This window comes from Leguminivora glycinivorella, chromosome 10 (assembly GCF_023078275.1).
Source record: "Leguminivora glycinivorella isolate SPB_JAAS2020 chromosome 10, LegGlyc_1.1, whole genome shotgun sequence".
NCBI lineage: Eukaryota > Metazoa > Arthropoda > Insecta > Lepidoptera > Tortricidae > Leguminivora > Leguminivora glycinivorella.
Window position 1 is genome coordinate 2410763 of NC_062980.1, and position 104615 is coordinate 2515377.

Consider the following 104615-nt stretch of genomic DNA (forward strand, 5'->3'; position numbering starts at 1 on the left):
GCAACTGACCCTAAGTCAAAAGTACCTACCAGTCATTCATTTAAATGACAAAAGTTTTGAGAAAAAGTATTCAGTCCCTAGGGTGGGTTCTAGGGCGGCTCCAGTCATTCTGGAATCGGCGCCAACACTGTTTTATCCGTGTGGCTGACTTTAGGTACTGATATCGAGCGCTCAGGGCAACGCAACCGGCAACTACGAGCCCCAATGCAAATGATATCGTCTAGTCACACTTCAACGTGCGATATTTATTTCCGAAACTGGTGTTTAACACTTTCGAAACCGGGCTCTACGCGGCGCTACGACATTTTCGCTACATACGGGGAAACCCATGTAATCGGCTACGCTTCTACGAGCGGTGTGCCCGACAGTCGGGTTCTTGGTAGCGAAAGTGTTAAACCCAGATTGACTTTGATGATACATGGAATACACGACACACTAAGCCATTAAAACTAGTTTAATCTTGCGCCGTACAAAATGCCCTAATGTTATATGTTTTAATATAATCATATCATAAAAATAACATATCTAAAGCAAAAAAATACGCCTAGTTCATATTTGAGGCATAATAGGTCGTCTATTTTAAATAAAAATAGTTTAGTAAGATTTATATTATACAATAATATTTTAAATTGAATTAATAATATTATAAGTCGTCTTATATGATATACGGCTACATAAAAAGGTAAATTCTGTAAAAAATATAATTATTCTACAACATTTTTATACCAACATAGCAAGAGGTAAGTCGGTTCCTGAATCAGTGAGGAAAATTATAATTTCCAGTAACAATAGCGGCAAATCTACGTTCCAAAATATCCAAAGACCTTTTTTTGCCAAGATCTACGGCGCATACAATCATCCAGCATCAACTAAAACACGGAACCGTCTCCTGTTTAAATAAATCTGGCCGTCGAAGAATAACTGCCAAAGAGAAAACAGGATTTTGAGGAGCATCATCAGGAAAAATCGTCATGCAAGAGCAGGAGAACTTATCTAACTATGGCATGACGCGATCAAAATAAACATTTCAGTCGATACCTGAAAGACAGTAATGAAAATAATGGGCTTCGGTTTTCACACCGCTAAACAGAAACCATTACTTACTCAAAAGCAGAAAACTAACAGGTTGAAATTTGCACAAAAGTACAGAGACTGGACTGCCGATCAGTGGCGAAAAATAATATGGAGCGACAAATCCAAATTTGAGGTCATAGTTGGCGATGAACGAAGTAAAGTCATTCAAGAAAAAGGAGATGCATTTCACAAAGACTGTCTTGAACGCAAGGTGTAGTTTCCAGCATCTTTAAATGATTTGGGGCTGTATGTCGGCACAGGGTGTGGGATGTCTGCAATTTATAGATGGAACCGTCAATGCAGAGAAATACAAAAGCATCTTGGAATAGAGTTCACTACCGTCTATAAGAAAGTTCAAGTATATAAATGGATTTACTTTTCAACAAGATGGTGCCTTATGTCATACTGGCAAGACAACGATGGAGTGGCTGAAACAAAAACAAATTCCTACCATATCATGGCCATCCAGCAGTCCAGACTTGTCTCCCATAAAAAGTTTGTAGTGGTAAATGAAGAAAAAGTTGCGAAAAGATCCTTCTAAATCCAAAGCTGATTTTAAGGAGAAACTTGTGGGTGTCTGGAATGGAATAACCCCTGAGGAGTGAGGAGTATAGACAGTTGGTAGATACAATGCCGCTCAGAATTAAGGCCGTTTTAGATACAAAAGGTGACGCCACCAAGTGGTAGTTGTTCTTTTCTGCATCGGCTACGCTGAAGACGAACATTTTTGCGAGTGTTACATTTGGTGAAATTATGTTTTTTTGTTTACTAGTGAGGAAAATTGTTAATTTATGTTTTGAATAAATAAAATATGCATTATAAGCTCTCTTGTTTTTATGTTACATGTTCTACTAATCATCTAATTCATCCTGAATTTTGAGGTCGAAGTTAGGACATAATATTTTTTTCATACTAGACGATATCATTTGCATTGGGGCTCGTATTGCTAGTGTTCAGTAGCAGTAGGTCTCAGTCTAATCAATACTAACCAATCTGTCTCTTTATTGCAGATGCTGCAGGAAAAGAGGCTCTGCATCCTCGGCGCGGAGCTGTCAGAGCTGGACATCTTCGAGCGGCTACTGCGCTTCAGCGGCGCCCAGCTGAGGCTGCTCCAGTGCTTCCAGGTCAGTCGGCTCCTCATGTTGCAGTCTGATGCTGCAGGAGAGGCTCTGCATCCTCGCGGAGCTGTCCGAGCTGGACATCTTCAGCGGCGCCCAGCTGAGGCTGCTCCAATGCTTCCAGGTCAATCAGCTCGCTAAAAAGGGTCGCTATTTAGGCGTAAAATACACAGAAGAGGCGCAAGGCGTCCGGTCCGCATCTTACGACGTGTGTCTCTTCTGTGTGGGTCACGGCTTAGAGAGACTCAAAACTAGCGTCTCCCGAGTGAGCGTCGTCGTCTAGCCAACTCAAATGACGGTCGGTTGTTGCTCGACGCAATGTTGGCGAAATTACCCAGTGGCACCATTTCCTACAGCGTATGTCAAGACATTGACGCATGCGGTCTCATAGCTGTGGAAGCGGAAGCAATAGATATGGACCAGGCCAATCTGCACTGACACAGAGTGGAAACACGACTGTTAACGTGTTAACGAAAAAGAGCTATGAAAGAAATTTATTATTATTGCACTAGTTAATTTAAAAGGAATTTGAAGGGAAAGGGTTACAGGGTTAGAGTAAGCTCACTCATCATTAGGATATTTATTTTCATCACATTCATAATCGCTTAGTATACAAAACAATGGGTAATTATTCTCGTAATCATAGGAAAAACAATAGTTATTTGTTATACAAGGGGGCAAAGTTGTATTTTAACGCCGAGTGTGGAATTGAAAAACAAGCAAGTGAAAGGATTCTATAGTTGAACCACGAGCGAAGCGAGTGGTTTGAGAATAGAATCCTGAACTTGCGAGTTTTTTAACACACGAGAAGTAAAATACATTTGCACCCGAGTGTAACACAAAACTTTTCCCCTCACTATAGCGAGGAAACTACAACGCAAAAAAATGCGTTTATTACTGCTTCCAGTAGTTCCACAGGTGGTAAATCATCTTTATTACTAGATTCACCTACTTTTATCAATTTTAAAGCAGTTAATTTGATTATATTCAAGGTCAAATTACTTTACCCACTAGTGGATAAAATGCGTTTTTACCCGCTGGTATTAAAGGACAAAACACGTGTTTCCGAGCTAGTGAGGGGAAAACACTTTTTAGATACATATCAGTGTATGTGATAGATAAATTAAATATTATAAATGAATGTAAAAATAAACTTTTAATTAATTATTTTACGATCAAACTACTCGTATCTTAATCACATCGATCAACATAAGCATTAACAGTATTACCGCCGTGTTATCGTTTATAGTGAAGAGCAAAAGGTCAATGAACAAGCAGTATTTTTATACCAGAGGGCCTTGTAATGATTCATACAGGCACTGACGCGTACAATAACAGTTGCATTTCAAATATTAGTTTCTTCTAAAGTCACCTACCTCTTCTTTGTTCACGGAATGATGTATTTAAAGGTGTATAACCTGAAAATTGGCCAGTAATCTGATCACGTAAAAAATACATTCATCATCCTCCTTGCGTTATCCCGGCATTTGCCACGGCTCATCGGAGCCTGGGGTCCGCTTTGACAACTAATCCCAAGATTAGAAAAAATACATAAGGTACATATATAAAAACCTAACCTAATAGAGTGCTTAAAGGATTTCCAATATCTCCATAGGGGATCTCAATAGAGTGCTTAAAGGATCTCCATAGAGTTCTCCAATGGTATGTGAATTGCTGGCAATTGTGTTGCCCGTGTAACAACACCGTAAGCAACAGGACACGGCAAATGCTGCTGGTATTAGTCAGGAGTGTAGAGGACCGTCAGACTATCCGCGCCGTGTCCAAGTTCCGCCTACCGCCTTCTGCATCTGATCCTTGAGACACGACTAAATTACCCTTATTCTTGGTCAACAATAGGGATGACGACTACATAAAAAAATGGCATTCTATTTAGTCCGTCAGTTAGATCGTCCAGAAATACTGAACACATATTTTTCGCTTTTTGTAATTAATGAAAAAATACAAAGATATAGAGCATCAAAGTTCCGGAGCTTGTGACGTCACTTCTAAGTAAAAATTGTACCTAGGCGTGACGTCACGCGAAACTTCAACGCACTGTACCGTCGTAATTTTTTTCGCTTACGAGAAAAAATAAAAAATACATGTCTAAAATTCTTTGATAATCTAACTGACGGAATAATTAGTTTTTTTTTTAGTCGTCTCGCCTATTTCATCTCGCCCTTTCCTCCCGTGGGTGTCGTAGAAGTCGACTGTGGGATATGGTTTCCATTGTGGTGTGGGGCTGTGGGCAATGCGCTGGCAACCTGTCACTGCAAAATCAAAAATTATTTTTCTTTTAACTTGAACAGTTTCAAGGGCTCTGCGATTGGACCAAGATAGGACACTCTGACAACCTTGATTGTCGTATGTGTGGCGTAGAGGAAGAGACCGTCAGGCACCTAATGCGTGAATGTCACGCCCTCGTCAGACAGAATGAAGAACTTTGAAGCAGGTTACCTGGAACCAAAGGACTTCAGAGAGCAACCCATGAGCCTCATCATCAGACATATGGAGATGGTCGAGAAGCTCCTGAATAGCTGAAGGATCCTAGGATCCTAGGAGGTAATTGCACATAAGATCCCGATGGGTCGAAGTGTATCCGTAAGGGCCCCCGCAGATTTAAGTGATCTGCCTACCCCTTTTGGGAATACAGGTGTGAGTTTATGTATTGTCTTGATAAAAAAAAATATAGGACATTCTTACACAGATTGACCGAGTCTCACGGTAAGCTCAAGAAGGCTTGTGTTGTTTGTACTCAGACAACGATATATATAATATACAAATACTTATATAGGTACATAGAAAACATCCGTGACTCAGGAACAAATCTGTGCTCATCACACAAATAAATGCCCTTACCGGGATTCGAACCAGGGACCGCGGCTTAGCAGGCAGCAGGGTCACTACACGCTAGGCCAGACCGGTCGTCAAATATTTTTTTTTTTTTTAATTTATTGAGAAACAAACAGTCTTATAAAACATGTATGTAAATATGCTAAAAGCTAGAATTTCTTATAGAATAGACCTATAGTTTCATATATGTAAATATACTTTTTTATAAACTTAATACTATGAATACTATGAATATTAGTTACATGACAACTGCAAAAAAATCTAATACAAAGATAAGATAAGACCGAGAATAGCTGACCATAAACTTTAAAAACTTTAAAATCTAACTCAGTAAAGAAGAAACACTTTTCTTAAATATTCCTAACGAACTGCCAAATATTACGACATCTCGGTAAACAAGTACTGAGCCTGGGTTTCTTTCCAGACGATAACTGCGACACCATTCTCCCATATCAACCGTAGACGCATTAACGTCGTACTGGCAACAATGCACTGTTTGTGCGCGCCAATGCCATTCTAATCATAAACTCGTTAGGCTACAACGCACCGATTCATTGCATCGATTCAATCGAATACTTTGCACACTTTGAAAACCTATCTGTAGGTATATAAATATCAATTATGTAGATACCTTTACTTCTAAACACCAGATTTCGTCACTTAAAGTCACTTACGTGAACGCGAAAGGTAATATGTATTAATTTTAGGGTCTATCCCTACGCCGTGTCTTGCGTGGGCGACGGTCGCGCGCCCGTCGCCGTCGCGTTTCATCGTGTCGTCTACTTCCATATCGATAAGGTTTGATTTCGTATGCGTCGCATCGCCGTCGCGCGACCATCGCGCCATCGTCGCCCACGCAAGCCACGGCGTAAACATCGACGAGACGACAACGCAGCGTCTTCATTCTGACGAGTGATTTTCGTTCGGCTATAGCCGATTCCACGTCGATAGGTTTGGGGAAACCTTAGTTCAAATTATAGTTTCTATATGAACTGGTTCAGACACGACATCATATTATAATGTCAAAACTCGAATTCCTTGATCTAGAAACGCGGTAGAAAATTATGAATCATCATTAGGTATTAATTAAAGTACTTCAAACTATGACACACGAAATTTATTTGTTCATGATGAATTGACGAAAGCGTCGGTGATAATAGTATTTTATACAATCGTGATATAATACAAAGCTTTTCAGTCGAGTACCATGTTTAGGCCACGAAGCTTGCTGAGTGGCCTAATTGTACGGTACGAGAGTGAAAAGCTTAATTATATCACTATTGTATACAATACTTTTTCTACGAGTCATCATCTTCATCATTAATGGACGGAAATATCATCATTCATGCAAGTTAAAATTAATGTTAATAGAGTCGTTCACCGTTGTATCAACATCGAATTACCTAGCAACCAATTGTTTGTAATAACCGTCTCTGATTGGCCGATAACGCGACAAATAAAAAAAAATGTGTTTCAGATGCAGGAAAATTTGCCAGGTATCGCAAATTAGTATAGAAATTGTATGAAGTTCTATTTTTGAAATTATTACAGTTAACTAAAGTCAACTATAATGAGCTTATTATAATTGAGTCGGAACTGCTATAGAGTATCCAACACTGAAAAGTTAGCACTTATAGTTTAGTCTGTGGTGTCCTAATTGACAGATTACAGTCGACAAGTAGAAAAATTAAATTTATAAGGCCTGGAATGTTGTCACGTGAAGTCATAATGAAAACGAGAGATTCACGTAACGTTCACACGGTTCACACCTTTGTCGCAAAACGGTGAGATCTTATCAATAAAGCTGGATATACACTGTTCAAACAAGAAGTGATTTCTCCAAATGTGCATGTTTCATTGCACTTACATTGTTTTTTGATCCCATATATATCCTATAGTAAAAATGTGAGACAGCGGCGATTCATACTGTGTGTATTAAGGGTTTTCCCAGACGTCCTATCGACTCGAAAGTCATACTAACGAGTGATTTTTGGTCGGCGTCGATATGATTGGTTTAGGGAGACCCTAAGGCTTTTATATTGATCCCGACACGGCTTTTGGTTTTCCGAGATCACGATGCATGTAACTGCGTCGAAATATCGGGAGCTCAACAAAAATCTAAAATTTAAACACGGTCTACACTGAGAAAAAAAACAACCAGTTTTCATGTTCGTTCAACAAGTTTTTTGGTTAAAATAGCGCCTACGTGCTCTTTGGTTCAAACAACAAGTTACATTTTGTTAAGTGTAACTAGGACATTCAACAAGTTACACGTCATTTGTGAGTGTGCACGGAAAACGTCCCACTTTGTCGATTGCTATAAATCGTCTTTGTCAGTTTATTCATATAAAGATACAAGTAAATCTCGCCTTAATGGTAACCGACAAAGTGGGACGTTTTACTAAACACACTCACATTTGAATCAAAAATATATTTGAATCAACAAGTCGATTTTATAAAAGCAACATATGACACATATTGTTTTAAACATATGTTTGACTGATTCAATCAAATATCTTTTTAACATGTTTGACCTTTTTGTTCGAACAAATTCGACTTGTATCATCAATATTTAATTGTCATTTATTCCGTTTACTAAAATACTTTTGTTTCAAACGGATAAACCCGCAACAAGTTGAACTTGTTAAATTCACAATGCAAATTTCTCTCAGTGTATATTCCACTCAATATAAGTCTAACTAATGACCGTGAATCATTCAAAACCTTTATGTGTAAGAGTTTCATTATCTGTCGGGTTACACGAAAACGTAAATAGACGTCTCTTTGATGATGAGAAATTTTCTGCACTGAAGAGTTATGTGTCAATTGAACATTTAAGAGATAAACGCTGAACGGATTTTTACGACATATTTATTACACCTAAGGTTAGGATAGGTTACATGTGAAGTGATATGACATCTGATTTAGTTTCTCAATTATTACCATCTGCTGATTGAGCTATAAAACTAAACATAAAACGTCTTCCGTATTATTTCATCCTCACACCTTATTGCATATTTCTATGGTAATTTATTTTACGATGTATCACGTCAATGCATAAAATATCCGATTGCTATCAACAGTAAAATTATTCTATAGTTATGCCACGATTGAACACTGATGCTTCGCATTCAATAGTACATTTTAAGTAAAATATACTCTGACACAGTCTGTGGATGCCGCACTGTGCCGCGTGTCGAAATTAACTAAAACTACTACTATAGATAGGTCCTAAGACTCCTAAGCGACAATATACATTAAAAAAATGAATACTTTCTTAGATACATTGAAGACAACTTTATACTTAAACAAATATCTGTGACAAACAAATGTAGGTACAAATGCGTTACCTCCATTGAAGGCAGGCAAGCATCACTCTCATTCATTAGGTCCACTTAGCATGCACTACCAGCAATTGTGATTGTTGTGAAACTCGGAGCTTCACTATACCTAAGACAAATTCGTTGTTGGGGGACTGTGGGGTTCTTATAGCCGTGTCATTAGCCGTCTAACATTTTTTTTTCTTTCTTCCAGGCCGTCATAGAACATGGATCCAAACTATCAGCAGAACTCGCCACCGGCTACCTATCGCGCTGCGACTCCAACGCGCGCTCCGAAGAATGTCTCATCCAACTGGGCTTGCGGCTCGGTCAGTATCTGAGCTTAGGTCTTACGTGGAACGTTGAACACACTGACACAGAAAGCACCAAGCTGGCAACGCCGCGCTGTGAAGACAGGACGCGTGAAGACAGACTCATCGAGCTGGGCTTGAGACTTGGTCAGTAGATTAACTATAGGTTACTGGGCCTAGGGCTCAGTCATTATCTGAGCTTAGGTCTTACGTGGAACGTTGAACACACTGACACAGAGAGCACCAAGCTGGCAACGCCGCGCTGTGAAGACAGGACGCGTGAAGACAGACTCATCGAGCTGGGCTTGAGACTTGGTCAGTAGATTAACTATACGTTACTGGGCCTACGGCTCAGTCATTATCTGAGCTTAGGTGGAACTTTGCTGCATCATCGTGAGAAGACACCACGCAGCGTAATGATAAACTGACCAAACTGGGCTCCGACACTTGGTCAGTATTTGAGTATCATTGCTGAAATGAGGCTACGTCGCGCTGGCTATGTCCTTAGATAAGTATGAGTTTATGCCCGCAGCTCGGCCAGTTGTAGATAAAGAGGGCTTCAACGAGTGTCTAATAGTCTAGCGTCTGTAGTAGGAAACGTAAGCCTTAGAAACAGACATCTTTATTAGACGCTATTGTTGCCAAGGGACCGCTCTAAGTTAGTATGAAGGCTAACGGTAGGTATCTATGACTACTCAGTAAATCTATTCCTGGCATTTTATCGCTAGCTTTAACAATAGACAATCAGCCGCCCAAAACAACCTTGAACTCCCCCTTAGATACGGGAAATACCACCGTGTCACCGAGTTCAAATATTTACGTACATATTTACGCGGTTCAAACTCGTGCCTGCGCCGCACGTGAACGATACACGTTTTGACACACAATAGTCGCGTGTTTTGAGATTTCCATATTAAAATACTCTCGTGTTTTGAGAATACCTAACAATAACTTGTATCGGAAAGTAAAACAAGAATTGTGGTGTATAGGTGTTCCTATTGTTCTTGGGAGTTTTTCTCAAAACATTTGTTGGCATAGAGTTAATATTACAAATATTACAATAGTAATTACTGTGGATGGTTTACTGACGATTCGCCTAAAAACGTTTCCCAAAGTTTCACATCCCAAACTATTATTCCCTAATTATCATTTCCCAAATAAACGTTTGGCAAAACAACTTATCGCAAATTGACATTTAGCAAAACTTTTTTTTGGCAAGTATTTGTTTTCCAAAATATTTACTTGGTCAAATTTCATTTTACCAAATATTATTTAGTCAAAGGTATTGTTGGGCAAAATTTCCATTTCCCAATATATTGTAATTTCCATTTCCCAATCATTTGTTTGTTGATTTTATACTTTGTGTCCAAGATGTGTGTGAAATAATGTGTATGACATTTACACTTACATGTCCGGATACATTTTATTATAAAGAATCCTGATGTTTTCAAGACCATTGTTCAATTAATTTTTAATTACTTTAAAAAGTCATTTTCGGTTTGCTCACTGTCAACCTAACACGCTCCTCCTCGCTTCGCTCGTCGTCGCACCTAAACTGACTCTGTCACACACGAGTTTCCTGTTACAATACTAATAAAAATATTACATTATATATATGCCTTGTAATTTGTAGAAACATTGTTTGACAAAAAAAAATAGTTAACAAAATAATTTTGTCCAGTAATTAATTTGACAAAAATAAAGTTGAGCAAACTTTTCTTGTCCAACTGAAGCACTTGGGAATAAAACTGATATTATCATTTGACAGATTTTAAGTTAAATTTGGCAAAAATCTTCGGTAAATTAAATGGATCTCGTAAAAATGAAAATGCAAATGCCTAAATATTTTCGAAATTTGCGATGTGAAATTTTGACCAAACATGTTTTTGGGATATAAGTTTTGCCTTTAAAAACGTTTGCGAAATAAAGTTTTGACTAAATAAAATTTGACTAAGTAAAATTCTGCCAAATGATAATTTGACCAAACAAATTCATTGCGAAACATACCTTTGCCAAACAATACTTTGGGAAATGAAACTATTGCGATATGATTATTGGGAAATGAAATTTGACGAAACGTTTTTTGGCGAAACGGCAGGACACCCTTATTCATATTCGTGTTTTTATTTTTGTCATGAAACAGTTTTTTGTTAGTTATTATTGTCTTGCTTCTTTGTTGCAGGCGGTTTTTTGAATGAGGCTGGGTGGTACGCGGACGCTCAGCGCGTACTGTTACGCTGCCGCGCGCTGTGCCGCGCGCAGCCGCCGAGCGCGCACTACACACGACTCACTCTCGAGTGCTGCCACAGGTGCGTACACTGTTAATGAGACTGGCTAGTACCCGGAGCACAGCGCGTACTGTAACGCAGCCGCCGAGCGCGCACTACACACGACTCACTCTCGAGTGCTGCCACAGGTGCGTACACTGTTAATGAAGCTGGCTAGTACCCGGAGCACAGAGCGTACTGTAACGCAGCCGCCGAGCGCGCACTACACACGACTCACTCTCGAGTGCTGCCACAGGTGCGTACACTGTTAATGAGGTTGGCTAGTACCCGGAGCACAACGCGTACTGTAACGCAGCCGCCGAGCGCGCACTACACACGACTCACTCTCGAGTGCTGCCACAGGTGCGTACACTGTTAATGAGGCTGGCTAGTACCCGGAGCACAGCGCGTACTGTAACGCAGCCGCCGAGCGCGCACTACACACGACTCACTCTTGAGTGCTGCCACAGGTGCGTACACTGTTAATGAGGCTGGCTAGTACCCGGAGCACAGCGCGTACTGTAACGCTGCCGCCGAGCGCGCACTATACATGACTCACTCTCGAGTGCTGCCACAGGTGTGTACACTGTTAATGAGGCTGGCTAGTACCCGGAGCACAGCGCGTACTGTAACGCAGCCGCCGAGCGCGCACTACACACGACTCACTCTCGAGTGCTGCCACAGATGCGTACACTGTTAATGAGGCTGGCTAGTACCCGGACAGCGCGTACTGTTACGCAGCCGCCGAGCGCGCACTACACACGACTCACTCTCGAGTGCTGCCACAGGTGCGTACACTGTTAATGAGGCTGGCTAGTACCCGGAGCACAGCGCGTACTGTAACGCAGCCGCCGAGCGCGCACTACACACGACTCACTCTCGAGTGCTGCCACAGGTGCGTACACTGTTAATGAGGCCGGCTCGTACCCGGAGCACTGTTAATGAGGCTGGCTAGTACCCGGACAGCGCGTACTGTTACGCAGCCGCCGAGCGCGCACTACACACGACTCACTCTCGAGTGCTGCCACAGGTGCGTACACTGTTAATGAGGCTGGCTAGTACCCGGAGCACAGCGCGTACTGTAACGCAGCCGCCGAGCGCGCACTACACACGACTCACTCTCGAGTGCTGCCACAGGTGCGTACACTGTTAATGAGGCTGGCTAGTACCCGGAGCACAGCGCGTACTGTAACGTCTGTAACGCAGCCGCCGAGCGCGCACTACACACGACTCACTCTCGAGTGCTGCCACAGGTGCGTACACTGTCAATGAGGCTGGCTAGTACTCGGAGCACAACGCATACTGTTACGCTGCCAGCTTTCGCCGACGCCGAGTTCACGTAGGTCTACCTCCACTTTATCCACTCAACTATATGATGACCAACAGGATGGTGTCGATTTGGTCAACCTAATTGGTTACCATTTGCACGACAGTGTACATAGCGGCTTGCAGTTATCTTCACTGTGCAGCTTATTATTATTCCTATCACCTGCTACGTACGTAATTCACGTGTGCTCGCAATATAAGTAGGTAAATAGTTAATAGATCTTAGAGTAAAAGCAAATACACTTCATATTAACCCAACGTATGAAGTAAATATGTATATGTAGGTGCTAAAGTATATTAACATGGTTAACTGGCGATTTCCGGTCCGCAAGTAGTGCGATTTCATCTAAAACGTGACCAAATTCACGTGTTCTGACTAGATGCCGTTGACCCGTGCTTGTCCCAATTAAAACATATGATTGAGTAATATGAAAATGGATATTTGTCTATGCGTTTATTGCCCCGGTTTTTGCGTAAGAGCATTTTTTGACGCTTCGTACTTGACTAAATAAACATAAGATTTTAAAAGTATAGTAAAAGCACATCATCTCAGATCATCTGGGTTAATACGGTCGAAATTCTCACCTGCTGTTTAGTGCACGAGCGACTATCTTTTTAACCCCCGACGCAAAAACGACGGGGTGTTATACATAAGTTTGACGTGTCTGTCTGTGTGTGTGTCTGTCTGTCTGTGGCATCGTAGCTCCCGAACGGATGAACCGATTTCGATTTAGTTTTTTTTGTTTGAAAGCTGAGTTAGTCGGGAGTGTTCTTAGCCATGTTTCATAAAAATCGGTCCACTATGTCGCAGTCGGGGTTTTTGTCCAAATTTTAATTTTTATTACTGTGACTGTGTGGTGACGGGTTAAGAATTTCACCACCCCCTTTCTTCCCGTGGGTGTCGTAGAAGGCGACTATGGGCTATGGGTTAAATTGTGGCGTAGGCGAGAGGCTGGCAACCTGTCACTGCAATGCCACAGTTTCGTTTTCTTTCAACCCCTTATTTGCCAAGAGTGGCACTGAAGCTTTAGTAGTTTCATGTGCTCTGCCTACCCCTTTATGGGACACAGGCGTGACTGTATGTATTGTATGTATGTATGTTAATTTTTATTCACTTCTATTGCCAATAGCTCTTCCCTTACTGGCTTTTCGCGGGCCCAGTGCCTAAACACGTGAATTCTAAAACCTTCTTCTTCTTCTCTAAAGTCTAAGTGGTCTTCTGTAAAGTTTCATCCAATTTATTAATATAATATTCCATTCCAGACTGCTGAACACACAATCCTCGTACTGTTGCTTCCCGGCCGCGGCCGAAACGTACGCCCTGGCCCTCGACCTGCTGAGCCTCACGGACGACGCTCCGACACAAGCAGCTAGGCCAGACACGCCCAGACATGTCTCCGAGGAGTGCAGCCGCAGGTACGACCTTATGCCCAAAGCTTTAAAAATACGCCTGCAGCTTTTTTTCCGGACCGATATTAGTGGTATTCCCTACAAACCAAGAAATGAGCGTACTTATTCCCATCCTAAAAGTTGCCAACGCACCCTAATCCATCTATGTTTCGGGTGTCCATGGGCGAACCGTCTACTCGTTTACCTCCTATCTTGAAAAAAAAACCATGAATCGAAGATGATATTTTTAAAATCAATAATTATTAACTTTTCATTAACAAATTGCGTCTTTTTCCAGACTGGACACATGCGACATACTCTCCCAAGTCCCCGGGCTGACAGACCCGCACGAGCCGGCCAGCGAGTGGGCGCTCTCAGCGCTGCTCGCGCGCCTCTTCAAGGAGTTCAGCGCGTTGTTCTTCGTGCGCTGCGATTACAGCGCCGCGCACGCGTGGGCCATGCGCGCTTTACGCCTGCTCCGCCCAGATACACCGGCAAAGTAAGTGTCCAGTTCATTAAATCGCTCAAGAGATGGCGCTGTGCCGTTACACGCGATTCCTACATCGCGCTAACGATGTGTCGACGTAGAATCTATAAGTAGCTGGGAAAACATTTTTACTGCCGCTTTTGGGCAACTAGGCTACTCGTATTGATCGCATGACATGCACTTTCCCAAATCTCTGATGTTTTCGACCTACTTTTTATTGTTTGTGATCAAGGAAATTAAGAAGGTTAGTCAGTCAGGGTTCCGAATGCTGATATAACAGACAGAGAATATATTTATAGAATTTTACACAAACTTGACAATAAGAATTAGATACGCAGGTTACCATTGTTTAAAATTTGAAAACAATATAATGGGCTGGTAATCTAAAGCCTCTGATAGGTCAATAACTTAGGTATTGGTCTACGTGCGATTAGATAAGTACTTTCATAACAAAGAGAGGATGCACTGTTGATCCTGGATTAATAGATATCCAAATATTTAGGTTAATCACCTTTCCGGTTTTTTTTTCAACTATCGGTCAAACCCATGAGGAAGACATTGACATTAGTTTAAGATATTATACTAAACATTTCGATAAGTAGCTTTATCGCTACTTTAACATTTAATAACAAATACATCTTATCCCATAAGGTAACTACCATAAAATAACATTCCCAACAAAGGTTCTAAAATTATGTTTCGAAACTGACTCATATTTTAGCCCTGATAGCTCCGGTACATAGTACCTAACAACTTTCTGATTTTCAAATTTCTATATTTCGATGATTATATATACGTATATCTTTCTTCAGGCATCTAGAAAAGTGCGATATACAATAGGCTTTAAAATTTATACTTATATTCAAATTTTTTAGGCTTCATTACTTTAATTATTGTTAATTATTTCTGTCTTAATGCTCTTAAGCGACAGAACAATATGAATACATACAAAGTTAAAGAGTTGCTTTAACTTGATTAAAGAACTTCTTGACCACAGGCTGTTGAACCTTGTTAATGTAACAAGTCGTTACTATGTTAATTATATCGCTGTGTATTTATATCCATTAATGTTTATAGGTTTTACGGTGAATATAACCAGTTTATCGATTTAATATTAGATATGGTACTACGATAACACGAATCTCAAGGGAAACGCCAAACTAATGGGTCAAAGATGTTTTTTATAAGAAGGTTATTGACTTGGAAAAATTTAAATATTTTTAATGTATTGTTATGTTCTATTTATTATATCTTTTAATCGGGCTAAATCAACATAATGAGGTCAAGGAAATGTTAACAGCTATCGGTCACTAGAAGTTCGCATTGTTGCGGTATTAAAAACAATGTAAACTTTTGTATTTTCGTACCTTTTAGGGTCCCGTACCCCAAAAAGTAAAAACGGAACCCTTATTTTTGTACTGACTGACTAAATTTGCAATAAGTTATTGTATTTTCGTGAAAAATGAAAATACGATGAAAACATTTTTTTATTTTATATGAATATTTAAACATATTGTGGGACTCAGTCAATCTGTGTAAGAAGTCCTATAATAATATATTTCTTTATACCAATTATACCAACCTATAATTTATTTCTTTATACCAATCATTCTTTTTTTTTTTAACCAATAATTCATTATTTTTCTCACTTAATGGTCTCACCGGAAGACCAGCGCTGGAAGTCACCAGCAATATGCTGAGGTGAGGCCATTTCGTGGCACTTTATTACTAATTTATATCAGTGTATTATCTGTGTGCTTTCGAATAAAAAATATTTTATTCTATTCTATCAATGTCACCATTCACTACATATAGTATTTAATGTATATGTGTATAACGATTGACTTTCATTTACAGGATTACAATCGAAGTCCTCCGCGCGTGCGGCAAAGCGTGCGTAGTGAAGCGACGCTTCGGGCAAGCAGGGTTATTAGTTCGGCAGGCCGTAGCGCTAGCGAGGCAGGCCTTCGGCGCTACACACCCGCGCTACGCTGCCGCTCTACTGGATTACGGCTTCTATCTGCTCAACATTGACTCCATCCCGCACAGTGTGGCCGTGTATGAGGTGAGTAGTCTCTAGTTTGCCAGGCGTAGCACTTGCGAGAATGATCGTAGTATTAGAGAGGCAGGCCGTAGCGCTAGCGAGGCAGGCCTTCGGCGCTACACACCCGCGCTACTGGATTACGGGTTCTATCTGCTCAACATTGACTCCATCCCGCACAGTGTGGCCGTGTATGAGGTGAGTAGTCTCCAGTTTGCCAGGCGTAGCACTTGCGAGAATGATCGTAGCTCTAGCGAGGCAGGCCTTCGGCGCTACGCACCCGCGCTGCTCGACTACGGGTTCTATCTGCTCAACATTGACTCCATCCCGCACAGTGTGGCTGTCTACGAGGTATGTATCTGTGCATATTAACTAGGCTGGCAGGCGTAGAATTAGCGAGACAGGACGTAGCACGCTAGTGACAGCCGTAGCAGTAGTCCGTCAGTCTGTAGCACTCTGCACTGGCAAGGCAGGCGTTCGGCTACGGGTTCTACCAGCTTAATATCAACTCCATCCCACAGAGTGTGGCCGTGTATGAGGTGGGCCATTTTTTTTTCAAAGTTGTCCACCCCACTTTTTTTGTAACATGGGTATTTTTTACGCGACTCATAGGTACTCAGAATCGTGAGGTCTTTCGATCCTGATATTAGGAGAAAAAAAATTGTCCCAAGATTTCCATAAATTTTTCAAACCTTCTATTCCGTTACCGCCATACAAAATGTATGAAAAAATGGTAACGGAATTGGAAAAAACCTTGGGACACTTTTTTGTCCTATTAGGATTGAAAGAGCTCGCGATTCTGAGTGGAAACCACATAAAAAAATTCCAAATCCAAAAAAAAAGTGGGGTGGACAACTTTGAAAAAAATGGCCCAGGTGTTAATAGTGACTAGTCCGGTAAGCGCAGCACCCACGAGACAGGTCGTAGCATTTGTCCGGCAATCTGTAACACTAGTACTAGCACTCGATTGGAAGGCCAAAGCACTAGACGCTTTACATCCATAGCACTCACCAAAAAGCAAACAATAAGGCAAGAAACTGTACGGAAAGGTGTCACATTAACGGCATTGCTGTATGAAATAAAACTAATAAACCATAAAGATTATGGAGTGTAATGCTCATTATACATGCACAATCGATTTATACATGGACATTAACGCACGAACCTCATCTAATTAAGCTATAAGCTATCAATAAGCATCTAAATAAGTATAACTGACATATTATTGAAAACTTTTTTTTTTGTATATTTCAGGAAGCACTAGCAACACTACGCCGCGTGTTCGGCCGCAGCAGTCTCCACGTGGCCACGGCGCAGGAGGACCTAGCATACGCACTGTACGTGCTAGAATATTCTTCGGGGCGCTTTTACAAGGCGCGCGACCACGCCGAGCGCGCCATCCGTATTATCGAGGTGAGAGAATATGTCTAGTTTCACCACATAACTCTTGACTACAGTTAAGGTACGTTGGCAGCGATTTTGATGGCACGGACTGTGAAAGTATTAAGTAGAGATGCACCGAATATTCGGTTACTATTCGGTATCCGGCCTATTCGGCCCCGATTTTAATATTCGGCCGGATACCGGATGTGCTATTTTTGATTGAATGAGTTTGGAGTAAACAAATTAAATGTAAAAAAACAGTTACGGTTATAATACTTATAATCATAGCCCTTTATTATAAAAAAAATAAACATTTAAACAAAACCGGACTCCGCGCGAAGTTCACTACGAAACAAGTCAAAACCTGCACGACGCGCCCGCTCCCTGCTTAAATTGTAGGTATTGTAGGTAAAATTCTGCTGTCCGAATATTCGGTATCCGGCCAAACAACTATTCGTTGCATCTCTAGTATTAAGCAAACATCATCTTTCTTTAAGAGTTTTGAATGATTCACGGTTATTTTCATTAGACTTATATTGACCGGGATATAGACCGTGATTACCTTTTTGATTTTTGTCGAGCTCCCGATATTTCGACGCAGTTGCATGCATCATGATCACGGAAAACTCGACAAAAATCACAAAGGTAATCACGGTATATCCCGGTCAATATAAGTCTAATCTTTCTTTAAGTTTGACGTTTGTAATGATACTTGCGTATGCGTAACCTGTGCTATTAAAAATCGCTGCCAATTTTACTTAGGGCCTCCCCAAACATCTCAACGCAGGATCGTTCAGCCACTACGACGACGAGCGATTAGCGATAGTTTTCGGGGAAACTTTAGCTTACTCCGTTTTCACATTATCCAATCCGATATCGGAAGTCGGGAGAATTTTAATAGAAAAAATCCAGCGCCTGTAATGTATGGGATATCGGTCCGACATCCGATATCGAATTGGATAATGTGAAAACGCACTTACTCTGACTTTACTAAGCAGATTTTATTTTCTTGTAAACATTGATTAAAAAATCAAATTTCAAAGAATGTATTCATCTAAAAGTTTATTTCAAACACGCTACTCTTCTGCAAGACTTTCTGTTGATTAAACGTCTTAGTTGAATGGTGTTATCTTACCAGTTTAGATCTTTAGATAACGCACAGCGCATATGTAATTGTAAAACTTAGTATGTGCACCATTACTGTCATACTTTACCTTTAGTCATATTTTAAGAATCTTTTATTATCTTTTCCAGACCCTGGTACCCACAGACCACTTGCTCCTGGCGTCGGCGAAGCGCGTGAAGGCGCTCATCCTGGAGGAAATCGCTCTAGACACGCCCGCCCCGCACCAGGAGATGCGCGGACAGAATGGTACCGGCGGTACACATGCATATTAACTTACATACCTAATATATGTACAGTCGCCATCAGAAATATTGGAGCGGTCAAGGTGCTCACAAATATCTGAACACACCTTTATTGTCAAGGCGATAAGGCGTGTTCAGATATTTTTGCACGCCCCGGCCGCTTAGATATATCTGATGGTGACTGTACTTAGCAGAAAAATCTAAACCAAAACATGAGTGTAACTTTATTTAAAAGCCACAGTTTGCAGTTTTGAATTCAAGAATTCTGCTGCCATGTACAGTTTCGCTTTACTCACGAAGACGCGTAGTGGCTTGATTCACGTAATATCACGGTTAACAAAATATACAAATTGTGCATGATACTTGTATCGGAATACAGTCAGAATAGTTAAAGTGACTAATTTTTGGTTAATGTAATACACATAATTTATTCCATTCGTATCAGCTATACTCCGTTATAAACAAAGTTACGTTCAGATTATTTTTCTGCTTATTGCATTATTAACTTTATATTAATTTACAGAACCATCTCTACTAGAAGAATCAGAAGCTCTCCACAAGGCGGCGCTGCAACTGTCCATGATGGCGTTCGGAGAGAAGAACGTACAGACCGCCAAACACTACGGCAACCTCGGCAGGCTCTACCAGAGCATGCACAAGTTCCAGGCAAGTTGTCAAAGTGTCAACAAAATGCGTGTGTTTAGTAAAACGTTCCACTTTGTCGGTTATTCGGATTTAGGTACTTGTCATCGTCCTCCTTGCGTTATCCCGGCATTTGCCGCGGCTCATGGGAGCCTGGGGTCCGCTTTGAAAACTAATCCCAAGATTTGACGTAGGCACTAGTATTTACGAAAGCGACTGCCATCTGACCTTCCAACCCGAAGGGTAAACTAGACCTTATTGGAATTAGTCCGGTTTCCTTCACCGAAAAGTGACTGGCAAATATCAAATGACATTTCGCACATAAATTCCGAAATCCGAAAAACTCATTGGTGCGAGTCGGGGTTCGAACCCGCGACCCCCGGAACGAAAGGACGAGATTTACTTGTATCTTTATATAAATATAATTAATGAATCTACGGTTGTACTCACGTTATTATATTAATCGATCCTCCGTAAATAATATCGCCTACTTAACAGTATTGCGTGCTGACAATTGAAATTTTATAATGTCATGCCACATTACAGATTCTAGAATCCTTTTTAGTAAAAGTTGTAATGATGATATACATCGACTTTTGTGAAGGATCTGTGCTAACCATATTTTTTTTTCCTCTTACAGGATGCAGAAACTATGCACCTAAAAGCCATCGCGATCAAAGAAGAGCTCTTAGGCGCTGAAGACTACGAGGTCGGGCTCAGCATCGGCCACCTCGCCTCGCTCTACAACTACCACATGCAGCAACATAGAGCCGCTGAGGCGCTCTATCTGCGCTCTATTGCCATCAGTAAGTTTATACAGTTTTATAATCCACTAAAGAAGCTGCACCAGTGTCCATAACAGTGTTTTAAACAGGTTTTACATCTGCCAACGGAGTGGCAGCTGACATGGACGGTGCAGCATTGTATGACTCGCTATTTGTATGTCATCACTTCCTTTATACAATTGATGAACCATCTGATGGTCACAACGCGTCATACGCATACTTAACCGTGTGTTATAGATAGATTCCCTAAAGCTGGCACGAATGGATTGAATGAGTGAATGATAATATTTATGTGTGCGTCACAAAATGATTACATACAGGTTGATACAAAAATTGATTATTGAAAACGTATTTGTAGATAAATTATACCGTATGACAGCCCAAATTCATCAGTATAAAGAATACTAAAAAAACTGAGTACCTACTGTCAAGGAAATTGATTTGTATACCATTTCGTACCTTGTCACTAGGTATTTAAATGACAGTGTTCGCATGCACGATGACGCCGTGAATAGCAAAACAGCAAAATTTCGCAAGAATTTTGCATTTTATTGTCGAGATTTTGGGATTGCTGCGTCAGTATAAAACAGGACATTAAAAAATCATGTTAACGATGGACTCCTTAGTCTGCCATAGTTTTAGACCTTTTTAGTCATCCGTCACCTATTAATTCTTGACATTAACCCTTTACCAGTAGGCCTAGCACATGATGGCCGCGGGAGTATGTCGCCGCGAGATAGATCACACGTCTTCTTCTAACTGTATTAATGACATAAGGACGGGTAGTCTATCTCGCGGCGACATACTCTCGCGGCAATCATGTGCTAGGCCTACAGGTCGTGAAGACAAGAAGAAAATGTAATAACCTGTGTAATAATCAGAGATCGGATTTTTGTGCGTCATCTCATACAAAATATCATCAAAATGACGTAAGTCACTATGAATGTCGCAAATTTTTCCGATCGGAAAAATTTATTAGGTCAGGCACATAGTATATCGTTTACATGGATGACATGACAAAGCAACATATTAGGCAACTGTCTCACATGTACAAACTCATACGAGACAATTGGATCGAATAGTGTCATCTCACATCCTAATTCTGGTCATACACAGATTGCATGAATATTAATTATTTCGGACATAATATTTTACCTGTTTAGTCTAAAGAGGTATTATACCTAATAGCATAATTTTTTTTTCTTGAATAACAAATCCCATTTTGTTGTTGTTTACAAAATATTAGGAGCCACCTGTATAAGAACGGCACTCACACTAACACTCGAAGTGACAGGTGACATAACTTGCATTCAATCCATTCGTGCCAGCTTTAGTGAATCTATCTATAAAGAGGAACTATTAAGGGCTGACTATGGAGATCAACGAAGTAGCAGCTGATGTAGATGGTGTATCATTGTACAAGTAACCCACAAGTTGTTCAATCATGTATGTTATTCTATTTATCAACCAACGGAGCTGCAGCTGATGTTTGCCATGAGTAACACACGCAGTCTAACACTATAATTCAGTTACTAGGTATCTTTTATTAACATACGCTATCTTTTACCTATCTACATACATACATATAATCACGCTTGTATCCCATAAAGGGGTAGGCAGAGCACATGAACTACTAAGTTTCAGTGCCACTCTTGGCAATAAGGGGTTGAAAGAAATCCAAATTGTGACAATACCTTTACCTATCTATTTACGTTAATTTCCCTTTCCAGGTCTAAAACTGTTCGGATCTCGCTACTCCGGGCTCGAGTACGACTACCGCGGGTTGGTGCACGTCTTCACACAGCTCAAGAGGCACGATCGCGCCGACCACTATTCGGCTTTACTGCAACATTGGCATGGTATGTACCTAATACCTAAGACATATGTAACTCCGTATAGACGGATAAAGTCTAAGAAAAAAACGTACCTCAAAGCCCTAGAGAAAAAGGCACGGTGGGCTAGATGGCGTTACACCTTTGGGGAACGCTGAGCTAGATGGCGCTAATATTAATATTTGACATTTTAACACATATCAAGCTAAGAATATGGGCCAAATTGTCAAAACTGAGGTTCAAAAGTTTTCAGCCTGTGTCAAGAGATGGCAGTCTATGCACAGTGATTACACATTTTACTTCGACAGTAACTCGTAACTCTCTATTATACTCGATCCTCTTTGGTATGGGTTAGCACATTGTTACCGGTGAATTCTCAATACGAGTTTGGCGCGCCGTTATATGACGTAATTGTCTGTCAGTAGATGTCGCTATACGCCACCACAAAATGGAAACATTTGCGAGAGTCCGACGCGGCTTCCGTAGCCCAATTGGTTAGCCCCCACCCCCACACATCTAGCGTCTCGCGAGCGGCGTCTTTTTCCATACAGGAGGCTCGACGCTAGATGTAGCGAGGCCCCTTCGAGTCGAGTCCCACCGGAAACGTATTTTTCCATTATTTCCTTGAGTACAAAAACTGAATCATTTATAGTAACGATTTATTTTTCTTTCTAGAACTACGAGAGCAGTCCAAAACTGAGCAACAACCGGATCTCGGCGCGGAGCAAGTCCTACCCCTAGAGGAGCTCCAAGCCAAGCTGTTCGCGCCCAACGACTGAGCGCCTCGCTCCGCTCGCGGTGCCCTCGCAGCCCTCACGCCGGCTAAACAACTAAGTCACGCGCGGACGCGTCTCTGCAAAAATATTGCAATTTATTTTGACATTATAAAGAATTTATATAGATTGACGTGTTTTTGCGTTACTTCTCAGCCGAAAGGCGGAAAGTAGGTTACTTTGACGCTGATTTGTGTTTAGGTCGTGTACCGAAATTTTGGTACATGTACCAAAATGTCGTGTACCGATATTTTGGTACATGTACCAAATTTTCGGTACACGATGCCATGCGAACTGTATAGTCGCGATTCGATGTCTATTAGTGAAATTATGTTAGTTTAGGTGTAGACCACTGACTAAAGTATTTCTTCTTTGATGTGGAGTCAAATTTGTGTTTAGTCGGACACTGCCAGAGTAGGTTATTTTATATTTGGTTATTTGAGATGGATGTTATGCAAATTGTACGGTGATTTTAAATATTTGAGTCACTTTGCATGTCTATTATTACTACATTTTTTGTTTGCAATAACCTTTTCTACAATAACTAATCATTTATTTAAAATTAAATAATTATCTTGGCAGTGTCGGCCTAAATATTAACATTTTCTTTCTCAGAACTAAAATATTCGTACGTAAAATGGTGATGAAATCAGCTATATCTGTATACTAGTTTTCAATGTAGTACCATATGACGTTTATTGAATATAAAATACGAATTATAAAATATATAAATATGCCAGCCTTTCAGCACAATACATGTCCAGTATTTATAAGGTGTTATACGTACTATAGACTGTTTCATTTACGAAGACGGGTGATTTGGTTCGTAATGTCATACTATTAAAGGTTAGATTTTACGAAAAAGCACGTCATTGTCAATGACACGATCTTATAACAATGAAAATGGTACATGTCGATTTATAAAAGTAGCACAATCTATCAATATTTTTATAAAAAACTTGTCACTCTTATGAATCGATTTGTACTTTAAAGTCAAATAAGCACAAAATTGTCGTTTCTGAATGGGCAAGGCAAACTGTTGATGTAACTACGATCGTCATCAAATATATGGGAACGCCCAAGGTGCTCAAAATATCTGAACACACACTGGATAGAGGCACGTTCCGATATTTGTGAGCACCTCGTCCGGTCAGATATATATGAATGCGACTAAGTTGCGAAGTTAAATAGTTACATTTGTTCGAACGCTTGCTGGTAAGAAAGCCTATTTGTCATTTTGGATTGATAGCTTTATCGTTCGATGAGTTTTGTCTCGTATGTTTTATTGGAATAGACAAGGACGGATATAATGAAACTGACTATGCTTCGCTTTAGTACGTTTCAAGGTCGAGAGAGCGACTAGAAAAATTATAATAAATAGATGCGCCTTTTTGTCTCCATCAAATTGTATAAAATATGTCCTTTTGGTATAAGTGGTCGATGAAATTTATGTTCCTATGATTACAGTAACGCGCTACGCACTGCCATTTACTGCGGATTTCCCGCTATTTTAGTCCAAGCGCTTTACGCTTGACCCTTGCGCTTTCTGTCATACTACAAACTATCTCTTTTTAACTCATAAGTGCGTCTCTCTCGGCCCGCGACAGAGGAATTTGATGTAACGGCGACTGTCAAGAGCTTAATGTTATGTTCCTCATTTTAAGTGATTTTCTTATATAAAAATGTATACTCTATGTAAAATCTAGAATATAGTTATATTTCGTTGTTTTAGAGCTTATTTTTTAGTTTTAGCGAATTTACTGTATGACGTGAAAATGAATTGAAAAATGTGTATATAATATTTATCTTGGTTTTATTTCTTACTGATTATTAACCAAACCAACCTGAATCTGAATTTCTAGGATTTTATAGGAAATAAAATAACAAGTTTACATACAATTAAAATGTATTTGAGGTGAAAATAATACGTAAACTATATCTAATAACTCCAAACAAGGATGGAATGCGTAATACAGTAAAATTTATCATTTCAATAACAATATATTATGTATATCAATTAATACTATAATTTGAGTAAATCAACAATGCCAAGGCACTGCTTTCTAGTATTTCGTAGCGAGCTACATATAAGGTACACTCAATATTCGATGCATATTATAATAAATAATTACTATAATATACTTATTATGAATTTCTACTATTTAGCGCACCATGACGACAATAGCTTTCTTCAATCAAAAAATACTAGATCTAAGAAAAACAATCCTTTTAATCTTAAAATTATGTGATGCTCATTTGCTCAACCATTCAGTTCAAAATCTTCATAAATATGCGTTGACATACAAATAAATTATCAAAATATTGCTTAACTGAGCACAATAGTTGATAGGGTATAAATAAAAATGAGGCATAGAAACTGGTAAAAAAAACTTCAGTAATAATCTAACTCTAAAGCGTAAATCTTAAATAAATACAACAGTGGGTCTTAACTTAGGAGCTTCTTATTCGACATGAACCGATATTATTTTTTTATTCTTTACTTAAAATTTTGAAAGGAGCATCTCGATTTGAAATGTAATTGGTTTCAAGGGATGGGTTCCTGTTAAAATCTACTTTGGAACATTTTATTATTTATTTAATTTAAAACGTGAGAATTTCTTTTTGGTGATTTCTGAATGTTTATTCCTTTTTCATGTGTTCGTGACATTCAAATAGGGAATGTAATATGAATTGACAAATCTCTTAAATAAACTACAAGGTTAATAATATCCACCGATCTTGCGATGAATGATGTTGCGCACGTCGAACGGGTCTGCTGAACGTCCAGCTTACGCGGGCGGCGAGATGAGCGCCACCAGCGCCCTCTTGTAGTCCCCGGAGGTCTCGCCCTGCTGCCGAGCGCGTCACGTTAGCGGCCAGGACGGTCCGGGTGTCGGTGTCGATGTCGGTGCGACAGGTGAGTGGTGCGGAAGACGCGGAATGTTAGTAATGTGCAAATAGTCCTAAATAACTTCATGTATACTCTGGGATAGCTGTCTTTTCAGTAGAAAAAAGACGCAAATGGCAAACTTACTTATGACAAATTGGGTATGTTTCAATACAAGCAGTTGGCAAGTCATTTCCGCCAGTAGAAAAAGTAACAGATTAAAATAAATTGGTGCAATATAAATGGTTAACTTGTCATAGAAAATTGAACTTTCTTCTACTGAAATGGATTTGCCAGAGAATCACTGAGAAATAATTCAACTGTTTAATTAACCTATAGTATGTTTTGCTTTTGACTTAAACTTAAAATTTTAATATAAGTTTAATTTTAAAATAAAGTAAAGTTTGAGGTCAAAATATTGTTGCTCGTTAGTTACAAATAAAATATTGGATTATATCATGCTTGCTTAAATATTATATTAATAAAAATATCCTCACCTCCTAATCCAATCACCGAGTATTTGCATATGTGAGTAAAGACACAATTTATCGTAATAACAACATAAAAGTAATACATCCAAAGCTTTTGCTATTCAAATTAAATTTCGAAGCAAAATAAAGGAACGAGCAATTTTAATATAAATTATTTAATTTATTCGAATACAATAGAAAGCATTACTTTCATGCTATTATTGTGTGCTAAAATTGTGCTGTGCTTTATAAACTAATTTGTTCTAGATTTGATAATACTTGTAGAATTATATACTTTAGAAATGTATGCATATATCGGCATATAATATTTGCATTTTATGCACCATGCACTGCATCTAATGCAAATGTATTGATATCGCACATAATTATCAATATTGCATTACAAATTTAATTAACAATTATATCGTTACGGTCATTTGACAATTTTAACGACTTCATAATAAGGGCCAGTTGCATCAACCACATTTGACAGACACATCACCGTCAGTGACGGTGACGGTTCGTCACGCAGCAGACGTCTATGGAACTTCCCATACAATAAAATTTAACGAACGTTTTAACGGCAACAGACGGTTTGATGCAACCGGCCCTAAGTAGCATTCAAATTAAATAACTTGACCTGTCAAGGTGAACAAGTTCCAATTTACGTTTATCGAAAAATACTCAAAACTGTACAAAAAAGTCAAAAAACCAAACAATTCTACAAGTACCACCGCAACACACCTTAATGTCGCTCTCGAGCGTCTTATCATAGAGCCGCTCATACTCCATCTTGATGCTGCCGAGGTCTATCTCGGCCCGGCTCGCTATGATGCGGATGAGCGCCGCGTCATCCGTGCCCGCGCCCTCCACGGCCGAACGGAGTCGCTGAGCGAACCAAGCGGGCGCGTTCTCGACGCATTCCACTGAAAATTGAAAGAACACTCTCAAACATTCTTACATACCCTGATTTCGCTTTCTAGTGTCTTATCGTAGAGCCGTTCGTATTCCCTCGCGATGGTGGCCAGGTCGATTTCGGAGCGGGAGACGATGATCCGGATGAGCGTGCGGTCGTCCGTGCCGAGACCCTGCATGGCGTTGCGGAGGCGCGTCGCGAACCAGGCGGGCGCGCTTTGGGTGCACTCCACTGGAAGCGGCGGCCATTTATGTTATTTGGGGTCGTGAACTCGTGACGAGAACGAGACATTTAAGTGGCTGTACACTGTAGTTTATAAGCAAAAATAATCTAATTAGTCAGTAAACTCTCTTTCTCTCGTCTATCCGGACTATGCACTGTCGTCGATCGACAACAAAAGGACAATATTTTAACCGAAAGTATTTTACTGCAATGGAAGCGGATTGAAACTGTATACCTAAACCACAATTAGACTATAAATAGGGTGCAATATAGTCATAAATTAAATATAACAAGATCATACCATCCCATACATTAAAATGCGACCGCCTACGAACGCGCTTACACTCCACCACACACAGATGGCGCCACAAAAAATGCCTTGTTGCCACCGATTATTTGTAGATTGGCATTAAGTGTCAATTCCGAGCCGTAAATCTATGTCAAAAGTGACACTTAACGCCATCTACAAGTATAATCGTAAGCTACAAGACATTTTTTCTGTGGCGCCATCTATGTGTGGTGGAGTGTAAGCGCGTTCGTAGGCGGTTGCATTTTAATGTATGGGATGGTATGATCTTGTTATATTTAATTTATGATATAGTGAAAATTTGTTACCAATATCATATTAGTCTCATTTTCACGGCAGTTTAAAAAAAAAAGTAACTGTTATTTTTCAGTCATTTGTTGTTAGTTATGACGTCATCCGAGGGGTCGGATTCCTCCCCAATATCGTCCGTTCGCGGCCCTGACCCCGATAGCCACCCGATCGTTTCGCTTTCAGCATCTACTGCTGCAACTAAATCTTTTACTTGACTGAGATTAGCTAATACAGTAAAAACTATAGTAATTAATTACACTTTTAGATCTGATGATCTTTTAGACCATGCTCACCTAGTTCTTTGATATTTTTAACCTTCGAAGGCCTACTTCTTTGTAAAGATTCATACTTTGAAAAGTAAGCGGATGTCAAATTATAAAGACACTTTCACTCACGTACCTATTCACAAAAAATTGCACGCTTTGTGAACAGGTCGCTTTCTGACTACACATTTTTTTTCAACATTGCCTAATTTTTGATTAGGTACTTTTATTTAACTTTTTTTATACTACGTCGGTGGCAGTCTGCCTGATGGAAAGCGGTCACCGTAACCTATAAACTAGTTTTACTTAATAAAAAAATCGATTGTCATATTAATTACGTAAATCGAGGTTCAAGGAATGCGACTATTTATTATTACGAAATACGACAGTAATTTGTCGGTGATGAGCAAGCACGCATACTAAAAAATGACATATCTTTAAACCGAAATGAAATTCGTTTTGTACGACGTCCAGTTAGTACGACGTAACTCATATCCGGACTCTACTGTATAATTTCAAATTATGTTTTTAAAATAAAGGGAAAATGTAGATCTTGGTTTTCTTACGTTAATTCCTTTATTACTAGTGTCTCTGCGTCTCTGGGAGTAAAGTCACGACAGTTTTAAGCGCCATATACGTCACTTCATCGTGCAAGTAATACCTGCTACGATATCATAAACAACAGCGGTAATTTACTAAAAATCCGTTAAAAACCGGTTAACCAAGGTATAGGTTCTTATTAACCGGTTTTTAAAGTTAACCGGTTTTTGCAAACCCTAACCGTAACCTTCTCATCTAACTTGCTAACTAAGTGTAAACAAACAAATCAATAATTTTAACAGACAATTCCAAAGTAATACCTAGAATTCGGGGTCAATTGAGGCCTTCCCACAACTGTTCCATGCTCTCACAAGTTAAGAACGCGGGGCAATTGACTTCAATCATTTTGTCGTTCGCTTAAAAGCGAATAATGAATGTGACTTCCCATTTTAGTGCCACTGAGGTGACGAGTATAGGGTTCAGGATCGTGTAGTGACAATTCTATAGACAAGGAAGGTCTCAAAATATTTGTTTCATGATTCATGAATCAGAATTTAGACATTTTACAAAAATGTTAGATAACATAAGATAAGAAGTTTGTTGCCTAAGGATTTAATTGTAGCATTTTAAAACTAGAAGCACAGATACAATTGGGCATCGTTCGCTACGGAACGTTGGTAAACGATTGTTAGGTTGTGTTATCGTGTAGCATAAGTACCGTGTGTGTAGAGATGTGTCACGGTAATGGGTTCGATTAGTCCGTGAGATTTGAACCAGTGCGTAATAGGGAGGGCGATGCTTAAACAAAAGTTTGACTAAAATCGTAAACATACACGATGACCTAATAAAAACGTGTTAAAAAGAAGGGAATCACTATTCTGACTCTGGAGAAGTGCTTAAAGTCAAAGTAAATGCTGATTGGGATAAAAAAACAAGCCAATGTATTTAGAACCAAATAGTAGGTATACTGACCGATAGCGCTGAGCGCGTCTTTGAGTTCGCCTCCGATTTCAGCCTTGATGGCCTGCTCGATCGTGCGGCCCGCGATGTCCTTGTACGCTTCGAAGATGGCGCGGAGCTGAGCGAAACTCTCGTGGGCTAGGATCTAAAATATTAAACCAGATATTATTAACGTCTTAATAAATAGCTTTTTGTACCTTGTTGGATAAAGGGCACAGCAACAGTGTAATTTTTAAGTCTGTCAAACTTGATACAACAGATGTTGCAAAACTAATTTTTTCGTCAAAGATCTCATTTATGCCTCGCTTAGCTTCTTTGGCATCATGCAACTACCGGACCGAAGCTTATGTCTATTTTTGCTTTCTAATACTCTCACAAGTCTCACACTTGCATCATAACATAATAATTATGGTTCCATATGAGTCACATTACCGTGTTGTTAAAGATCTTCTCATTAGTTCTCCACTTTGTTTATCTTGTCTCTTTTCTTAGACCTAGCTCCTGAACCGCAGCTAAGCCTTAACCCTAATGATCTTGATACCAATAAGGATATTGTATGATTAACCTGATACCAATAGACTCGTGTTGAAGATCTCATGCACCCCGTTTAGGTTCGTTAGCATCATACTGTCATACAGCTCTTGCGGTGAAGCCGATTGAGCCGACTTCTGAGTCCGGGTACCTTGTTGAAGATCTCCTCATCAGTGCCCCACTTGGCTTCTCCAGCGTCAAACAACTCCTGGGCCGAAGCTTGAGCTCTAGCCAGGTCAACACTGCCTCCTCGTCGCGCCCTGGTGAGCAGACTGACAATGCGTAGATAAGGTTCGTACCTTGTTGAAGATCTCCTCATCAGTGCCCCACTTGGCTTCTCCAGCGTCAAACAACTCCTGGGCCGAAGCTTGAGCTCTAGCCAGGTCAACGCCGGCCTCCTCGTCGCGCGCCCCCTGGTGAGCAGACTGAATTAACGCGTAGAAGATGAGGTTCGTATTGCCTTGGCGGGCCTCACGGTGGATAGTTTGTGGTTGATAGAGATGGGCTTTATGGAAACATTATGGTCATAGAAAGAATCTAGAGTAAATACTATTTGTTTTTTCAGAATATATATGTTTATAATAGGCTAGTTTCCTATACTTAAAATAAAATATTTTAAGCAGTGCACGAAATAAAACACCACATAATTAAAAGAAAAATATGAACAGTAGTTATGTTTAAGCATAATTTCTATTTAATAAGTCAAAGAGAAAGATATAAAGTAAATCAATTGACCGTGACATCACTCCTCAGTATTTCATAGTAATTCCATATTAGCAAATCGTTTTGACAGTTCTAAAAGAAGCTGATTGGTCTAGTAGGAAACTAGCCTATTATTATTGTAGTTTATAATATTTGACTTGACTGTAGTTAAAATAAAACATTTTATACCATGCACGAAATAAAGCATCCGATAATTATAAGAAAAACATGGACAGACGTTATTTTTGAATCGAATTTCTATTTAATAAGTCAGGTAGAAATATATAAAGTAACTGAGTTGACCGTGACGTCACTCAATTCGATTTCATATAAATTACATATTAGCAAGTCGTTTCAAATTCATTTTGACAGTTCTTAAAAAGAAGCTGATTTGACTAGGATGCAAGTAGCATATTTTTACATAGTTATATCACATTTTGCAAACGTTGTCTTGTCGGCAGATATGTCTGAAGCTGTTTTAAGTCAGTACGTGTAACACCTGTACCAACATTAAACATCACAGTATTTCAAAGGTATACACAGCGATATTACTTGCAACTCTGAATAAAAGTAGTAAAAGTGGTAAGTATTATTTTATAATTATAACTGTACTTCCAGCACACAGCTCTCAACCACAAACACAATGATATTGGAAACACGTCCTATTTGTACTTTTTCCCCGTTTCCGAGGCCCGCCAAGGCCGCATGAGGCTGCAAAAGCGACAGAAAAGATTGATGGTGCCCGGCTTGATTATGATATTCGTCTAAGGCCCATATTAAATTATCATAGATCTGTATGCCTCCCTTTTTCTTCAACGTGAAGAAAGAGGACGGCATATTGTCTATGATAGTTTGATGCGAACATATTTGTCGCAGAAACATCGTTTCTCTCAATTCGAATACGTTCGCGTTTTGAGTGATAAGATTTCATGGAATGTGTGGAATGGACTCTGTATCTGTAGTTTGTGTAAATAATACAGTTTGTCAAACCGTTTTTTTTATAAAAAATGTCAAGTCCGTACCCAATAAGAAAATTTATAAATCGAATGAGCCTTGGATTTTTGATATGACGAATTGGTTTGTCAGACTATATTTTTTATTTGTGTCAAGGACGTGAGTATCTGAGTATATACCACGCCCTTTTAGTGAACCTCCCGCAAATTAATGAAGCGAGGTGGTAGCGTGTGAACTCAACTAAATCGAATTACGAAGCACGTTCTAAACTTTGTCATTTGCGTTTTGATTTATACCACATTCATTGCCTGCTCAATAAGGAAATATTGACAACTCATTGACAATGAGTAACGATGTTAACGACACAGAATTGTCTCAGTGTCACTGTGGTGAAATAGGTCACTGAGGTTCTTGAATGTTAGTTGAGGAGCGTTTTTTCAAATAGGCTTATTTCTCTATTAACTCTATACAAAATAAAACTTTATGAAAAATAACTCCTCAGTTTGTTAGATACCTTTCACTAGACTACAGACGCTTGTTCCGAACTTCGCTGTTTCTGAATTGTAGTTTTTTTTTAATTGCAATGGACATGGTCACTTAGTGACCTGACCTAATGTAGCTTTCCGAACTAATTGCTTTTTTTTCTAACTGCAATGGACAGAGTTACTTAGTGACCGAACCTAATCTAGCTTTAGTGCTGCTAAACAATTCATTAGTAAATTAGTTTTGTGCATTAGTATATCAATAATCTAAAATAATGGCTGAGGGCTTGGTCTCATTCAAATTGTCTCCAATTACCTCGCCCATTTTAAGTAATTAAGGTTAATTTAAGTCTGACTTTTAGGCGAGGTCATAAATACATACAAAAAATGTCCCTTCTGTGCCCGAAAGTGTATGTATGTATCTACCTAACTTAGGTTACAGGCGAGTCGAGTTCTACACAAAAATCTTTCAAAACAACATCCCGAATATGTCTTATACGACCTTCTTGTTACTGTCTTAGAAAATTTAAAAACAGACGGCATTACATTCCACAAATAAGTCATATTTATAATTTATTCAGAGCCGGCATAGGTCAACTTACATTGGCCACTTACGCGTCAGTAGAGGGACAGTCATACTTCTGTCCCTTTTCATCTGGCGCGACTGCCCGCCGTCCTTGAAACGGCCAATCACAGCGCGCTTAACACATTCCCCGCCCGCTCCTCGCACCCCAAACACTGGTGACTCGTATCGCGAACCAAATATACAAGACTGCCACTCTATAGGAGGTTCTCTGTGGTCTTAGATAAATGTAACATTGTACATTACGATACAAGTGCGGAAAAGAGGGACTTCAAAACGATTGGCGATAAACCGACACGAGTAATTCTCTCTTCGCACGTTCATAGCATGTTCAGTAATATAGGTATATGGTCATTTGAAGTTTCGACCTAACAAGAAATGTACTAGTACTATTTTGAGAACTAGTGCGAAAAAACATCATATAAATTTGTGAACTCGGCCGTACGTGCCAAAGGGCCGTAATTGCATAAGTACATATAATAATTGGCATTATTTCATACATTTTCGGAAAAAGAAAGTACAAATTAGAACCTAAATTAAAATACGTCCTAGGCACAGATAGGAGGTTCTCTGTGGTCCTAGGACACAGAAATCACAAACAAAAAGGCGACATCTATTAACAATGTTAGTGTGCAAAGAAAACAACGGCACATAAGCACTACTACTATCGGTTAACTGTTATGTTAGAAAACAATGGTTATTGACGTTTACATGCATACTCGGTTATATGGGTGATTAAGTAAAGTAAAGTAAAGTAAAGTAAAATTTATTTCCAAAATAAGTCATTTTGCTAGTCACACATTTAGTGGATCACACTAGGCAGAGCCTGTCTCGTGACTCCACGGTTTTACATTATTTTGAAAGACTATTATTAAGTTTATACATTATGTTATTATTATATTATTATTCAGGAAATCTATTCATAAGGACAATTCAGTATAATATTGATTAACGATTGATGAACGTGTAATATTTATAATATTATTAATAAAATGTCTATGTCTATGTCTATATTTAATTCAGTAGTATATAAAAATGTGAGATCTATCAGGCTATTTATCTTAAATTAAAATATATATATAATTAGAATTTACAAGATTTAGATTTTGGGTTACCATACATGTTTTACAGATAGAGCATAGAGCAACAATTCATTTTTATTATACTTATTTCTAGGGGACAAGTCATGCACTATACCTACTTACTATTATTTAATTATTACTTAATTATTACAAGTCAGTATGTGTGTGTGTGTGTGTGTGTGTGTGTGTGTGTTGTGTGTGCACAAACACAGCATGCATGAGTGCGTGCGGACATATGAGTGCGATTAAACTATGAAATAATCTGCAGTATGCTTTCAGCTTCTCTTTGTTCAATGTCGTGTAACCATTCCCTCAGCCTACTTTTTGCTTTCCTGACGTTTACATCTTTAATTTCGCACCTTTTTACGACCGCATTGTACAGAAAGGGATGAGCAAACTCCGCAAACCGTCGGGCAAAAGCAGTACGAACTTTGGCTACTGGGATTTTAAAGGTTCTTGCTTTCAGCATGTCGTTATACCCCTCAGACTGTCGGACTTCTTTATGCACTTTACATGTGGTTTCCAATATAAACAATTTGCGGACACTTAAAACTTCTGCTTCTTTGTACAAAAGGTTGGTTGAGAAGTGCCGAGGCTTCTTAAGCATAACTTTAAGTAGTGAACGCTGCGCTCTTTCAAGCTTTATGAGGACTGTTATACCGGCAGCTCCCCAGACGGTTATACAATAAGTAATTATGCTTTGGCATATGGCTGTGTAGATGGACCGAAGAAGTTTTGGATCAGCAACATCCCTTAGTTTTTTCATGACCATTATAAGCTTTCTAACTCTTTTTGCAGTATACGATATGTGGTCATAAAAGGTCAGCCGCTCATCCAAGACAACGCCTAGGTATTTGAGAGAAGCAACCCTCCTCATTGACCCACAGCTGCATGTTGTAGTGTCGTGTGCACTAGTTAAGTCGCATTTATGAACCTTGATGGATAGTCTGGGCTCCGGGGAAGAAGCCGCCGTCTTGTGGAAGCAGATGAAGTTCGTTTTGTCAGCGTTGAGCGTCAGTAAATTTTGGTTTAACCATTTTGCGACTAGTGTCATTCCTTTCTCCACGTCGGAATAAACAGTGTCCCAGGAATTGGCCTTGAAAATTAAGGCTGTATCGTCCGCATAGCATATCAGCTCTGCCTTAAGTTTTAGAGCACTCAAATCATTGAGGTATATAAGAAAAAGTGTAGGGCCGAGTATGCTACCCTGAGGCACGCCATATGAGACGGTTTTGGGAACACTTATATAGTTGTCCACCTTCACCACTTGAGATCTCTCCCTTAAGTAGCTGCGAAACCAGTCCAGAGCCAGACCCCTTATTCCGCTCCTCTCCATTTTCTGTATGAGGAGGGAATGTGACACGGTATCGAAGGCTTTCGCCAAGTCCAAGAAAACCCCGATACAGGCTTTTCCACCATCCAAGGCAGATGCAACAATTTGAGTTAATGAGGTCACCGCATGTTCAGTTGATTTTCCTCGTCTAAATCCATATTGGCCCATGTATAACAGTTTATTGGCTTCGAGGAATCCAACCAGACGCTTATTTACGATTCTTTCTAATATTTTTGAGAAAGAACTAAGCAACGAGATGGGACGGTAATTCGTTGGATCTTCTTTACATCCTCCCTTGTGTACAGGAGATACTACTGCAAGTTTCCATATTTCAGGGAAGAGACCTGAGGATAAGCTTAAGTTAAATATTATGGTCAGCGGTGTCAGGATAGCAGGTTTAATTTTTCGTATCAGTGCGTTGCTTAGTTTGTCCGCTCCAGCAGCCTTATCTACTTTTAAGTTGGATATTATAGCCGCAATTTCATTGGGATCAGTTGGACTCAAAAACAAGGAATTTGTTTGTGAACTTCGCGGTGTGTACATGTTGTAGATATCATTACTGGTAATGGATCTTCACTTCTAATGATATCATTAATACTATTTGTTTGTTAAGTATAATCTTAATATGGATAAGACCCCGTAGCCGAATGGCATGTCTGCGACGCCAAAAGCCGCAGAAATGCAGTCTGGCTCTGTCGCGCCAATACGCAAGAGTGATAGAGATAGATAGCTACGAAAGAGATATTATCGTGAGCGTTTTTGCATTCGGCTACACAGACAGAAAATTCAGAAAGGACACAATATTTCCCCAAATGCAGATGGCTTATCGAAAATCGTTACCTGCCTTTCTTCTTTTGAACATCTAAAGAATGTAAATGTTATCACTTTTGCATAATATTTGAACATTTAGTTGGTAAAGCCGGAGGGGTTTTTGGGATCTGTTTTGTACAAGATCCCAAAAACTATGGACTTCTACAGATACTGCAGAATTTTAGGAAACCCGTTGAGAATCGAGAGTTGTATCGACGCTACGCCACTGATAGATAGGCAAGTAACGATTATTAAATTTTGACATGACAGGTTTGTTTCAGAATGTTCTAGTATCTTTTTGTTTTTTTCTAATTTCCACTGACTTCGACTATAATACAACTTAAAAACCAATTGGGTACACAATAAAGGTTTAGCACTGCATAGTGTTCGGATCAAATACTTAGTTTCGAAAATATTTCGATCAAAAATTGTGTTGTGCTCATTATGTAATGGTTTATGTAAGAGCATGTACATACGGTTACGATGAGCGTGATCAGCCTGCGGAAGTCTCCAGAAGTCTCAGAGCACATGTGCTCGGCCAGCGGGCGGTTGTACACTGAAATATATTCTTAAGTTAACCAACCATTATCTATTGTTATTTTACCCCATCACCAAACAACTAAAACGCATAAGCGTGTAGGTACAGATGTAAAGAGAAATTTTCCTTCGTTTTTTTTTCGGGAACGTTCGTATTTGTCATGCTAGTTCGATTAACGTCAGTATACTTATTGTACAGAGACTTGACTGCAATGGTGTGACGTGAAAATACGAAGGAAAAATATTTCGCATTACAACTGTATGCCTTTTGGATACCCAAGTATCCATAATAGTTAGCCAATACACGGCCAGGCTTTTACCCGAAAAGGGCCCACATATTTATTTTAAGTTAATTTTATTTTTTCTATTATTGCCAATTATTTTTCATTTATGTTTTAAGTATGTGTGGAACAAATAAAGCTTTTTTTATTTATTTTATTTTATTTACACGGCCAGGAACATAGAAAAGACTCATTGGTTACACATTAGGAAAGTATTATTTAATAGTAAGAAGTAGAAACTATTATTTAATAGTATTTCGCTTGTGTTTTGTGTTTTTGCTATTGTAGGTCTTTACTTATGTGACTTGTTTATTATGATTATGATTACCTATTGATTATGCAGATTCACGATATGTATAACACATGCAATAACGCAATTAAAATGAAAGCAGAATATGCTATGATTTTCCATAATAACTACGCTAAGTTCGATTTGGCTAACGCCAAGCGAATAAATTGTCCAAATAATTGCCCAGAAACACGATAGCCTATCGCCGCGATAGATTTTTCATGTTAATAGAAAGCGGCGAGCTTTTAGCGAATCTTTCGACCTTCAAAAACACCAATAAAGAATATTTTACGTTAATACTCTACGTTTAGAATGAAGAGTCTACACGACGGCTTTATTTTTACTCCATCAAAAGGAAGCGAGAAAGTCTAAAAGCTTACTGCAGTCTTCCGTTTTAATAGTTTTCATCACACCCGCACTTTAAATGTGCTATTGCACGCAGGCGGAGCGTGAGTTATAGAAAAATCGTTCTCCCAAGGGAATAATGAAATTTCTTGTACCGTACTTAACTTTTTTTACATCTATTTACATATTTTTTACATTGCGAGTGTGATGAAAACCATTGTGTGTAACTCGGGGAGAATGAATATTACTAACTCGAGTATTTAAATCGCTCCGGCAAGCCGTCGCGATTAAACCTACTCTCGTTACTAATATTCAACTTCCTCCCCTTATTGCAAAATGTACTATTAAAGACGTCTGTATTAACAGTACCATGTCGACCACGGAAAAAGTAGGTACAGTCAACCAATTTTAAACTTAGGCCACTGTAGAACCTTTTCAAAGTAAACATAAACATAATGATGTTTAGTACTCACATCTCTCATAAGCGTCGACAATCTCAGCGATCTCCTTCTTAGTCCTAGTGCAGAGGATCTCCACCAGGGTGTTTTCATCAGTGCCCATGCCCTCCATGCAGTTGTGCAGCTCCTTGCAGAGGTACTCCGCCGGTGGCCGCATCAGAGCGACGATCACGTCTTCGAAGTGACCGCCCAGCTCGGACTTTAGGTCTTCGATGATGTCCTGTTGAAGTTGGCGTTATTATAACAGCATGTATCTATAGACAATCTCAGCAGGTGTAGCACATGATTGTCGCGAGAGTATATGTCGTCGCGAGATAGACTACCCGTCCTTATGTCATTAATACAATTAGAAGAAGACTTATGATCTATCTCACGGCGACATACTCTCGCGGCGATCATGTGCTAACCATGCAGGTAGGTAAGAATTTACTTTAAGGGTCCCCCCATATCTAGCGTCTCGCGAGCGTTAGCATCGGGCCAACTGTATGGCAAAGCCTGACGCCACGTCGGCGCGACGTCGACGCGGCGTCTTTTTCCATACAGTTGGCCCGACGCTACGCTCGCGAGACGCTAGATGTGGGGGGACCCTTACGGTAACAGCAATAGTAGTGATTGATTACATAGACAACAAACTCAAGATGACCTATATTCTACCTTCACTTCACTGGACGCGAAAGAGGAAAAAATCGCAAGTATAAGTAGAGTAAAGAAAAGTTAGATTGTTTGATAACTTCTGCAGTTAGGTATGTAGGTAATAGCTAATAGATGTATATGATGTATAAACAATATGTTTACTTCTAAAATTATATTTTCAGTACAGATGGTGTTTTTTTTACGCACTAGTGCGAGAAGTGGTTCATTATATGCCAGGTCAAAACTTCGGAGGCTCATCTGTATACTGAAAAACGTCGTACGATACACGTGCGAAAAGGAAATTCGTAACTCGTGTCGATTTAAAACACTCCCTTCGGTCGTGTTTTAATTTATCGCCACTCGTTTCGAACTTTCTTTTTTACGCACTTGTATCGTAATGCACTATTCCGAAAAATGTGTGAAACATTACAGGATTAAAGCGCTAGTGTTATTTTTCACTACCGCAATGCGCTGTCCATTATTTTACAACATCAACGTTGCATTACCTACATAATTCTGGTAACTTGCTTTTGAATGTAAAACAAAACACGCAAAAAGGCACCTTTTTTTGTCAACCAACGACCTTCTAAGCCTTCGAGGATTCTAGCATCACGTCTACAATTTGTTTAGAACCATCGAGTCATTAAGGCACTGCGGGTACCCCACATAACGCAGCCCTATTACCATCGCCGTAAGAATCGCACTCAAGGTCGCAGCCGGATTCCCTTTGTGTGAATCATAATTGCTAGATTGCTACTCAGCAACATTTGATGACATAACTATACTTCGTTTCTTTTAAGATTAGAATTATCTGTCAAACGGGTAAACAAAGAAGCAGTGGACGTAGACCTTCCTTCTGATTTCTTGGAACTTATAACTTATAATACTATGTACATAAGTTCCAAGAAATCAGTGGTATCGGCCGAAATCGAAGAAGGAAGGTCTACGTCCACTGCTTCTTTGTTTACCTGTTTGACAGATAATTCTAATCTTAAAAGAAACGAAGTATACGTCGAATTGTGACCTATTTCGCTTGTGTGAGTAAGGATTGTTCACTAGTATTTGTATCGTAAAGATTTCATTCAGGTATTTTATAGACGGCATAGTGCACCTAATGTCCAAATTCTAGATAAGTAGGTCATAGCTTTAGGAATTGCGCATTCTTAATCTTATTATGACTTTAATTTTGAGATTACAATAACAGAAGTCAGCACACAGTCAATGACATTTTTTTAGATGAGACGGAATGTTTAAATGCTTCTCTGTACCTAATATCTTTTATTAAATGAATCACAATCAATATAAGGTAAAACTGAGACTTATAAAAATAGTATGTAATATAATAGGTGATGACTATGACGATCAGATAAGAATCCAAGGTATTTATTTACCTGGCTATTATAGTAATATTTAAATGATCATGTTTGAACAAAATTAACAAAGAACTACGAAGAATGAAGGATACGACGAAGAAGGTTGCAACCTATAAAGTACAAGAACTTCTAGCTTACTGTGTAGTCGTCTGTGCTAATGTTGGTACCTTTTAAGAAACTTTTTAACCTTATTATACCTTTGTTTGTATGATTCATCGCCATGGCATGGACAGGACATTGATATTAGGTATCTGTACGGTACATTGTCTGGCGGAGATAGCTCCAATCTATTGTGCATTTGTTTAAATTTATTTATGTGCTCTAATTTATTCTGTCAATAGAGGGGTAATTCCATGTAACAGAGTAATGTAAGTGACCAATTATTTGCATGTTTTTTTATTCATGGTGCTAATTTAAATATCAATATATCTAAGGATTAAAAGTAGGCTTATCTAGAGATAAATTAAGATAGAGTATTATTACTGTCATATGACATAATACTGTGTTACTTCTTAATTAATAAAATAAATAATAAATGGCGTCACCAGACATATCTGGAATAGCATAAACTTACCCGTCCATACTCATGTGTGAATGCCTGGGCAATAGCCTGGCGCTGGGCATTAGAGCGGGAGCACAGGATGTCAATGATGGTCTGCTCATCGGTGCCAAAGCCCTTCATGGCTCCACGGAGGGTGGCGGCATCTTCTGCTGCGTTGAAGTTGGCTACACCCACAACGGTTGGTTCACGCTAGATTGGTAAGGATTTAAATTTAGTAAATACATAATTAATTAATTTTTTGAATAGGCCTTGGACTAGTATTATATATGTTCAGTTTAGAGATGGGCCGAATATTCGGTATTCGGCAAGTTTTTCAATGTTCATATTCGGCCGAATAATTTGGTTGCATTGCCGAATATTTACCGAATAAACAAAGTAAATAACTAATGAGGATCTCACGTATTCCGTTGGATAATAAGCTCCTTTTTTAGTAGCTTTCTAAGGAACTAATAAAAAGAGATAATTAATTACCCATGCGTCAAAATGTAAATACAATTGTTTTGTAAAAAAGTTAAAAAACAATAGTTTGAGAGTTGAGAAGAGTTCAGAGTTGTTTTAACTAACTTTTATTTATCCACTAAAGCATAATTAATAAGAACATAGTTGTAGTAACATATGTAACCATTATCTCAATCATTTAATAGTTTTAACTTAACATCCGCTTTATAAATATGGTGTAACCGAATATTCGGCCGAATATTCGGTTCGGTAAGAACTGAACCGAATGTTCGGCCGAATATTCGTATTCGGCAAAGTCCATATTCAGCCCATCTCTAGTACAGTTGGTAAAAAATCTCTTCCATGCTACTACCTTCTGGCAGGCATGGTCGCGCGATAAATGATAAAATATCAGGCATTGCCTATCACACTATTTGTAGGTTTGATAGGGACCATGCTCGCCTACCTGATACAAAAGAGCAGTAACAATATAATTATACTTACTGCCAAACAATATATTTTCTCAGAATCTATTTGAGTGTGGGCCAACAATTCATTCGAAAGGAGTAAATACCTATTAATATACCTCTGTATAGTATATGTCTGTTTACTTTATTCATTTTACAGGCCAGGGAAGGTTCTACAGGGCATATGTGAATAAATTAAAACGACAGCAGCTGTAAGTAGGCTAAAGATGCATTGGAATGCGTAAATGTAAAGTCGGAAGTTAGCCACGATCTACCGTCCAAAAAAGCCGGTTTGTCGTCCCATTTGGTTACTTCTTATTTTATTCATAATATAACTAGCGGAGTCAGGCCAAAAATAGTTTCTCATCGCACGCATTAATAATTCAAAGATAATTGATTACATTTATGGCAGGTTGTTTACAAATAATTACAACTTTGTATGGAGGATCAAGGACTTTCCGCCCCTATTTGCAATGACGTCACCGGGAACCGCCCTACAGCTGCCCTTCAAGCAATTTATTGCGAATACTTACATGATGAGACATTCTGGCGTCAGGCGGAAGAAGTGAAGTCACTGACTATTAGAGCAAGAAGTATCTCGCTATTCGTGTTAGTAGGACACGACACTTGTAGCACGTCTGGCTGTTGTTATTGAAGAAACACTGTAGTTTGAAATTTGAATAACAGAACTCAGTAAAATATCACTTTTAATAAATTAAATGTAAGTACTTCGATTACAAATTACAAACCGCAGGACACGTACACAAACTTTGACGTCTAATTTCAAACTGATTGAATTGAATGAATGAAAATAAGAAACGTCAAAATAACGAATGGACGGAACGAATGAATACATCATTCGTGCATAACATGGCGGGAAATTCGATTTGTTTGCTAAAGTTACAAAAGATTGTTTCTCTCGTAGCCGTCTGGGCTACTGTACTTGTACTGTATGGGGTCCAATACATTCCACGACTCTTGACTTTCCGAACAGACTCTATACGTTATAGGTACGAATAAATAAATGAAAGGATAAGTTTGTAAATGAAACGCAACTATTGATTTGTAAAACAGGTACTTTATTTGATTACATCTAAAACATACTTCATTTAAAGAACACATACGATCTTATAAGTTTTACAACTACATTATAATTATATAAAAACTGTCAATGACGATAATCGAAGTCTAAAAATATTATTTTCCGTATATTATAAAATTCCGTATATATATTCCGTATATATATAGAATGTAAATTAAAATATTCACTAATTATTAATATTAATAAATTCCATTAGTAGGTATTGTAAAAATAATAACTAATAGTTAACTATTGTTTTTAACTAACACTCACTCAGTACGTACCTTAGCGTACTGATGCTAGTAAATCCCCATGAAGAAATATGATCAGCTAGAGATGGGCCGAATATGGACTTTGCCGAATATGGACTTTGCCGAATACGAATATTCGGCCGAACATTCGGTTCAGCTCTTACCGAACCGAACATTCGGCCGAATATTCGGTTACGCTATATTTTTAAAGGGCATGTTCATGATGTTCATTAAACTATTAAATGATTGATAATAGTTCGGCATATGTTACTACAACTAAGTTTTTAAGATTTAGTGAATAACTAAAACTTTTTTATTTTTTTTAACTACGGTTTTTTAACTTTTTTACAAAACAATTGTATTTATATTTTGACTCATAGGTAATTATCCCTTTCTAATAGTTCCTTCGAAAGCTACTAAAATAGGAGCTTATTAGGTATCCAGTGGAATACGTAAGATCTTCATTAGTTATTTACTTTGTTTATTCGGTAAATATTCGGCAATGCAACCGAATTATTCGGCCGAATACGAACATCGAAAAAGTTGCCGAATATGCCGAATACCGAATATTCGGCGTCATAGGGTAAGACTTGACCACTTAGACGCGACACTTTTAGTGTAGACCTTTGTTTTATACTTTGTGTGTGAAATACTAAGTAGTTTACTTTTAGCACTATTATACATTGTGTTATATTTAATTTCTACTCAGTGAAATAAAAATAAGTAATTGTTTTTTTCATAAATTTTAATTTCCTTTGAATAAAATTAGTTTTGTAAGTTTCTGTCGCTCAGAATAATAATCGCGCCATTCACCTTGTTTTACCTCCCTTAAACACCGGTTGCATTAAATACTATTTCAGTTTTGGTGTCACTATTTTTCGTCAATAATGAGAATTATAATTCAGAAACACAGATCAATACAACAAGATGGCCCTTACAGGGCGACTCGCGGTCACCAAGCATACGACAAATCAGGTTTATAAAAGTTTGAACGCGTGCGACACCGATCAGTAGCGCCCAAGTATACGACCCGCTAACAGTGTCCGTGTCCGCTCGGGAAAAATCTTAAATAATCAATTTTGGTTGCAAACAATGGTCTCTTACAGCATAAAGTGGTGTGGCAAGTCTTCTAACACTTCTACATGTAAAAAAGATGGAACAACATTCCACAGTTAAGTCAAATTAATTATTTTGTTGAATATTGTTTATTGTCCGCGGAGTTCATGTATACTGGTCAATATGGTTGTGCTGAGCGGCGCCGAGGCGCGTCCATCCCTCTTTACCGAGTTAACAATGTGATATGCTATCCCTTTCACGTAAACGACTAGGCATGGGGCCATGTTAGTTTATGTCTGTTGCGGGAACTTCGTACTGCCGTTCGTACCATGTGCTACCATTTTATGAAATATAAAAGAAAGCAGATTTGTAATAGTGAATAATTATCTAGAATCTGTAGAGTCTGTAGTGGTATTTAGTTCATTGATTAGTTTAGAATATTTAGTTGGTTATTTAACTTAGTAAACGTAAGTAAAAATGCACAGTTTAGTTATTAGTTACTAGAATGATTTTTATTGAGATGCTATCACAATTATCATCCTCCTTGCGTTATCCCGGCATCGGCATTCGCCACGGCTCATGGGAGCCTGGGGTCCGCTTTGGAAACTACTACCAAGATTTGGCGTAGGCACTAGTTTTATGAAAGCGACTGCCATCTGACCTTCCAACCCGAAGGGTAACTAGGCCTTATTATAATTTAATTATAATATTATAATTTGTTGCAAAACAAATTCACCACAGTACTGGTACCGGTACCATTGTCTATAATAGACATGTCCCATTCCCATCCCTACTGCTAATCATAAAGGCGCGCCATTATTTGAAACGACCAATGGCAGCACCGTGCGCGCCCGCCTCACCCCGCAAGGATTGGTGATTTGCGTCTCGAACAATATCGCTTGCATTTGGCTTCTAGTGGGGTGTTCTGTGTTCAGAAATAATTAAAAATCATGCTTATTGTATAATATTATCGACTAAAATTCGTATTAGAACCGTGTAATATTCAAAACTATAGATTGAAATAAATATTTTTATATTATATATTGAAAACAGAATATGATCACAATTATTATACCTTATTACCTACATGTCATGTCTGCGCGATTCATCTATGATTCCAGTTGTCAAAATGGCGGCCATAGCATCGCGTTTAAGGAGCCCGTCCCTTCATTATAATAATTACTTAAATTAAGTTAGATCAAAACAGCTTGTCTACTAACCGATGAAATGTGACACCGTCACTTTTATTAGATTTTCTCGTATGGCTTCAACAGTATCTTATAGCACAGGAAGGCATTTTTTCATTTTATTTGTGTGCAGTCAGAGACAACCTCCTCCCACCACGCGCAGAGACTGACTGAGGCAACATAAGTCCACTGGACTTATGTTCGTGGCGCAAACTTTTTGTTCGCCGTGTCCTCTCTAGTACATTATACCTCAATGTATTCGGCCCATCTCTAGATCAGACTAAAAGGCCAAAACACAAATACGAAATGCAGCATACATGTAGATATAATAAACAGATGTAAATATCTGTATACAAATGTTTCTAGCTAGATCATTCTCTGTTTTATTTATTTTCTTTAAGGTAACAATTTGTTTGGCACATAGCATTTAGCGCAGTGAGAGATAAAACATACCCATGATCATTTCGACTCGCAAATCGTCACATAAGATGTTACATACAAGTAGGTACTGTGCTATGAGAAGTAGATGCTATTGAACCTGCATTTATGACAGTCCTGTGGCACCAGTTGGATTCCTAACTTGACCCAATTATTATTTTTTGACCTTTGCACTAAGAAGTTCTAGCTAGATAGAGACCGGTAGCCTTGGAATCTTAACAGACTATGGCACCATACCATGACCGGTATGGCTTCTTTAACGTAGGTTACCGAAATTACGAGAAGTATAGGTGATACAGATATTATCTGAAGGGAGATTTTTTTTAAAGTTGATTATGTCATATAAAATGTACCTATAATAATTGTAGTAGCTTTAATTTCGCACCAACTCATCTGTAATTTTCACCTATGAAAGAAGCGTCTTCATTGGGGTTTCGTCCATCGCTCGCCTGATATGACCTAAAAACAGGACAGAAGCGCCATCTCTGCCTCGACAGTGTTCCGCGTAAATAAGCTGCCGGTCTTATTATATATTTCTAGATATTAATTAAGATGGACGGGCACAGACCGGCTAAGTACAGCCTGGCAAAAGAGAATAGGATTTAAAAAGTGGCAACATTGTAGCGTCGTCCCTTCGAATCAATACGTGTGAGAAAACAGGACGACACTACGGTGTTGCCACTTTTTAATTTATACTATTTGTTGCCAGCTGGTGTCTCGCGAGATACATTGACGGTGTTCCTGTGCTGAACCTACTGAAGTAATGCTTCTACATGACTAAGGAACTCATAAGACGCCAATTATACATGAGACAACTCGAGGTAATAGCGCAGACGAATTTTCATAATTCTGCATACTCTATTAATAGTCAGAAAAATACTAGTCTATCTCATGCGCGGGACATTTTCGCGGCACTCCTGTTATTCTAAGCTTTATCGCCTTATCGCCTTAGCCACTGTGCACTGGCCCGAGCACTCAATCAGGGTAGAGCGAAATGGAGTTCGCCTTTGGTTAGCTTTTTTTTACCAAACTCGCAAACGAGACTGTCTTTTTCTATCTTTTACCATGTTGGCGCCCCTCCTATGGTTTGGCGTCTAGAGCGACCGCTCCACTAGCTCTAGATTCGGCCCCGCCTTGATAAATCGCCATCAATAGAAATTGTCACCAATGTAAACAAACCATTCTATAAAATATTAATATTCTAGCACAATTTTTTATTTATTAAAGGTTGAGGATCATAATGATATGAATTGATTAGATAACACATGGATTTAGCCAGTATCTGATGAGTCAGAATGGAAATTAAAGACATTTTGACTACTGTCAACCGGGGTGACTTTAGAAATTTTGGGGTTACTTTGATGGTATTTTAACGGCTTTAAAATTAGCATTATTCATTATTTACTAAAACTGTTGATGTAACTAGTTAGATCAATAAATATTCTTGTAAACCTGCCATAGAAAATTGCGAATTTACTTACAGTATAACTTTAAAACGAAATTTTAAAGTCGCCCCTGCGTTTTAAAGCCACCCCGGTTGACCGTACGGGGTTTACATTGTTCACAAATTCTATTGGTTGACGGCTGAAAATTAGCCAATGTTTTGAAGGGACATCATGCGTCTTCCCTTCACCTTACCCCGCCTCTGTATAATTAGCTCCTTAGGAAATGAGACTGAATTCAAATATACTTTAGATAGTAGTTTTATGGTTGTTAGTTGACGATGCCGGTGTCCTCCCACACGACGAGCCGGTAGCTGGGCGCCACGCTGTCCACGTAGAAACCGTTCATGTACGGGCTTGGGAACAGTGCGCTTAGCTGCAAAAATATCATTACTTTGTAAGACTTATAATAAATTGGTGTAATAGCTTGGGAAAGCTTTGTTAGTGAATGGAAATTACGTTGACTTGTCTAATTGAAAACTTGCGCTGTCATCCTCATCACAGCAGAACAGATATTTTGAATGGTACCCATTGGTAAAACTATGAAACACTTCAGTACTTAGATCTACCAAATTTCGCTGCAATAAGGTTTTAATAATGATGTATCTATTTACACTCTCTCAAGTGTGTAGGAATGACAATTACTAAAACCCTATCTTAATCTGTGCTTTACTTTCTAGTCTGGGATCTTCTGTTAGCCATATCTTTTGAAGTATGCATTTAAAACTTATCATCAATAGTAGTTCAGTAAATGTGAATAATGTTAATGCGGTGATTTCAAGTAAAAGCTATAGTGAATGATGAATTTGTAATTTTGTCCCTTGTACTATAATAAAAAGGACCGTTCAAACTTAGCATAGACTTTTGAGGTCATAATGAACAAGATTTATTATGGAAGCAATGCTGAAATCGCAAAAAGATCATTAAAATGTGACTATTATTAAATCAAAATCAGATCAGATCTAATAAACACAATACTTCCAGACCTATCCATTTACTAACCAGTAAACCAATTATAAGTCACACTTAATGTCATACTAAGAAATTTTTATGCAGGTAACTTTGCAAGATAGGATCGGAATTGAAATAAAATATTACAACATATCACAGAAATTTATTTCAAATTACCATTTCAGCACATCGTTCACGCCAAGTCTTAAAATAGTTATTTTAACTCGTTACTTAACAAGAGTTTGTTTACAAAATATAATAATATGTACAGTCTTAACAATTGTCACTAACATTTATATTCTTGTAGGTTTAAGGTAAAGTCGGAAAAATATTGTATACGATTTTATTAATTATTCCTGTTAATGTCAAACGAACTAAAAGCTGGTTTGTTTACATAAATGCCACGGCGAATATTATTTCTCTGAATTATTCTTACAATGTACATAAATATTCATTAGGTTTTATACATATACTTATTCATATAGAGATATTTAACATGATTCGATAGTCAGACTCACTAAAAATATCTAAACATTATATACACGAGCGTTTTTTACATAATTTTGCTATAAATTAGGAATTATTACATTTTTAATTGTACCTATTTATTCTTGAGTAATCTGTTGCGATGTCCAATTTCTTAAGGAATAGCGTAAATGTAACTGTACCAATTTATTATTTTGTTAAATATCCTACACAGACAAAAAAATATTCGTATTGTATATTCTAATAAATTTATAATATTTAAAAGAAAAATGTTGTTTTGGGACTAAAAAAGCAATCCAGTCTCAAAATTGAATTTCTAAAAAAAACATTAACTAATTCTTATATCTAATTAATGCTGCCTCTTTCTGCGATAGGAGCAACTAAAATCCAGTCATCCATACTAATATTATAAATGGGAAAGTGTGTGTGTCTGTTTCTTTGTCCGTCTTTCACGGCAAAACGGAGCGACGAACTGACGTGATTTTTTAAGTGGAGATAGTTGAAGGGATGGAGAGTGACATAGGCTACTTTCTGTCTCTTTCTAACGCGAGCGAAGCCGCGGGCAATAGCTAGTAATATATAATCCTAAACGATATTTCATTTGAAACAAGTACAGTTAAGGTATTAAATATAGACGCAAAAATATGTACCCACAACCTTACCGCATAAGCAATAACTAATAAAGTTATGTACATATTTTTGGCGCTATGTCTGCATCTTTATTTGATACCTGACTGTACAAGTAGGCATTTAGAGTAAACCATGTTCATTCCTTCAGATTGAAACGATATACCTACTAGTTTTAAACATGATAATATTTATTTTAATGGAGCTGACATTTCTTAGAGGTATATTATTATTTTAGTCTATACTTATCCTTAAGACTAGCTGTGATTTGTCTCTGTAGGAATATAAACAGGGTCAACCTTAAGTTACCAGACTTGAATTCATTATTAGATGTAAGGTAATAGTCGAGACGAACTCAACCATTGGCATTACCAATCCAACAAAACCATGTGGGTGAAAACACTGCAAAATTACTTTTAGCAGCGAACAGCGGAGCGTCCGGCGTTAACTTGAAAATAGGTATAATATATGTTGGAGGCGTATCCTGGGTACCTAGCTAATGTCACAATCGTTTATGATCGTCTCTTTCTATCTTCAACAGTGGTGCGACAAAGCCAGACTGCTTTTTATCCGCACATCGTGTCAACGATTCACTTCGGCTAGGCCGGCTGGCGTAGTGCTTCAGACGCTCGACGCTCCGCTTGTCGCGCCGCCTCAGGCGAGCGTCTCCGGGCGGCGCGCGCGGGCGGGCGCGATCTGCCAGTGTCGCCGCTTCACGCCCGACGATCGCCGCTGTAACCGACACGCCTATACATATGAGGGAGATAGCACATCCCCCGGTTTTAAAATGCTTGTTTGGCGCGAGCCTGACCCATTCATGCATATCAATGATTAGACAACGTTATTTAAAAGAGAGATGCTGAAATACAAACTACACACAGGGGAGATAACTCTTAAATTTCTCATATAACAGAAAACCCAGAATCGTCTTTACCCGTGCATGCCGATTTCAAAAAGTAATTGGCGTGATATTCAGAATTGAAAATTCTCATAAATTATTATTATTATGAGCTCTGTGAGTAAAAGCCTATGTGTAAATCTACTATTTTCATCCCCGTTTGTCTGATTCTAACATGAAACGTTATAGGGAATGATAACCTGCCTCATGCAAGAAAAATATTACATTTATTTTAAAACATACCTATCAGTTTTTAAACAATAGTTTACCTATAGTTAAAAACAAGCACAGTAACCCACACACAACAGACACCCACCCCTGATGACAACACCATCATCTGGTATACAGACGGGTCCAAGATGGCATCTGGTACGGGCGCAGGCATTTATGCAAATGACTACAGTGGTAGTATCCTGTATTATGCCACGGTCTTCCAAGCCGAGACATATGCAATAATTGCCTGTGTACATGAGAATATAGTTAGACAAATCCAAGGTAAGACTATCTATATACTCAGCGACAGTCAAGCGGCACTCAAAGCCTTCACATCGCCCAGAGTTACCTCTAGACTGGTATTAAACGGCATCCAAGCTCTTAACAAGCTTGGAAGGCAAAACAAGGTGCAACTGGTATGGATACCGGGGCACGAAGGCTTCATTGGCAATGAAAACGCTGATGAACTTGCCAAGGCCGGATCTGAAGACAACTTCATAGGTCCGGAACCTTATGTGGGCCTTTCACAAGGAACCATCAGAATGGCTATGAAAGACCAAACAAAGGCTAGTCACCAAAAAGAGTGGGATGCCCTGGTTGGTCTGAAGCATTCAAAGCTCTTTATGCAGAGGGTAGACTCTGGATGGAGCAAAAAGCTAGGGAAGCTAGGCAAAAGACAACTCCAAATTATAACGGGGGTGTTCACAGGCCATTACGGGGTCAAAGGAATTTTGGCCAAGATGGGACACGCCGACAACACTGATTGTCGCATGTGTGGCGAAGAGGAAGAGACCGTCAGACATTTAATGTGTGAATGTCACGCCCTCGCCAGACAAAGAATGAAGAACTTTGGAGCAGGCTACCTGGCACCGAAGGACTTCAGAGAGCTACCCATGAGCCTCATCATCCGATACGTGGAGATGGTCGAGAAGCTCCTGAATAGCTGAAGGATCTTAGGATCGTAGGGGGTAATTGCACAAAAGATCCCGATGGGTCGAAGTGTATCCGTAAGGGCCCCCGCAGATTTAAGATAAGATAAGATAACCCACATTAATTTGAGATGTAAATAAAATAAAATATCACAAACTAAATCCATACCGTCAGACAAAGAAAACTCACAATTAACAAAAATATCATAATGAAACCACATTTATAAATTGGCTCTGAACTTATTTGAATCAGTGAATTCTGTTTTTCTCCTCTCGATGGTTAAATAAAAAATGTAAATTCACAAATGAAGCAAACCACACAACAATAATCTATTGTAATATATGTTAAGATTCCTTATTTCTATATTATATTTTTTTATAGTTATTGCTTCTACCTACTCTCTAGAATAATTAAATGCCAAAGTAACTTCACCAAGGGACAAAATTACAGTACATCCAAAACAAGCCAATTCATATCCAAATACGTACAAACAATGCCAATGAAAACCCCTAGCATAAGCACTAAAAGTTCCTTATTACGTAATGATAATGACGAATGTTTCTTGATATTACTTACCACGCTATCGCTGACCTCCTCGAAGTCCATAGGAGACTCTTCTTGCTGAGATGTTTCTGGGAAAAATATAAAAATTACTTTTAGATTAATTTTGTTGAAGTTTGCTTATTTCGCAGGAATATGGTTTTTATCCTGTGTGCATCACATAAACAGTTAAAATTCGATCATACTGAGTTGGACACACAGAATTATAATAACCAGAATGAGTTGTTAGGCCAAAAAGTGTGTCCACATGAGAGGTTAAAGTTGGGGCTGGTGTCCCTCTCGCACTTATTACCACTATCAAAATCATTTGAATGACGTCATCACTGTCATCATTTGGGGATACCATTCAATATTCAAAGTTACTACCAAATCTACTAATACCCAATTAAAGGTTTTTAATAATTGCGCAATTTTTTGGTTTTATGGCTTCATAATAATGACTTACCAATTCGTTACAAGGTATTAATACCCTTGCCTCGATATAATACGAAAATAATTGAGGAGGTTTATAAACTTAGTTATCATACAGGTAAAAATACTACTACTATAGTAATTTTTTAACACTGGTCACACGTGCGAGAGGGACAACAGCCCCAACTTTGACCCTCTCATGTGGACACACTTTTGCTAGTCTGTCAAGAACGCCTTTATGCGCAGGTGATAAGGTTCAATTTAGTATGGCAAAAAAAGTGTGAGCTCAGTCCCTATTGTAAGTCGATGGTTGGACAAATGTTAATATGTACTTATAAATAAAGTAATCAACTAAGATGGTTAAATTGAGACAATCGTTTTGTTGCGGTTTTCCTCCACGTGTTTGTTTTGTCACACTAGAGAATATAAACTATTTTCCTTAATTACTACAGTAGGTACTAGGTTGATTATTTTATACAAGCTTTTGCCCGCGGCTTCCCTCGCATAAGTATATCCACTTAAAAAATCACGTCAATTCGTCGCTCCGTTTTGCCGTGAAAGACGGACAAACAAACAGACACACACACTTTCACATTTATAATATTAGTATGGAAGCATGGATTTACCTGTCTGTCATTTAGAATTATTTAATTTACTTTATCCCCTAATTGATAAATAATTTGAAGGATATAACAAATAGATCATTTATTACCCCAAATAACATTTTTAACAGCACAATCACGATTCTAAACGAGCTATCCCACTATGAAAATTGAAAACGTCTTCCGAAAAAACTGATTTTTCGGAAGTATAAAAAGACATATTTTAAAGTAGTAAAAAACGCTCGTCTTTAGGAATAAGGCCTCTTAAACCTATAACACCGAATGTTAAATTGAAGTTCATTTCGCGTTTATGTGGTCGATAAACCGTACAATTCTTAGAAAATATGTCTGTTAAGATATGACTAAAGTCTATTAATTATGTATCAGGGTTAAAACATTTAACCCGGCAACCTTTAAATCTAGGGTGAACAGGCATCTTCTGGGCGAGCTCAATCCATCGTACGTCTTTGCCTTTGGCTAGTTTGTGGCAAAGAGTAAGCCCATTTATAATTTAAATTAACAAAATACTCTTACGGCCCAGCCACGACATTGGTCTAAGCGCGGCAGCGGTGAGCGGCAGCCATACGTGCGAATGAAAAGTTCCATCGCTGTGTCTCGCTTCAATGTATGGCCGCCGCTCACCGCTGTCGCGCTTAGACCAATGTCGTGGCTAAGCCGTTACAGTCTCAAGAACCTCTTGAGAAACTAAATATTGTAGTGTTATTTAGTTTGTGTGAATCACTACACTAGACCGCTCAAACCGCTATCAAACCGAGGCGACTAACTGTCATTGACTCCTTATCTTGCATTTCAACAACAGCTGACATGTTTCCTAAAATAATATTTGCTTTCTTAGGGACAATGTCATAATTTAATGTGTTGTGTGTGTGCCAAAAATCGTGGGTTCAAAATGTGCAAACAGTTATTGACTTTACAATAAAGTTGTATTTAATTTATTTCCAACGATGTAGGGAACAAGTCAATTTTTTTTTGAATTGTTTTTTTTAGGGTTCCGTAGTCAACTAGGAACCCTTATAGTTTCGCCATGTCTGTCTGTCCGTCCGTCCGTCCGTCCGTCCGTCCGCGGATAATCTCAGTAATCGTAAGCACTAGAAAGCTGAAATTTAGTACCAATATGTATATCAATCACGCCAACAAAGTGCAAAAATAAAAAATGGAAAAAAATGTTTTATTAGGGTACCCCCCTACATGTAAAGTGGAGGCTGATATTTTTTTTTATTCCAACCCCAACTTGTGATATATTGTTAGATAGGTATTTAAAAATGACTAAGGGTTTACTAAGATCGTTTTTTGATAATATTAATACTTTCGGAAATAATCGCTCCTAAAGGAAAAAAAAGTGCGTCCCCCCCTCTAACTTTTCAACCATATGTTTAAAAAATATGAAAAAAATCACAAAAGTAGAACTTTATAAAGACTTTATAGGAAAATTGTTTTGAACTTGATAGGTTCAGTAGTTTTTGAGAAAAATACGAAAAACTACGGAACCCTACACTGAGCGTGGCCAGACACGCTCTTGGCCGGTTTTTTTTAATTAGTAACACTACTATATTTATATAAATTATAAACTGAAATAGATACCATACACTAAAGAAAAAACGATCAAGCCCACTGGTGGAGAAGCCGGGAATCGAACCCGGGAAACTCCAGCTAACGCGGCTGACGTGATAAACCGCTACACCACCCCGACCGCCCGCCCTGTGTCGGCGCCCAGTGGGCTTGATTGATCGCTTTTTCTTTAGTGTATGGTATCTATTTCAGTTTATTTCCAACGACTTTTCGATTTTACTTTGTTTAGGTTAAGATATTTACATACTATCTTATCATCTTCATATAGGCTTATGACTTTTACAGAGATGACACAGGAAATAAAGAAAGTAAATGCGTGATGTTCACGCATTAAACGTTGTAAATATTTAATCTCACATACAAAACCAAGATGAAGTCGTATTTATTTAACAAGTCGCGTTATAGTTTTGTGTTATCTTTACGTTTTAAATGTTTATTACTTTATTACCTACAGATTTTGAGATATGTTGTAAAGATAAACCTCATACAACTTACTTATTACCCACTAACCTAGTTCATAGAACAGCAAATGTTATAGCTAACATTTTTGTCAGTAACTTTTTAAACCTTACTGAACTTTACGTAGCCGACTAGGTATCAGCAGCGGCTGGCCCATACAAGCCGATTCTCACCGGCTTGCCTAAAATTGATTACTATTTACTAGTAAAGTACCTAATGTTATGGTAGGTTTCTTTTTGCTCGGTGTTGCCTAGCAGAAATTTTCACCAGCCGCCACTGCTAGGTATAAATACTAGTACTTCGCTAAGCGTTATGCACGTCGTATAACAAATATGTAATATATTTTTGTTACATAATTCTTTATCATCAAATCAATATCATCATAAAGGTCAATAGAGTAGGTAATGTAAAATGAAATATTGACGTAAATGCTTCTGCCTTATGATGTTTTTTTGTAGGTAAATACATAATAAAAGTTATTAAAAATAAGGATAGCAAAGACAATAATAACACATCTTAACCCTTAAATGCATGAATTTTTCTTTTAACGAGATTTTAATATATGTGATAGACAATGGTTTTTTGACTCTTGGAAAAATAATAAAAAAAATATTTAATACCGATTTTAATACTAAATCAGTGTTAGAAGTTAAATAGGCTAAAACTTATGGTAAGTTTTATTTGTAAAGTTTTACTACTATTAGAAAGGTACACTATTTGTGAAACCCCTATGATAAAATGATAAAATGTTTAAATATAAACTAATTACGAACTCCGAAAAAATCTGCCTAAATCACATACTAAAAATCGCCATAATTTTGTTTTTTACAATTTTCCGCCATTTCATCTTTATCCTTAAATAATAAATAGTAAATAATTATATTATTTAATTTATTTAATTATTTATTAAATAATAATAAATACTGAATAATAATTAAGCTATAAATGTAATTTTGGATAGCTATATATTGAGTCATAGGCCATCAAATATATGATGCATACATACATCACCATGCATTTAAGGGTTAAGTCCGTTTTCACATTATCCGATCCAATATCGGATGTCGGAAGGATTTCAATAGAAAAAATCCAAGATGGCGCCTGTAATATATGGGATATCGGTCCGACATCCGATATCGGAACGGATAATGTGAATTCGCATAAATCGGCCAAAAACGTACTTAAGGCGATTATGCTAATGATAAAATACACAATGTCGATTATATTGAAAGAAAGCCGTACGTAAATAAATAAGTAGCACAGAGCCGTACATATTGTATATGTATTCTGACTTTATGCCTAATTGAATATTACATAGTTAGTTGTCTTATCAATTCAATAACAAGCTTATAGTAACAACTAGAATCAGAAACATTTAATAGCCGACATAGTGGAAAACTAATATGATTATCTGTCTGACTTATAACCTACATCGTAGTTGTGTGACCGCTGTATTTATATATTGAAATAATCAGCCGGCCTCTGTCGAAACTTTGTCACGGATGCTGCGGTTATTTTAATTGCCCAGTAACTTAAATATGTGTATTGACAAAAGGCGCCATTTTTTTTTCAACTCAAAAATGATAGGTAGGAATTATACGACTATTATTTCTTTAAAGATCTTACGCTGATAATCATTAGGATTGGTATTAGAGATACTTAATCTATATTTTAAAATAAACCCAGTTTTTTTTATATAATAACTTAGTTAAAATTAGGTTCTTATCTATATACGGAAATTATTATACGATTTACCGACATCGGCTGTGATAGAAGACTCGAATTATTAAATGAACAAGGTAACAAATATTGCATATGTACCTACATAGATTTCCTTATTAGTTATTAACACGTTAAACGAGGAAACCTTAACAAGCCACGAGGCATAATTATCCTGTGCCGTGAAGGACTGAAAGTGGCAAGCAAGAGTGCGATCAACGTGATGACAAGCAGACGCTACTATTTTATTTATCGTTCAACAGGGAATGAAAGGGGAATATTTTGTGTCTTTTCTGTTCAATCCATATTATTCATATTAATATTATAAATGGGAAAGTGTGTGTGTCTGTGTGTTTGTCCGTCTTTCACGGACAAAACGGAAGGACGAATTGACGTCATTTTTTAAGTGGAGATAGTTGAAGGGTTGGAGAAGGACATGGGCTACTTTTTGTCTCTTTCTAACCCCGCACTTTCCTAAAATGGGGTGTGGAAGTTTGTATGGAGCAATTTCGCAATTTTCCAAACAAAAGCTAGTTTTTACATAAATGTGTCTGGTTGATCACTTCCGCAATTGTCGTGTCGTGTAGTCTTCCCAAGGATTGGTCAAACCGTCTCTTCTACACGTTACCTATCTATATGTTTATAAAATAAATAAAAAATCACACCCGCATGGCAACATGGCATGCAATTAGTTCATATCTACAAGTTGCAGACTACAACCACGACAGTTCATCGACCACAATTTCAAATTATCGCTCTCACCTATTTAAACACAGTTTTTTATTTTTATTTGAAACGCCGCTATCGCAAACAAATAACACAATTAAACGACATCTAACAACAGTTATCTTGTTTTTTGTAGGTCATGCTCATGAGACATCACGTTTTTATTTTGGAGGATTTATCCGTATCTCACGGACCACTGATTTGAGTGGTAGGTGTTGTTGATTAAACTTTCGGTAGGTACTTTTTAATTTTGTATATAACTATTAATAGCATATTTATTATGTACAGAATACTTAATAAGCTTTAATTTATTATATCATACAAAACATCTATTAGGGAAGTCATATATTTACATATTTACCTGATGCAGTTGAAATTGTAGATAGGATTTTTGTCGCATCAATTAAACCAATAAATTAAAACAACCTAACACGTGGCTCATCTTCAACAGGCATAAGTATTTTCCGTATCAGCCAACCCACAGAACTTAATTTAGATAGAAGAAACAAATTCATATATTTGTATAGGGGCCGAGCGTGTCAAATTTTGTACTGAAGTTGATTCTTGCCTGTAATTTTAAATATGTCTCAGGCTCTTGATTGTTCATAATTTTTGTGTTGTTGCAATTGAATATCACGTAACGAGGCATTTTTTATGCTTTGGTTGACTTCAACTTACAAAAATTGACGCCCGAAAGCTGCAAGCTGCGAGTAAAGACGGACAACTCAGTGGATTTCACTGAGTTCATTTGACACGCTAAGTAGATACGTTTGCTTGATCTATGGTATATATGACATCTGTGAGCCAACCTCATATTTGACAACGCCGTGGCGGAATACGTGATCAGGAATGGATTTAGCTACATCCAGTAACTGAGACTCACCTTCAGTAGGCATGAGCATCCAGAAATGCGGCCGGAACAGTCTCCACAGCCCCGGTGGTATCCGCGCCCTCTCTTGCTCACTGACTGACGCTGACAATATCTTCGCCGCGTCGACCAGGAGCGACGCCCGCCAAGACGCCGCGTATATCAGTCGCATGGTGGACTGCGCGGCGGTTGAACACACCATCGGGAACAAGTTCTGATGGCGACGGAGATTGTAGAAGGATATGCCTGTGAATTGACAAAGAGTAGATTTAATTAGTAAGCATGAAAAAGAGTTCATATTTACATATCTAAAGGAATAACTGGACAGTGGACACACTATTCATAAATTCTTCTACGATTAGTAGATTAACTACGAAGATTAAGGAAGAACCTTGCCAACGCGATGCATCTGATCTAACAATGCCAGTGATCGGCCATGGAATTGCACGATGACAAGCCGTTTCAGATCGGAGTTTAAAATGTAATATTCTTTATTAAGTATTGATTTACCTGTTTATTCATAAATAGTTAATGAAATTGCCCCGTAGCCGAATGGCATTTCTGCGACGCGAAACACCACCGAAACGCCGCAGAAATGTAGTCTGGCTCTGTTGTGCCAATACGCAAGAGCGATAGATAATAATATAGATAGAAATGTATCGTACCTATCTACGAAAGAGTGGCACTGTAACTAGCAGATTCATGTGCTCTGCCTACCCCTTTATGGGATACAGGCGTGATTGTATGTATGTATCTACGAAAGAGATATTATCGTGAGCGTTTGTGCATTCGGCTACGCACACTGATTAGTTAAAAACTGTTTTGTCCCTTTCTAACAAATGCATAAGTCAACATGACAGACGAAGACAAAACAAATGATTATAAATAGAGGCAGACAACAGGCGGTCTTATCGCTAAAGAGCGATCTCTACCAGACAACCTTTGGGTAGCGGAAATAAAAAAAACATAATCAAAAAGAGTAGGTGCTTCGAAATAAAAAATCATAATCATATCTTCTTTAACTTCAGGATCTGGAATTCTGGATTAGTCAGAAATAATTTATTTGGACAAATTTTGTTGCGGATGCAATTTTGTACCTAATACGTACGCGTTTGACGAAGCCTGCGCTGTGGATTTGGGTGACGGACTGACGGTGTGTATATTTTGAATATGAAATAAATTGTTTCATAGTTTATCTTATCACGATTTTTATATATTTAAAGTCACACACAGGTCGAACGCGATTAATTAACAACACAAAGCAACAACAAAGTACAAACAAGCAACAAGTGTTACGATTTTTATACTCTTTATAAGAGGCTAGTTTCCTACTAGTCAAATCAGTTTATCTTTATAAACTGTCAAAACGATTTGCTAATATGGAATTAGAATTACTATGAAATACTGAGGAGTGACGTCACGGTCAATTCATATCTTTCTCTTTGACTTATTAAATAGAAATTATGTTTAAACATAACTACTGTCCATATTTTTCTTCTAATTATGTGGTGCTTTATTTCGTGCACTGCATAAAATATTTTAAGTATAGGAAACTAGCTTATTCTTTAGGATGCTGTCTGTACCTAATTAGGCTACACTTAATGGTCCTACTTAGCAAGAATAATAACTGGGTATTAACTAATTAACGAGCGAACCAGTAAAGTAAATGGTACGCAACATTGTAACCAAGCTTAGCTTATCATTATCATAATAACCGGATTGTGCAGATAGAGACATTATCTTTTAATAACAATGATTATAATTATAATGCTTTGGCCTATCTTTAGTCTAGAAGTGCGTTTACTTCAACATACTCTTTATAGGATCTGATTTTTATTTGCAAACAAGCAGGCAGACCGCCAGATTACAAGCGATTACCGCCGTATATCGACAATAGGCTACTTGAGTCTTGACCCTTTTTGAAAGTCTGTCTTATATGATTAAGTAATGTCCAATTAACCGAAATAAAATATTACCATATTTTATTATGACTTAAAAACAGCAAAAATTATTTTTTACGTAATCAGGCGAAAACACCACAGTCATGTTAGATAGATTTTCTGTGCATCAGGTCATTCTACTCGAAAACAACATTTTCTGACTTTTTAAGTATGAAGGCATAAAGTTCAATATGTCAGTGATTGTTTTGACATGCAGTAAGGTCCGAATTCGATGACGTCACTTCATCGCTGACAGAGTTTTCGGTGGCCAAATGAAATAAAAAATACACACATTTTGAATCGAAAATACGTAGTCATCATGCACTTTTAATATCCAAAATCTATAAATATTGTTTTTTTTTATGTCAAATACTAAAGAAAACAATTATTTATTGTGCCAAAGTCGATAGAGTCTAGTAGCCTATTAGACATCCTCAGTGAGGTGACCTCACTTGAGGTGAGGATTCCTCACCTCTAGAGGAGACACAAGTGCGTTGCCGACCAGGCCCCGTAGCCGAATGGCATTTCTCCGACGCCAAACGAAAGCGATACGCCGCTGGCTCTGTCGCGCCAATACGCAAGCGCGATAGAGATAGATATCTACTAGCGCTTCGTTTCGTGAGCGTTTCGTGAGCGATTGTGCCATTCGGCTAGCCACCCAGAATAGGAGTAGATTCGGTCTTTCCTTTGGAAAAAACGTAGAAGTCCAAATTTCAATTTGTAACTTAGTTGGTAGTTGGTACAGGATTTCCTCGCCACTTTTTAATGTCTACTCTTTTTAACCCCCGACGCAAAAACGAAGGGGTGTTATAAGTTTGACATGTCTGTCTGTGTGTATGTCTGTCTGTCTGTTTGTCTCTCTGTCTGTGTGTGTGTCTGTCTGTGGCATCGTAGCTCTCGAACGGATGAACCGATTTTGATTTAGTTTTTTTTTGTCTGAAAGCTGAGTTATAGTGGAGTAAAAGTAAGGTACCCTGGACATAATTCAATAACTCGTCTTTTTTGATATTTTATTGGGTATTATTATTAAGCATCAAATAGTAATTATGTACATAGATAAAAAAAAAGACGATCGTATTCATATCTTATAAAAATCATGAGATAAAGTACATTATCCCACTTTTCGCTAACAGCAAAATAGTTAACCGAAAACTTTGTTAGATTAACTTTGTGGTGCACTCAGATGCGATCAGTTATTAGCGATATTACACAGAAAATAAATCTGATTGTGTACTTTTTTTTACCGTTTTCATTTAATGTGAATATCTAGGTAGGTAAAAATGGTGACCATGATATATATATCAATTTGCATTGTATTAAGTATATATAGACATTTAACACCGATCTTAAACATATATTTTTAACGCTTAAATAAACATGAATTTCTCAGTAGGTATAAATTGTAACTGAGATTTTTTTGCTTAAGACCAGGTTTTTGTGTACTATAATCATGATTTTATCAAAATTAATACTGTGAAGGTCGCGCTTAAGAAACTGTAAATGTCAGTAATTTAAAAGGGTGCAAAGTTGTCGTAGAGCGGCTGTCGCGGGGCGGGGGAGCGCGCGGGGCGCGGGCCTGGGAGAGCGCGCCGCGCACCGGCCGCGTCACCGCGGCGGATCGGTTAATAGGTTAGGGACGTAAGGTACCGGCCACACCAGAGCGTCGCGTGTCTCGGGGCGCGGACGGACGTCCGCGCCACGCCACCTGAGTGTAATTCAAAAATCGTCTCCTCAGTACATTTTGTATAGGAAGGACGTAAGACGCGCCCCAGGCGGCGTGGCGGCGGCGTGGCGCGCGCCGCGCCGCCTGGGACTTGGTGCCAATAGGACCATCTCGGGGTTATACCCGTTCGATTAAAAAAATAATTTGAAAATCGGTCCACGATTCTCGGAGATATCGAGTAACAAAAAAACCGACCAAGAGCGTGTCGGTCCACGCTCAGTGTAGGGTTCCGTAGTTTATCGTATTTTTCTCAAAACAATTTTCCTAGAAAGTCTTTATAAAGTTCTACTTTTTTGATCTTTTTTCATATTTTTTTAAACATAAGGTTCAAAATATAGAGGGGGGGGGGACGCACTTTTTTTTCCTTTAGGAGCGATTATTTCCGAAAATATTAATATGATCAAAAACCGGCCAAGAGCGTGTCGGGCCACGCTCAGTGTAGGGTTCCGTAGTTTTCAGTATTTTTCTCAAAAACTACTGAACCTATCAAGTTCAAAACAATTTTCCTAGAAAGTCTTTATAAAGTTCTACTTTTGTGATTTTTTTCATATTTTTTAAACATATGGTTCAAAAGTTAGAGGGGGGGGGACGCACTTTTTTTTTTTTTAGGAGCGATTATTTCCGAAAATATTAATATTATCAAAAAACGATCTTAGTAAACCCTTATTCATTTTTAAATACCTATCCAACAATATATCATACGTTGGGGTTGGAATGAAAAAAAAAATCAGCCCCCACTTTACATGTAGGGGGTACCCTAATAAAACATTTTTTTCCATTTTTTATTTTTGAACTTTGTTGGCGTGATTGATACATTGGTACCAAATTTCAGCTTTCTAGTGCTTACGGTTACTGAGATTATCCGCGGACGGACGGACAGACAGACAGACAGGGGGAAACTATAAGGATTCCTAGTTGACTACGGAACCCTAAAAAACATTCAGTCGAATTGAGAACCTCCTACTTTTTTTGAAGTCGGTTAAAAAAACAACCTTTATTGCCGGCCGGCATACGGCTAACCGATTGAAACAGAAACATAAATGAAAAGAGAGGGCGAACGGCGACACCTGTGTGTCGGCGATTTCAAAGGTAAGCGCACGTGCACCCGATCTCGCTACCTACGCCCAGGTGCGGGCGCGGCTTTCGACCTTCGCGCCGTGCAATAGAATTTAATGTCGGCTGCTCGTGTGCGGTCTGTTTGTTTTATAGAGTGGCGGCATTTTCAACATCAAAGGGCAAAATTCTGCAAAATTTTGTGCAAAATTCTGTTATATCAATAACTTCTCACGTCACTAGATTATCGACTTTGAATGTCGAGTATATTTATAGTATCATCACTTTATTTCAGTGTACGAATTTCGTATGTGTTAAAAATCATTGTTCTAGCTTCATAAACCAGGGAGGAAATAATGGAGAGCGTTTATATGTCTTGTTTTGCCTTAATTCAATATCATCACATATTTTTGTTGCTGATAAAATAATACATCCTATATATCAAGGCCTTGTAGCTCGGCGAAAGAATCGTGATCGCGGAGTGCGCCGGCACTGATTATAATTATTTTGTCCAGTTATTATAATAACCTATACAAAAAGTACCGATAGAATAGGTATTCTAATCTATATCTGCATAGAACTATTTAAAACAAACCACAAAAGTTCATAGTTGATCGTTATTGGTACAGTCAGCAACTCAGCTGTGAATAAAGATAAAGTGCCAAATATATGTATACACATACCTTAATGTACCAAGTACCAACACTTGTACAGGAAATAAAATACTCTATACATATTTTTGGCACTTTGTCTTGCCAGCTGTGTTGTTGACTGTACACGATCTAAAAAGGAGCCGAACGGTTATTATAATTACGCGGCGACTTGCGTAGTCGGCGGCCGCGCGACACATAGTGCTGTCTCTGTTCAGGCCCCGTAGCCGAATGCCATTTCTCCGACGCGAAACGAAAACGAAACGCAGTCTGGCTCTGTCGCGCCAATACGCAAGAGCGATAGAGATAGATATCTACTAGCGTTTCGTTTCGTGAGCGTTTGTGCCATTCGGCTACGCACCCTGTTCTCACTACCACGAATTTGAAGAACAATATTGCTGTCTCTCTCAATCTTTAGGCGTCATTCATATATTACGTCATACTAAATGTGACAATCCATGTTAAAGGATTAAAAAAGCGTGACATTGGGGGTCCAAATAGTAGTCCATAAACCACGTCTTTGACCAACGTGAGTAATATCTCTGTCACTCTTTACGTCTTTACTAACAGAAATTTAAATAACAATAGTGCTATCTCTGTCACTCTTTACTAACAGAAATTTAAATAACAAAAATGCTATCTCTGTCACTCTTTACTACCAGGAACTTAAATTATTATAGTGCTATCTCTATTCTCTGTCACTCTTTACTATCAGGAACTTAAATTGTTATAGTGCTATCTCTGTCACTCTTTACTACCAGGACCGTAAATTATTATAGTGCTATCTCTGTCACTCTTTACTGTGTGCGGGAAGTGCACATACCACGAGTTTGACTAACATGAGTGCTATCTCTATCACTCTTTACTACCAGGAACTTTAATTATGATAGTGCTATCTCTGTCACTCTTTACTACCAGGAACATAAATTTTATTATTACAGTGCTATCTCTGTCACTCTTTACTACCAGGAACTTAAATGATTATAGTGCTATCTCTGTCACTCTTTACTGTGTACGGGAAGTGCACATACATACCACGAGTTTGACTAACATGAGTGCTATCTCTGTCACTCTTTACTACCAGGAACTTAAATGATTATAGTGCTATCTCTGTCACTCTTTACTTCTAGGAACTTAAATATTTTTTTCGGTTTCGGTTTTGGTCTTGGTTTCGGTTTCGATTTCGGTTTTCGTTTCCATTCCCGTTTCGGTTTCCGTTTTCGTTTTCAGTTTTGTTTTTGTTTAAACTAACAGAACTAAAACTAAAACCAAAACCAAACCAGAAACGGGAAACCGAACACGGGAAACCGGATATCGGATACCGTATATCGGATGCTGGTTACCGGTTACTGTCTACCGTTTACCGGATACCGGTTACCGGTCACCGTTTACCGGATACCGGTTAACGGTCATTGGTTACTGGTTACCGGTTACCGGTCACCGAATACCGGAGACCCGTCACCGGTTACCGGTTACCGGATACCGGTTACCGGATACCGGTTACCGGATACCGGTTACCGGATACCGGTTACCGGATACCGGTTACCGGATACCGGTTACCGGATACCGGTTACCGGATACCGGTTACCGGTTACCGGATACCGGTTACCGGATACCGGATACCGGTTACCGGATACCGGTTACCGGATACCGGATACAGGATACAGGATACCGGATACCGGTTACCGGTTATCGGTTACCGGTTACCGGTTACCGGGTACTAGATACCAGAAACCAGGTTTTGATTTCTGGTTTCTCATGTTACAACGTGTATAGATTAGTCGATACCAAGTCGGACACTTCCGATTAGGCGATTTCGGCTCGCATTGTTACGCAGCATTCGAGTGTTGAGTTTCTCACACATGAGGCCCCCTAATAAAATTTGTACCACTCATATTATTGATTTGACTCTCGCAACACAAACACCTCATGCCCACACAAATACACACAAAATAAAATCATTCACAAACTTCAAATCATTCAAAAACTCAACAGTCACACGCGCTCCTCGCGGTCCTCTAAGAACTCCCTCGCGAGAGTCGACACTTCAAAATGAAGCGACATCGCATCGGCTCATCATCCACAAATCCGAAAAGATCCACCGATAAATTTGTACCGGAAAGACCTCACCGCGACAATGTCATATTACCCAAATTACTTCAAAAATCCTCTGAAAGTGAAACAGTTCATTAGGTTTACCGTAAGAGTGAGTGAGACAGACACGCACTGTGCTTCAAATTTGCCTCGCCAAAATACGTTACACACGACTCGAAAGAATACAGTCTTAAGCGCCGCAAGCTTTCATACATATTACGTTGTTGTGATCCAAGCATCTCGTCAAGCTCGATAGGTACTATTATTGAGCTAACGACTTGACCAGTTTAACGTGACCTATCGGACTAATTGATTTGTATGACTTTTGTCACTTGTAATAAGGGAGCTCTCTTATACTGGACGGTGAAATATTTGTTATCGAAGCGTTTTGAAAACGCGGCGCCCTTGATATGAAACACGTGTTGACGACTCGCCGCCCGTTCCCGCTACTACTATACTAGCTATACCTACTCTGTGCACGACCTTATTCTGCAGGTAATAACGTTCATATTAAAGCGCAAGTAAGAAAAATATCAATTAAGTAATGAATCTTACATATTTGTTGTTTAATTGATTTCGTATAGTACTAAGAATATATTAACGGCAAAATTTACCATCTTTCAATTTAGTTAGGTATTTTTCCTTTCCTAAAATTATCAATATTTAAGATTTTGAACAAGCGCCAAAAGTATTGGTATAAGTTTTAATAATTTATCAACACACGTAATATTATATTCATAATAAATTGCAGGATTACGGTTAACAATATTTTCTAGTGAAATACGCCTGAAAATGTGTAACTTACTAAACCTTCTTTATAAATGATAGTTCTGTATGAATTATTTATAAAAATTAGATGTTTTTATATGAAATGCAGGTGTCACAACATAATACAAGCACTTTTTCCGGATTACATTTAATACTTTAGTTATAAAATCAAAAAATATTCAAAGTTCGTTTTTATTTTTTTTTAAATTGAATCAGAACCCTAATTTGATTAATAATTTGTATTTTAACTATCACTAATGATACTTTATACGACAGAAAAAGAAAATTACGGTTATCGAATTATGTCCAGGTCAAGCTATTTTTCCTGGTCTATTAGTCGGGAGTGTTCTTAGCCATGTTTCATGAAAATCGGTTCACTAGGTCGCGGTCGGGGGTTTTTTCAAAATTTTAATTTTGTGGTTAGGTTATTTGACAAGCTGTACAATCTGTACATTGTGATCTGATCTGAGACATTTTTACTTTTCTAGCCTAGGCACGTAATCTACTATTTTATTCGCTAACTATAAGGAAAAACGCGAATAACCTGTTTTGTGGTAAATTTTGCTAAGAGAATTTTAAAAATTGGGGCTAATTGTGGTAAAGAATCTGAACTACTTTTATTTTTTATCGTCAATATGCATAAGGAAAAATGCGAAAATCTGGAACTGATGGTAATAGGGAACTTGACTGTAGTTAAAATAAAAAATTTTATACCCTGCACGAAATAAAGCTTCAGATAATTATAAGAAAAACATGGACAGAAGTTATTTTTAAATCCAATTTCTATTTAACAAGTCAGGTAGAAATATATAAAGTAACTGAGTTGATAGTGACGTCACTCAATTTGATTTCATATTAGCAAGTCGTTCAAATTCGTTTTGACAGTTCTTAAAAAGAAGCTGATTTGACTAGGAGGCAAGTAGCCTATTGTTACTAAGAGATCTTTATTTCTTTTAAATATTTTACGATGAGAGCAATGATGCAAAAATACAATTATTTAAAAGTTCAAAAACAAGTAATATTGCTCTAAACAATGAGTAATAGGTTATTAATAAACAGGCAAAACATTTATAAACTTTAACCCGAACATGTTTTATTTACTTAAAGAAACGTCTTTCAAAGAAGGGTTTATTGACCTCTGGTTATTTTAAATAAGAGAATATTTAAATCGTTTTTAACCCCCGACGCAAAAACGACGGGGTGTTATAAGTTTGACGTGTCTGTCTCTGTGTGTGTGTGTGCGAGTGTGAGTGTGAGTGCGAGTGCGAGTGCGAGTGCGAGTGCGAGTGCGAGTGCGAGTGCGAGTGCGAGTGCGAGTGCGAGTGCGAGTGCGAGTGCGCGTGCGAGTGCGTGCGAGTGCGAGTGCGAGTGCGAGTGCGAGTGCGAGTGTGTGTGTGTGTGTGTGTGTGTGTGTGTGTGTGCGTGCGTGCGTGCGTGCGTGCGTGCGTGCGTGTGTGTGTGTGTGTGTGTGTGTGTGTGTGTGTAGCTCCCGAACGGATGAACCGATTTAGATTTAGTTTTTTTTGTCTTAAAGCTGAGTTAGTTGGGAGTGTTCTTAGCCATGTTTCATGAAAATCAGTCTACTATGTTGCGGTGTTCTTTCATAATTTTAATTTTATGGTTAGGTTATACATATAATAGTCTAGTTTAAAAACAGCCTAAAGATAGATAACACTTATATAACTTGTTTGACGACCGGTTGGGCCTAGTAGATACGTCGTTAGTGTAACGAACCTACTTAAGAAGCTGATGGTCTTCGATTCGATTTTCAATGAGGGCATTTATATATAATAGTTTTCATATTTGATACAGAGGCATGGATATTTCTACGCATTGTCAGAGAGCGTAAGCGCACTATTGAGAATTTGTCGATTTTGGCAAGAATATCCTGTTATAATATTTATATTATATTGGTGACTTGTAATGAGATATTGAAATAAAATGTTATGCAACCGACCGATTTAACCTCCGTATGTTTATTACAAAGTTGTTGTTACTCAAATACTATAATGGAATTAATTTGATTACGATGTAACGATATCAAAACAACAATGCATTCTCGTAGCGATATAGTAAATAATATAATTATAATTGGACGAATCGACTCGAGTTACTAAAATAACATAAATAACTAGCGATGACAATATAATATTTTAACTCCCGTCAGCAAATTTGCGCGTGTAGAAAAAGCAAAAAACTTTCAAGCCTATTTTCATCCTTGGAGATTAATTTCCAATAATCCTTTTGTTATTTGTTAATTAATCTTGTTGTTTTCCTTCGTGAGGTGAAACGTCAAAGTGTAACTTGTTACATTATTTCAAGTTTACAAGAATTCAACATTTAGGTACCTCTTTACAAAATTTATTGGAAAAACGCAGAGTTGACTTTTAATATTAAAGTGATTTTTAAGTACAACAAAAGCCAACAAAAAAAATTAGTCCATCGAATAAATGTTCAAATTATTCTTTGCAAAATACAGTAAGAAGGGGTGTTAAAAATGTAATGAAACTGCCGTTGGTTTCTAAAAATGATTCAAATAACGCAACGCGCTATAAACTGATAATTGCATAGTTAAATACCCAATTAGGGAGCCCCTGTGTAGTGATAAGAATAATTAGTGTTAATATTTCGTAACACATAAACACAATTATTTCGAATAAATTTGATTGTTTACATTTTGACAATGACAACAACACTACAAAATAAAAACTTTCCATGTATAGCAGTGGAATGCAGTATAGGTATACCTAAAATATATTCTGATAAATATTATGAGAGAATATATATTTTTCAATGTTTGCATATTCTACTTTATAACTTAACCGCCAATCATAATCATATACAGAGCTGAAATTTGGCCAATGTATATCAATCACGCGAACAAAGAAAAATTGAACTGTTTTATTAGGCTATTCTCCTGATATATTCTGATCAACATATTGTTTAGTGACTTTTAAAAATTATAAAGTTTACTAAATTTTTAATTTTTCATAATAATAATATTAGCTTCAATGTAATCGCCATTATTGTTGTCATTGACGTTGTCTGTCACACTTTAGACTTAACAAATTGCAAAAAAATCATTACCTTTAGAAAAACTTTCAAGGGTGATAAAAACTCAAAATACAAGTTATTTTTAAAAATCGCCGAACAAATGTTGATCAGTATAAGGAGAATAGCCTTGGCCGGTTTTTTTATGTTTGCATATTCTACTTTATACTTAACCGCCAATTATAATCATATATAATACGCAGACAGCAGAACAGGGGTTTTATAGACGGTCAACCAATTCTTGGCAATAAAAATAGCACGAAGTTTATTATGTTATGGCTTATGGCTCGTTAATGATTCCGCCAACGTCAAGATTTAGGAAGGCACGAGTTTTATGAAAATTACTACCTTTTTCAAATTTGCCGCCTTTTTTTAGAGCCAAAATTTGGTTGACTGTCTATAGACTTATTTTTTAAGTCTAGTTTTTTTTTCTGGGAGTGGGACTCGAATAACTTGTTTTAATCCATGATCTGTAAATGAGTATTTCCGATGATATAATTATACATATTTCTCTGTTATATAATATTTTCTTGCTTCGTGATAATTTCATGACGTTGGCAGTTTTTTTTTCTTTGTAAATGACGATCCTCATTTGGGAACATTATTTTTATTTGGAATTTATTATGTACTCATGAAGAAGATAAACATAATTGTTTCAAATATTAATTTTTAATCATCGTTTACATCGTTTACTTCCTACATGACTGTTCTAAAATATTTAATTCATTGTCAAAGATTAGATAAAACTAAAAATAAAACCGTCAGCGTCACAAAACGCACGCCATCCACGCGACACTAATACAATATTTAATACAGATTAGCGTCAAAGATAATTTACATAGATTAATCCAGATCCTATGTTTGTTTGATTGTGAATTCGGCCGGCACTATCTTAATCGTGTTTAATCCATGTATTTTAATTATAATAACATTGATTGTTGTAAACGTAAACAAAACAAAAAAAGTAAACGTTCACAACTTTTAAAAGTTTAAAAACCAATCTTCAAAAGTGGAGCTACCCTAAATATACCTTTGTTCGAATTTGTAGAGTCAGGGAATACACAGCAAATCTCATTTAAATAGTTAGTCGACTACGCAGAAATCTAAAAAGCATAAATGTCACCTGACTACGACAAAATTTGGAGCAATCTTTGTACGTAAGTACGTTAAAGTCCTCTTAACGACCAAGGATACCATTTACCATCATATCATGTATCATCATCATTCATCATTTCAGCCGTTACGGCGCGGCCACGACATTGGTCTAAGCGCGACAACGGTGAGCGGCAGCGGCAGCCATACGTGCGAATGAAAAGTCCCATCGCTGTGTCTCGCTCCAATGTATGGCAGTCTCTCACCGCTGTCGCGCTTAGAGCAATGTCGTGGCCGGGCCGTTAATCGCCCACTGCTGAACCTAGGCCTTCCTTTGTTTTTTGCCAGTTACGCCATTTATCTCGGTCCTAGGCTAGTCTCATCCAGAGCAGAGGTGCCCTGCAGTTTTTTGAATGTCGTCCATACAACGAGCCAAGGGATCATAGACTATATAGTCAAGTTATAAAACCTAGATTGTTATAGAACTCTAGAGTATCAACTCGCACACTAACGATGGATCCTCTACAGAAGGCCGGACCTTTTTCACGTCGGTCGTGTCGCACGCCTTTGCACGACAGCCCATAGAAATTTCTTTAAAGATAACTCTTGTGATCTACAGTGAGGTCGTCTTACCTTGTGGTTTCCTGTTGAGATAGAACTCCAGCGTCCCCTGCCACATATCAACTCGCACGCCAACGATGGAGCCTCTACAGAAGCCCGGGCCGTCCGCCTTCTTCGCGTCGTGTCGCACGGCTCCTTTATATGACAGTCCGTAGGAATTCTCGTCTTCGCCCAGGAGGGACGTGAATCTAAAGCGGCTGTCTGCGATGTTCACTTTGTCGGTGCCGATGCCTACCATCTGTTGAAGATTGGTTAAGTTAGAATGTAGAATAAGAGGGCAGGAGTTAAGACGATAGAGTTTAATAAACAATTTTTTGCCGGTTGCAGTAATAAACACGAGATGATTCTGTCTTTCGTAGCATTATACCGTTCATTATATTCTATTTATAGTTCTGTTTGACTTACTGTCGGACGGGAATTTAGGATCCAGCATGTAAATGTATGTACATACTATTGGAAATATACATAGTAAACAATTAAGTACGATAAAAATGGTACTACATACATTACTAATATACTTGTATGTATTAACAAAGTAATAGGAGTAGCGTAGACTAGTGTAATATAGTTTAATTAATTCTCATTATCAGTGAACAGAGGGCTTACCACAAACACCGTCTTATCAAATTGCACCCAAATTACGCCTTAATGAATCAGAATATTTACCTATAAATATATAGAACAGTCAGACCACATCTCGGACACTGGCGATCAAAGATATGAAAGAGGCGCATTCCTAGCACACGTTCTAAGCTCGTGTAGGTGAACGCGTACCATGCTTGTATGAGATATGACAGGTCGACTGTTCGCGTTTTTGACAGGCGGTAACTGTGAGGTAACCGAGAGGGGATGGGCGGCACTTTTAGCGGGGAGCGGGAGTGGCCATACTGTACGATAGTACTCTTTATTATACTGTGATCAGACTATAATTGACTGTATTGAGACTACAAGTGTAATACAAGAAAGTCAAGAAATTCGTTAGTAAGTTTACCACGAAATGAAGTAGAACTACATCTTAGCCGCAAATGTCCGCTGTAGCCTGTAACCCTTTTGGCACGTGTTCGGTCCGAATAGAAACATGTCTATTGTATCGATACGTATAAATTGACCCATTTAAAATAGTAGATTATGTCTGACTCTGATGAGGAAATAATAAACGATACATAATTTCATAAGTCTGACAAGATAATGACTATACACGTGCGACCGAGACCCTGGCGCTCTCAATCACATACATTTAGGCAACCTGCCAGGAAAACTAGGAAAAGCTATCTCGGTTTGCCTTGAAAAATAATGCCAACGAACTACTGGGGAACTAACTGCGCATAAGTAATGTTACGAAACTTAAACAAAAGCTAACAGAAACCAACCGCATTGGTTTACCTTTAGACGCAAACGCAAGTGGAAACCTTGAATCTGTTCAGACTACGGATGAGTTGTATTATTGGAATGATTTAATTTGTCATACTTGTACGTATTTTGCGTCTGTTCCAGGGGACTGGGGGACATTCATTTTTAATTTGAATGTCTACTTTAGTTTACTAACTTACTAAAAAAAAATACAATAACTGTTAAATCTCCTATATTAGTAACGAATAATGTTGGTCCTCGCTAATTCGTTTTCCCAGATCAAACAATATCATATCAAAACTATAGAACGCATCCCACTATTCCCACTTCTGATGGCGTTGAACAATACCGTTTGAATAGATGTTTGCACAATATTTAAGTAGGTACCAAACTTTCGAGCTAGATAGATCGCAGCATCTACCTAAATGTCGTTACAGATAAATCCTTATTGATTTTAATGTGTCATTCTAGCTTTAAATCTCACTTTTACGCCATTTACGTAAGCAATAATGTACCTAATACTGCAAAAATATAACAACCACTTGCTTTTCTGGGTGTCTAGGAATTCTAAAGAACATTCTGACATTTCCGCATTTTGAGAACTGTTCTCCATACACCCATAAACACTACAGTAACGAAAATATGTCTTCGGTGCTGACGTCATTTTCTCCCGAACTCAACACGTCAACACAGCGCGCGAACGCGGCCCCGACTGTCCAGCCCAATACTTACCAGTTTCGCATGAATTCGGTGCACATGGAGAGTAGTTTTCGACACACCGCGCGGAGTGAAGTTTGTTAGAAGAGTTATTACTGCTTTATACTGTGACAATACCCTAATTTTACTGCACTACTGGTACTAAATGTTAGGCCCATGGCGCGGAAACAATAAATACAATATTAATGCCATATTTATGAAGTCTTGATTTAATCAGTAATAATAATGAACCGCTCAAATAGACACCCTGCAGGACAATAATATACAAGACGAGATAAACGAAATCACCGAAGAAGAAGTATTGAAAGCGATCCAACGCCTGAAACTAGAAAAAAGCCCAGGCAAAGCTGCAGCGTCTCTCCTGTGCACTCCACTTACATCTTTATTTAATATTATATTGAACACTTTAGAAATTCCAAGGCAATGGTTAGAATCAACCATCATACTACTGTATAAAAAAGGGAATCCTAATGATATAAGCAACTACAGACCGATTAGCTTAATGCCCAACCTATACAAACTTTTCTCATCTGTTTTAGAAAAAAGAATTAGCACCACTCTAGAGAGACACCAACCGCTTGAACAAGCAGGTTTCAGACGAGGGTTTTCAACAGTAGACCACATACACTCACTGGAACAAATGATAGAAAAGCATCAAGAATTCAACACACCGCTTTACATAGCCTATATTGACTACAAGAAGGCTTTCGATACTATCCTGCATCCCGCCATTTGGGATACACTAAAAAACCAACAAGTTCATGACACCTACATAACAATAATTAAAAACATCTACAAAAATAGTACTAGCAAATTACAACTAGACAATTTAGGACCAACATTTCCGATAGAGAGAGGAGTCAGACAGGGGGACCCATTATCCCCAAGAATTTTCATAGCTGTACTAGAGTCAGTTTTTGAAAAACTAGACTGGAAGACTCAAGGCATAAACATTGGAGGAATGAACCTGACCCATCTAAGATTTGCCGACGATCTGGCCCTGTTTTCAAACAGCAGCAAAAGACTAGAACAAATGATGAACACATTAAATATAGAGAGCAAAAAAGTTGGATTACAAATGAACTACAGCAAAACTAAAGTTATGACAAACGGCATTAAACAACCAATAACTATAGATAATGAACTTATTGAATATGTCGAACAAATATATCTACCTAGGAAAACAAATAAGCTTCAACCCCAACGCTAATGAAATGGAAATAGAACGAAGAACCAAAAACACATGGAATAAGTACTGGAGCCAAAAGGAAACCCTAAAAAGCGACCTTCCAATTAATCTAAAAAAGAAAATCATGGACATGAACATTCTCCCAACCTTAACCTACGGATGCCAAACATGGAAATTTACAGCAAAGACCAAAAAGATGATAGTTTCATGCCAAAGAGGAATGGAGAGGAGTCTGCTAAAGATACGTAAGATAGACAAGATTAGACACTCAATAATCCGAGGCAAAACTAAGATCATTGATGCACTCAGTCAGGCCCAGAAACAGAAATGGAGATGGGCTGGCCATGTTGCTAGGCTCCGGGATGATAGATGGACCATGCGAACCACAGCTTGGAGGGGCCCAGACGGAAAAAGAAAAAGGAGCCGGCCATTAGCACGTTGGAAAGACGACCTGGTTAAAGTAGCGGGGATCAACTGGACATGGGTAGCCCAAAACCGCACGAAATGGAGCCAGCTGGAAGAGGCCTATACTTCATATGAGGGTTCTGGTGTAACATAAAAACGGAAATGTTAGATTAGTTTAAGCTATAAACCAGAAATAAAAGGCTTTTTTATTTTTTATTTTATTTATTTAATAATAATGATCTCAACTGAAAGTTGTCACTTCTAACGACATCTAACATTACCCTAATGTTACTGACTTAAGGTACTACAAGAAAAATATACTTACAATATCAGTGCCATAGGTGTCTGTTAACATTTTGATTTCCCAGTAGTAATGGTGGTCCTTGCTGAAAGCTGTGTCTCCTCTCACTGCGGCGGTGCCAGAACTGTAGAACGGGTGGAACGTGACCTGCTTCTGGTTGTCTTCGAACACCACCCAACTCTGACTCTCTTCGGGTTGCTGCCATTTCCATTCGCGAACTGGAATAGGAGAACGGGATACAATCGTGAAATGAATTGAGATGATTGAGGAGTATTTATTATTTAGTAACAATTAGTTTTGCAAATTGAAACACTACTTGATACTGTTTAAAAACACAAATTAAAATATTTTTTGGATTAGTTTATTTGTTACAAGAGTTGTAAGACTTGTAAATTTTGCGTTTCCAAGACATTTTTACACCAAGATATATAAGATATATAGCAATTTCAATGCAAGTAATTTTAGTATGGATATGTCTTTCTGAACCAAGACTATATTTTAGATAGCAATTTTTAAAGTGAAATAAGTATGAGTAAACACATTCAAATTTTTCTTATCAATAAATAAGATGGACATAATTTTAAACATGAATGAGAAACATTTATTTGTTGATTGTCCACATTATATAGCTAATTAAGAATTAGAGAGAATAAATGCAAATTCGTGCAATTATCTGTACATTGTTGTCTGGATTATAATTTATTCAGTTTAAGGTGTCAACTTGTCAAGATGTAAATGGCGAACAATGTCGTTTTTCCATTTTTGTAGCAAATTGTTGTATTCCAATTTGTCATCAAAATGAATAGTTTATGACAGTATTCTAGAGAAGAAAAAAAATTGATTAATTGTAGTTTAAATTTAAAATGTAGTTATATGACAGCTTAGTTAAACTTAGCTGTGTGGTAGTGTAGTAGGTTGAATAAATATAATATACCTACAATTTAATAGAGATGAGCATCTTTTATGAGTTATGACAGTCTAATGAGTTATGATCAGCGCCGGCCCGTGCACTTGATCAGGGTAGAGCGAATTTGAGTTTCGGCGCCCTTGGGAAGGAGTTACACTGCGTAGGAAAATAAAACGCGAGCGTAGCGAGCGCTAAATTTTTTTCATAGTAATGACGTAATTTGAAGATTAATAGTGGAGTAAAAGTAAGGTACCCTGGACATAATTCAATAACTCGTCCTTTTTGATATTTTATTGGGTATTATTATTAAGCATCAAATAGTAATTATGTACATAGATAAAAAAAAAGACGATCGTATTCATATCTTATAAAAATCATGAGATAAAGTACATTATCCCACTTTTCGCTAACAGCAAAATAGTTAACCGAAAACTTTGTTAGATTAACTTTGTGGTGCACTCAGATGCGATCAGTTATTAGCGATATTACACAGAAAATAAATCTGATTGTGTACTTTTTTTACCGTTTTCATTTAATGTGAATATCTAGGTAGGTAAAAATGGTGACCATGATATATATATCAATTTGCATTGTATTAAGTATATATAGACATTTAACACCGATCTTAAACATATATTTTTAACGCTTAAATAAACATGAATTTCTCAGTAGGTATAAATTGTAACTGAGATTTTTTTGCTTAAGACCAGGTTTTTGTGTACTATAATCATGATTTTATCAAAATTAATACTGTGAAGGTCGCGCTTAAGAAACTGTAAATGTCAGTAATTTAAAAGGGTGCAAAGTTGTCGTAGAGCGGCTGTCGCGGGGCGGGGGAGCGCGCGGGGCGCGGGCCTGGGAGAGCGCGCCGCGCACCGGCCGCGTCACCGCGGCGGATCGGTTAATAGGTTAGGGACGTAAGGTACCGGCCACACCAGAGCGTCGCGTGTCTCGGGGCGCGGACGGACGTCCGCGCCACGCCACCTGAGTGTAATTCAAAAATCGTCTCCTCAGTACATTTTGTATAGGAAGGACGTAAGACGCGCCCCAGGCGGCGTGGCGCGCGCGCGCGCGCCGCCTGGGACTTGGTGCCAATAGGACCATCTCGGGGTTATACCCGTTCGATTAAAAAAATAATTTGAAAATCGGTCCACGATTCTCGGAGATATCGAGTAACAAAAAAACCGACCAAGAGCGTGTCGGTCCACGCTCAGTGTAGGGTTCCGTAGTTTATCGTATTTTTCTCAAAACAATTTTCCTAGAAAGTCTTTATAAAGTTCTACTTTTTTGATCTTTTTTCATATTTTTTTAAACATAAGGTTCAAAATATAGAGGGGGGGGGGGGACGCACTTTTTTTCCTTTAGGAGCGATTATTTCCGAAAATATTAATATGATCAAAAACCGGCCAAGAGCGTGTCGGGCCACGCTCAGTGTAGGGTTCCGTAGTTTTCAGTATTTTTCTCAAAAACTACTGAACCTATCAAGTTCAAAACAATTTTCCTAGAAAGTCTTTATAAAGTTCTACTTTTGTGATTTTTTTCATATTTTTTAAACATATGGTTCAAAAGTTAGAGGGGTGGGGACGCACTTTTTTTTTCTTTAGGAGCGATTATTTCCGAAAATATTAATATTATCAAAAAACGATCTTAGTAAACCCTTATTCATTTTTAAATACCTATCCAACAATATATCATACGTTGGGGTTGGAATGAAAAAAAAATCAGCCCCCACTTTACATGTAGGGGGTACCCTAATAAAACATTTTTTTCCATTTTTTATTTTTGCACTTTGTTGGCGTGATTGATACATTGGTACCAAATTTCAGCTTTCTAGTGCTTACGGTTACTGAGATTATCCGCGGACGGACGGACAGACAGACAGACAGGGGAAACTATAAGGATTCCTAGTTGACTACGGAACCCTAAAAAACATTCAGTCGAATTGAGAACCTCCTACTTTTTTTGAAGTCGGTTAAAAAAACAACCTTTATTGCCGGCCGGCAAACGACTAACCGATTGAAACAGAAATATAAATGAAAAGAGAGGGCGAACGGCGACACCTGTGTGTCGGCGATTTCAAAGGTAAGCGCACGTGCACCCGATCTCGCTACCTACGCCCAGGTGCGGGCGCGGCTTTCGACCTTCGCGCCGTGCAATAGAATTTAATGTCGGCTGCTCGTGTGCGGTCTGTTTGTTTTATAGAGTGGCGGCATTTTCAACATCAAAGGGCAAAATTCTGCAAAATTTTGTGCAAAATTCTGTTATATCAATAACTTCTCACGTCACTAGATTATCGACTTTGAATGTCGAGTATATTTATAGTATCATCACTTTATTTCAGTGTACGAATTTCGTATGTGTTAAAAATCATTGTTCTAGCTTCATAAACCAGGGAGGAAATAATGGAGAGCGTTTATATGTCTTGTTTTGCCTTAACACTTTCGCTACCAAGAACCCGACTGTCGGGCACACCGCTCGTAGAAGCGTAGCCGATTACATGGGTTTCCCCGTATGTAGCGAAAATGTCGTAGCGCCGCGTAGAGCCCGGTTTCGAAAGTGTTAATTCAATATCATCACATATTTTTGTTGCTGATAAAATAATACATCCTATATATCAAGGCCTTGTAGCTCGGCGAAAGAATCGTGATCGCGGAGTGCGCCGGCACTGATTATAATTATTTTGTCCAGTTATTATAATAACCTATACAAAAAGTACCGATAGAATAGGTATTCTAATCTATATCTGCATAGAACTATTTAAAACAAACCACAAAAGTTCATAGTTGATCGTTATTGGTACAGTCAGCAACTCAGCTGTGAATACAGATAAAGTGCCAAATATATGTATACACATACCTTAATGTACCAAGTACCAACACTTGTACAGGAAATAAAATACTCTATACATATTTTTGGCACTTTGTCTTGCCAGCTGTGTTGTTGACTGTACACGATCTAAAAAGGAGCCGAACGGTTATTATAATTACGCGGCGACTTGCGTAGTCGGCGGCCGCGCGATACATAGTGCTGTCTCTGTTCAGGCCCCGTAGCCGAATGCCATTTCTCCGACGCGAAACGAAAACGAAACGCAGTCTGGCTCTGTCGCGCCAATACGCAAGAGCGATAGAGATAGATATCTACTAGCGTTTCGTTTCGTGAGCGTTTGTGCCATTCGGCTACGCACCCTGTTCTCACTACCACGAATTTGAAGAACAATATTGCTGTCTCTCTCAATCTTTAGGCGTCATTCATATATTACGTCATACTAAATGTGACAATCCATGTTAAAGGATTAAAAAAGCGTGACATTGGGGGGTCCAAATAGTAGTCCATAAACCACGTCTTTGACCAACGTGAGTGATATCTCTGTCACTCTTTACGTCTTTACTAACAGAAATTTAAATAACAATAGTGCTATCTCTGTCACTCTTTACTAACAGAAATTTAAATAACAAAAATGCTATCTCTGTCACTCTTTACTACCAGGAACTTAAATTATTATAGTGCTATCTCTATTCTCTGTCACTCTTTACTATCAGGAACTTAAATTGTTATAGTGCTATCTCTGTCACTCTTTACTACCAGGACCTTAAATTATTATAGTGCTATCTCTGTCACTCTTTACTGTGTGCGGGAAGTGCACATACCACGAGTTTGACTAACATGAGTGCTATCTCTATCACTCTTTACTACCAGGAACTTTAATTATGATAGTGCTATCTCTGTCACTCTTTACTACCAGGAACATAAATTTTATTATTACAGTGCTATCTCTGTCACTCTTTACTACCAGGAACTTAAATGATTATAGTGCTATCTCTGTCACTCTTTACTGTGTACGGGAAGTGCACATACCACGAGTTTGACTAACATGAGTGCTATCTCTGTCACTCTTTACTACCAGGAACTTAAATGATTATAGTGCTATCTCTGTCACTCTTTACTTCTAGGAACTTAAATATTTTTTTCGGTTTCGGTTTTGGTCTTGGTTTCGGTGTCGGTTTTGGTGTAGGTTTCGGTGTCGGTTTCGGTTTCGATTTCGGTTTTCGTTTCCATTCCCGTTTCGGTTTCCGTTTTCGTTTTCAGTTTTGTTTTTGTTTAAACTAACAGAACTAAAACTAAAACCAAAACCAAACCAGAAACGGGAAACCGAACACGGGAAACCGGATATCGGATACCGTATATCGGATGCTGGTTACCGGTTACTGTCTACCGTTTACCGGATACCGGTTACCGTCTACCGGTTACCGGTCACCGTTTACCGGATACCGGTTAACGGTCATTGGTTACTGGTTACCGGTTACCGGTCACCGAATACCGGAGACCCGTCACCGGTTACCGGTTACCGGATACCGGTTACCGGATACCGGTTACCGGTTACCGGTTACCGGATACCGGTTACCGGTTACCGGATACCGGTTACCGGATACCGGTTACCGGTTACCGGTTACCGGATACCGGATACCGGGATTACCGGTTACCGGATACCGGATACCGGATACCGGATACCGGATACCGGATACAGGATACCGGATACCGGATACCGGTTACCGGTTACCGGTTACCGGTTACCGGGTACTAGATACCAGAAACCAGGTTTTGATTTCTGGTTTCTCATGTTACAACGTGTATAGATTAGTCGATACCAAGTCGGACACTTCCGATTAGGCGATTTCGGCTCGCATTGTTACGCAGCATTCGAGTGTTGAGTTTCTCACACATGAGGCCCCCTAATAAAATTTGTACCACTCATATTATTGATTTGACTCTCGCAACACAAACACCTCATGCCCACACAAATACACACAAAATAAAATCATTCACAAACTTCAAATCATTCAAAAACTCAACAGTCACACGCGCTCCTCGCGGTCCTCTAAGAACTCCCTCGCGAGAGTCGACACTTCAAAATGAAGCGACATCGCATCGGCTCATCATCCACAAATCCGAAAAGATCCACCGATAAATTTGTACCGGAAAGACCTCACCGCGACAATGTCATATTACCCAAATTACTTCAAAAATCCTCTGAAAGTGAAACAGTTCATTAGGTTTACCGTAAGAGTGAGTGAGACAGACACGCACTGTGCTTCAAATTTGCCTCGCCAAAATACGTTACACACGACTCGAAAGAATACAGTCTTAAGCGCCGCAAGCTTTCATACATATTACGTTGTTGTGATCCAAGCATCTCGTCAAGCTCGATAGGTACTATTATTGAGCTAACGACTTGACCAGTTTAACGTGACCTATCGGACTAATTGATTTGTATGACTTTTGTCACTTGTAATAAGGGAGCTCTCTTATACTGGACGGTGAAATATTTGTTATCGAAGCGTTTTGAAAACGCGGCGCCCTTGATATGAAACACGTGTTGACGACTCGCCGCCCGTTCCCGCTACTACTATACTAGCTATACCTACTCTGTGCACGACCTTATTCTGCAGGTAATAACGTTCATATTAAAGCGCAAGTAAGAAAAATATCAATTAAGTAATGAATCTTACATATTTGTTGTTTAATTGATTTCGTATAGTACTAAGAATATATTAACGGCAAAATTTACCATCTTTCAATTTAGTTAGGTATTTTTCCTTTCCTAAAATTATCAATATTTAAGATTTTGAACAAGCGCCAAAAGTATTGGTATAAGTTTTAATAATTTATCAACACACGTAATATTATATTCATAATAAATTGCAGGATTACGGTTAACAATATTTTCTAGTGAAATACGCCTGAAAATGTGTAACTTACTAAACCTTCTTTATAAATGATAGTTCTGTATGAATTATTTATAAAAATTAGATGTTTTTATATGAAATGCAGGTGTCACAACATAATACAAGCACTTTTTCCGGATTACATTTAATACTTTAGTTATAAAATCAAAAAATATTCAAAGTTCGTTTTTATTTTTTTTTAAATTGAATCAGAACCCTAATTTGATTAATAATTTGTATTTTAACTATCACTAATGATACTTTATACGACAGAAAAAGAAAATTACGGTTATCGAATTATGTCCAGGTCAAGCTATTTTTCCTGGTCTATAAAGTGGCTCGTCACCGGGATGCCCATTTCGGTATTTTGCCACTACTTAGTGGCAAAATACCACTTGATCTGAGTGCTTTGAAATTCGCTCACCATCTGCTGTGACTCACAAAATTGCGCCTCTCTGAGACGTTTTGCGCCTTTGGCTTTATGAAGAACTCCGCTTTGGACTATCGGGTAGACTCATATTTTTGCATTTGGATAGCGACGTAACTTTGCCGTTCGCCGCACAACAACGTGGTTCGTCAAGGGCTAGAATCCTCCTTTTACGGCGCCCTAGCATCAGCGCCCTTAGGAATGGCAATGTGGTGCAACTTTCCACTTAATCTGAATTACAAATCTAGATTTTCAATAGGTGGATTCATTTCCGACTCCTCTCACCATTTTGTGATATATGCGCGCCCACGCAACGTATAATTTTATGTATGGATTTTTCCACATTCTCGATTTTGGCGCCCCCTTACCATGTGGCGCCTAGAGCGGCCGCTCCACTCGCTCTACCCTTAATCCGGCCCTGGCCGTAGCCGAATGGCATTTCTGCGACGCAAAACGAAAACGAAACACCGCAAAAGGTAGTCTGGTTGTGTCGCGCCAATACGCAAGAGCGATAGAGAGAGATATCTACGAGTGTTTTGTTTCATGAGCATTTGTACTTTTCGGCTACGCACCCTGATACCCTTTGGAGTGACATCTGGCCGATTCCTGGGCAATTACGTCAATCAAATTTGAAACTTGATTAATTAGAATAAAATCAAAATTCCAATAACTCAAAAATCAGTCTGACATTCGAGGAGATATTGCAAATTAGGTATATAAAAACCTGTAAAAAGCTATTTCAATTCAATGCACTTATTTACGCTTGAAATAACAAGTTTGACTTTTTATTTTTAGAAGGTAAAGAAGAGGACATGTATGTAATAAAGTGCGCTACCTGAACCAAACAGATTTATATAGTGTATACATTGAACCGGGGCCTATGCCCAGGCATTAAATCCAAGGAGTGCCAAGTTTAAATTTTTTCAACTCCAAGGGGCGCAAATACGTTGTTTTATAGTTGATTACATATACACGTGTTTCCGGTATCACTCAAAACCTCAGACACCCCAACAGATTTTTATTTTTTTAAACTCATTTAGAGTATTCATCTTTTAATCTGATGGTTACTTTTTTTTTAATTGATTTTTTAGTTTTCTGTACAGGTCTACTTGACTTTTAGCTCTACACTCAATAAAATAATTGCTAACTACCATCATAAACCATAAAACTATTTATTTGTGTACGTTACTGCAACGACATAAGGTTTACCAATAGACAGCTAAGATGTCATTGTAAAACAAATTGGACAGGTAATCGCAGTAAGCAAATTTAAACCCAATATTCAGAATGACAAGGTTGTAATTAGGTATGGGTTCAATTTGTTATTGACTTATGATAAACATTAAGATTAAACTGACAAACAACGTCAAACTCGTAGCGGAAAAAATAATCGCCCAAGTAACCAGCCCGTATTAATACCCCTAAATACTGAAAAAGGTAAACAACCTCTAGCAATGCGATATGCAATACACAATGTTGTATTACGAATACAATAGAATAGGCACGTAAAAAATAACTAATCATACTAATTTACATAAAAATATTACCCCCATCAGGATATAGCTCAATCGATTCTACTCTCGATTCTGAACAAACGGTTTTCAGGTTTTTAGTATTAAGTGAAACACGGTGTATGTCCTTGCAATAATTTCTGGAGCTAACTATAATACTCAATAACCATCCTACCCTTTTTATTCTTCATTAGGATACAGAGATAATATTTTTTTTATACATATGGGGTATATGTAGTCCTTCAATTTTAAACTTACTGCTGCTAAGGTGATAATGACAACATAGTAAGAAGGCTAAGTTCAGACTGTGGTTCAGATGAACGCGCGGTGACGCGCGGTTTTCTCACCGCGCGGTTTAAGATTGTAAAAAAATCAATGGCGTTGTTTACATGACCGCGCGTTGCCGCGCGTGACCGCGCGCGCCGCCGTGCACCGCGCGCAAAATCTTGTACCGCGCGGTGGCGCGCGGTTCAAGATCTACAATCCTATATCGACCAGGCCCCGTAGCCGAATGGCATTTCTCCGACGCCAAACGAAAGCGATACGCCGCTGGCTCTGTCGCGCCAATACGCAAGCGCGATAGAGATAGATATCTACTAGCGCTTCGTTTCGTGAGCGTTTCGTGAGCGATTGTGCCATTCGGCTAGCCACCCTGTTCAGTTGACTCGCGCGGTTTGAGGCGGACGGACACACGGAGCCACGAAAAATGGAGGACAAAATATCTTTTGGTGATATGCAATATCTTATAGCACCATCTGTAGGTTGCAAATCCTTTTCTACGCAATCTTAAAAAAATCAAAGGATGCAATCGACATCCTAAAGTAGTTGAAAAATCAATCTACGGGTAGTCTTAGTGTGGGATATAAAGTAACAAACAGGTTTAAAGGAAGTCTCTGATTTAACACAGGGTGCACCCAGTATTGCCTTTGCTTTCGAAGACGACGTCGCAGTTTTAGGTATAAAACCCACAAGCAAATTGCCTCCTCCACGTCCATTACCACTGAATGTTCACGCTAAACTGCCGCGTGTAAGCCGCCGTCATCTGAACAGCTGAACCGCGCGGGACCGATCTGAACTTAGCCTTAAGTGCTATTTTAATTTTTTCCTCTATTGCAAGATGTACTGATTATTGTGTAACAACAAGTTTCAGAAAGAGCAATGTCCTAGTTTAGATATTATCATAATCCAGTCTGCAGGCAGCTACTGGTGTGTGATTGATAATAGATAATAACACAAAATTAAAATTTTGAAAAAGCCCCCAACCGCAACATAGTGGCTAAGAACCATTGAGGTATATGTACTACGTACTAGAGGCGACGTTGCCAAGCGAAAACACTGCACATGCTGACAAATGCGCGGGGTGGGGGGAGCGGCAATTTACGCATAGAGTAGGTCCACCATCAGATGTGACACATTATTATTATATTCTGCCTAACGGAAATTTTACATTTTAAAATACGGCTATTCTAGTCAAAATGATTTATTTATTTACAACTTAAACAATACAAATTAATATAATTGTGCTGTACTTATCTTCTTCTTTAAAATACAATGAATGAACATATATATGTGTTGGACAAAGCGTATCCATTGTTCCCTTTTTTCATGACCAGATCAAAGAAAACTGCAAAAAGTGAGCGTGCTAAAAATACAATTTCACTCAAAAAATATTAACAATCAATAAACAAATAAACTTTTTTTATATTATAGTAACATAATTCATGAAGTAGTAATTAGTTACCTAATAATTTTCCAAATAGAAATATATATATTTCGCAAATATATTAGAGGTGAAACACTTAGTAGGAACAATGTAAATGGCACATCTGCGCGGTTAGTCTATGATTGCGTCACCAAAATGGCGGCAGTCCCGCTCCCGCTCGCGTATTTGTAGAATATTCAATCTTAAAATATTATAGACGAGTTTTTTGTTTAATTTACCGATGAAATGTCACACCTTGACTTTTATTTGATTTTTTTCGAGTGATTAGAACAATTTTTAAGCACACAAGAACGCATTATTCACGTGGAAAGTAAATGCATCACGGCACATCACTGCACTGCGAGGGCCTGGTGACGACTGACAACGTTGCGGTCCATGGACCGCAGTGGGGTGTGTAAAAAATTCTCTTAGCAGCGTCGCCTCTAGTACGTAGTACATATACCTCAATGCTAAGAACACTCCAGACTAGCTTTAAACAAAAAAAACTAAATCTAAATTGGTTCATCCATTCGGGAGCTACAATGCCACAGACAGACTCACACACAGACAGACAGATAAACAGACAGACACGTCAAACTTATATTATAATACCCCGTCGTTTTGCATCGGGGGTTAAAAATGTTTATTTATTTATTTAATCTTTATTGAACAAATCATTACTGAGACAAAAATTGTTAGTTGTAAAACAATTTATACAAACCCAATTAATTAATGCTCTCTCTCTCTCTCTCAGGCAATTTGGACGTGGCTCTGGCAATGCAGCAAAATCTAGACGCGTTTTCATTTCTATTTAGGATATAGAGAATTTATTTATTATACTATAAATAAATTATCTATATCCTAAATAGAAATCAACGAAAGAGACCTCCGTCAGCCAGTTATTTTACCTTGAACTTTAATTGATGTATATGAACTGAATACAATCTTAAGTTATATCGTTTATAAAAAAAGTTACTTTAAAACTAATAGGTACACAAACATTTAACAAACCTTCAACATCTTCTCCGCAAGAACAAGGGTTCACCTGCTTCCATGGCACTGGTTCACGTTTCTTGAAACACTGACAGTATGGTTTCGCACATTTGTTCTCACTGATTTTAGACTTTTGCGGACCGACCAACATATTGACTGCATAAATACGTAACACAAAGTAAGCAAACAGTTCACTTCACTTCGTTATTTCGATACAATGCACAAAATAATAACACGTAACGTACGAACGACAGTACCGTTTCGCAACACAGAGCAAAAATAACTGACGGTTGGCAGCAGTGACATCACGCTTATATACCAACTGGTCGTTCAAAAATTTACAAAATTATCAGCTTATTACCATTTATATAGAATAGTGGTTCACGCAAAAGAAAATAATTAATAATTAACTTTAAAACTTCATGACGTCACAAAATACGAAACAAAAGTAATATTTATTAATAAAATTATGGTATCTAGCAAATTGCATATATACGCCAGATGCACGGATTTATGAACGATAATAATAACATTGGCGCATGTCTGGAAAATTCCGGAAGTTTCGTTTCTCATTTTCCTTAGACATGGCGGGAACATTTAAATATTATTCAGGAAAATATCATGACTTATGTTCTAAAAAACGCTAAATATCATATTTTACTAATGTAAATGGTAATAAAATTGAATTATAACAATTATATTAATTACCCATTTAAAAGGACTAAAATAAATTTTAAATCTTAAATTTATTATTTTTTGTTAAACTATAACTTAGTCAGCAAGACACGATTTTGGTCCGTTTTAGTATCTACTGAAGTTGAAATAAAAGATGTTAGGTGTTGCGGAACAACATGCTCACCAATTATTATCATGTATGTAATCTAATCTAAAATTTGTCTAAAATGCTCACTATTTCCCCAAACAATCGACGACGGCTGAAAGCTTCTTCCTTCCGCTTTTCCAACCCTCCAAGTTGTTGAACGTTGGTAGCCCTGTTTGTTTTGTTGCGCACCCCGCCCCGCGCTTCGGCCCCGCCCACTAATGGCTGTCAAGCAAGAGTCAAGTGTTAAGAAAAAATGCATTTATTCAAATTAAAAAATGTGTAAAGAATTCTTCGGTATTGATCGAATACAACTGTGAAAACTGAAACTCTCCTGACAATAAGATCACCATATCCGTAGTTTGTGTAAATATGAGCTAGTGGATTAGTGAATTCAAATAATTATAAAATGTAAGTAATGATTTCTTTTACGTTGCCAAAATCTCTATTATTTTACTTTACAAAGGATTTTGTATAAAATTCTTTAGCTTTGGTGGCCCATCAGTTATTTTTTATATGTAAAAGGTCAATGGTCAATATGGACATGCTATAATTTGCATAAAGTTTTTCTTAATAAATTTTTGATAACACAACTGATAAGTATTATTCACTTATATCTTTAAGTTATTAATAACCTTAATCAGTAGCCAATTGTAAAGGTTTGAGCGTGTCTTATTAATGTAGGAAGATAAAGTATAATGTTCTATGTAAATATTTTTTTTTATATTTATTGCCATCTCCTTGCCCACCAACAATAATTTATAACAACAATTTTATTTAATTTCTAGTATAAACAGCATGAATAAAAAATATGGAAAAGATATACTGCTATATGCTACAGAGTGAAATGATTGTCACTAAACTGCTTGTTCTTGTTTCTTACTTCTCTTTGACATTTTAAGAGTATATGGTATCTATTTCAGTTTATAAGTTTACTTAAAATAAAATGGCTCATATACATGTGGTGTTCAATTTATAGGTACAGCGCTGGGATGTGCCTCGGCGAGCTTTGAGTGTGAGGTGCGAGGCAGGAACTCCAATGCATTTCTGGATAGACAAACGCAGCCAGTGCTACACCGGCCGCCACCGCGTGCCCTCATCTTTGTCAGCTGGTAACATTTTAAAATATTTTTATATTAATTATGTTGGGATTGAGAAATAAAAAACATAGACAAAAATTGATTTTCCGTACACGCCTTTGGGATGGTTTATACTTTATAGAGACATCTACCAACAGACAATTGCATCATACGTAACGGCACCGGAGTCTCAAGTCGTATTGCGAACTCATACTAAATCAAATTGATTCAAAATTTACTTCATTGTAAAAATAAGCAAAAGTACTGAATAAATGACTACAACCAAAGACCTATATAACTTCGTATAGACGGCCAAGGTCTAAGAAAAAAACGTACCTCAAAGCCATAGAGAAAAAGGTACGGTGGCCGAGATGGCGTTACACCTTTGGGGAACGCTCGGCTAGATGGCGCTAATATTAATATTTGACATTTTAACACATATCAATTTAAGAATATGGGCCAAATTGTCAAAACTGAGGTTCAAAAGTTTTAAGCTTGTGTCGCGAGATGGCAGTCTATGCACTGTGATTACACATTTTACTTTGACAGTGAGACAGCCTCTTTGCCATAACTGTTGTTGTGGTGAAAAAAATATTTTTATATTTTAATTTGTTTTCGCCGTCCCCACGCCATGCGTTGGTCCGAATTGCGTGCTCAGGTCAGGCACGATAAAGCTACTGTTGACCCATTTCGTGACAAAGTAAATTGAGCATGAAAACTGAGCTGTTAGCAGGCTGGATTTACTGAAAGGTCAAATTCCGCTCGTTCTAAAGGTTTTCAAATTTTTCATGCCTAATAACGTGGTTTACGTAAATACGTAGCTTATAGGCAGGCACCTACTTAACCTGCTTAACCGTGGGAGTTTTTCCATCGAACTTTACGATGCGTTGAGGGCGCCTACGCCGGGCCAGATTATGATAATTGCCTAATAAAATCAAGTTACTTAATCAGTTTTCTATATTATAAAGGGATTTATTGTAAAGTCTAGGTACCTATCCAAGCAAGTGGTTCTCAAACAGTAGGTATCTAACAAAAGAGGTCAAATAAAATTAAATCGTTATTGACTTTTATAAGTTTCACCGTTTAAAACGCAGACATTATCTGTCGCTTTGTTTACAGTAGACATGGCTCGGCCGAGGTAGCGCGCGCGTTTACCTCGATCGTGCGATTTGCCTCGGCCGAGGCAATTTGCCTCGAGTCGTGTCTCGCTCTGTGTAACTATTGCTGATTAGTCTGCTGACTGATTCGTCGTACAAATCCTATCGGACCTAATTTTTTTTTGTTAAATTAAAAAATTGTATCAGGGGTGGGGCGGTCGCGCGGTCGCGTGTGCGTGGGCGCGCGCAAGGGCATGGCGGCGCCCGTCCACCGCTTCGCAGCCGTCGACTGTCCGCCGCGCCGCCCGCCGCGCACACACCGACACTATGGGTGAGTACTTCAATAGCTAGTAGGCAGGGGACAGGTACATGCTAGTGAGTCTCGTGACTTCAGTAGTAGCAGTGTCGACTGCCCGAAGCGCACACAGCGCCAAGGTGAGTAGAGACATGGACTAGGGCTAGTGACGTCACTAGTCGGTAGTTGTGTCTGGAATGTGTGAAAGAGCACACCGTCGACTGCCCGCCGCGCCGTCTGCCGGGAACACACCGATACTATGGGTGAGTAGACTGAGTAGAGATACGTAGGCAAGGCTCGTGACGTCGCTATCCACGATCGTATCAGTAGCGGTGTCAGGCCGGGTAGGTACTGTAGTATCGCGTTGTCCGCCGTGCTTATTCCGCTATGATGTGTAGTTAGGGAGACGCAGGGAAATGTACGTCACCCATATTACATGGAGTTTAGCATGTCTACATATGTCTGCCACCTCGGTCTAATGACAAAAACAGAGTCCTCTGATTTACCTAATTTTATTTTAATATAGGTATAATGTCGATCCCTTCGAATACTTCTCTTTATTGTCACAGGCCCCCACCAATGCCGCCGGTCCACACATCCCGGCGTCAAAACGAAGAGCCAAGCCTCTACGTGGAAATACCCCCCGAGCCCCCCCAACCGACCATCGCCAGTCTCGCGGCCGCTCGAAGCGTGACCCCAGACACGTTGTTACGGACCGCAGCCCTGGGCCTCCATCACTCGCCCATGATGGCCCCGCATTTGAAGTTTGGAATGCTAGTGTCTTTTGCGCTGGCGACGGTGTTTTTAGCTGGTGCTAAGTACTACTTCGATCGGCAGGTTAGTCAATCACTAACACTAATGACCCATGTTTTTTAACTTTGGTTTAACTAACCTACCATCGTCAGCCGCACAGAAGTGTAACTTCAGACACGTTACTTCGGACCTGTGAGATGCGATGCCTATATTTAAAGTGTCTTTTTGCCCCAACCGACTTTTAGGCATAAATGTATTATGTCACAACACTAATATCCATTGTAAAGTACAATACAAAAAAAAGATTATGACTCTTTTTGGATTCCGCAAACGTGACGAAGATTTCAAGTTAATTCTATAATTTATTTAACTTTGTTGTTTTACAAAGTCCCTTTTAAACTGAATGCTCCGATTTACACCTAGGTAAATATCTGGTCTTGAAATGAACATTGCGTTGTCTATAGGTGGTACGCGACAGCTCAACCGGCGCGGAAGTGAACGTGGTCGTAGCAGCAGTGTCTATGGCGTGTGTCTGCGGCGTAGGCTGCGCGTTGTCCATGTGTCGCGCGAAGCCTGCCCCGCTCGCGCCGCCTGACCGCGTGTCTTCTACCGCACGCCGCGCTGCACCGCCGCCGCGCGAGGAGCCTTCTGTGAGTAACACTAGTGTAGATGGAGGATGTCATAGGGGTCACAGTAGGTATTAATAATAATAATACTTTATATAATGTATCCATTTAGCGTATGGTGTGTGTTGGGGTGGGCTGCGCGTTGCGCACTTTTGTTGATTCAACACTGTTGAATTAAGCCGACCGACCGCGTGTCTTCACGCCGCGCCTTACCAAGTCACTACCTCCATGCGAGGATGTGTAGAGTGTCAGCCGTGACTCCAGAGCGTCGGCATCCAGTCAACTTTGGCGGCTGCTCGACGTAACGTTGGCGAATTTTTCCATAGCACCACAGTATAATAAATAATAATATCGTACAGTATGGCCACTCCCGCTCTCTGCTGAAAGTGCCGTCCACCCCCTCTCGGTTACTTCACAATTACTGCCTGTCAAAAACGCGAACAGTCGACTTGTCTCATATTTGACTCATTCAAGCATAATACGCGTTCACCTACACGAGCTTAGACTGTGTGCTAGAAACGCGCCTCTTTCAAATATTTGATCGCCAGTGTCCGAGGTGTGATAGCACAGTATTAGACTTCTACGCTTATAAGAAGCCGGGTGGGAATGTGAAAGGTTATAAGATGATTACGTCCTCAGTGAAAATTAAATAAATAAATATTGGGGACACCTTACACAGATCAACTTAGCACCAAACTAAGCAAAGCTTGTACTGTGAGTGCTAAGCGACGATATTATACTTAACCCTTAATTTGGCAGAGACTCTGGTGACATAAATTTACCGATTTTACTTAATATATTGAATATCAGGTATTTTTAAAGCGTCCGAAAAATATTTAAAAAAATCTAGATTTATTAGTTTTGGAAAAAAAATATGTCCGCCACAGCGGACTCTGCCAAATATTGGGATAAATTAATATGTCCGCTGAGGCGGACACTGCCAAACATACGGTCATTTAAAATAAACAAGTATTTCTTAACATATATTTATTTTAAAAATTAACAAATATAATAATTTTGTATGAAAATCAAACTGACACATATTTATAGTCAAATATCATTATTTTAACTTTTTTCCGACTTTTTGGCCAGGTTGCACAGGCCGTGATCACGACAGACTGATGTGACAGTGATGTCCCAGCAAAATCTCGTCGAAGATGTAAACAACACAAAACTACCCGAAATTAATTATATCAATGTTCGGGGCAGACAAAGAAATTATAAATTTTGATCTACCCGGTTTTCTTTAATGTTTATTGCCCCTCGCGCGACATGTAACATTCACAATATCCGCGCACTACGTATACCTAAAAGTGCCAAAATTTTAACTGCTTGGTCCAGCACCACACGCTGTTGGATTAAATAAAAAATCTAAGCATAAAAGCAGGCCACCAAAACAAGAAAATCAAAATAATAAACAAAACAATATAATAATTTGTTACAACACGTGTCACCGCAACATTGGCATAGTCCGCCACGGCGGACAAATTGTATTTAGTATATATTTGGCACTGTCCGGTGCGGCGGACAACTTGTTTAGATGATGATTATGAGTATTAGAAATTGAGAAATAAATTGAAAACATAACCACTTGCAACTATTATGTAATATATTTTATTATTTGTACAACAGAAATACCCTGTTCTTACAAAAACCAAAAGAAAAACGCATAAATATTTTGCTAAAAACAGTTGACTTCTGATGCGGTGCCATCTTGACGAGTAACTGTCAAACGAGTGTTGACAGTGGTCAAATAGTATTTTTATACAAAGCATGTATCATAAAAGAGTCTCTTTCCATATGTTAAATTAAATAAAATTCTACCTAAAAAGCGAAATATTTTTTTTTATCACCTGTCCGTCCCACCGGACTTTGCCAAATTAAGGGTTAAATAAACAAACACATACTTATATACATAGAAAATATCCATGGCTCAAGAACAAATATCTGTGCTCATCTCACAAATAAATGCCCTTACTGGGATTCGAACCCAGGACGGCGGCGTAGCAGGCAGGGTCACTACCGCTTGAGCCAGACCGGTCGTCAAAAAATTAGAATTAGATTCGACCAGTTTTGGACGCTAGTTCCAAGTTATTCCCTCTTCCAGCCACCAACCGAATCCGGCGACGAGCTGTCCCTGAGCGCGCTCCTCGAGCGCACCGGCTCGGAGCGCGCGCGGCCGGCGCCTTGTTCCACCGCGGGGGAGGCGCCGCCGCCCTACCACATCGCCGTGCTGCTGCCGCCGCGCTCGCCGCCGCCGCCCGCCTACAGCGCGCTCAGGTAGCTGGAGCACCTCACCGGCACCGAGTACATCATATAGGTGAGCCCTCTACCGGATCCAGTATAACGCCGTTTACATCTCTTATTGATTGCCACGAGATACATGTAAGATCAAGTCTCTGACGGTAACGTGATCGTCGTTTAAGTGTTATTAATCTTAACCTTTTAGCAGCCAAAGTCGACAATGCGAGTGGATCTAGCCTACGGATTTCAAACCTGGACCGTAAGTGCGTTTTCACGTTATTCGTTCCGATATCGAATGTAGGACCGATATCCCATAAATTATAGGCGCCATCTTGGATAATGTGAAAACGGACCCGATCCGATATCGGATGTCGGACCGGTACCCCATACATTACAGGCGCCATCTTGGATTTTTTCTATTGAAATCCTTCCGACATCCGATATCGGATCGGATAATGTGAAAACGCACTAAGGGATAAAGCTGGTACTTATTAAATTTAAAATTATTACAAAGGTCCTGATCAAAAATGTATAAGAAGTTTCTAGAAAAGATCCCAACTTGTGTGAATAAAGGTAAAATAAAAAGTTAAGAACCGCTGCTGCTCTAGCCAAATATTTACCTTAATACATTCAGACAATGTTTACGTAGGCCGTGGCAATGGCATTCAAAAGGTAGATAATCGTATCACATTTAACAGAGAGGCATTGTAAGTCATTACAGAACGAAACGTTTTTTAAGTTTTTAGTCTTAATTTTAAACTAATCTAAGAAATAGACTCAGATCTACTCCTCTAAAGTATTAAAAAAATGTTTATTGTCCGTTTCACTCGTCCTCCGTTATACTAAGAGAATGAGAGAAAGGAAAAGATTGAAAATTTGTTATTTAGGTACCTTTTACTTTGCCTTCTACGAAATTTAACAAATATCTGGCTACCCATACCCATCTTTATAAAATATTGATGTTGTTATCTTTATCTGGATCTGAAATATAAAATGAACAACCAGGGCTCAACTATGTGTACTAACACTTGGTGTCGTGTGAAATGTGAAATGTCACACTTTGTACTTAGTTTAAGTAAGACAGTACCAAACGGTACCACGAAAGCCAAATTAATGAGCTTAGATGAGGAAATACTCAATATAAGATATTGCGAATGCAAAAAAATTACGAGTGTGTGAAACTCTAAGGAGATAACTTTTAACAAATTCCTATTCCATATAGGATATTTTTACAAGAAAAGAACCAAAGGACAAACGATATTTAAATTGTAGAAAATAAAATTAAAAAACGGCAAAATTCAAGACCGTAATGTTAAAAAAGGCTTCTCACGACTACTATTTGTATGGTTACTAGAATCTCAAGTATGTACTTATATTTTATTAGGTATATAATCTCCCTTTCCCTCCGGGTAAGTCGTGAAGCAAGCCAGCATAGTGATAAAAAAATCACTGAATATGTCTAGAATCTCAGTTTTACCAAATAGCCGGGTCCACACAGAACGAGGCGCGTCGCGAGGGGGCGATGTTTCTGCGCGCAAGTTCAGGGTATATGTGAGCAAAACGCATGCTCTGCCTTGGCCGAGGCAAGTCAGCACATAGCACGTTTGCCGGGCCAGGAAATTGCCTCGCGACTTGCCTCGCTCTGCGTCGACCGGCTAATTAATGTTATTGTACAGGGTGCATATGCACGTATACCTTATTTTTGGAGAAACACTGTAACAATGGTTCGATATTCATAGATCACCTTATTTTAGATCATATTCTATCTAATATATCATTTACGTTATCATAACATTATTTTCATCCTAAAATAAGGTATATATATAAAAAGTTAAATATTTTCTGCTTCTGCTAGAATAAACTAAGCACGCACACTATAAGAGCATTTATTTGACGCTCTCTGCTTTGGCCAAATGCTATTTTAATCGACTTTACTTAATTATTGCACAAAATGATGGAGGACCCCGAGTAATCATTAATAAGTAGGTATACGTATTTATTATTAAATCAATGTTACCACTTCTAAAAAGCGTTATAATCGTAAATACTTATAAAAAAATAAGTTTTTCTACATCGGTGAGAGAGAGGAAAGTAGACGTAACTTCTTTTTTTCTTTTTGCATTTATTCATGAAAGTAACCCAAAATCATATCGGCTATAAAAACGAACAAAAGATAAGCACTCCCGTGTAAATAAAAGAGACACGGCGATGTTTATAGTTACTCGCCCAGCGGTGAGCTATTAATATCGCCGTGTCTCTTTTATTTACACGGGAGTGCTTATCTTTTGTTCGTTTTTATAGCCGATAGCTGATAGCTTGCTAGCTCGCGATGGGACCAGTGCCTAACCCAAAATCATAAATTCATTATGGTCATAAATGTCGTAATCTAAAGTCATCCACTGTTATAAAGTATAAGATAAAAGCATTTTAGAATTGGTAATACAGATTGTTTGTGTGATATTGACAATTAAATGATAAATTATCGACTTACGAGTAAGGATGTGGAGTCCAAAGTTGTGTTGTTAAATAAAGCGATATTATAAAAGAAATGGTGAATCTGCGATCAAAGTAAATCAGAAATTGCTAACAGCTCAATTAAATAACTGATGGATGCTGATAGAATGCCTTTTGACAGTCAGTCGCTCAATCGTTTGTATATTTTTCTTTGTTATTAATTGACATTGTATTTTTTTATTCATGGCCATTATAAATTCTACTCTACTGACCGACAACTTTTTGACTTTAGGACTCAAAAAGTTGTCGGTCATACAAATTATCTAAATATCATATGCGGAAGGTTAAAAGTTTGACAACTACAGACCTTGTTTTCGGACGCATTTATACAATTATGAAACGCACAGTCCTGCAAAAAAGAGTAAAAAGTGGCAACATTGTAGTGCCGTCCCGTTTTCTCACATAAATTGATTTGAAAGGGACGACACCAGTGTTACCAGTGTTGCCACTTTTTAATTTCTACTCTTTTTTTGCCAACTTGTAACTTATCCATCAGTTATTGTTATTACGCTTTTGACGCTACGCGGTGTTATGAGTAAAATACTGTCATTAACTCTGTATGTAATATTGTTTCTATCAGAATTGCACATATACGCATAGCTGGGCATTAACTCGTTAATCCGTTAATCGTTAATTAACGAAGTTAACATTTTGGTTAACGGATTAACTTTTAAGTTAACTTTAAAAAATGTTAACGGATTCGTTAACTTCCGTTAAATTTCTTCGAGTCCGTTAATCGTTAATCCAGTTCCGCACGCGCCGAGTAAAACTTGCTCTGACCGCTACTGTAAAAGCGGAGTATGGCGAAACCTAGGATTTTCACGTAAATTCACAGTCTACAGTCAAATTGGTGCCTTTGGATCACTTGTTCGAGACCTGCTAAAGTTTATTAGTCCTACTGCACCCATCACTAACTGCGAAATAAAATGTAAATCATCAGGCATGACACTCGCGCAACCGACGTATCAAGCCAGAGTGCAGAGTTCGGCGGGCCGCGCTATCTACCAAGTTACCGTGGATCACAACTTCGAATAGAGGTGTCTCAATCCGAGGAACCTACGCAACATGACTAGGTACGACCGCATGATTGACCCAATAAAACAAATAAAACCTAGAATTTACCGAACCAACGTCGATATAAGTCCAAACAGAACAATATTTATTAATATTTCGCTTTTACCACTTGGCAGCTGGGATTTTTTAAGAGATTTTGGCGAACTTCGGGCTTTTACAGTAACATATAAACTTACGCAAATACTAAATAGTTGATAAATGATGCAACTAGCAACAGTAAAATTATTTTTTTATAGCGCTTAACGGATTATCGATTAACTTTAACTTCCGTTAAATTTGTTAAAATGTATCGCTTTAACGATTAACGAAGTTAACTTTTATAGTAACGGATTAGCGATTATCGAAGTTAACTATTTGATTAACGGTGCCCAGCTATGCATATACGTATAGCAGTTCGAGAAAAGTGTTCATCGAGAATGTTTTAAATTAATTATAAAAGTAATTACTTACATAGTTTTATAATAAAATTTGTATTTTATGCAGAGAGCATAATTTTAAAAACCCCATAAATAAGTGTTATAGGATAGTCTGTGTATAGAAGTCGTTCCATATATGTAAACATACTTAGGTGTAGGTTAGGCAACTCGGCCCTGTTTCATAATGTGCAACTTGATTAAAATACATACATTTTATGAAATAGGGCTGTTTGAAACGGGGTACACAAAATACTCAATTGACGATATACATGAGATATAAAGATATTGCTGTAAAATAGAGGTATGTGGAAGAGAGTATGTACAAATTGTACAAGTTAATTAAAGAATGTGTTCCAACTTTCCAACGTAAGGATTTCCAACAAATAAAATTACGAATCTCATACAAAAAAATATGAGCAATTTCTGAAGTTTAGCAATTTTTGAAAGTTTCCAACAGCAGGACAGTGCTGTCGAACATAGACTATTTTTATGTGTAGATATGATATGGTCCAAATTCATTGGAATGTGAATAAGAAATCGGCATATAAAATAAATTTGAGGTAAAAGTAAATGTCATTGGATGTCCAGAAATAATTTATGCGTTGTAAACTGATGTTGTTCTGTATAGCCATATTTAATGCCTCAAAGTTAACTGTTTGTTTGATCTGAATTATTAGCGAAGAGCTAATAGTGATTGACAAAGTTGTGATATTATTTTAGTTATTTATTTATTTGCTAGTGGCCAGTGTCACTAAACTTACATCGACAAAAATCAAGTAGAAAACGCGTGATTTGCCTCCGCCGAGGCAAGTCTACAATGGCTGTTTGCCAAATCAATTGCCCCGCGAAGCTACGCCCTGTGGACCCGCTTAACCCCGCAGTGCATAATCTTTAAATGTCAAAGTCACTTTTTCAATGATAAAAAACCGGCCAAGAGCGTGTCGGGCCACGCTCAGTGTAGGGTTCCGTAGTTTTCCGTATTTTTCTCAAAAACTACTAAACCTATCAAGTTCAAAACAATTTTCCTAGAAAGTCTTTATAAAGTTCTACTTTTGTGATTTTTTTCATATTTTTTAGACATATGGTTCAAAAGTTAGAGGGGGGGGGACGCACTTTTTTTTCCTTTAGGAGCGATTATTTCCGAAAATATTAATATTATCAAAAAACGATCTCAGTAAACCCTTATTCATTTTTTAATACCTATCCAACAATATATCACTTGTTGGGGTTGGAATGAAAAAATATATCAGCCCCCACTTTACATGTAGGGGGGGTACCCTAATAAAACATTTGTTTCCATTTTTTATTTTTGCACTTTGTTGGCGTGATTGATATACATATTGGTACCAAATTTCAGCTTTCTAGTGCTTACGGTTACTGAGATTATCCGCGGACGGACGGACGGACGGACGGACGGACGGACGGACGGACGGACGGACGGACGGACGGACAGACAGACATGGCGAAACTATAAGGGTTCCTAGTTGACTACGGAACCCTAAAAATTGACAGGCAACATACAAAGGGTTAATCACAGAATAGAACACTAGTGAAATTGTATTTCAGCAATTTTACATTTTGTCGATATAAGTTTCGTGATTGGCCAACGTTTCGTGAAGGGACTTATGTTCGGGACCAGAGGGAGGGTGTGATTAATTGATTATATTTTATGGTCGTCTTGGTTGTGGTCCGAGAGATTGAGAAGTAGCTACTAGCTAGGAGAAATTGTCTTGGGGTTCGCTCGAAATGATATTTATACGGATAAACACGTTTATTAAACCGTAAAAGTAGTTTACAGAAGAATGCCTGATCAGCAGCAAAATTTCAGGGGAAAAATAATTTGAGTGTAAATTTGCTGCTGCCTGTATATCTAGATATGTCAAGATTCTTCTAATTTTAACCCTTTATACGGCACTGGTCTCAAAAAACCACCCTGTATGACTATCTTTTTGTATTTTTTTCTTGTTCAGAATTTTTAGGACTACAGGATGGCGATGAGGTTTGAACTCACGATTTTTTTGAGTCTTGCCTGTTAAAGGGTTACAAGTGAAAAAAATACTACATTTCCAAGTGATGTTTTTAATGTGTCAATCGGTAAAGTGTTCGAGCCTTTTTGCAATTAAAGCCAAATATTATATGAGGTTACTTCATGTTCGTTATAAAACATAAATGTCATGTACAGTTAACTTCAACTTTAGTATACAGTTTGGCAAAAAAGAGTAGAAATCAAAAAGTAGCAACATCGTAGTGTCATTCTCACACTTGTTGATTTTAAAGAGACGACACAACACTTTTTGTATTCTACTCTTTTTTGCAACTGCGTCTATGCGGATCAAGAGTTTTTTTTAACTCCTATAATTTCTTATTGAAATCTATATTCTTATTTAAACGTATTTCTACATCGATACCTATGCCACTAGAAAAATATGTCATGTGTTATGTTTTCTTCGTCCGAATAGACGTTGACTGTACAAGTGAGTAGTACCTTCGCTTGTTAAGCTCATATGCTCATACATTGTCTACCGATATGATAGTTAGCGGTTGGTAGTCTGTGTGTCTATATCTATAGTTGTTATGGAGAGAAATGTACATAGAATGAAACGGTGGTGACTTAAGGTAGGGGTGGCGCGGACTTAGGATAGTCCAGTCATAATGTGTAATTTAAAATAATTGTTCTTGTATTGTGTTTTTGGTTTTCCAATGTTTTGTACGAAACACTTTATATTTAATGCTACCTATGTATGCAACAGACATCGTACAGAAAGTTTCTTGCGCAAAAAAATGTGTTAAAAATAACTATTAATACGAAACTGGACCTTAAAACGGTGGAGTTTACTACCTAAATTTAAATCAAACTTTGTACAATAACCGCGCCGCCAATTATTGGATAAATTAATAAGTAAAAAGTATATGTCCGTTTAATTGACATTATTTTGTGTCATTTATTTGTCCACTTTGTGTAAAGGATCCCTTCCATATCTATGCTTTAAATTGTGAATCTAGTCCTTGTGTTTTTAGATTTACGTGATGGCAATGAAAAATACTTAATACCTACTATTAGCATTACGAAAAAAAATATGGCGACAACGCATTTGCAACCCTTCTCCCTCTAATACGAGTAATTCAGGTATCCATGGGTGACGTTAATTGCATACTCTCAGCCGATTCGTCTGCTCCTTTGCCTCCCTTATGTTAAAAACATCATAATTATATACAACATGCTACAGCCCTTTTGTCAGTAATGAAAAAAAAATCTACTTTTTTTGCTTTAGTGACAAAAGTGCTAAAAAATACACTATTGGCGACCATATTGAGCTATGAAATTCTACCTAGCGGCCCCTTATACTGTATTTAAGTAAAATACTATTAGAGGACTTTCTGGTCAAAAAAAAAAGTATCTTTCATTGCCATTCGCGTAAATGTAATCACTACTATTGAAAATGTGAATTATTTTTGTTTAGTGTATATAGCATAAGAAAATTTTAGTCGTATAGTGCTGTATTGTTCTGTTCGTTGATTGGCAGTCGATTTATTTTTATATGGACCTTTTATAGAAGGGCTGATCGGTTCGTCTTTTGTAACAGACGCTTGACTATATTAAATATTATTGTAACTGTGATTATGTTGTTTTAATTCATCCTTTCTACATTAAGTAGAAAAAAACGTAGTTTTTTTTGCCAAAATTAAATTTTTGGAACAAGCTTTTATCGGCAACTGTACAGTCTTCCTCCACAGGCAACTAGTGGTAGTACAATTCCAAAAATATCCAAAAGTAGTCAAAATTACTCTTGCATACTAAATATGCATCTAATTATCAGCTTATTCCAAAAATTACATTGTTTTATCACAGAATTATTATGATCACTTTCTGCCTTCACCATCAGACCAAGCCCCATTTAGATGGTACGAGTTTCTCGCCTCGAACGTACGATTATCGAAGTACGAGAAAAAATATCGTATCATGTAAGCTATGCGTACGATATCGCACGAGAGGGGGCGATAATCGCCTCGCCTTTGATATTTGTATGTCTCCGTGTAAACAAAACACATATGCGAGAATCGTATACGAGTTTATACGCTACTCAGTCGAAATGTATTCAGTAGAAATCATGTAAAACATGGTGTTTTTATATTTACAGCTACCTCTCAGTAACTGCTAAAACCAAAAATAAATTCTGCTTATTAATATTATACAGTTCATGTTTACATACTGACATTTTACCCCATATATGTATGGGGCAAAATGCCTACGATAATTTTAAAAAAATATTATTTCTATTCTATGTTTAATAATATCCTAAACCTAATCGCAAGTATCGCAACCAAGATTTTATTAGCTAGGTAACGCTACGGTCGAAATCATTATTTTCCCTATTGTATATTATTGAGACCTTCATAAATCATTTATAGTGTTTTTAATATTATTGGGTACTATTCATCTTAAATTCAAATAAATCCAAGGTAAATTATACCCAATATTATAAAAAAGCATATAATATATGTGTATATAATTAATTAATTAGCAACTAGGCACGCAAGTTGACAGGCAAAACTCGTATGAAAATCGGTTCGCTCCGATTCGTGCGATAATCGCACGTTCGAGAAAAAATGTCATACGAGAACCGGTTTAGACGAGTCGAGAAATGTTATGGAAATATCTCCCGAAAATTCTACTCTTAAAGCCCCATTTAGATGGTACGAGTTTCTCGCCCGTCTTGGTCGAGAAACTCGTATGACATAATCGTATGCGATAATCGCCTGGCGAGTATCGTACGAAAACGTTTACATTAGTGCGAGAAATAAAAACTCGCATACGAGTATCGTATGCGAGACTCGCCAGGCGATTATCGCCAGGCGAAATAGTTTAGACGGAGTGTAGAATTTTCGGGAGATATTTCCATAACATTTCTCGACTCGTCTAAACCGGTTCTCGTATGACATTTCTTCTCGAACGTGCGATTATCGCACGAATCGGAGCGAACCGATTTTCATACGAGTTTTGCCTGTCCACTTGCGTGCTTAGTTGCTAATTAATTAATTATAAACACATATATTATATGCTTTTTTATAATATGGGGTAAATTTACCTTGGATTTATTTGAATTTAAGTTGAATAGTACCCAATAATATTAAAAACAATATAAATGATTTATGAGGGTCTCAATAATATACTATAGGGAAATAATTAATTCGACCGTAGCGTTACCTAGCTAATAATTTCTTGGTTGCGATTAGGTTTAGGATATTATTATATATGATAGTAAGCATTTTGCCCATAAGCCGAATTCATTTTTGGTTTTAGCAGTTACTGAGAGGTACTTAGCTATAAATATAAAAACACCATGTTTTACATGATTTCTATACTGAATTCATTTTGACTGAGTAGCGTATAAACTCGTATACGATTCTCGCATATGAGTTTTGTTTACACGGAGACATACAAATATCAAAGGCGAGGCGATTATCGCCCCCTCTCGTGCGATATCGTACGCATAGTTTACATGATACGATATTTTTTCTCGTACTCTGGGTGGACCCCATCTAAATGGGGCTTTACTCTGGACCCGGCTATTTTATAAAAAAATATCGTCAATTACTACTTTTATCATGCCTTTATTACGTTGACAGAAGGTTTAATTTATATTGACCGGCAACTAGTAGTGTAAAGACGACATAAATAAAATACGCATACAAGCTCATTTATATGTATATTCATCATTTAATAACATTAAGTACATCGGTGATTGTGATAAATAAATAAAATTAATCTAAAATACACTAAACAACAAAGGTATTATTACATCCATTGCACGCGTTCACAATACAATCACAAAAATTTATGGTGGATTTGGTAACAGAAATAAAAATATAGATTAAAATTTTGAAATAGTTGTAAAAAGAGGAATGCATATGACATTTATAAATTCGACAAAAACATCAAGTATATTAAAAAAAAATACTATACTATAGGTAAGCACTCAGATGTAGGCTGTGGAACTATTGCCTAATTACACATTCTGTCAGATAATATTTATATTCTCTCTGTAATATTTCTTTACAGAAATATTTCTGCACATACACGATATGGTGAACATTTATATAATAAATGAGGCATAAGAATTCAACTAAGTATTTTGTATCTATTAATTTTATTATAAGCATAACACAATTGCATTCATAAATAAACACCACAAGTGACTAGGTGTAAATAAGTGCTAAGAATATAAAAGTCAGCCATTTAAAACATCACAAAAACTCATAAGAAAAATCTGACTACAAGTCGAAATGCAAATGTTGAAATTATAAGAACATTTAAAAATAATGTACGTTTACTAAATCACTTATTTACATAATTAAAATTATTTGATACAATTTTAACGTATTGGGTAATATTTGTTTTCCTAAGCTGTCACGTAAAAATAAATAACTTATATATTTTTCTAAATTATAATTCCCACCGCGAGCTAGTAACTATGAGCTATCGGCTATAAAAACGAACAAAAGATAATCACTCCCGTGTGCATAAAAGAAACACGGCGATGTTTATAGCCACTTGCCCAGCGGTGAGCTATTAATTTCGCCGTGTCTCTTTTATTTGCACGGGAGTGATCTTTTGTTCGTGTTTATAGCCGATAGCTCATAGCTTACCAGCTCGCGGTGGGACCAGTCAGACCAGTGCCTTAAAGGGCAAAAGGGAATTGAAGGACAGTCAAACATTCAGGAAAGGAAATAGTAAAGTGCGAGACAGTAGGTACATAAAGTACTAGGAATATTAGAGTAACTACACACTTGCTCACACATTGCTGCAAGAGGCCAGGATTTCCTTGTACAGTCAGTATTTAATAGACAGTGACCCGTGAGCCAAAGAAAACACCTTTCTTACCACAAATGCCTGTATGTAAATAGATACCTCATAGATAAGCGTGTTCCACCGTAGACCGCATCATCACTTACCATAAGGGGATCGTGGTCAAACATTTATATACTCAAACTAAAAAAAAATGTATGATGGATGACGTACCGCCGACTTGGCGTTTTTTTCCACACAGTTGACCCGACTCTACGCTAGCGAGACGCTAGATGTGGGGGGCCTAACCAGGATATAAGTAGTGACACAATGGACTGTAACCATGGCAACCAGTAAAAAATAAAATATTGGATTATCCTTTGACGAAAGTTTTCAAGCCATCTGACCTCTTGCACAATGCAGCACTATAATTAGTCTCACTATACTTGCTATCGTAAGAGTCGCCCGCTTACCCATACAGTTTACGTTACAAAAGCTGTCCTGTTCAAACG

The 104615-nt window shown here is 38.1% G+C and overlaps 4 protein-coding genes across 13 annotated transcripts; 2 read left to right on the top strand and 2 right to left on the bottom strand.

The window, feature by feature from the left end:
* The first annotated feature begins 2084 nt into the window (after window positions 1-2084).
* LOC125230025 (amyloid protein-binding protein 2) lies at window positions 2085-24772 on the top strand. Of its 2 annotated transcripts, none has more exons than XM_048134942.1 (12): window positions 2085-2198; window positions 8580-8694; window positions 10859-10985; window positions 13533-13685; window positions 13957-14157; window positions 16003-16210; window positions 17441-17599; window positions 18824-18950; window positions 19461-19603; window positions 20220-20385; window positions 22095-22223; window positions 22872-24772. In XM_048134942.1, exons 1-12 carry the CDS (start codon window positions 2085-2087, stop codon window positions 22973-22975), a joined length of 1746 nt encoding a protein of 581 aa, XP_047990899.1. In that variant the 3' UTR covers window positions 22976-24772. The 2 variants fall into 2 exon arrangements, with proteins under 2 accessions (XP_047990899.1, XP_047990900.1); XM_048134943.1 differs by having other exon boundaries at window positions 18824-18941.
* An 85-nt stretch (window positions 24773-24857) lies between these two features.
* On the bottom strand, window positions 24858-42475 carry LOC125230026 (annexin B10). Of its 6 annotated transcripts, none has more exons than XM_048134944.1 (8): window positions 42219-42475; window positions 40793-40969; window positions 38228-38432; window positions 36779-36858; window positions 30656-30781; window positions 29838-29970; window positions 27071-27252; window positions 24858-25821 (listed from the first exon to the last, which is right to left on the bottom strand). In XM_048134944.1, exons 1-8 carry the CDS (start codon window positions 42228-42230, stop codon window positions 25759-25761), a joined length of 978 nt encoding a protein of 325 aa, XP_047990901.1. In that variant the 5' UTR covers window positions 42231-42475; the 3' UTR covers window positions 24858-25758. The 6 variants fall into 6 exon arrangements, with proteins under 6 accessions (XP_047990901.1, XP_047990905.1, XP_047990904.1 ...); XM_048134948.1 differs by having other exon boundaries at window positions 24858-25818; window positions 30656-30769; window positions 42219-42474; XM_048134947.1 differs by having other exon boundaries at window positions 30656-30769; window positions 42219-42474.
* Window positions 42476-47149: 4674 nt separating this feature from the next.
* Window positions 47150-86672, bottom strand: LOC125230524 (SPRY domain-containing SOCS box protein 3-like). 3 transcript variants are annotated; one of them, XM_048135701.1, is made up of 6 exons: window positions 86417-86672; window positions 75160-75353; window positions 71186-71411; window positions 58197-58427; window positions 51822-51877; window positions 47150-47516 (listed from the first exon to the last, which is right to left on the bottom strand). In XM_048135701.1, exons 1-6 carry the CDS (start codon window positions 86547-86549, stop codon window positions 47412-47414), a joined length of 945 nt encoding a protein of 314 aa, XP_047991658.1. In that variant the 5' UTR covers window positions 86550-86672; the 3' UTR covers window positions 47150-47411. The 3 variants fall into 3 exon arrangements, with proteins under 3 accessions (XP_047991658.1, XP_047991660.1, XP_047991659.1); XM_048135703.1 differs by lacking the exon at window positions 47150-47516 and adding an exon at window positions 48235-49936; XM_048135702.1 differs by lacking the exon at window positions 47150-47516 and adding an exon at window positions 48235-49951.
* Window positions 86673-87307: 635 nt separating this feature from the next.
* LOC125230639 lies at window positions 87308-93654 on the top strand. Of its 2 annotated transcripts, XM_048135865.1 has the most exons (6): window positions 87308-87629; window positions 88198-88330; window positions 89602-89725; window positions 90259-90526; window positions 90907-91092; window positions 93176-93654. In XM_048135865.1, the coding sequence occupies exons 2-6, from the start codon at window positions 88258-88260 to the stop codon at window positions 93350-93352; spliced, it is 828 nt and encodes a 275-aa protein (XP_047991822.1). In that variant the 5' UTR covers window positions 87308-87629; window positions 88198-88257; the 3' UTR covers window positions 93353-93654. The 2 variants fall into 2 exon arrangements, with proteins under 2 accessions (XP_047991822.1, XP_047991823.1); XM_048135866.1 differs by lacking the exon at window positions 87308-87629 and having other exon boundaries at window positions 87990-88330.
* Window positions 93655-104615: the final 10961 nt, after the last annotated feature.

Bases quoted from the DNA above. Each gene is read 5' to 3' on its own strand.
- LOC125230025 (XM_048134942.1), top strand. From the start codon at position 2,085: ATGCTGCAGGAAAAGAGGCTCTGCATCCTCGGCGCGGAGCTGTCAGAG. The intron at 20,386-22,094 runs GTAAGTTTATAC...TTCCCTTTCCAG, and splicing joins TCTGCGCTCTATTGCCATCA to GTCTAAAACTGTTCGGATCT. The intron at 22,224-22,871 runs GTATGTACCTAA...TTTTCTTTCTAG, and splicing joins TTTACTGCAACATTGGCATG to AACTACGAGAGCAGTCCAAA.
- LOC125230026 (XM_048134944.1), bottom strand. The intron at 38,433-40,792 runs GTAAGTTTATGC...CAACTTCAACAG, and splicing joins TCACACATGAGTATGGACGG to GACATCATCGAAGACCTAAA. The intron at 27,253-29,837 runs GTCAGTATACCT...TTCAATTTTCAG, and splicing joins AGACGCGCTCAGCGCTATCG to TGGAATGCGTCGAGAACGCG.
- LOC125230524 (XM_048135701.1), bottom strand. From the start codon at position 86,549: ATGTTGGTCGGTCCGCAAAAGTCTAAAATCAGTGAGAACAAATGTGCG. The intron at 75,354-86,416 runs GTTTGTTAAATG...CTCCTATTCCAG, and splicing joins TTGCGGAGAAGATGTTGAAG to TTCGCGAATGGAAATGGCAG. The intron at 47,517-51,821 runs GTAAGTAATATC...ATATTTTTGCAG, and splicing joins AGGAGGTCAGCGATAGCGTG to CTAAGCGCACTGTTCCCAAG.
- LOC125230639 (XM_048135865.1), top strand. From the start codon at position 88,258: ATGCATTTCTGGATAGACAAACGCAGCCAGTGCTACACCGGCCGCCAC. The intron at 88,331-89,601 runs GTAACATTTTAA...AAATTGTATCAG, and splicing joins GCCCTCATCTTTGTCAGCTG to GGGTGGGGCGGTCGCGCGGT. The intron at 91,093-93,175 runs GTGAGTAACACT...TCCCTCTTCCAG, and splicing joins CGCCGCGCGAGGAGCCTTCT to CCACCAACCGAATCCGGCGA.